Source organism: Rhineura floridana, chromosome 3, assembly GCF_030035675.1.
Source record: "Rhineura floridana isolate rRhiFlo1 chromosome 3, rRhiFlo1.hap2, whole genome shotgun sequence".
NCBI classification, from domain to species: Eukaryota; Metazoa; Chordata; class Lepidosauria; order Squamata; family Rhineuridae; genus Rhineura; species Rhineura floridana.
In genome coordinates this window covers 112,566,082-112,679,222 of record NC_084482.1, presented here as the reverse complement: position 1 = coordinate 112,679,222, position 113,141 = coordinate 112,566,082, and the positions used below count along the sequence as shown (strand labels likewise).

General features: G+C 42.8%; 2 protein-coding genes and 1 non-coding gene across 11 annotated transcripts; 1 reads left to right on the top strand and 2 right to left on the bottom strand.

Moving 5' to 3' along the window:
- The first annotated feature begins 8,343 nt into the window (after positions 1 to 8,343).
- Positions 8,344 to 88,762, top strand: TNIP1 (TNFAIP3 interacting protein 1). Of its 9 annotated transcripts, none has more exons than XM_061617409.1 (19): positions 8,344 to 8,451; positions 43,141 to 43,311; positions 44,599 to 44,721; positions 49,687 to 49,775; positions 52,242 to 52,313; positions 59,528 to 59,719; positions 61,059 to 61,118; positions 61,955 to 62,049; positions 66,784 to 66,874; positions 67,489 to 67,578; positions 69,373 to 69,438; positions 71,314 to 71,445; positions 72,996 to 73,124; positions 73,347 to 73,475; positions 82,351 to 82,476; positions 84,046 to 84,126; positions 85,628 to 85,825; positions 86,265 to 86,355; positions 88,024 to 88,762. In XM_061617409.1, exons 2-19 carry the CDS (start codon positions 43,179 to 43,181, stop codon positions 88,065 to 88,067), a joined length of 1,941 nt encoding a protein of 646 aa, XP_061473393.1. In that variant the 5' UTR covers positions 8,344 to 8,451; positions 43,141 to 43,178; the 3' UTR covers positions 88,068 to 88,762. The 9 variants fall into 9 exon arrangements, with proteins under 9 accessions (XP_061473393.1, XP_061473392.1, XP_061473398.1 ...); XM_061617408.1 differs by having other exon boundaries at positions 43,141 to 43,317; XM_061617414.1 differs by lacking the exon at positions 44,599 to 44,721.
- Positions 28,109 to 28,182, bottom strand: TRNAA-GGC (transfer RNA alanine (anticodon GGC)). Its single transcript has one exon. It is a non-coding gene; the product is annotated as a tRNA-Ala (tRNA).
- Positions 88,763 to 91,889: 3,127 nt separating the features above from the next.
- GPX3 (glutathione peroxidase 3) lies at positions 91,890 to 102,157 on the bottom strand. Its single transcript, XM_061617418.1, has 5 exons — positions 101,953 to 102,157; positions 96,136 to 96,289; positions 94,737 to 94,854; positions 94,187 to 94,286; positions 91,890 to 93,344 (listed from the first exon to the last, which is right to left on the bottom strand). Exons 1-5 carry the CDS (start codon positions 102,037 to 102,039, stop codon positions 93,132 to 93,134), a joined length of 672 nt encoding a protein of 223 aa, XP_061473402.1. The 5' UTR covers positions 102,040 to 102,157; the 3' UTR covers positions 91,890 to 93,131.
- Positions 102,158 to 113,141: the final 10,984 nt, after the last annotated feature.

The following is a 113,141-nucleotide window of genomic DNA, read 5'->3' as shown; positions in this document are numbered from 1 at the left end:
CACCTCCCATCATCCTGGTTATGTCCATCCTCCTCCTCTGTAAGCTCCACCACTTGCTTGGTCTTTGTCATCATCTCCATACTCTTCCTACGTGCATCTTCTCCCACAACAACAGATGTCTCTAGGAGCCAATCACCATGAAAGGAGAGTGTGTTAGCCACTGCGAAGACTCACCTCCTTTCACTCTGATTGGCTCCAATCAGCAGTAAAGGACAAGGAAACAAGTTAGAAGACTCTTCTCAGTGGCTAACACCCTCCCCTTTCATGTTGATTGGCTCAAAGGACACTAGAGACACAGGGACCTGGCTGGGACCTGGCTTCTCAAAAAATAAAGGGTCTATGACCCCTCCCCCCAACCCTGGACAACTACATCCCTGCTCTGGAGGCAATGTTCCACAGTCAGAAAGCCACAAATGAAAAGGGACGATTTGTGTTGCCACCCTCTGCATCTCCCTTGGAAGGGGCACATGAAGAAGGACCTCAGATGACAAACACAGGGTAGATTCATGTGGAGAGAGGTGGTCCCTAAGATATTGGGGTCCTGAGCTACATGAAGCTTTGTAGGTCAGAACCAGCATTTTGAATGGAGTCCAAAAATGAAATGGCAGCTAATGCAGTTGAGCTAGGATGGGTGTTATATAATCAAACCACCTACCTCCAGTAAACAATCTGGCTGCTGAATTCTGCACTAGCTGCAGTTTCCAAACTTTCTCCAAAGGCAGCCCCACATATAACACATTGCAATAATCTTACCTAGAGGTTACCAGAACATTAGCAGATAGGGCTGCAGCAGAGCCACCAGGTGGAAGGCATTATGTGCCACCAAGACCACGCGTGCCTCCAGTGACAGTAAAGGATCCAGAAGCACTTCCAAACTGCACAACTGCTCCTTTAGGGAGACTGAAACCCCATCCAGAACAGTTTGAACCCCACCTATCCAATCAAAGGATCCACTCACTTCCAGTGCCTCAGTCTTATCTGGATTGAGCTTCACTTTATTGGGTCTCATCCAGTTCATCACTGAGGACAGACTCCGATCTAGTACATCCACTGCTGCACCAGCAGATGTAAAGGAGAAATAGAGTTGCACGTCATCTGCATATTAATGACAACACACTCTAAATCCCCATGAGTGCACTCAGCAGTTTCATGTAGATGTTAAACAGCATGGGGGATAAAAACCAACCCCAGTAGCAGCCCACATTGGAGGGTCCATGGGGCGGAACAGCATCCCCCAAGGACCATTCTCTGGAGATGGCCATCCGACTGGAACCACTGTAAAGCGGTACCACCCACTCCCAACTCGGACAGCTGCTCCAGAAGAATACCATATTCAATTGTATTGAAAGCTGCCAAGAGATCAAGGAGAATCAACAGGGATCAAGGCTGAGGGGGCCAATAAAAAGCCGGAGATCCACCTTTTAAATTGAAGTATAGCCGGAGGCCGGACACGGCCCCCTTTTGCCGGACTCTCCGGCAGATTGCCGGAGACCTGGCAAGCCTAACTATAAATCATGCAAACTGAATTTGTTGGCATGCGACTGAATTCCATCCCAAAACACTGGCAGTCTGGAAGCACTCTCAGTCACAGATCTCCCACATCACATTTGTTTTTGAACCCTCTGTATACTGTTAATAAAATGAAATCAAGAGCTATTTATTTATTCCAAAGGATAACTTGAGATTTGACCACATCTGTGAACATTTCCTGGTTATAGAAAAGGGACAAAATATAGGCCCATTATGCATACTTTTTCTGGAAACAATAAACCAACTCTGTTTAGCCATTTAGGGAAAGTTTAGCCTTTTAAGGAATGTGGCATGAAATAATGGTGTCTTTCTAGGATTCCAAAACTGAATCACCCTTTTCCTCAATGTATTATTCACTGAATGGTGACGCACTTCAGCATACCCCTCTGGGCTAGAAGGGAGCCCTTTAAATTACTTTGGATCCTCTTCAAAAACCAGCGAAGAAAAGCTGTCTAGGCCCTCCATGGGGAATTCCCCATCTGCTAGCTAAAACTAAGCTTGGGTGTGTCTTCCTCCCCATATTCAATTAAAGCACCCTGGAAGGCTCTCTTGGACCCTCTCATTTACTTGAGTAGTCAAAATAAAGCATTTTAACTCTTTATTGTGGACATTATAGGAGTTTGGGAGAGAGAGGCTTAGGGAGCCTGTGGTATATAGTCAGAATTTGAATTCACATAATTGAAATCTCTCACCACCCCTTTCACTCACTGTTTTTTCCGTATCTCAAATCAGCTACAAGAACTTACTCTGTTGGTTCTTTGCCTCTGATATAATGTAAGAAAGAACCACACCATCTGAGAGGCTGTAAAGTCCCTCTTCATAGAACATGCGAGCAAAACAACGTCTATTTGATCAGCTTTTGATAAGTTGAAACATTTGACTGGTTCAGCTAAAGATTCCCTTTATTTGTGTTTCCTATAGCGCAAGCATGGGGAATAAAAAGAAATTCTGGACCAGTGAGGATTGGATTAAAACCAATAAATTAGTATTGTAGGGTCTGGAAAACAGTTAGTTCTGAGATGTGTGGGAGGAGCTCCTAATTCAAGTCTCAAGGTGGAAGTCTCCCTGAACAGGAGCTTGAAGAAGTGCTTTCTTTGATTCCTTCCAGCTTTAAGATCTGCAAGGGATATTAAAAGCCCTCTTCATGATGCCATTGATGGGAGGTGCTCCTTCACCACCCTGTTTAGGGAGCCTTCAGTCTTCTTGGTGGTGGCTTCCACCTATGGAACTCCTTCCCGACTGAGATTTGTTTGTCCTCCCACATTGCTAATGCTTATGTATCATCACAAAAGATTTAATTCATCAGGCTTCTGGTAGTGAGCTGCATATTTCAACAGAGAGAGAGTTTATTATCCTCTGCAGTGTGTTTTAAAGGTTATCGCTGTTTTATTATATTGCTATGAGATGTCCTGGACTCTGGCAGGAGGAAGGGCATGGTATAAGAACAATAAATACAGAAATATTCTGGTATGATGAGACCCTCAGCAGTATGGCTGTGGAACATGAGAGTTAACTAAATGCTGCTATGGTGTTAGTCAGCTTTATTGTTTTAACTGTTTCAAAATGTGATTTATTTTCTGTATTATTGTATTTTACCTTGGTATGACTCATTTAGTCACACCCATTGTATACCACACCAGTATCCACATGGATGAAGGGCAGTTTTAAAATATTAATAAATAAATACAACTAAATAAACACTTGGAGAATAAACCCCAGAAATCTGGTCTGTCTTTGAAGAACACAGCTGCAGAACCTTTGAGGGTCTTGCGAGAGAGGGGGCAATGTCATCTTTAAGCATGGGTGAATTTGTCAATTTCAGTTTCTCAGTTTTCCACTCTTAAGTTCAGTTCGCATTTCTATCTCATTTTGCTTTTTTTAAAGCCTTCATTAGCATTTCAGTGAGGATTTCTGTTAATATACATATTTTTGCAAAGCACTTTTTCCTGTTATAATGCATTTGTATATTATTTGTACTAATATATGCATTTTTATGCACAATTTACCCTAGTGTATACATTTTTGCACATATTACTTGCCTAGAGAAGTACATTGTAAAATTCAGGAAAGTGCAAATTTCTAAGGATGGCGGTTTCAGTTTGTGTGTTGTTTCAGAAGTGTGAGTTAGGTATGGTCACCTAGATATGCATCCTGAATCAAATTTCTCCCCCATCCCTAGCTACTGTTTAAATCGGAGACGTGTCAGTCTTCTGATTGCAGCAAAAATAATGAAGTCTTCTAGCACCTTAAAGACTAAAGTTTATTATGGCGTAAGCTTCATCAGAATACAGAAAACTACTGATGGTAATAATTACACTGGATTGTATTCAATTAAGTCCTACTCAGAGTAGACCCATTGAAATGAATGACCCTAAGTTTGTCATGTTCATTAACTTAAATGGATCTACTTTGAGTAGGACTAGCATTAAATACCATCCATTACTATCAGTTGCCATTCATGCAAAAAAATGATTGATGACATAAACATCCTTGCACTGGTAAGCCAACTAGCACATGTAATGTAATAAAAACCCATTGTGTTGATTCAGTGATAGCCCTGAATGCTAGACAAATTGTAAGTGGTTTTACATTGCTGTTTCCCTTTGAAGTTTCTCCTGCCCTGTAAATCAAGAACATGCACAGGAACAAATCACACTGCCAATGGAAAACAAGATGCTTCATCATTTCACAAGAATGATAAATCACAGAAGAGGAGTTCATCACTTCAATAGGTAGAATTCAGTGATACATCCTTTATTGGTTGATATAAAGCAACTTAAATTGCCAAAAATCACACATCATTGAATACAGCATTGTAAGGAACAGAAATTTCCCCAGCCATGAGTAAAAACTTATACAAAGGGAGGAAAGGGATTTCCCCCTGCACATTGCCAAAATGTTCCAATTGTCAAAATACAAAAACCATTAGATCTTGCTGTATGTTTTCCAGTTCTATATTTAATAATTAAAATTATTATAAGGGACTGGATAAAACATAAATGTGCTATGATTGCAGTAACCTCTATGAAGTCTCACCTTGTGTAGACTCACTGGTGGCATATGACCACATTCTCCATAGTTCATCAAATTTTAAACTGGCAAAGCTAATTAAATGCATTAACAAGTCAATTAATCCACAAAACAGTAAAGCATCTCATCACAGATAAAAAAGAACTGCAGTGAGACAGTCCCTCCTCTATGTGACAACCTTTCACATCTTGAAGAGTGCTATCATATCTCCCCTCAAGTCTTCTCTTCTCCAGGGTAAACATGCCGTTTTTTCAGTCTCTCCTCGTAGGGCTTTGTTTCCAGTCCCCTGATCATCCTTGTTGCCCTCCTCTCAACCTGTTCTCTTATTACCCTCGGCTGCTACGTGATACTGCACTATCATGCCTGCTGCTAAACTCCAGTCCAACTACGGCTCTGATCCCATATACATTTACCTTTGCAGTAAAAATATTTAATTAGGGGGAAAATGAATAACAAAAAACAAAACAAAATCTGCTTGTATAAAACATACGGAACCATAGCTTTGGCTATGGAGTGGTATACAAATGAATTATTTATTTATCTATTTATTTATTGCACTTGTATACCACCCCATAGCCGAAGCTCTCTGGGTGGTTTACAGTAATCAAAAACATTAAAACAAATATACAATTTAAAACAAATATTTTAAAAAACAATTTAAAACACAATTTTTAAATTTAAAACAATATAAAAACAATTTTAAAAAATAATAATACAAAACAAACAAAACATACTGTAAAACAAAAATGTATAAGATGATGAGCTATGGTATACTTAACGGAAGAAGCATCAGCTTTACAACTATATATAGCAGAGCCTGTAACAACCTGGTGTCCTCTATAAGTTTTGGATTACAACTCCCATCAGCCCCAGCCAGCATAGGTGATGAAGGCTATGATGCCAGTTTATGCTATATTATGTGAATCAGTGGTGGTGAACCTAGGCCCTTCCAAATATTGTTGGACTACAACTCCCATCAGCCATGTTGGCTGGTGCTGATTTGAGTTGTAGTCCAACAACAACTGGCCACAGGTTCCCCATCCCTGATATAAACAAATATTGTATAAAAGGACTGATAATACTACAGATTTCCCCTTTGGGCAATCTGTCTTTGTGCAAATATATATATATGGCATACAGAGACATATACACATAGATAGTGAAATCCTTTACAAATCTACTCAGATTAAGTCCCATCAAGTTCAGTGGGCTTTAGTTCCAATAGGATTGCAGCATCAGCAAAACCTAAACCTGCTGTTAAGAATGCTTCATTATTTATATGTACTATATGTGATATCCAGTATTAGTCATACTCCGAGTTAGACCCTTTGAAATCTGATTTATGCTACTTAAACCCATTTATTTCAGTGAGAATACTCTTAGTATGACTTGGATATCACCCTATGAAAGGCATGTTTTTGGACAGACTGGAAAGGTAATTGTTCAAATCCCTGGTCAGCTATGAAGCTCACCTTGGGTCACTCACTTTCCATCACCTTAATCAGCTTTACAGGGTGGTTATGAAAATAAACAGATTTTTCTGGGCAGAAAAAAAGATCAACCCAGCAACCAACGGAGGAAAAAAATCCAATTGCTTTCCACAATTACTTTCTAATTGCTTAATTAGTAGTATATATAGCAATCAGTTTAAAAGTTTTCCTTTGATTGTCCAACAAGAAAAAGATCAGGAACAAGACTTGAAGGAGGAACCAGGGCTGTGGAGTCGGAGTCGGAAGCAATTTTGGGTGGAGTTGGAGTAGGCAGAAATGTACCGACTCCGGCTTCAAAATAAAAACTTATACTATTATATGATAAATATATCATTTTATACTTATATTTTATACTTTTTATTGTTCAGGAAAAATATTTGTAATTTTGATTGACAATTTTAAAGAAAATATAAATTCACAGTGTCAAAGAAGCTTCTCATGAAGTCAGCTGTATTTGAGCCAGGGCTGTGGAGTCGGAGTTGTGAGCAATTTTGGGTGGACTCGGAGTTGGACAGATGAAAAATAGAGAAGTCGGAGACGGACTCGAAGGTTTGGTGTACCGACTCCACAGCCCTGGAACACTCAAAGAGAAGTTAACAAACACACCCTAAAGTATTTATTTTCTCTCTGCCCTTCCCTATACTTGCAGCATGGACAAGTTTGGCTTTTGGGTGGAATCTAAAACTGAGGTACCTAATCCAGCATCAAAGTCAAGTTTTGGAGCTCACTGTCAATACCAAAGTAGTTCAGTTCATAAAGAATCAGAACTCAGGGATGGACCACAGGTGAAAGAGGACTGTAGCTACAGGCAAAGTCAAGCTTTTGAGTTTGATATTCCTGGGGATTTCTCAAAAAAGGGCGAGACTCAATCTCATTGACTTCAGCAAAAAAGTTATGGATATTGTTCTCAGTACCTCCTCCTTAAATGCTTGACTATGATTGACCTGAAATGTGCTCTTACTCTGTTCTTCCTAAACCTTTTTTTTGTATTGGTGTTGTCATGATACAAGATTAAAACTGTTTGAGAAAACAAGTCCTACACTAGTTTTTGATTTCTTAGTTGCAGCATGAACTATTTTGTTAGTTTTTCACCTTTTGGTATCCCGTTGTTCACTGTATCCTTAACATCTTTTTTTCTTATGAAACAAAAAATATGCCAGTCATTTAATTCCTGGTGGTCATATTAAAATTTCTGTTAATTTGACTTTTACACAGTTCATTATGTAAATTAACACTCTCTCTGCATGGAGGATCAGTGAGGGGGAAGGCCACAGGCTTCTCCTTACTTTGGCCTGACCCTCACATCCTCTCCACCAGTGAAGGGGGATTAAGTGGAACTGTGTGCCTCCCCCACAAAAATGCCCCACCTAACAAGGAACGCTGGCTACAGGCTACTCCACCTCTCTCCGTCTTGAGCTCCAGTGACATGTAGATGCAATACTGCCATTAGACGGGGACTCAGAAAAACATTGCACAAAGGATAACAGCCGGCAATCACGCGAGACCCGTGTGAACTAGTTTAGAACAGTCCTGTTAACTAGGCCGAGATAAAAATCATTGTAGCAGAGCTCATCCAGGCACGCAAGTCTAGATACATTTGTAGTCCAGTTTTATCTTGTGTTCATTGGTACAGTTACACCACAAGAGGGATCCTGTGGAATTGGTACGCTTGCTGCTTTTTATTTCCTTTTTAGCCACTAGTCAGCACAATGACACCAACTGATGGTTCCCTTGCTCTGCGATTCTCTTAAAACCTCACTGAGGGTTTTTTTTATTGGACGAACTTGAAATGAAGCTTTGGTTTTTTTTTAAAAAAGGAAACAAGTTGAAAAACAAAAACAAACTATCAAACCATCCCCTCCCCAAATAAAACTACATGGGGAAACACAGGACAATACTGTATTCACTCAAAAGAAAGTCCAAATGGGGCTTACTCCCAAGTTACTATGCATGTGGTCTTGCAGCCAAAGGAGCAGGCTGGAAAGCGATACACTTTGACTCTGTAGTTAATGAGAAAAATGACACTCTTGAATCTTTCATACTACCCACATACAGGGTAGCAAAAAGTGACCCTTGCGGTCTCCTTGCCGATGTCCCTTCCGCCAGCCCTTATGGGTTCCCCCTCGCCCAACCCGCTACTTCCTTCCTTCCTTTCCTTCATACTGCATCCACAGCTCTCCTTATCTCTGAGGTTTAACACGGCTGTTTGCGTTTTTTTTAGAGGGAAGTTTGCTGATTAGCTGTTCTGCTTGTCAATCAGGCGCCCGGGAAATTCCAGAGTGGGCGGTTCTGACTCATACTTCCTCCTCCGCAGCCGGAGAGGAAATAGAGGAGATGTCAGCGGTGCAAAGCCTAGGAGATCCGGGAGCTGACTGGATCCCCACCACAAGATCTTTCACAGGTAGGGTCAGAGTATCTCTCATCCATCCCCGTTTTTTTCCTGTGGGTAACAATCGACTCCGCTGTCCCTGTCATCTCCCTGGAAGGAGGAGAGTGTGCTCGTTCACTCGAGTGTGTATCCTTAATGCCTGAGATCATAGTTATCAGACCAAACTTGGATGCTGTAAATAATAACTTGTGATACTGTTTGGAAATATGGGGCGCAGCTCGTATTTTACAGTACTTTGGAGTTCTGGAATAAAGGCAAATCCTTTTAATATAAGACCAGCCAAGTTAAGACTGGATCTTCGTCTACTCTTAAGAAGCTATTCTGTTGCTCCTAAAGGGATCAGAGGTTGGCATGATATAACGTGGACCATTTATCCCAGAGTCTGGTAAATTATTTTCCTCTATTTGCTTTGTATATATTGTAATTGTTCTGTGATCTTCAATACCCACTCAAGTCATAAAAGTGATTAGCACAAAAGCCTCATAAACGTGCTGTGTGCTGTTGGTTTCCTTTGAAGTTTTCAAGGAAAGTGTCAGATTAGACCATGTTGGATCTCACTTTGACTTTTTGCTGAGAGGTTCACTGTTTGTTTTTATTTTTTAATTGGCTGAAGACTTTTTAAAAAAAAGCTTTTGACAGTCACATAGCATACGTCTCAAGTCATGTTCACATGATATTCTCCACCCTTGTTAAAAGGAGGTCAGATCTGTTGTGTAATGAGGCTACAGTTCTGGACACATATAGCTAGGAGTAAGTAATATTAAATTCAGTGGGAGTTACCTCTGAGTAGATGTAAATAAAAATGTGATGAGAAGAACATGTTCTGGGAGCATGGGTGGAAAGATCACTAAAGACTGTGATTTCACATAAATGACTAAAATTATATTGCCAATTTGCTAAGTTTTGATCTTGACTTTGGAGCAGATGACCTACCTACACATATATTTATTAAGTTATTAATACATTTTTAGCCCACCCTTAATGAAGGGCTGGGCACATTAATAAAAGCATAAAAATATAATGGCATGCAACAATAATCTATCATAAAAAATGAGAGCAATAAAACATAATTAAGACTACACACTTGCATCAATTTTGTGGACTAAATATATTTTTCATAAGGTTGACTATATTACAACTAAAAATCACCAAAATCTTGAGCAAGCAGATATGTTTTCAGTGCCCATAGTGATAGTGCCAGCCATATTCCTATAGGGAGGGTGTTCCTGGGAGGGGGTTATTGCCACCGTCACATAATGAATATCACCAAACAGTGGAACAGTAAGAAAGGCCTCCTCTGAAGATCTTAATGCATGGGCAGGTTGATACATGGGGAGGCACTCATTCAAATATTTTGGTCCCAGGTTATGACACCTAGGACCAAATCCTGTTCATGTAGTCCCTACTGATTGCAATGGAGCTTACTCACAAATAAATAATTAGGATAGTGGTCTTAACTTTATGCATTTATTTATGTTCTACCCTACTCCCAAAGAGCTCAGGGTGGTATGCAAGGGGATATACAATCTTGTCCTCTCATAATTTCTGTGAGGTGGGTTAGACTGAGAGATAGAAGCACAAAGTGAGCCTTTTGGCTGAGCAGGAAATTGAATCCAGTTCTTCTTAGTACAAGCCTAGCACTCTGTCCACACTATTCTGGCTTTTCAGATCACTTTTTGTTCTTCGGCTACTTTTCCTTTTTAGAATAAGGAGGGGAGGTATTATCCCTGTTTTGCAGTTGAAGAGAATGAAGCCAAGAGTTAGTGATTACAATTCACACTTGATAGTAAACCTAAAGCTGCAGGTCGTCTATGCATAGTTGCTTGGGTGCATGCCTCAGTGTGACTTACATCTGAGTAAACATGCACGAAATTGGGTTGCAAGTCTGTATTCGCATATTTGGGCTTATTGCATAATAACTGCAAATATTTCATGGGCAATAACTTTAAATGAAACAGGAATGAAAAGTTATCTGATAAACATTAACTCAGCTTCTTCAGATATTCAAGTTCAAGAATTGCCACTGTAAATATATAGTCATGACAAGGGCAAAGTACATCATAACTATGCTGTTGTGGTCTGACAGTGAAGGTGACTTCTGAACTAGGGTGGATAAGCCTGGCAAAGGAGTGTTAGTATACACCTAGTTCCAAGAGACGCCTTTCCTACTCTTGAACAATTCCAAAGAAAGATATGCCTTTTTAGGCTTTGTCAGTACAGACTGACTAGGTGACTGATGGACTAACAAAGAACAAATGAGCAACCGAAATAGTTGTCACCAGCTGTTTGCCTTAATTTCAACAGCTGTTCCTTGCTGAGGTCTTTTGCTGGCAGAGTTTGTAAATATTATAAACAAGCTAGCTGCCCCTGTATAGCATCCACCCTCCTATTCTAATTCCCACTAAAATGCATCAAACGGAATAAAGGTCTTTCCACCTATACTTTTCCGTGTAGGAATTTGCGGAAGTGGTCTTCCCACAGGACAGAAAGCACATTCTACAAACCTGAACATCTTTTGGGTATTGTGAATGAGGTATTTAGCTGTTCTTTTAATAGGCCATTAAAAACTATCCTGTAGATCAATTGTTTACCAACATGAAGCTGATGCAGAATTGCACTGTGCCAAAAGTAGCAACTCAGGCATGCTCCTACTAGTATCTGACAACATTTTGCTTATTAATCTAATAGGCTTCTGTTTTCACTATAGAAGCAGTTTCTGTGAGTATGTTTTCTGTGGTCCTGGGACAAAGAACCAGCTGTTCCTTCTGTTAGCAATATAAGCAATGGAACTCTTCAGCCTCAAGGACACCCATTCCCCCCAAGCTACGGTTGCTCTTGGACCTTAGGCTGTACCAATGATCAAATGTCAGCACAGTAAGAATGTAATATTGGCACTGAAACTTTAGTGAATAAGCAATCCCACTGATGGCATTATTAGATTGCAGATGTCAATGTCTCATCCAGCTCTCCTAAATGTGAATGGTTTGGTAATCTTGCATCCTTCAAAATGTTATTTGAAGAGTTGTTATGGTAATGTAGCAGATGAAACTTTTACTCTTGGGTTATGTAGCTATGCTTTCCTGTAAGTCAGGCAAAATCCATAAAAATGCTAATCTGGGGTATCTCTCTGGGGAGAGCATTCCACAGGTGGGGGTGCACTACCATTGAAAAGGCCCATTCTCATGTGGCCTCTGTGCCTCTCTTGGATGGGGCACACAGAGAAGGGCTTCTGTTGAAAACTGCAGGGTCCAGGCTGGTTCATATGGGAAGAGGTGATCCTTGAGTTATTGCAGTCCTGAGCTGTATAGGGCTTTAAAGGTCAAAAGCAGCACTTCAGTGATACCACATTTTCCCAGCACTTAAGACATCAATAAAGTGTTGTTGGGAAATGCAATTATTTACCCAGCTAGAGGAATTTGGTAATTTGGCATCGTGCCTGGAATGTAGCTGTCTGCATTTGACGAGAACCTTTTTGATAGTGTCTGTGATATCATTGAGTATTGGTGAAACCAGCTCTCCCACCCCACTCCATGCATCGTGTTATGTCAGTCCCTAGCACCAGTGCTTGGCCTGCAAAAAGGAACTTTCCCTCGTGTGAAAACTGACCAGACTCAAGATAATGCTTGGAGAAGCCCCTCATCGGTTTTAACCCCCACCCCAATAGTCTATAGATTTAGCCAGTTTCAGATTCCCTTGGGAGTCTAGTCGTTGCAGATCAAGCATTCCTCCAGTAGTACTTTATTAGCATGCATCTTGCCTTGGGATTATTCTGCCAAGAAATTTGGTAGCTTCATGCTTTTAGCTAAGTGTTTGGATAAGTCCTTAGTAGCCCTGTGTGCAGGGCATGGAGATCAAGGTAGACAAGTAGGTTTGGGAGGGAGGCTTTATTGTGAGGCACACCCTTATTCAGCAAGGCCAAATAACTGGCCAATATTACTAGTCCACAAGAAATAAATCTATTATTCCATGTTTGGTATCCAGCAAGATATGCCCTCTCCAAAAAAGCTCACCTTTCTCACTTGTATGTTACATTTCTCCAAGCTGACCTTATGCCTCCTAAACAGTCTCTTACTTTGCACTAGTATAAATTTACCAAAGTTTCTTAAAATCCCTTTTTTTGTCCCACAAAATACTGAGTAAGCTATTCCCAACTATTTGCTGACTCCCTTTAACTTTTTTTTTTACTCAATAAAAGTTTGCTTGTCCTGGGAGCTTTCTTATTTGCACTGACCCTTTACAAAGCTCATTAATTTAGGCTGCTATCCTATACATGCTTCTGTGGGAATAAGTTCCATTATAGTCCCTGAGCTTTACTTCTTAGTAAACATGCGTAGAACTGCACTAGCAGGTTCATTCCAGCTACTGCTTGAAGTCCCTTTGAGACTTCCTTCCTATCAGCAGCATTGATTATATGAAGAGGTTTGTCTCTTGCTGAACTTCAAGCCCTTCTGTGTCTCGGCTGGGGTGGGAGAAGAGTGTGTGCTGGAAAATGTGTTGATTCATATCATGTGTCCACACCAGGATTGACAGGTAGATTTTTTAGGATCCCTTGAAAAAAACAGAATTGAGGCTCAGATGATTCTGACTGATGCATAAAAAAAGTCAGCAGTCTAAGATTGTAATTAGATAGAGCAGGGGGCAAATGGTTAATTGAAGTAATTTAGCCAGCAGCAAACTTGGAGGATTTATACTGTACTGACAATTACCACTAGAATTTATATAGTACAAGTCGCACTCAGTTGGTAAATGTAACTTGTACAAATGTGTGAAGAGAGGTGTTAATTTTAATGCCATTGTGGTTTGTCAGCCAAGTTGATCAGAACTTGTGAACTTGCTGGCTACATCTGCCCCGCTTGACACAAAAAGGATTTGGTACCAGGAGTTGCTTTTTCTTTTCCCCATCTGGTTTGCTGTTTGAAGGTGATAGTTTAGAGCAGGGGCAGGGAAACCTATGGTCCTCCAGATGATACTGAACTGCAACACCCATAATCCCTGGCTGTAGACCATACTTGCTAGGGCTGATGGGAGTTGCAGTTCAGCAACTTCTGGAGAGCCACAGGCTTCCAACCCCTGGTTTACAGCCTAAACCATCACCTTAGGCCCCAAACTTTAGGGGGGCATGCTTAATGCAGTTGTGCATTTCTCTCTCTGCCTTTCACTGTGACTTCCTTTCTGAACCTCATGATATATCAGGAATGTCTTATGAGCAAAATTCTAAAGCAGCCGAGGGAAGCTGCAGTCTGGGTTGGAAGTTTGTGTATGTGTGTGTGTTTCTTTTTCCCTACAATCTGCTTAGTAAAATTAAAATTGCACTTTCTAAGCTGTTTCTGCTCAGTGTGTGGGTATGTGTGTGTGCGGGGGCAGGGATATAGGTATCAGCTTAGTTTTTGACTATTTAGTTGCTAGATGGACCTCGGATGAATTGCGAGTAGAATTCTAAAAAGACTGATGGGTCTTAGCCACATTTGATGCTCTGAAGCACATGGAGTTTTGCTATGCTTGTGTGTGTAGGTATGTGGGCTTTTTAATGCAAAGGATTTTGACTGAACTTCCATGATTTTTACCCCTCTCCCAATACACTTCTAGCCTCATTCTCTTTCATATCCTTTCCACCCACTCTTCATTGTTTCCTCTTGTAAGTGTAATTACTGGTATTCCTTCCTATTCTATTCTATTCTATTAATTATATTATTTATTTATTAATTATTTGATTTATATCCCTTCCTTCCTCCCAGCAGGAGGCCAGGGCGGCAAACAAAAGCACTAAAAAGACTTTAAAACATCATAAAAACAGACTTTAAAATACATTAAAACAACATCTTTAAAAACATTTTTTAAAGCTTTCAAGACATCTTAAAAAAGAGGTTAAAACATTGTTTTATAAAAAAAGATTTAAAAACATATTAAAAGCAATTCCAACACAGATGCAGACTGGGATAAGGTCTCAAAAGGCTTGTTGAAAGAGGAAGGTCTTCAATAGGCACTGAAAAGATAACAGAGATGGCACCTGCCTAATATTTAAGAGGAGGGAATTCCATAGGGTAGGTGCTGCCACAACTATGTTGTGTGGAACGGACCTCCTGATAAGATGGTGTCTGCAGGAGGCCCTCACCTGCAGAGCGCAGTGATCGACTGATAAGATGGTCTTTCAGGTATCTTGGTCCCAAGCTGTATAGGGCTTTGTACACCAAGCCTAGAACCTTGAACTTGGCCTGGTAGTAAATGGGCAGTCAGTGCAATTCTTCCTTTCAGCAGCGGGGTGACATGCTGGCAATACCCTGCCCCAGTGAGCACTCTCGCCGCCACATTTTGCACCAGCTGCAGCTTCCGGACCAACCTCAAGGGCAGCTCCACATAGAGCGCATTAGAGTAATCCAGCCTGGAGGTTACCAGTGCATGGACAGCAGTGGTCAGGCTATCCTGGTCCAGAAATGGCCGCAGCTGTCTTACCAGTCAAAGCTGGTAAAAGGCACTCCTAGCCACTGAGGTCACCTGGGCCTCTAGCGACAAAGATGGATCCAGCAGCACCCCAGACTACTGAACTGCTCTTTCAGAGGGAGTACAACCCCATCCAAAGCAGGCAACTGACCAATTATCTGAACTTGGGAACCACCAACCCACAGTGCCTCCATCTTGCTAGGATTCAGACTCATCCAGCCCACTGCCAAGTCCAGGCAGTGGTCCAGGGCTTTCATGGCTTCTCCCGATTCAGATGTTACAGAGAAATAGAGCTGGGCATTTTCAGCGTACTGCTGACACCTCACCCCAAATCTCCTGATGAATGCTCCCAAGTGCTTCATATAGATGTTAAGCAGCATGGGGGACAAAATGGTACCCTGCGGCACCCCACAGCACAGGTGCCAGGGGGCCAAAAGAAAATCACCCAATGCTATTCTCTGAAAACGACCTTGGAGATAGGATTGGAACCACTATAAAACAGTGCCTCCAATACCCATCTCACCAAGTTGGCCCAGAAGGATACCATGGTCAATGGTATCAAAAGTTGCTGAGAGATCAAGTAAGAATAACAGGGTCGCACTCCCCCTGTCCTTCTCCTGATAAAGGTCATCCATCAAGGCAACGAAGGCTGATTCAGTCCCATAACCAGGCCTGAACTCAAACTGGAATGGGTAAAGATAATCTGTTTCATCCAAGAGTACTTGCAATTGCTGTTCCACAACCCTCTCAATCACCTTCCCTAAGAAGGGGGTATTTGTGACCGGTCGGTAATTGTTTTAGACCAATGGGTCCAAGGTGGGCTTTTTCAGGAGCTGTCGGATCACTGCCTCTTTCAGGGCAGCTGTAACCACTCCCTCCCGCAATGATGCGTTGACCACACCCTGGATCCACTCGGTCAAACCCCCTCAGCAAGCTTTAATAAGCCAAGAAGGGCAAGGATTGAGAGGACACGTTGCTGGCCACATCAACACAAGCACCTTGTCTACATCAGGCCGCATCAACTGAAACAGTTTCCAGGAAGTTGCAGCAGACGTTGCACTGAACACCTCATTGGGACTACAGTAGATGTGGATGGGGCATGAAGACTGCTATGGAGACAAGCAACTTTACCCTCAAAGTGCCTTGCAAACAATTCACAGTGGGCCTCCAAAGGGTCTAAAACTCCATTTCCCAGAGCTGATGTCAACAGACCCCTGACAATACAGAAAAGCTCCACTGGACGGCTACTTGAGGATGCGATAGAGGCAGAGAAGTGGGCCTTCTTCGCTACCCTCACCGCCACACAGTAGGCATGGTTATGATGTTTTACTCATGCCTGATCAGCCTCACATCATGTCTTTTGCCGCTTGTGCTCCAGCTGTCGTCCAGCCTGTTTCATTGCTCTTAATTCACTGGTGTACCGAGGTGCAAGCCAGGCTTCACAATGCCGGGGCACTCGGGGGCAACCATGTCAAGAGCCTGACGCGCCTCGCTGTTCCACAGCGTGACAAGGGCTTCAGGTCACCTGCTGTATCTACTAGGAACTCCCCCAGGGCATTCAGGAATCCTGTAGATTCCATTAGTCTCCAGGGGTGGACCTTCTTAATCTGTCCACCACCCCTGCAGGGAAGGATTGGAGCTATAAATCCAAACTTCACTAGGAAGTGGTCTGACCATGACAGTGGGGGTGACATCCACCCCCCCATCTCCAGACCACTCCTTCCTCCATCTGTAGCAAAAACTAAGTCGAGGGTATGCCCTGCCCTATGCGTTGGACCGGTGACAACTTGAGACAGCCCCATGGTCGTCATGGAGGCCATGAAGTCCCGAGCCGAAACACTAGAGGCAACCTCAGCATGGACATTGAAATCACACAGGACTATCGTTCTGGGCTCCTCCAATACCATAGCCGAGACGGCCTCTGCCAGCTCAGTCAGAGAAGCTGCCAGGCAGCAGGGTGGACGGTACACCAGCAGCAACCCTAGTTTCTTGTCTCCTTGGCCTGACACCAGGTACAGGCCCTCACAGCCAGCTCCAAGACCGAGTGGTTTCCTGGTGACAGAGATGGAAGTTCTGTAGACCAGAGCAACTCCTTCCCCCGGTCCCTGCAGCCTTTATTTATTAAATTTGTATCCCGCCCTTCCTCCAAAGAAGCCCTTTCTATATGTACCTGTCAGAATGGATATCCATGAAAATGACAAACTCTGTAGAATGTACAAAAAACCTTTTAGACTTGTTTAATAAAATAATTTTAGAGGCAAGCTGGTATATGTAAGAGTGAAAAATTCAGCACTCCCTCAGTTAGATGGATACAGCCTCCAGTCTACCTCTGTTTAACACCTATTTATTACCAACTGTGGCTATGTATTTACTTTCCCATACGTGACTGTATATCCTATTTTCTTATCCCGGTGGCTAGCAAAAGCCAGTCATCATGTGGACTTTGTGAAGACTTCATTATCTCAATGGACTCGGTTATCCCTATAGCTGCTTGTCATGGTGTCTGTATGGTATATTTTAGATCATGTCTCTGAATACTAGTTGGTGGGACTGTTTCCCTCATGTCCTGGTTGTGGGCTTCCCAGAGGCATCAGGCTGGCCACTGTGGGAGCAGAATGCTGGAGCAGGTAGGCCTTTGGTCTGACCCAACAGGACTCTTATATTCTTAAGGACTAATTCTGCATTAGCCCTTGTGGTCATTTTGAATTACAATGACAATGTGGGGTCACGGTAGGGTTTTCTTTTTTCTTCCATTTATCTTTTTATTGTATGATATTCAGGTTCTTTGAACCATGCTCTGTGAGCATCTCTGGAACCAGCTGTTTTGGAATTGCCCTTTTTGGGCCTCATGTTTGGTAGAAATCATCCTTGTACCTCTCTCATATCTTTGAGTGACTTATGCCAAAAGGACTACTGTGATATCTGTTCTGTGACTGCTGTGCTTTACAATCTCCCCACTGTAAGAAGTAGTCCATATAGTAACCTTGTCTCATAGAATAGATGACAAAGCAGGGCTGTGGAGTCAGTACACCAAACCATCAACTCCGACTCCGCCTCCTCTATTTTTCTACTGTCCAACTCCGACTCCACCCAAAATTGCTTCCAACTCCACAGCCCTAGAAAGGGCTGTAAATGTCTTTTTAAATTGGAAGCTCTCATAGGAGCATTTTTATCGCTGCCTGAATATGCGCTGATCTTGGCATCACAGCATTTGTCTTCCACTGGGTCCTGTGTCATACACTGACACAAAATGTTTTCCATCTTGAGTTATGGTGAAATGCTCAACTACAGCTGACTTCATGGGAAGCTTCTTTGACATTTTGAATTTATATTTTAAAAAATGTGTCAATCAAAATTTATTTTGAAGTCGGAGTCGGTACATTTCTACCAACTCCGACTCCACCCAAAATTGCTTACGACTCCATGACTCCGACTCCAACTCCACAGCCCTGTGACAAAGGGTACCACTTTACCCAGTATGAAAGTGCTGCATTATAAAACAGGGTGTTGGACTAGTTGGTCCTTTGGCCTAATCCAGCAGGCCTATGTTCTGGCTTTCCTTACAACTGGTTTGGGTCCTGAGTTGTTGAATGACTTCTTCAGACTATTGTCAAAATGAAAACTATTGAGTAGTGGGTTTTTAGATATAATGACCAGTAGGCTCTTGATGATTTTTGTGAATGCTTGGAAATCTGTAGGCAACAGCACACATCCCTGTTTTTCTAACTGTAAATTAATAATAACAGTAAGCGGTTATACCTCTACATAAGACAGTGGCCACAAATGGCACCTAAATAGCAACATTTAAACAATGCCTAAGCAAAATTCCTTCCTTTTAAAATCTGCAAGGTTGTTTTGTGAATTAGAAAAGTTAATCAAGGTAGCAAATCAGGAAAGGAGTGTGTGTTGATATATTTGTTACAGATACTTGCATCTCACTCTGTGTCTAGATTTTTTACTAGTGAGCTGCTTTGAAAGTCTTCAGATGAATACAGTGTAAAAACTTATTTTTAAAGCAGCTGCACACACCGAATAAAAGCAAATACAGTGCTAATATAAAAGAAAATAGTAAAAAAAGACCTGGGCAAATGAAAAGATCTTTACCTGGCGTTGAAAAGATAGCAAGATAGCAATCAGATAAGCCTTCTTGGGGAAGGCATTTCATATCTGGGACACCTCCACAAGAAATGTATTGTTGATTTTATAAAGAATATTTTATATCCCTTGCTGATGGCAGGTAAAAAGGAAACTTGTATAGATGCAAACAGTGTGATCCTTGCTCTCAGGTAAGTGGGTGTGGGATAACAGTCTAAAACACATAAACCTTTTTGCACCATAAAAATTACCCACTGAATAAACAGTACAAAAAACAAAGACATGTAATTTATTAAGAACCCTCTTTTATTGAATTAAGTCTCTCTCCTGGTCACTATCTGCCTCATTTCAGAACCGGGGTGGTGGTGGTGGAAATGACAACTCTGAGAACGGCCTCTGAAGATGTTCTTAATGTTCATGCATGTGGCAGATGAGTGTCCAGTCTTCAAAAATTAAGTAAAAAAGGAAATGGCCTGTTAAGTGGGAAAAGACATTGCTGTGGAAGAAGGGTATAGTTTTACTGCAGTGGGCTACTCTCCCTTCCCCCAAAGCTAAATAAGCTCTCCCATGCTTGTGTGGTATAGCAGGGAATGTTCAGCTGCTAGAGAAATCTTTTTAAAGGTTATGCAGAATGGCACAGTTACAAATGTGGGGAGACTTGAGTTGCATGTCACTACTGATGTCATGGGCACAAAAGAGTTATCCACTATGTGCTGGGTACTTGTGCAGATATAGGGTACATAGCATACTCAATTTGCAGTAGAAGCATTAGTGGAGGAGTACAGGAGACATCACTTTGTCTTAACCACTTTGCAGTTTCGCAACACAAGCTCGCAGTATCTCACAGGGGTGTGCACTGACCACAAGGTTCAATTTGGACCCTGATTCAGTGCTTTGGAAAAAAGACCTCTGTCTGAGCTGCTTCATAGGCTGCCTGATTTGGCTCTGTCTCAGTCTGCTTTGTCTCTCCCCCACCCCCTTCACTAATGGGAAATCAAAAAATGACTATAACCTTTACTCTTTTTGACAGAAATAGATGAAACCTGCAGATATACTACCTTCCCGAGTTAATACAGCCCTCCGAATTGCAGGGACGTAGATCCAGGAGCTTTTGTGCTAGACATCATTTAAAGTAAAATATTTTATTTTATTTATTTAAAAAGGGTGTGGATTGTGCCACATTTCAGAAGGGTAGGTGCAGTAGTTTTCCTGCATGGCCAGCCATTGCAATTATAGGCTGGGTAAAAAAAGAATCCCTTAATCTCCCCTCGTATTCTGGGTCATTGGTCTGAAACTGCAGAAACGAAAGAGGTGTGCCCTTGGAAAGGAAACCTTCCACATTGCAGAAAATAGGTCCAGAAGTTTTTGTGCTAGGCAACTTTAAAGTTGATCTTGGGGGTGGGGAAGCACTGAAAGGCTTTCACTTTCTGGGTCAAATAATTCTCTCTGGTCACAAGCTTGACCTGACAGTTATAAAGGAGCTTTCCCTATCCCCATCATCCCAATCTGGTGTTATGGTAAGATTAGAGACATTACTTTTGCTTTCAGCAGACATTTATCTATAGCAGGTTTTTTTGTGTTTATATCGCTACGGTGGCATGAAGCTCTTCAGGGGTCCCTGCTTCTACTTGTGCTGCTGTGTAACATCCTGCTACACCTCTGACAAGTCAAAACTCCTGCAGAGGCACCCTGGTATGCCTCAGGATTTGTCTAGATTGGTATCTTAATATCTACGAAGAATGTCATTCCAGTTTATAATGCTTGTACTGTACATGGTTTGTGCTGTAAAGCAATAGTATGGAATGACCTTGAAGAGAGCAAGAGGCAGGATTCATAGAATGGACTTAAGTAAGCATTCATCAAAATGGGGAGTAGACACCATTCAACACAGTGGGATTTAGTTCTAAGTAAACACACTTTGGATTGAACAATTCATTATTATTATTATTATTATTATTATTATTATTATTATTATTATTAATTGGATTTTTATTCCACCCTTCCTTCCAAAGGAGCCTGGGGCAGCAAACAGTAAAACAATAACAACAGTACAAAATTAATAACAATACAAACATTTTACAAGTAACCACATATCTTTGCAACTTGTAATTTCAAAGGAACAATATATTTAAGCCAGCAAATGCCTGGATGAACGTTTTAAAATTCTGCCTAAATGTTAATAAGGAACGGAATAGATGCATCTTATGAGGGAGGGTATTCTATAAGTGAGGGACCACTACATGTCACAGGTCAGCAGCAGCAGGCATGAGTTGTTTGATATTGGTAGAGATGATCTTTTAGGTACTTGGGTCCCAGGTCATGAAGGGCTAAGTACGCTAGTACTTATGCCTTGAATTGGGCCTGGCCGATCACTGGCATTCAGTGCAGTGCTTTTGAGATTGATGACACATGGTCCCATCGGGCTGCCTTGCTCATGGACCTGGCAGCAGCATTCTTTGCTAGCTGCAGCTGCTGGACTGTCTTCAAGGCAAGCTCCACAGGTCAGTGTAGAATGGACTGCTAACGCCAAGGTATCCTGATGCAAGAACAGCCATAGCTGGTGAACCAGCCTAAGCTGGACATAAGCACTCCTAGCTACAGAGGCCACTTCAAACTCCAGTGACAAATTGAAATCAAGGGGCACTCCAAGAATATTAACCTGTTCCTTCAGGGGGAGTGCAACCCCTGTCAGAACAGGCCATCCACCTAATTCTTGGACACAAGAACTACCTACCCACAACTCCTCCGTCTTATCAGGATTCAGTTTCAGTTGACTGGCCCTCATCTAGCCCCTCGCTGCTTCCAGGCACCGGTCTAACTCCTTCATACCTCACCTGATTTAGATGGAATGGAAAGATCGATCTATGTGTCATCAGCATACTATGCTCCAAATCGCTAAAAGCCATGGGGCTGAGCAACAGGTCTTTAGTGTTCCTTTCTGGTAATCTGTCTGGTGTCCTGAAGTTAGTCTGAAATGAGTCTAGGTAATCTGTGTCAGCTTCAGGGCTGGGGGCTGGGCAATAACGAAGCAGCCGGCAGTTAGCTGGGCAATAAATCAGTCAAGGCCAGGCAGATAACGGAGGCCGGCTGACAGAAGAAAGGCTTGACAAACTAACCAGTAGCAGTGTCCAAGAGCGTTGTCCAGGTAGGGAAAGCAGAGTTCAGAAAGCCAGGGGTCCAGTCTGAAGGTCTAGAGGCTAGCAACGGCATTACACACGAGGGGTCACAACCGACATTGTAGTCAGCAGTCTGCTGCAGCCATGAACTGACTTTTATAACAGACTCCCTAAGCCAGGTGCCCGTGATTAGTCTCCCAGCTGCTCAGAGCTGCTCGTTCTTAAATGACCCAACCTCTTCTTTTGTTGCTGTGCTACTCGCTGGCGTCTCCTTTCTGCACTGGGGAGGGGAGCTTCCTGTTCATGCCCAGAATCCGATTGAGGGGCTTCAACCAGGTCCTTGACATTCTCCAGCTGGGGAACAGCCAGAGTTGTGTCCTCAGGGGTTCCACTAGTTCCTTCTCCTGAGTCTGCCAACTCTTCCTCTTCCTCCGAGTCCTCTGAAGGGGCCATGACAATCTGCTTCTTCCAGGCATACTTGCAGATATCCATCACATTCATCATCTTATTCAGGGAGGGAATATTAGAAACTGGGAGGGAAATTTCTAAAACGTCTTTGTGCAGGGAGGGCCCCGTCAGGAGGGGCCACACCACCACCTCTTTCAAGATTAGGTATAATTACCTAGCAGAGTGAGGCATTAACCTCTCCCTGGACCCATCTCATTAGTGAGGCATTAACCATTCCTCTGATTACCTTTAATGATAAATTAAAGAATTAAATTATATATTGCCAGCATGAGAGCCAGTGTGGTGAAGTGGTTAGAATGTTGGACCAGGACCAGGACCTGGAAGACTAGGGTTCAGATCTCATTTGGCCATAAAGCTCACTAGAGAGGCTTGGGCCAGTCACTGTCTCTCAGGCTAATATACCTCACAGGGTTGTTGTGAGAGGAGGGGGATAAAATGGAGAGGGGGAGCAAATATGCCATCTTGAGCTTCTTAAAGAAAATGCAGGATATATTTATTTATAGAAATAAATTATTTATTTATATCCTGCCCTTCCTCCCAGAGAGAGCCAGTGTGGTGTAGTGGTTAGAGTGTTGGACTATGACCTGGAAGACCAGGGTTCGAATCCCCACACAGCCATGAAACTCCCTGGGTGACCTTGGGCCAGTCACTGCCTCTCAGTCTCAGAGGAAGGCAATGGTAAACCACCTCTGAATACCGCTTACCATGAAAACCCTGTTCATACGGTCGCCATAAGTCAGAATCGACTTGAAGGCAGTCCATTTCCATTTTTTTCCTCCCAGAAGGAGACCAGGGTGGCAAACAAAAACACTAAAAGAACTTTAAAACATATTAAAAACAAATGACTTTAAAACATATTAAAACAAAACATCTTTAAAAACATCTTTAAAAAGCATTTCCAGCACAGATGCAGACTGGTATAAGCTCTCTACTTAAAAGAGCAAGGCACCAAGAAGATAACAGAGATGGTGCCTGTCTAATATTTAAGGGAATTCCAAAGTGTTGGTGCCACAGCGCTAAAAGTCTATTTCCTATGTTGTGCAGAACGGACCTCCTGATAAGATGGTATCTACAGGAGGCTCTCGCCTGCAGAAAGCAGTGATCAACTGGGTATTTAAAGGTTAATGATTAAATAATGCTAGAGAGATTGCATGTGTTGAGAATGTAAATTGTATAACCACCCTCTGATCCATTGAGATCTCGGAAAAGATTGAATAGTAGTAATGAATAGAGCCTTCCAAAAGGTCTTTTCTAGTTATGTTAAGGAGTGCCATGTTCATGGGGGAAAAGACTTTTATACCTTGATATTAATGAATAGGCAAGGCTTAATGATCAGACACTGAATTGTATAAGTTACTAGCCTTGAGCTGATGAATTTTCCAAACTTCAAAAATACCAGGTATTGCTGTGCACTGCAACATGGTTTTCACATCTTGCCTTAGGATATGTTATACATGCAGCAGAATCAATGTACATACATATTACAGTGTAAGCCAGCCAGGTAGTCTCCAGTGAATGATCAGTCGCTGAATTGTGGACCATAGCTTCCAGCATGGACCATAAGTTCCTTCAGCCCCAGCCGTGAGAGCTGTAGTCTGAAACATCTGGAGGGCACCAGGCTGGGGAAGGTTGATACAGGTCCAGTTGTTGCTGAATTTCAACTCCTGTCTACCCTAGCAAGCAATGGCCAGAAATGATGGGAGTTTTAGTTGTAGTGCAGCAACATCTGAAGGGCCAAGCCCTCCCCACACTTGGTATCAGCAAAGAAGACGGGTTTCTGCCCCAAGCAGCCATCTGTGAATCCTTATATAATTAGGGAGAGCATTCAAGGAGAAGAAGGGAGAAATCTCTTCCTATGGTTGATAGTAAAAAGAGCTATTCATGGGAGTGCTGGTGTCCTACTTAATGCTAAGACCGTCAAAACATGAAACTGAAAAACTTCACTGAGCTGATCTTCTCCCAGAAGCTGCAAAATGATGTATTTGTGTGATTGCCTGCTTGCCATCCACCCCATTCCCCAAAACCCAGTTTTCAGCCTTTCTGTTTTAATGATTTCTTCTCTCTCTCTTGCTCTGCTGTTCTTTTGTCCTGTTTGGTGACTGATGCTTGTCGTGAGCTGAGGGCCCGTTTGAGTAGGTGGCACAGCCGTTTCAGTAGGCGAAGCTGAGAAGAAAAGGTGGGCTACGCTAAGCTACCTTGTGGTTTCTTCCCTTGCGTCTCACAAGTCTGTAGTCATGATCTCATGACTCCAGTGTGTGTGGGGTGTTTCTTCCTGACAACACCAGAGTGGCTCTTCAGCGTGTTTTCTTTTTTTTAAAAGCCCTCTTTAGCTGAGACCATTCCTCAAAGCAGAGAAAGATCCATAGCTCAGTGGCAGAGGATCCCAAGTTCAATCCCTGGCACCTCATGGTCAGACTAGGTTTGTGCCCCATCTTAAACTGGAGAGCTGCTGCTAGTCAGGGTGGAGAGCACTGAGCTAGATGGACCAGCGGTCAGACTTTGTCATAAGGCAGCTTCCTATGTAAAGTGGCCGGTTGAACATGTTCAAGAAATAAAAATTTGGGAGATAGGTGGGAATGCGGATGCAAATCCATCAAAGGAAGCATTTCTAAGGGCCCAGCGCCATGTGTGTGGCCCCCTTCAGGTATAGAGGGGATGCAGGCCGGATCCATTTTGTACACAAAAAGGACTGCATGGAGGAGCGAGGAGAGACCCCCTCCACCTTGCCTGTTAGCAGAGGTCTCCCTTACTTCAAGCGATTTTCTCCCAGCATAGCTCACTTCTACCATTAGAGCTTCCGTGGCAGAAAACTACTTAAAGCAATGAAATGCATCGGGGGAGAGGGTGTCTCTTCCCTGTTCCATGTGCTTCTTTTTTATCTAGAACAGGGATGGGGAAACCTGTGGCCCTCCAGATACTATTGGACTACAGCTCCCATCAGCCCCAGCTAGCATGACTAATGGTCAGGGCTGATGGGAGCTGTAGTCTAATAGCATCTGAAGGGTTAGAGGTTTCCCAACTCTGATCTAAAGAAATGAAATCCCCAGCTTAATATATGAAGGGGCAGACACATAGAAGCCTTCGTCATCTCATCAAGCTTAGCCGTAAGGTCGCTTTCCCTCCACGTTCTCACCAGTTTGGCTCCCACTTTTGGTGCTTCTGGGAGTGCACAGAAAGTAGGCTTAGAAATGCTTACCTTTTAGTGGGCACTTGAATAATGTGTCCATGGCGGAGGGGGGCAATCGTGTGGTTCTTTCACACACCTTTGGCACTCTGTTGCTGGGAGCATGTTTGAAGGGGTTCTAAAACTTTGTTTCAATGGGAGATGTTGGATTGCATGCTTAGCACTCTCACTGAAAATCAAAGTACATTCTAAAGCTAGTGGTTAATCAAGCAAAAATAGTCTGATCAGCAAAAAAGGTCCTCTAATGAATTGGGCAAGATTTTTTTAAAAAAAATTAGTGACTTTTTATATTTCCTCATCAAAATTGTAGATGGCAGGTGCCATCCTAGAAGAGACATTTCTCCATCTCTTGCACGCGCATGCATTAAAAAGTATTTTTTTTCCATTTAGAACTATGGTGGTGAAATGCAAATTTTATGGAGATTTGGTTGGCTGAGCTATTCAGACTCACACATAAATGAATTGATTAAGGCTGTACACCGGTGCACACATACATGGGAAGAAGCTTCATTAAACATAGTAGGTGTTGCTTCTGAGTAAACATGCCTAGGTTTGCATCGTAAACCAGTGTGGATTATGTCTAGAGGGTCTTTATACAAATTGTGTTGGCAGTATCATCTGAGGAGTGCTGGTTTGATCAAGCAAGCTTTATTGGGTGGGTGGATGGATTTTCAACCTTCTAGGCCACATTCACACCATACATTTATTCCACTATTATTCCATTTTAAACATTCATGGCTTCCCTCAAAGAATCCTGGGAAGGGTAGTTTGGGAAGGATGCTGAGAATTGTGCAGAGACTCCTATTCTCCTCACAGAGCTACAATTTCCAGAGTAGTTTAACAGTCAGACCCTCTTTCCAGAGAACTCTGAGAACTGCAGGTCTGTGAGGGGAACAGGGGTCTCCCAACAACTCTCAGCACCCTTAACAAACTACACTTCCCAGGAGTCTTTGGGGGAAGCTATGACTGTTCAAAGTGGAATAAATGTATGGTGTGAATGTGGACCTAGGGCAGTGGTTCCCAACCTTTATGAGCATGGGACCCCCTTTATAAGCTGAAAATATTTTGTGACCCCCTCCCCCCAGGGAGGAAGGGGGAAAGCAGCCCTTCTTTGCAGCCTTGCTTCTTTTTGCTTCACAAAACCCCCTCTCCTCTCATTCTAAGTAAGGGTGTTGTCAGTAGCGGCAGTGCAAGGAGATGGGAATCAGTGATAGTAATCCCCTCTTCTTCCTGGTAGCTCCACCCTCAGCCTCCTTTGGCATCTGCCATGTATTTTATAGGCAGATGCCTGCCCTTAGTGCACCTGAAAGACGCTCTGGCGCTTCAGCAAAAGGCCTCCCCTCTCATTTGGAGCAAGGGGGAGGTGTCATCTGCAGCAGCAGTGGAAAACAGACAGTGTAGAGGGAGTGAAGACTTTTTTAAAAAAATTAATAAATAATTCATTTCTTTAGTGTTCACGGCCCCCTCTGGATTACTTCACGGCCCCCCTGGGGGTCCTGGCCCCCAGGTTGGGAACCACTGCCCTAGGGTATACTTGTATATCCAGTTCATTATCAAAATGGATACTATTGTTTCAGTCTTGGGGGTTGTAAGCATTTCCATTAGAGCAAATAACATATAACCTGGTTCCCTCCAAATGATGCTGGACTCCCAACTTACATTAGTGCCAGCCAGTGTGGCCATTAGTTAGGGATGATGAGAGTCGGAGTCCTGCAATAATAGGTTCCCCACCCCGATGTATAAAAGCAACGTTATGCTTTTCACTTCTTAAAGGAAGATGTGATGGGAATGATGAAGGCTGTCTATAGAAATCTCCTCCATTCTGTAGCACCGCATGAACAAGTTCTGCTGGTCTGCAAAAGCCAGGAACTCTCTGTTGCATATACATGAGTATCACCTACTGGCGTTTTCTCTGTCAGCTAGCAACTGACTTACATAACGATAAAGTTCATGACTGTGGGAGGACGAATTTAGCAACAGTGGAATCTAGAACAAGGATGTTGGGTGGCAGAAAAGCTCTTGGAAGCCCAGCTCTTGCTGTAGCAATGAGTGTGAGCTGGCTGCAGGGAACCTATTGAAAACCTCTCACTCCTTGGTTGGTATGAGTAATGCAATGACTACAGTAGTTTCTTATGTGTTCTTTATGTTGAAGGTATTTTTGCTGCCCTCTTCTCACATTCCAAAGACTTTCTGGGATAGCTAGTTTATGATTGAACCTCACCTCTAAGGATGACGTGCACACACGCACGCACACACACAGAGAAATTGGAACATGGGAAACTGCAATAGCCCATCTAGCTCACTATTGTCTACACTGATTGGCAGTGGCTCTTCTGGGTTTGAGGCAGGAGTCTCTCCCAGCTCTACCTGGAGATGCTGGGGATTGAACCTGGGACCTTCTGCATGCCAGGCAGATGCTCTGCCACTGAGCTACAGCCCTCCACTCCCCCCCCCAAAAAAAACCCCATCCCACTTCATATGTGAACATGATGGAAATGTGAATGCTGGCCCCATCACAGAAAAGAAAATATCTGCATACAGGCCTAAAACAGGCAAACATTGTTTTCTCCTCTGATGTAATTTACTAGTCTCCAACAAAGTAATTTGGCTCCTATGAATATTGTGGTCATGATGTTAACTTTTCTAATCTCTAGAAAGGTAGGTTAATCAGCTAAGTCCTGGTGATTTGCACTGCATTCTTCAAATGTAGTAACCAGAATGGTGATGCCTGCTGTGGCCAAGTTTGAGGTTGTCTAGAATGATATTGGCAGTCCTTGTGTCTAGAATTCTGTGCTTCATGCAGGTTCATATTTCAGTTATAATTGGTTATTCTACAACATATATTTTGCTGCCCATTTTCTTGTCTTCATTTTCTTATTTTAAAATACATTAAGTATTTATAATCCTCTCATCGCCCAAAGATCCCAGGCTAGAAATGCATCCACTTCAAAAACTAAGCAATAAAATTAACAAAAACAAACCAAAACCAAAACTAAGCAGTAAAGAATATGAAACAATTTCCAATTACAAATTAAACCAGTAGCAGTGACAAGAATTCAGGTAGCCAGTACACCTCACCACTCCCAGAAAGCCTGGGCGGAGAGTTTCTTCTCCTGCTGACAAAACAACAGCAGTGGCATGGTGAGATGGGCCCCCACCCCACAAATCTCACTGGGGGTGGAGGCCACCAGCAGATTGTCTTCTGTAGATCTTAAAGCTCAGGCAAGTTGGTAAGGGAGAACATGTTCTTTCAGATATTTTGGGTCTGGGCCATTCTGGACTTTAAAAGTCAGCATCAACACCTTAAATCTGGTTCAGAAGGTTATAGGCAGCCAGAGTCATTGTTTGAGAATTGATGTTATATGGGAACACCCCAGAACTCTCCCTTGGACCCTGGCTGCTGCATTTTGCACCAGTTCTGGACGGTTATCAAGGGCAGCCCCACATAAAGTGCATTTCCTACATGGGCTATCATAAATTTAAACATTCAGCAGAAATGAATGTTTCCTGCTACCGGGGATGGTGCTTGTGCATTCTGTGATCAGCACGTTCAGCACCCCCCCCCCACACACACACATGTACATTTTCTCACTCGGCTTCCTGTCAGCTGCTAGCATTCTCCAGAAATACACACTTTACTCATGCGTCACCTGGTGAGCCAGTGACTCTGTCTCACCACGTTGATAAGCATTCTGCTTCATTGTCAGCTGGGCCTGAATCTTCAGACTTCTCCTTGGTCTGCTTTTGCAGTGGGTGCCAGGAAGAATAAGAGTACTGAAATAAACATGTCACTTGCCAAGGAGATAAATGCAGACAGGTCTAGAGAGCGTGGTGGTTCTTACGCCATTAGTTGTTGCCATTTCCTAAACCATGCAAAACCTCTTCAATTGCAGAAGGCTTTTGTGTGGGTCACCAGCAGCAAGGAGCCAGGTCAGCATAAAGTAAGCAGCATACAGAACTGAAAAGGTCTTTATTTTCTCTTAAGAGGCTGTGGCGAAGCCAGGGCTGTGTGGGTGCAGTGGAGGAATGACTCTGCAATTCCTGGCATTCCCTGACCTTGCTGCTGCACAGTCCCACCCCAGGTAAGCTGCAGTCGATGTCGAGAAGATGGTGGTGCCCCACCATGCAGGCCACTTCTGATCCGCAGATACACTGCCTCTGAACATGGGTGTGCCTTGCTTTGGAAGATTCTTAGTGGTGCATTCAGGCTTGCAGTTTGTCACACAATCTGCTCCTGGTAACTGCAGAGAAAGTCCAGGTTGTGAGCTTCCTGTGGACTCTGCCTCCAGCCAGCATGATCACTGGTCAGGGATGGTAGAGATTGTAGTCCAGCAACATCCAGAGGAGCACAGGCTCCCCACCCCTGGTGTTGTCTTGTAAGTTGGTGCCCATTGTGCCTGTATAGTGTTCCGTGCACCGCTTTGAGGTAGGTGCATTTGTGGGGGAGTTATGAACGCTACACTTCTGTTAAAAAACAGTATACCTTCCTGTAGCTGGACAAGGCTTAAAACAAAAACAAAAACCCAGTGCCACCAAATATAAACCAAGACATCTGAACAGCCAGTCACCTAAGACATCTTGCTGATTGCTGAACTCTCCACTCCGTAACTCTGTTGCAAGATATTCTTTCCTCTTTTCTTGGCACACTTCAGTCTAATTTCTTAGATGCATGGATACATAAAATTGGCTGGGTGGGAGGGCAGAATAAACAACCTAATCCTGTTATTCCAGGAAGACACACAAAGATTAGTACCAGAAAAGTGAGGCAGAAAAGTAAAATTAGGTACAAGACCACTCTGGACACATATTTATGTTATGCCTGTGTCACATTTCCCACTTTCGAGTTTATCTTATGCTTTTCTTTATAGTAGTAGTAATGTTTTTTTCCAACAGTGTTGTCCTGTTTGTGCAAGGACTTAACCTTATGCAATGGAACTTCCCCTCCTCTTCTCCCTGACCCCCCCATCTGTTCTGGGTTTTCCCCCAACCCTCCAGAGAAGATGGGGGGGGCACATGGGGAGATGAGAGGAAGGGGAAGTTCAGTTGTACAAGTAGAAGTCCTTGTACTAGCTTGAGCTGGGGAACTTTTTTGACCTGGTGAGCCAGATCTTAATCTTCCTGTACCCCCATGGGCCAACTGACAGGTTGGCAGGGTTACCCTCTTGTCAATCATCTGATGTTATAATGGCATCAGGTTACTGACAGCTGGGTTTTCCTGCTTACCTGTCAAAGTTGGCCTGCGGGAGTGAACAGAGACTCTACCCATATCCAGTCCTTCCTGCATCTGCATCTGTACCTGGCTGCCCCTGATGTCACATATGATGTCAGGTGTGGGGCAGGTGGGCATGGCTTGGAGAAAGGGCCACATGGGCCACATAGAGAGACCTGGGAGGCAAGTTTGGCCCGTGGGCTTGAGGTCGCCCAATCTGGTGCTAATGGGAAGACTTTGTTGGATACAATCCAAAATGTATTTCTGTTGTGACTGACTACTGAGCACTGTACAAAAAAGATGTGTTGCCTCATTAGGTTGTCCAGATGCAATAATGGAAGAATCCTGCCACTGCTTTTTTTTTAGCTTCATAACTTGTTTTATGACTTTTATTTGACTGCAAGTGGCCATGAAAGTTAAGCTGATGATAAATGTTTCCTAGTAGATTAGTAGGGAGCGTTTGTGCCTTTAATCCAGGTCTGTGCAACTTGGGACTCTCCATGCTGAATGCAGCCCAGGAATCACGTTCTGCAGCCTGCCAGATCCTTGTTTTTGCAGTCCCAGGCAGGTGGCAAAAACAAAAAGCTTCTTGGATTCTTTGTGGGCTGCCAGATATGTGCTGGTAAGACTGAGTGGGTAACACAGGTTGTACAGCTAGAATACTAGTGACTGTGACAAAAGAAATTTGGTCTGGCACCAGGTGACCCATTACATATCTGCATGTCCTCTTGCAAACCACATGGGCTTCAGTCAAATCTGCACAACTTGCAATCCACTAAGCCAAGTGCAGCTGACAGGCCTTGTTATGGAGGCCTACCAGGGCCTCGGTGAATCTGCTGTCTGCCTGGGACTGCAGAAACAGGAAAGTTGTAAATGATGTGGCAAGGCAGGCAGGCTGTCATAGCTATGGCCCTTACCATAGGTGGTAGAGTCTTCCAGGTTCAGTCCAGGGCATGTTCAGGTATGACTGGGAAAGGCCCCTGGCTGCTTCTAGTCAGTGTAGATAATGCTGAGCTAGATGGACCAATGGTCTGACTGAGTAGAAGGCAGCTTCCTGTGTCTAGCTTGGTGTGTCCCAAGTTGTGGGAGCCTGGCCTAAAGAGATCCTTTGCTGTCTGCCTGGTATTTCCCAGGGACCCTCCTGGCTCTATTCCAGACGTGTGTGTCCTCTTTTTCCTCTCAAGCTCTGGGCTACCGCAAAGGCTACATGTGCAAACTAAGGGAGAACATGAGAAGACATATTGGGAGGAGGAGTCTTCTCTTGCACTTCTCCCCTCCCCCAACAATCCCTTGGAAGTCTTTCTTGTAAAAGATGTGGTGGTTTCCTTCGAGGGAAACTCCCTACATTAAATCATGGCAAATGAGATGTTTGGAAACCAAAGGCATTTAGCAGCAGCCTGAAGTCATTCATCCCCTTGCGTGCTGCTTTAAATCCATGTTCTTCCAATGTGTCTGGCTTTTAAGGTCACATCCTCTTTGTGTGCTCATGGGTTTTTTTGCCCACAACAACAGCAAAAGGAATCTTATATCTATAGAGTGAAGGAGAGAGATCTTAATTATATTGTTGTAGCCATCACTCAGGGAAGATGACATCCATCCATCCCCTCCGGCTTTTACACAGCTAATGGATAAACATAATTTCTTAATGGACCCTTAATGGCTGTATTTAAATGAGCATACTGATCAGATCCTACCTGTTTATGTGGAGGGTGCTGTTGAGAAAACAAATTGGGAATTGGAGTGTAGACAGTGAAGACAGAAGCCTGGGCAAGTGTGTGTCCCAGGGGCATGTTGTCACTGTTGGGAAAACTGATGCAACCTTAAAGGCCAGTATTGTCCAGGTTTCCCATAGGTCAGGTATGGAGTACCTTTGGCCCTCCAGATGTTGCTGAACTACAACTTTGTATTGCTTTTAGGGATTTTTATGTTGCTGTATGCTGCCCTGATGTTTTGCGAGAGGGCAGCACATAAATGCTTGTATAAATGAACTTCCATCAGCCCCAACAAGCATGGCCAACAGCCATGGATGACTGGAGTTGTAAGTCAGCAACATGTGGAAGGCCAAAGATTCCCCACACCTGACCTAGGTGTTGGTATATTTGTAAGTCTGATGATAATATGAAAAGCGCCTCTTCGTAAGGGAAGCTGCTCCTGAGTTCCTACTTCTTAGTGAGGAGGATGAGATAATATCTGGGTATAAGTTTTGGGGGCTGGATATCATTGAACAGTGCAGGGAGAGTGCTTAAAGAATCTTTTGTCTCTGCATACTTGCTTGTAAGCAAACCTTGTTGAAACAATTGGAACTCATGAGTACCTGTGTTTAGAGATGGGCTGAAACTCACCTTTGTAGTTGGATACCGAAAGCATAAATTAATAGAAGACTCTGTTTTTATGTGGCACATTAGGAGAGCAGCTAGAATCATGAGATTTGGAAACTTAATTGGAATACCTGTTCTGAGATGGAAAATACTTATGACAATGCTCTCTCAGTTAGGGTTTTTTTTTTTTAATCTTCCTTTGTGGGGAGAAAAATCCCCCTTTCGCCTAACCACCAGAAATGTAATTGCTATTCTGGTCCTAGATCCTGCCAGGTTTCAACTCTTAGCTGGAAAATCCCCAGCATCCCTGACAGGCAGGTTGTGTAAACTGGGAAATGCCTCCAAAGAAGAAATCTTGCATGCTATTGTTATGCGGCAGAGTGATGTCCCCTTCCTGCAGTCAGAGCTGTCTTTTGTGCTCAGAAGAGTGACCCATTGTGACTAGAACTCTAAATGTTCACATAGCAGTGCGCTATCTGAGGCAGGTGGCTGTGCCCCCCTGCCTTGCTGCTCCCTTTCTCCTGCTCCTTGTTGCTCTCTATCATCTCCTCCAATCTGGGGTCATCCTTGGGACATCTTTCTCAGAGCGAGATGCTGCGATGGAGATGGTTACAGAGAGCGCCTGTGTTACTGCCATGTATGTGGTGGCAAATACTGTTTAAAGTCTAAGCTGTCAAACTTTAAACAGCGTTTGCTTCCATCAGAGCACAAAGTGTCAGTGGCTCAGGCACTCTCCACGGTCACCTTGGCCACAGTGCCTCACTCTGGAAAAGGCCCGTTCTTCTGAGTGAGAAGTGGTCGGCCAGGAGAGGCCGGCTGGAGCTCTACCAGCTGCTTCCCTGTGGCAGTGGCACTCTATGGCTGGCCAGGAGATAAGCAGTGGCAGCGGAAGCAGGAGGAGGCTGGTAGCAAGCTCATTACTGGACTGTGGTAGCAACAGCGGGCCAGCTGATTGGGTTGGATGATGGGGATGCAATCTGACACCCCTTGTGCTCCACTACCTATGAAATGTGTCTCGCTATGTATCATTATGGGGCCAGCCCTGCCTAAACGTAAGAATAACCTGGCTGGACCAGACCAAGGATAAGCATGCTCTTCCAAAATTGACCACCCAGGAGCTTCCAAGAAGGCAAAAGAGATGGGGGAAATGTCTGCTAAATTGGACTTAGTACTGGATTTCAACTGAATTTGACAGTCCACTATCTTTTTGGACTGGCACTGATTTTTTGTGGTGGGCCATGGCTGTAATTGGCACAGATTTTTCTCTATCCCCCCCCCCCCGATTTAACATAATTACCTTCGTAATTTCCTCTAAATTGGTGCATTCGTAACAGTGTGTAGGCATGATAAATAGGAAAAAAATAAACCACATGGAACACCGGTATAATTTACATAGGCATTTACATTAAAAATCACGAAATTTATTTTCACAAAAAACCCCCCCACAAACCAGCGGATTGAATCGGCAAGTGCAAACGCCAGCAGGAACACACACAAAAAGAGCTGATTGGGATTGAACGACAGACTATCCGAGTACAAGTGGATCCGAACTATGGGATTCCCACAGGCATCTAGTTGGCCACTGTGAGGATAGGATGCTGGACTAGATGGGTCACTGGCCTGATCCAACAAGGCTGTTCTTATGTTCTTCTATAGCCAAGTGGTGTTTGGAGGTACAGTCAGGCTTTTCACTTGCCCTCTGGCAAGCCTGATGAATTCCAGGTCTTCTTCCAATTTTTGAATTGCATAAATGGGTGGAAATGAGCCCAGCAGTTATGTGGTAGTCCTGTCCCCTCCCTCGTTATTTGATGAAAAAGTGGGGATTGTTTGATTAGCTGCAAGGGACTTGGAGCATTTTTGTCACATAGCTGGCGAGCCCCTGCCCCCCCAACTTTGTGCCTCAGAACAAGAAATGAAGGCAGGAGGTTCCCAGCTTGATTCAGCCAAGCAAGTCTAATTGGTCATGTTCTCTTTCTTACAGGAAAGGGTGGCAGAGTGCCTCAGCCACATGGCCCCTCACACTGACAGCTCTCCATTGTTACCTTAAAACAGGAGTAGGGAACTGGATCCCACTGGTGATCTGGATTCTTACCTTCTTAATCCTCACAGGCCATCTCTGATGCGTGGCCCACCTACCTGCCAATCATCTGAAGTTGCAATGTCATCAGTTGACCTGTTTTCCTTTGCCCGTGTGGTTTGAAACCATTCCACCGACCACTTCGGCTTGCAGAGCCCTGCTATGCCTTTGCTAGTGCCAACTATCATGCCAGTGCTTGCAATGACACAGGGCAGCATTTCCAGAACCAAACCCCACTTTTGACACGGAGTCCCATCTTTACCTTCCAAGGTCCTGACATAATATAATATATGACATCAGGTGTAGAGCAGGTGGGCATGGTTCAGCCACAGTGGCCTCGCAGGCGAAATAGGGAGGCCTGAGGGCTGGAGCTTCCCCACTTTTGGCTTAAAAGACTGATCCCCCACCTCTGCTTTTCTTGTGAGTCTTTGTAAGCCTGAAGGCTGTGCCTGTCTGTGTCTCTCCTTAATAGATGTAAGCTGCTTTGGTCAAAAATTGACTGAAAAGCAGAATAAAACATATAGTAAGCAATAAGTGAGCAGCCAAATCAGCAGGAGCACATGCCTAGCGACCACAATTTTTGAGTTGATGACCAAGGCCAGTGCAGAATTGGGAACTCCTGGGTTCTGTTGATCATGGTTAGCTGCCATGGCTGGTACCTGTTCATAATACAGCTGAGCTTGAGTTTGCCTTACCTCCCTTTAAAGCCATATAAGCCAGTAGCACATCCTGGGGCAGCAATTCCATAAGTTAATTATGTGTTGTGTGTAGAGGTGCTTTGTTTGTCGTCGTCCCCCCCCCACACACACACACTCTCTGAATCTACTGCCATTCAGTTTCATCAAGTCCTAATATACAAAATATTATCTCAATGCTTTTCACAATTCTGATTAAACTATCATGTCCCCCACTTAGGTGTGTCTTTACTAAGCAAAAAATGAAATCTCTTCCTTCATAAATAATATAATTCAACTCCTTGATCATTTCCATTCCCTGCTTCTGCTTCATTTCTGCTTCTATGAAATCCTTTAAAAAAATAATTGCAAATTGCAAATGCACTCAAGATGCAGCCACGCAGAAGATTTGTATAAAGGCATTATTCTAATAGCCATTTTATTTTTAGTGCTTTCCCACATAATCCCTGACATGAAATTTCCTCTTTTCACTACTGCTGCATATCAAATTGATGTTTTAATTGAGCTACGCACTATGACATCATCAATGTATATTTGGTTAGGATTCTTGGCCCCTCACTTTACACTCATTACCTTTTCCCCATTTTCCTTTTTCTTTTTTTTTTTTTTGCCTGTTCATCCAGCTTGGAGAGACCCTGTTGGATCTCTTTACAACTCTGCTTGGGTTTTCTCTGTCATAAATTTTGCAAAGTTGACTGCTTCATTGCTTATCCCTGACTTCAGATAACATGCACATTAGATAGCACCAGTTTCGAAACCCTGCTCCTCCCCACTGTGAGAACTGTCCATTTACGTTTACTCTCTACTGTTTTTCTTCGTAACCACTAACTGATCCATATGAAAACCTGTCTTTCTGCTATGTTTACTCAGAAGCCTTTGAGAGGCTTTCATCAAAAGCTTTTTTAAAGTCCAAATATCCTGTCTTGATCTGATACCTAAATATATTTGTCACTTTCAAAAGATTCCAAAACTTATTGGCTGGACTTCCATTTGAAGGAGTCATGCTAGTTGTTCCTCATCAACGCGTTTTCTGCTCCGTTTCATAATGGTTGCTCTTAATAATGTTTTCTTTTTTGTGTATGTGTTGAGAACAGTCCTGATGAAGCAGGACCAGTTGTCTAGTAGGATGTTCACCTGCCTCCCTTGCTTTTCCGTTCTTTCCTACAGGGCAGTTGGTGTCAGTTAAACTATGGGAGAGGGAGAGGAAGTTACCAAACTTCCTCTATTGTCTGGCCCAGCATCTGGTACTGAGGCATTTATTTATTTATTTTTGTGCTTCAGGAGATTCCTTTTTCTGCTGGCATGGCTAATAGCCACTGACAGACAATTTCATGGAAGATCAGCCTAATTCCTGATACATTTAAAAAATCCCATCACCCCTTCTTGAGGGAATGTAATCCTTAAATTGACTGTGATTAATTTTAGGGTTTTTTTTAATCTACTACCAGTCACATTGGATGAAACAGCTAAATGTTCAGCACTTCCAAACGAGAAAACAGTGGATGGGTGGGCAGGAATTGTGGATTGTCTGGCAAACTTATTCAGAATTGAATTCATCCAACATTGTGCAAGCAGAGTTTGATTTGTGCAACAGGACTTTTCCCTCCCCCTGCACTCCCCCCCCATACTCTACTCTCGAAGATCCCCAAACCCTGCAGAGCAGGTTTGGGGGATGTATAGGGAGGAAGGGAAATTTGTCCTGTTCTATGGGTAGACAGACAACAGTGGATCCCACTCAGGGTGTCACCTGTATTCATGAATTCATCTTTCAAGGTAGTGCTTTTACCTAGTATACATATGTCATAAGCATTTCATGTAGAACTTAAAAGGAAAAAAAATCTTAAGGAACATTTGGGGTCTTGCAATGTTTGAACTGCATCAAGGAAGCTTTCTAGAAGCAACCTATGTTGAGACTTAACTGACTGACACCTTTTAAAAATTTCAGCAAGATGACTAACTGTTCTAAAGATAATTTGTTACAAGTCACCACAGAGACAATACTTATGATTTTATGCCAGTATTTTTAAATTGGGACATTCCCAGTACAAACGACAGCAATCTGCGCTGAGGAGAGAATATTACCAAAACCTAAGCATTCTAATTTATCTTGAATCTAAGTTGAAATGCAACGATGCTCTTAAATAAGGAAAAGCAGTCTTGCAAATAAAATCTAAAAATCTGTAATAGGGCTCAGTAGTGTATTCTCTATTCAATCACAGTGTAAAGGTCATAATTCTGTAAGCTTCTGTTGGGTCTCATAACTAACTGTACTGCCTTCAAGTCGATCCCGACTTATGGCGACCCTATGAATAGAGTTTTCATGGTAAGCGGTATCCAGAGGGGGTTTATCATTGCCTTCCTCTGAGGCTGAGAGGCAGTGACTGGCCCAAGGTCACCCAGTGAGCTTCATGGCTGTGTGGGGAATCAAACCCTAGTCTCCCAGGTCGTAGGCCAACACTCTAACCACTACGCCACACTGGCTCATAGCAGTCTCTTTTTTCTTGCTCTCTCTCCCCATAAGTAAACTAGCTCCATCCTTAAATAATGTATTTCCAGGAAAAGCCCTGCAAGCCCCCCTGTAAGCATGTGTGCATGCATATGAATGACCAGGGATAATCACAGTATTCTAAATCTGTCTTCTGCAAGTTAGGAGGACAAATGCCGTCTTACTTGAACCAGTTTCTTTTGCTGTCAGCTTTGACAGCTTTAAAAGAGGATTGGAGAAATTCATCGTGGTTAAGGCAATCAGTGGCTACTAGTAATGATGGCAATATCTTACCTCAAGGATGGGAGGTAGAATGCACTGAATACCAGTTGCTTCGGGACAACAACAGGAGAGAACCATTGCCTTCATGTCTTGCCTGTGGACTTCCCAAAGGAGCCTCACTGACCACTATGGGGAAGTGTACATAGATAGAGGAACAACATAAAAAGGGCCCTGCAGGGTTAGACCCAAGGCCCATCTAGTCCAGGTGGACTAGATGAGTCTTGACTTGATGGGCCTTGGGTCTAACCTAGCAGGGCCCTACTTATGTTGTTCTTGCATCTCTGTACTCTCAAATGTTTTACAGATAAAAGCAGTTAAAGACTTGCAACACCCTAGTTATCCAATGGAGGATAGCCACCTGATTCCCCCTCCCGATGGCACATGGTTTAAAGGGCTACTCTTCCTGCTAGGTTCTGTATTCAGGGACGGCACTAACCCTGTCCTCTGATTTAAAAACCAGGAAGTTCCTTATTCATTGGGTCAAAGACGCTGAGGGAAAATATAATTGTCCTACAGAATCTCATCAACCGTTCAAAATATGCCTCGGCAGCTACACTGCTTAAAATTGTGCATTCTGAATTCCCTATTCATGAGTGAATCTTAATCATCTCTGTAGAAGAGATTTCATAGAATCACAAAGATGAAAGGGACTTCTTTATCTGTTATAATAGCATCCCTGATAGGTGGCTATCCAGCTTCTGCTAAAAAAAAACACACCAACGAAGGGGAGTGTACTTCTTTTTGACAATATTTAACTTGTCTCAATGCCCATGGAGCATTTCAGGGGGCACAGAATCCAGGGGACAAAATTTACTGATGGTAGCAGCAGCAGAAGCACTTGTCTGTCAGGATTCAGCCCTACCTAGACCTTGAACCTGGGGATCTTCTCGGAGGTGGAAGAGGAGCAAGAGGAGCAGGACCCACAGTAAACTGTAGAACTCCCTAGAACATTGGGGGGGGAGAGGGAGGGAAAGTTCAGTTGCACATGCAGAAATCCTTGCATTTAGTGCTACATTGGATACAACCCTCTGTGTCCTCCCTGGTTTTCATAGAACTCCAGCCCCTGGAAGAGCCAAAAAAAGAAAAAGCCTCCGAAACATGAATAGTGCTGTGACAATAGATGGATGGATGTCTTGATGTGACTCTTGGGGGCTTCTGAGCCTAGAACAAGGATCCCTCAGCCAAAGTATCTAGCCTTTTTTTAAAAAAAATACAACAATACCTATAATCATATTTTGAAATGTTCATGGCCTGTTTTTCTGATTTTTTTTTGAACCTCCCTTTGAGCATACAAGTTGTGACCCCTTGCTATGGTTCAAGTTTAATAAAACTGATAGGGCTTGTCATGACACCTCTTGTGAAGTCCAGAAAGTTGGGTAGAGCTGTGGAGAATTATTGCCCATGACTACTTTCAGATTGAAAGTTTGATCTTGAAGACTGTGAAAAGCACCATGAAGAAATGTACCTTCCCCCTTTCTATGGTGCATGTGTGTGTTTGGTTCCTATGCTTGTGTGCTGCCTTTGTTCTAGTGATATGCCACCGCTTCCTTAGCTGCATGATCTCATTCAGTCAGGGATCTGGTAGTGACTGGTGATGTCACAAAGCAAATTAGATTTGGCTATATGGCAATGCCAATGAGAGCAAACCAGTTATCTTGCCCCATTTACTTTTGAATGCACATTCAAGCATGCATCCTACAGAGAGCAATGTGGATTGTTTGCAATCAGATGGGTGACCTGTCAGGAGAAAGATAAGAGAGTACAACCCTATTGGTTCTCCTTGACCTCTCACTGGCATTTTATACTATCAACCATGATATCATGCTGGATTGGCTCTGTGGGTTGATATAGGTACCACAGTAATACGGTGCTTCTGCTCCTACCTGCAATGCTGTTCCTAGAATGTGGCATTCTGGGATTTATGCTTGACCCTCTGGCATTTGTGTTATGAAGTCCTGCAAGATTCCATGTAATCTTCCATGTCAATGTCTTTGTGAAACCACTGGGTGAGGTCGATTTGAGGATTTGAAGTGAAATATCATCTATATGCTGATGACACCCAGCTCAACTACTCTTTGGCATCTGAGTCAGGTGAGGTTATGCAGGCGCTGAACTAGTGCCTGGATTCAGTAGTGGGCTGGATGAGGACCGGTAAACAGAAGCTGAATCTTGACAAGACTGAGACACTGTGGGTAGGTGGTTCTTGGGGTTAGCGAAATAGGTTTCAACCGGTTTGAGATGGGACTGCATTCACTCTGAAAGAGAAGGTTCACAGTTTGGGTGTGCTCCTAGATTCACCTTAGCCACTGGAAGCCCAGACGACTTTGCTGGTACGGACTACCTTTCACCAGCTATGCCATTTCTCAACAGGGATAGTCTGGCCCCAGTGCTCCATGCTCTGGTAACCTCCTAGTTTAATAACTGTAATGCATTATACTTGGGGCTTCCCTTGAAGATGACTCAGGAGTTCAGTTAGCGCAGAATTCGACTGCCAGAATTTAACTAGTACAGTGAGACTTGTTTACATTAGTCCAATCTTGAATGAAGTGCATTGGTTGCCTGTTTGTTTCTGGACTCAATGCAAGGTTCTGGTACATACCTTTAAAGCCCTAAACAGCTTACAGTCCAAATTCCTAAAGGAGTGCTTCTTCCCCATATCAGCCTGTCTCTATGTTAAGATCTTCCACAGAGGCTTTACTTCAAGTGCTCCTCTTATTATAAGTGAGCTCTGTAACAAGAAAGGAGAAGGATCTGGAATGCCTTCCCCTACAAGGTACACCCGGTGCCTATTTTTTCAGTACCAGGTTAAAGCATTTGTGTTTACCCAGGCATTTAATGTATGCTCCCTCCGTTTGCTTTGTAGTTTTTATCTGCTGCTTTCTATTATGGCTGTCAAATGTTTTACTGTATTTGCTTCTAATTAATTTATGATTGTGTACTGTACCAGTGTGGTGTGTAGCGGTTAAGGTGTTGGACTATGACCTGGGAGACCGGGGTTTGAATCCCCACATAGCCATGAAGCGCACTGGGTGACCTTGGGCCAGTCACTGCCTCTCAGCCTCATGAAAACCCTATTCATAGGGTCGCCATAAGTCGGAATCGACTGGACGGCAGTACACACACACACACTGTACCTTGCCCTGGAATCTCTTTTGATTAAGAGCAGTATAAAAACTTGTTTAAAATGTACATCCGGGCTTTTTTCTTTCTTTTTTGACTATGCTGTGGCAGTCTTGTTGCTGCAAAAAATGGAGTGCTGCTCTGGTGACGGAGATGCATACCCTCCTCCACAAACACTTTTATGCTCTTTCACCTGAACATTTTCAAAAGTGGGGCTACTTCAAGGGGGCGTGCTCCCTGTTTTGTGCTCTTCAAGCTAAGCAGTGAAGCACGGCACTCCTGTGATGCCATTTTAAAGAACAATGCTTAAAGGCCAGACTTGCAGCAGAATATCACAAGGATTATATTGCAATGTGTTTCTGGTAGTTACAGAATGTTCCAGGGGTGGCTAGTACCCTGTGAAACAGGGAGGGAGCCCAACAGTAATTAGCCAACTAATCATAGTGTTCTCCCCATCATCCTCCCTGCTGAGTTCTATAATGGCAATTCTACGGAGACCAAGGAAGAGGAAGCTGACAGGCAGTGCCCCCTCTGGACTAGATGCATGTAAGAAGGCAGGCAGGTGAGGGCTGGCTGAGGCAGAATGAGGCCGATGGTGCCGTGCCCAGTGCACCCTCATGCACCAGCCTACACTGGAATGCTCTTAATATCTTAACCATGGTTAGCTGCTGTTAAAAGATCAAGGGTGATTGCAGAATCACAAATGTCTCCCTTCAGTCCCTTTCTTCCCTAGTATGAGAGTGTGTAGTGTAACCACAGATTTTCTCTGATGACCATAAGCATGGTTAATGGTTAAATACATGCAAAGCATTGATCAGTGGTTAAGGTTGAATGGATTCCCTTTTAACCAGGGTGTTCTAGCCAATTTAAAGTCTTGGTTACGATGGTTATCTTAGTAAGCCCTAAAAGTTGATTCAGATAAAGCCGTTAAGTCTGGTTAAGGGCTATTAGGAGAAGGGCTGGGGAACTGGCACCAAAGAAGGGAACATACAATTGCACTGTCTGCTCTTGATCTCTTCACCTAAGATTAGAAAATAATGGAGTCTTATTCCAGATCACTGTGAATTGACCAAGGCAATTCTAACTGGAAAATCCCTGAAGTCCCAGGCGCAGATGAGCACTATTATCTCTCTTCTGTTAAGTGCCTTTAGTTGTTCCAGCATTGTTTAAGGGATTTTCTCCTGGAATGCTAACCTCCTGATCTGTCATTTCAGGCACAGCTATCTGGAAACTGGATTATTAAGCTGCAGCCATGGAAGGCAAGGGGCCTTATCGTATCTATGACCCTGGCGGGGGGACGAAAGAGGAAGCGTCTGCTGCCTTTGAACGGCTGGTGGAGGAAAATACCAGGCTGAAGGAGAAAATGCAGGGAATTAAGTCTCTAGGTAACGGTGAGGATGAGATGGAGGCTGAACAGTGCAAATGGTTCATTGTTGTTTTACAAATGCCAGAGCATATGAGAAACATTTTTAAAAAGCAACTTTGTTCATCATTAACACTAAACCTCTGTGGCACCATCGAGGCAGTTGTAATAACGAGTGAGCTTCCTTTGGGAACGAGCTACTTCACTAGTGGCGGGTGTGACTGTGCATGGGAGGCTAATTCTAATCTAAGCATTTGCTGGAGCATTAAAGGCTGAGGTGATGCTCCCTGTCACTGCTGTTACTAAAAAGACCTTGCCTTGCACCGGCACATTGTCCAGATATGTCCCTGGTGCTGATGTACTGACACTGCTCATACAAGGGCTGTGTGTGAGGTACGAACCTTTTAAAATACTGTGGCAGCCAGTGGAAGCTGTCGAGATAAGAGCATTTTGGCAGTGCTGAACATAGGAAGTGTTACATTTTACTCTGGTCCCGGATGTAGTAATGTCACATGATTAACCTATTTGCAGTCTGAGAACATAACCCTTTTAAAAGGCTAAAAAACATTTCTGACTATCTTAATTCCTACTCTGCGGTATTTCATTCCAGAGATGAGCTTCTGTGCTGTTTATGATTTAGACACATAGAGTTTAGGGTTGGAGCGTTTACAGTTGGAGCATGTATTAGGAATTTCTTTACTTCTAATAAAGTCTTTTTAATTAATTTGTATCGTCTGACCTAAGGGTGAATCCTTGGTGCCTCCAAAAGCTTACACCAATACATGTGAAGCACTAATTGCTTTTTATTCTAAAGCTTTTCATGATTTGGAACTTAATTCTGTGTGTCTGGTTTTCTAAAAATTGAAATCTTGATAGTGATGCATATCTCAGCAAGCCTAAAAATACTGGCATTAAATTTGAGCTATGCATGTGTGTGACTGAGGTGCTCACCCGCTTGCATAGAAGACAAAACGTTGCTATTCAACTGAGATGGCTTTGTACGTGACACTTTTTCTTACCATCGAGATCATCCCCAGACTTGTGTCGGCTGCCTAATCCATGACAAAGTTTATTTGGCTGTTATACTTCATGCACAGTGGTGTACAGTTCCCCTCTGCCCCCTGCCCAGATATTTTCTCTGTGTAGGAGAAGTACCGTGTACGAAGGAAACAACTGAATGGACATGCAGTGGAGTACACCTAGGATTGCAAGCTGCTTATAGGTGTGATAACTACACTGGATGTGCTGCTGGAAAGAGAGAGCGTGTAAATACAAGGGAGTGTTAAATCCTGCCTTGCTGTTTTGCCAGGGGAGCTCTTGGAAGAGTCTCAGTTAGAAGCCTCCAGGTTGCGTCAGAAGGTGGAGGACCTAGTGAAGGACAACGAAATGTTAAGGTCCACCTCCCCTCTCGACAAACTTGCTGAAATAGCAGGTATGAGCATAAAAGGACCAACTGTTAAGCTCATCGCAGCACGCACTCTTGGGCAGACCAGGATTTTTTTCCTTTTCTTTCCAGGGGGAGGGGGAGGGTTGCATTTGAGGGAATGACAAACTGGAGAGAATCAGCCTCCAGTGAAGCTGTTGGCTGCCTGGCATGGACATACCAGTAAAGGTCAAAAGCCCTTTCTGAAAATATATCTGCCGTTCCTACTGTGTCATGTATGAAGAACCCCCGGCATGGGAAAGCTTGCATAAGCTTAGGTCAGCCATCCCCAATCTCATGCACTCCGGGTGTTTGGGATTACAACTCCCATCAGCCCCAGCCAGACTGTGCTCCTTCGGGAGGAAGAGTGGGATACAAATCAAATGAATAAATCTTCTACCACCCCAACCCCAGCCCGGGATAGAGAATCAGGGGTGGGGACTGCTGCTTGGTGGTAGAGCATATGATTTGCATGCAGATGATCCCAGATTCCTCTCCAGTGTAAAAGGGTCAAGTAGCAGAAAAAACCTCTGCCTGAGACCCTGCAGAGTTGCTACCGGTCACAGTCAGAGGAGACAGTGATGGACAGCCAGCCTGTTATATGCAGCTTGCTGTGCTTTACCGGCCTAAACCAATGTAATATTGCAACATCTCTCTCTTTAATTCGCTACCCATGACTGTTAAAAGAATTGAAGTTGAACAGGTATATAAATGCAATCAGAAGAATCCTGAATTTTTATTATTTTTTTGGCCACTGCCATTTTGCCTTATTTTCAAGGTTTCTTGGAAAATGTAAGACCTGTGTGAAGAGGATGATTTATGGTATTTCTTACCCACCCTTCACCATAAGATCCTAGGGCAGGTTGCAGCAATATAAAAATACTGTATTAAAATCAGTTCAAGCAACTTAACAGTTAGGAGCAGAGTGTGTCTTTGAAAATGGACTCTGGGGGCTTGGTTATAGGGTATGCGACAAAAATGCTGTCCCCTGGAAGTGCCTTCCAGATGTGACCATTGTCACGCAGTTGGTCTTCCCTCCTGAGATTTTTCTAAAGCAAGAGCGGGTAACTGTCAGCCGACAGGCTGGATCAGCCCTTCAGAGTAACTCTGTCTAGCCCCCAGTGGCCTTATCAAAGTGCGTTCGAAACCCATTTTTGCCTAGAGCTTCACTCGTAAGGAAAAGAAGCAGTGAATCAGGCTGCGTATTAAAACTTACCTTACAGCAAAGGCACCAAACTCAAAAGGGGTTGAATGGTCAGATTCCCCACATAACCCAGGAGGTACACCTGTGAGATTAATCCAGAAATTACTAGCTTTAATGGCAGAGCAGGAGGAGAGGCAGTGCTTGGTGTCTAAAAATACCCTCTCCTCTTCCCTAATGTGCTACCCTCTGCATCTTGACTGCCAAAATATTTTGCTAGCACACTTCAGACCTTCAATTGCCAGTCCCTTCTCTAGTCAATACATAATACTACACCTCCCAGCTTTCCTCTGCTAAGCCCTTTCTCTGTCTGCCACAGCTGGGCCTCCAAAACCCTCATCACGTACCAAAACAGCCGCCTCCCTCATCCTGCCAGCCTAAACATCCCTGTTTCCCACACTGTTTGACGCCAGCACTGCTTATTGAAAAGGAATGCAAGACAAGCTGACATTGAGTCATACAGCAGCAGTCGTCACTAGATCACCCATCCTCTTTGCCCTACTTGGAGCACCATTTCCTTGTTCTGATGGATCATTACTTTTGCGTGCAGTGTGGTAAAGGCATTGTGGACTATATTGGGGACATGATAAAGCTCCTGGGCGTGATATTTTAATGCCCTATCCTATAGAATCATAGAATAGTAGAGGTGGAAGGGGCCTATAAGGCCATCAAGTCCAACCCCCTGCTCAGTGCAGGAATCCAGCTTAAAGTATACCCCACAGTTGGCTGTCCAGCTGCCTCTTGAATGCCTCCAGAGTTGGAGAGCTCACCACCTCCCTAGGTAATTGGTTCCACTATTGTACCACTCTAACAATTAGGAAGTTTTTCCTGATGTTCAGTTGAAATCTGGCTTCCTGTAACGTGAGCCCATTATTCCGTGCCCTGCGCTCTGGGATGATTGAAAGAGATCCTGGCCCCCGCTGTGTAACAACCTTTCAAGTGCTTGAAGAGTGCTATCGTATGTCCCCAAAGTCTTCTCTTTTCAAAGCTAAACATGCCCAGTTTTTCAGTCTATCCTCTGATCATCAGTCCCCTGATCATCAGTCCCCTGTATGAACCTATTCCAGTTTGTCTGCATCTTTTCTAAAGTGCAGTGTCCAGAACTGGACGCAGTATTCAAGATGTGGACGCAGTACTTAAGATGAGGCCTAACCAGTGCCAAATAGAGGGGAACTAATACTTCACGCGATTTGGAAACTATGCTTCTGTTAATGCAGCCTAAAATAGTATTTGCCTTTTTTGCAGCCACATTGCACTGCTGCCTCATATTCAGCTTGTGATTAACAACAATTCCAAGATCCTTCTCGCATGTAGTATTGCTGAGCCAAGTAGCCCCCATTTTATAGCTGTGCATTTGGTTTCTTTTTCCTAGGTATAGAACTTTGCACTTATCCCTGTTAAATTTCATTCTGTTGTTTTCTGGCCAATGCTCTGGCCTATCAAGATCACCTTGAATGTTGTTTCTGTCTTCCAGCGTATTAGCTATCCTCCTAATTTTGTATCATCTACAAATCTGATAAGCATTCCCTGCACCTCCTCATTCAAGTCAGTAATAAAAATGTTGAAGAGCATTGGGCCCAGGACCAAGCCCTGCGGTACCTCGCTCATTACTTCCCCCCAGTTTGAGAAGGAACCATTGATAAGCACTCTTTGAGTACGATTCTGTAGCCAACTGCGGATCCACCTGATAGCTTTTCCATCCAGCCTGCATTTAGCTAGCTTGCTAATCAGAATATCATGAGGCACTTCATCTTGACTTCAGCAAAGCTTTTGACATATGTCCACAGCATTCCCACCGTCTACCAGGGAGATTACCCGATCAAAAAATGAGATAAGGTTCGTCTGGCATAGAAGGTATAGTATTACCATCATGCACGTTCTGGAATGGCAGAGGGTTACTGCTGATCTGCCTCCTTGGGGTATCGACCAGGAAGCACTTTTATTCCCCAGCCCACCTGCATTAGTGACCTCATACCATATGAACCCATGTGTGCTATGCCTGGGAACCCCTTGCTACTAGCTGACACCAACTTTTTAATAAAGCCTGACTGTCTATAAAGGGATTTGAGAGTTCTGGCTCTCGGACTGTTGCTCCAAGAGTAGAGGTGACTCTCAAGGGTAAAGCAGCTGGTTGTCCCTAATCTAAAGCAAAGGCATACAGGCTGTGGTTGCTATTCAACCATCCTCTTGGCCAATTCATCTTTTGTCTTTGGGTTGGGGCCTCCAAGTATAAAATGCAGGTGTGGTACAGGTGCATTAAAATGGCCACTTCCACACCCCACCCCTACAGTGTCTATGGAAGCAGCAAATAGGGAAGGATTGGCACCTCATGTCTTTGTGTACTGTGGAGAAAAAGCTGTTATGAAATCCTGTCTGTGCCATTTGCAACAGATATACTGTGTGTGTGTATCTTGCACAGCACTATCTACGCTGAAGTACCAAATGTCATCAATTGAGTTATCCCTGAAAGTTGCCTATCTGGGGGGAAGGGTAGCCTTTTAGCTTGGTTTCTTTCTTGCCTTCGGTGCTAATCAATACGTGCACATATGTGTGCATGCAGATGAGCCGCAGCAAAACTGTAGTCAGATGGGTAATCTGATCCCAGGTCTCTGTTGCCTCATCTCGTGTGGCTCTTGAACTGTGGTTTGTTGAGGGTGCTGACCTCCCAGATACACAGTTCCCAGCACCCTTTTAACAAATTACATTTCCAGCACCCTTAACAGTTCCCAGTAGGGTTGCCAGGTCCATGGCCTGAGACTGATCCTGTATCTTTAGGAGAAGAGAAAGTCAGCCAAGTGCAGGTGTTCTTGCCACACTGTAATGAGAAGAACCACAAGGTGGAATTCTCCCTTCCCCCTGCACAACTTTTAAAGATACAGATACAAGTTGTGGCTTGATGGATGCATGTGTGAAAGCCCTGAGAGCAGCCTCTCTTGGCCTTAGAAAATATGACCATCAGGATATAATATCACTCCGACATGGTGTGCAGCAGCCTTCATTAACCTAGTGCCTTCTGGATGTTTTGGACTACAACTCCCATCAGCCTCAGCCATGCTGTTGTAGTCCAAAACATCTGGAGGGCAACCAGGCAGGCAAAGGTTGGTGTACCTGTTTTAAAAGCGTCTTAATAAATTCACTTCTTAAAAATGTGACTGTACTCCCCGGAAAAGCTGGGGGGTGATTTTTGATCTCTCAGTATTACGATATGCTGAGCCCAGGAGGAAGGAGGGAAATTCCAGCAGACACTGATGATCAAAGGCCATTTATACACGTTTGCATCACACACCAAACATTGCCTGCTCTGTGCCCCCAGAGACCAGCTACTTGTTCTTGCATGGGGAAGACAGAGTTTGACATGGGGAAGACTTGGTGTGTGTTTTTTAACTTAGTGAGTTGGGACTTTGGGACTGGTTAATACAAGACAGGAAAAGGCAAGTGCTGTTCCTTTTAGACTCCCTGATGTCCCCCCCCCCTTAATTCTTTACATCCATGCTGAATTTGTTTTAGCCATGCCTGATGGGGGGCTGTTAATTACAATGAATGGTTACCACGAGGTGGTGATTGCTACCAATCCTTCTGCCTCTGAACCTGTTTCCTGTTAATACAGGATATGAGCTCTCCATCTTGCTCAACTACCTATACAGCTATTTTCCTTCTCTCTCTTTTCTTTTCCCATTTCCCACTTTTTTCATCTTTTCACTGCTATTATTTCTGCCAGCAGAGTCAGAGCTCTGCAATGAGAAATGTTCACTGGCTTCTCTTTCTTTTTACAGGAGGAATCCCAGATCGTAGCTCTTCCCCAGAGGTTCCAGGTGAAGATCAGAAGGAGATGAAAAAACCTGCACATGAGCCATCCTGCAGTGTAAGGCATCATACTTGAGGGTTTTAATTGTCAAAGTTAAATAAAAAGAAAAAATGAGTAAAGCTGCAATCCCCACTAAGTGGACCTAAGAGTAAGCCCTATTGAATGCAATGGCACTTATTTCTGAGTAAGCATACATTGAAATGGGCCTCTAGAATGCTAAACACACCCTAAATGTTCAAAAATGATATCATAATTTTTTTTCTTCAAAAGAACTACACAAGTGTGCCTCACTTTTGACTTTCAGGCATCCCTGGAATACTTTTTTGTGTCCACAGGACTATGCAGCTGTTTTGTGTGTGTGTGGTGATTAGTAGCCAGTCATTTTAATGATTGTTTTGTATTGCTTTTAAATGGGTGTATGTAGTATGTAGCTGTACATCACCCTGATGTTTTGCAAGAGGGCAGCATCTAAATACTTTTATAAAATAAGTTTGAGCATTGTACTCTCTCTCTCTTACTACTACTACTACTACTACTACTTTGAATGATGGGCATTATAGTTTCCATTTTACTAATGCCAAACTGGGGCTGAAAGAGTGCCTTGTCCTAAGCCACCTAGTGAAAGTCACTGAGGTTCAAGGCTACTGCTTTATCTCCAGATCCAAGCTACATTTAATTAAGTCTGGGGGAAGGGATGGGGAGTGGTCCATGCCATGTTTAGGTGTCTGATAAGTTGCCCCCAAACTGATTTGTCAGATGTCACTTCTTATAAAGGGATGTCTCTTAGCCCAGCATTTTGTACTCCTAGATCCTAAAATCACTGTTGAATTTTAAATATTATTTGAGAAAACTGTAGTTCCATTCCACTCTGTAACATAGACAACCACTCTATAACATAGAAAACCACTTCGTTATTAGGTAGATTCTGATTGTGCCAGGTCTCCAATTTGGTGCATAAGATGCTTCCTTGTTTCCCACCTGGACTTTTTAAATGAAAGAAATAAACAACATTTAAAAACAGCTATTCAGTCCAATGAAAGACACAGTCACACTGTCTAATTCTGAATTCAGTGCCCCATGCTGATAGGATTGGAGCCCAAACAGGGTCACTGAGAAACATGAGAGAGATGCTAACATGCTCTAGGGACCCTTGAGATTTGCAGAACTACCCCCCAAAGATCTTTTTAAAAAAACCCCAAAACCTCAAAACAGCCTAATGAAGACTAGATTGGCCTCCAGGAGATAGGAATGTTGAGTATTGGTTGAAAAAGAATAACAGGGACCCAGGGGCTTGGTGAATGAGAGAGGGTACTGGCCTGCTTGAACCCTTTATAGCTTATATTATCCTGGAGGAAGACATGATTGATTGGAACAGAAGCACTCCTGTTAGGAGGTGAGGACATACAGCAACATTTTGTTATAGGCTCCACTTTCTTCTTCAGTTTCTAAGGCTGTGTACTACACACCATACATTTAAAGAACACTCAAAGCACATTCTCCCCTCCAAAGAATCCTGGGCACGGTAGTTTGTTAAAGGTGCTAATACAATTCCCAGAATCCTTTGGGAAGGGGTGTGTGCTTTAAATGCATGGTGTGTGCGTAGCCTAGGTAACCTGCACACTGCATATATGTGTGTGTGCGTGTGTGTGTGTTTAAAAGCTCATGTTAAGTACAAATGACTCAAATTAATCATTTAAACCTTGCTCTTTTTTTCCTCCTGGCTGAGGCCCAGTGGAATTGATTGATTGAGTTTATTTATATGCCACCTTTCTACAGCATGCTGTGCCCTAAGTGGCTCACAACAAACATTCAAAATATCAAAATACAAAGCGCTGGGGATGCAGAGAGAAGCAAGTTTACAAAAGCCAACAATACATTCAAATAAGAAAAAAATCAACAATTTTTGTTGATGTAGAATAAATCATATTACAAACTGATAGCTAAATTGGATCACCATGGCAAGCAGCTCAGCCAACACACATGCATCCGCTCCAGCTACAAATGCAGTTTGCAGAGTCCATCACATTTCCAAGGCCCTGGTGCAGTCTGGAGTCATGGGAATCCTGCCAGTTCAGAAGCTCCCAAGAAAGGACTGCAAGTGGCCAGTTGATGCAGGCCAGCATTTGGTAATTCTGAAGACACAGACGATGTAGAAAATTAGAATCATAACTAAGTCATACATGGAGATCATTTCGAAGTAGGTGTATGTACTGTGACCTGTCCACTGTGAAGATCTTATGCAGCAATAACATTTCGGCCACTTTCAGCATGGCTGAGTAAGAGCCCACGTAGCCTCTATCCAGCAACCTGGAGTCCAGCCCAAAGGCAGAAGACAGTGCGGAGGAGGAGGGCGTTGAGGTGCCACCGCCGCTGGCATCAGTGCAGATCACCCGCACCCCCTGAGACATCTCGCTCACGCCTTCTCTGGCCAAGGAGACAGGGCGAGTCCCCCTCTCTTTTTAGCCCGCTTTTACTCGCATTCGAATTTAGATATGACTCTCTCTCTTTTAAACATGTCTACAGGGGTCCTCATCTGAGTTTGAAATTGTTGGTGCTGAAGATAAGAGGTCTTCCCAGGAGAACAGCGGGAAATCTGTAAGTGAATCTAAAATGTTGGTTTAGGCTGAAATCCAAAAAAAGAAAAAATGTTTTATGGACTGTTTTAGAAGTGCAGTTGTTTGTGACCTTTTTTTTTGTGGTCATGATGTATGTTTCACACAATTGCCTTCTTTAAATTTATAGCTCGGAATGACGACAGGAAGGTACAGAACTATCCGGGAGGAGAAAGCCAAAGTGGTTGGCAGGCTTTATCAATCAGTACAATTATTTTATATTGCACTTCACAGAGTAACTTAAGTTAGAAAAAGGAAACAAAGTCATGCTCCCACCCTGAGTATCTTGCAGTCTAATTTTTTTTATAGTAGGGATAATGTCAAAAGGAGAGGGAGAAAGAAAGATGTACTAAGGCTTAATTTCAGTTGAGGAACAAACTACACAGAATGTTTAGTCACAGTAGTATTCACACATTCACCCCATGTTGTTTGAACTGAAAGCAGCAGTGGGTTGCTGTATTGCAGAGCCAGAGACCTTGTTAGGAGGAAGATGTGCTTAGTCCTTTCGTTGTAGGCCATTGCTCCTCTCAAAATTGCTTCCCTCAGTTTCCTTAGGCCCATTACTTTTTTTACCTTTTTCTTCTCCATAAAGCAAAACACAGCTGGGAAAGGGATTTAGGCAATTCTTAATGCAGGAGAAAATCATAGAGTCATAGAATAGTAGAGTGGGAAGGGGTCTGTAAGGCCATCGAGTCCAACCCCCCTACTCAATGCACTTTGTGTGTGTGTGTGATCTGCCATTTCTGTGATTGACTGCAAGTGTGTGTAGTTTGCCCCTGAATAGGAGGTTTTCTAGGGCCATCAGCTGAGTGTGCCTGTCAGTGGCATGCTGCCACCCATAACCACACAAACCATGCACGTGCCACACGATTTCTTCTCTTGGCTCCTTTCCCAGAACCAGCTGATGGAAACTATCAGGCCATGACGCGAGAAAAATAATGCAAAAGTGCTGCTGTCAAGAGGCATTTCCCCCCCTTCCTTTTTCTTGCTCACATAAGCAAAGCTGCGTGCTAGCTGGCTATTTCCTTGTCCTTGGCTAGAAGCTCAGACTCGCAGGCCTGGGCAGTCAGCCAGCAGGATGGCAGAGAACACCACAGGCCTTAGGTAGAAGGCTGTGACACTTCTCAGGAAAGGGGTTCGGAAAAAACCCGAGTGATGAAATGAAACTAACCGTAGCAATCTAGCAAAGCCTTTGAACCTCCCCCCCTCCCTTAACAAAGGGGTAGTAACTTGCCTGAAGGGTCATGTGCTGCTTTTTCTTAGTACCTGCCTTAAATAGTGCCCCTGCCTCTATAAAGGTTTCACAGTCCTTTAATACAAGGGGCTTTAGAGGTCTAAAAGGATCTGTGGTGTGTCTCCAAAGATGGCTGTCTGTTCACTCATCGAGCCTGTCTACTTAAACTGATACCTATTTCAAACAAACAGTTGGCCCCAAAACAGTTGATATCCCAAAATCTGCCCTGTTCATTTCTGGCTGTGAGCAACACCCCCCCCCGGCTCCCCATTCTCACATTGATCCCGCTTAAAATTGGATCTGGCCAATGGCAGAACAAGAAATGTAATCCAAACGTTATAGCTGTTCAGATCAGGCTCCTGTATTAACCGTAAGGGAGAAAGGGACTCTTCCCACTAGGAGAATATTTTCACATAGCTTTTTCTTAGCAAACATGGATCACTCTTCCCTTGCCAGTATTTTTGTTCTCAGAGCCAAGTCACTTCTACTTGGTATTGCTCGTGAGTTTCCCTGGGCTATTACACAGCGGCAGGGGGAATCCTAGCTCAATTATTCTAAAGCTGTAGTAGAACAAGTCCCTTCATGCATTGTTGTTAAGCCAGGATGGGTGAGGCCCAAGAAATAGAAAGTTAAAGGAAACAACTGCTACTTTAAAATAAAATATGTCCACTTTTTTTGAGATTTGGGGAAGGTGTGGGTCAGGCCAGCGTTGGTGCTTGAGGAATTAGGCAGGGCAAATAGCCATGCATATTTCAGGCGAATGCAGTGGGGGTGGTTGTTGTCATGTCAACAGCTTGGCATGCTGTTAGTTGCCTGTAGATATTGCTTCCCAGGGTTGAAGCAGGTTAAAAAGCCACCCTCCTTTTCCCAGATAAATTGGCATTGTATCAGACAAGGTGACTCCTGGCAAAGCTCTAGGCTGGGTGCTCGTAGGCGTCTGTTGCTGATTCCCAAAATAGAGGCAGCCACGCTTTATTGTTGGCAGAAACAACAACTAATAACTCTGGTACATCACAAAGGTTTCTTAAATGTTGTGACAACCCATAAAAATTGTGATGCACAAAAAGTTTCACATTCTGCCTTTGGCTGCTCAATTCCGTACTGCTTGCAATGCTTTTTTCTTTTATGTAGAATGTTTAATCGGAGAGTTAATTGTGTTGTGAATGTCTATTAGATATTCTCAATATCTGGCTGTTCTGAGACACAAAACATCCCAGATTCTGTGATCAGGAAGCACAGTCAGAAACCGACGTGTACAATTGGAAGAACTGTGACTGCCAGAATTGCATCTAGCTGGTTGTATGTGATATCATATATTGAAGTGAATGGCAGCAGTTGATGGAGATATATGGAAGCTTTAGAAAAGTTGAGAGATGAGCCTGGAAAAAATATCTATACCAACCTTTCCCAACCTTTGGGACCCTAGATGTTGCTGAACTACAATCCCCATCATTCCTGCCCATTCACCATGCTGGCTGGGGCTCATGGGAGTTTTAGTGCAACAACATCTGGGGACCCAAAGGTTGGGAAAGACTGATCTAGAGCTTGAGCAAGGTCTGTCAAGGAGAGAGATTGATTCACAAGCAATTTCTACTCCCAAATGACACTCTGAGGCTTTGATATTAACCAGGATTACTACAAGTAGCATCTAAAATGGATAAAATGTTCTCCATGAGAACTGGGATAGCTGTTGCCATCAGAATAAGATAATGTAAGATCTTTTATTCTTGAAAAAGGCTCTTGTAGAAACCCATTTCGGTAGATATCATGGTACATTTTCACCATAGAGCATGTCTGAGGCTTTATCTCTCCTGCTACTGTTCTTAACATTGTAATTGGAGTCTATATATAAATTGTGTGCTGCTATTCTAGAGCCATAAGCTGCATTTTCAATAGGAAATCTGTAATAATATCTGCCAGATCTTAGACACCCTTGTATAAAGAAGTCTTTTTCAGCATTTGCAATACTTACAAAGCCCTGGCTGTGGTAATACAGTTGTGACTTCTGAAAAATAAATATCCTGATGGTTGCATTTGCAAACACTGCTTTGCACTAACCATTTTCTTCCTAGCAGCTTTGTTCCCTATTTGAAATGGTGGGGTGGCAGTGCAGTTTTTGTAAGAGTACAGATACAAAAGCTGTAAGGTTATAGGGCAGGGATGGAAAACCTGTTGGTTGTCAACTCCCATCAGCCTCAGCCAACATGGCCAATGGGCAGGGGGTGATGGGAGTTGTAGTCCAGCATCATTTGGAGGGCCATAGGTTCCCCATCCCCATCTAAGAGAACTAGTTGGAACCTGTCCAGAGTACAGTTATCTTCCTTGAAGTAACTTATATTGGACTAGAAACACATGAAGTGATAAAGGCCTGGCATCAAAGACAGTTCTACACATTATGGATACCTTGTCTTTTTCCCTTATGAGTCAGCAGCAAGAGAGATGGGCAACGTCTTTTGCAAGACTGGGTTTTTTTAAAAAAATTCTGGACCAAGTTCACTGAAGAGAAGATGATGAGTCAGCTAGTAAGCCCCGGGTGAAAGGTGGTACTTCCCTGCCTTTTACCTTCAAAGATTCCTTTCTGATGGGTTGCCTGCAAGGTGACTCTCTGAACTGGCATGCAGCCTGATTTGGACATGCTTGCTATGTCTAGGCAGGGTGACGGCTCTTACCTAACTGGGTACACTTAGCTCTGAATAATGGCTTGCATCTCCCAGGCAACAAAGCAGCTAATCAGCCATAACAATCGAGGCCAGGTTGGTGCTCCCCAACACTTGGCTTGACAATGAAGGCTTGGCAGTTGTGCACGTCAGTCATAGGGCAGGGCTGTGTGGCTGTTTATCAAGGGCAGGTGTGCCTTAAACCCAGGGGCTTGTATAAAGGCAATACACTTCAGCTGTAGAGCTTCTGACAGATCATGTGCACCAGTGGTTTGGAACTGAAACCAGTAATACAGCTTCAGAGGTAAATATTGGAACAGAGGAACAAAAGCTCTGTAAGAGAAGAAGGAAAAGGGGGAGTGAAGTTAAGGCTGAAACGTTGGTCCAAGTTGCAGAAGTGTTTTCCTTTAGCAGTGTGGAAAAGATAGGGAAAGCAAACAGAATGAATCCTGGGATGAAATCCTTACCCAGAGGCACATGCCAGAGAGCGAAGGGGTACGTTAAGCTTTTGTTGTTGTTGTTTTATTGTTAAGCCTGTGCTTGGGAAGGGCCATAACTCTATGATAGAACATCTGCTTTGCATGCAGAAGGCTCCAGGTTCAATCCCTTGCATCTCCAGGTAGGACTGGAAGAGAACCCTGCCTGAAATCCTGTGAATCCATGGCCAGTTTGTGTAGACAGTGTTGAGCTAGAGGGACCAATGATCTGACTTGGTATAAGGCAATTTCCCATATTCCCTCTGAGGTGTGCATAAAAGGGGAGTGAGTTGCTTTTTAGGAGTATCTTGATCTCAAGTCTCCACTGTTGGAAGTAGTATGCTCCTGAATTCCATTTTCTGGAAACCACAGGAGGGGAGAGTTCTGTTGCACTCAGGTCGCGCTTGCAGGCTTCCCATAGGCATCTGGTAGGCTACAATGAGAACAGAATGCTGAACTAAATGCATCACTAGCCTGTTCCAGAAGGCTCTTCTTATGTTAAGCCACTATACTGTCTGTCCAGGAAGCTATGTTCTGTAACTCTATGTATATTGGAAGAGGGCAGACTGCCATTACTCAGTGGCAAAGGAAAGACAATTTGTACATGATCAGAGTTCCTTCCTTCCTTCTTTCCTTCCTTTCTTCCTCCCTCCCTCCCTCCACCTACCTCTGTTTAGTACTGAACACTAGTACTAAAAACAAATCCTGGAACTGAGCCTGGGGAGTGCAGTCGCAAATCATGCCCAGTGGATATGCAAATGTCTCCTGCCCTAAGGTACATGGCAGAGGGAGGAACCCAAGTAACAGACGTTCCATCCTCAAAGTACCCCAGGATTTCTGCTACATCCTGACTGTTATTTATGGAAGCATTGTAGAACTTTTCAGCGCTCCAAAAGCAGCTATTGGAAGCTTAGAACAAGCTATCGGAAGCTTAGAACAACAATTTGTTGATTGCGGATCTGTAAAACAAAAACTCCTTTAAAAGTTGTGCTGTGCTACCTTTTAGGTGGTAGTAGAAGCTTCAACGCAAACTAGTTCTGGGGATCCTTTTTACTGGCAAGGTCAGGCAGTAAAACATTTTGCTGCCTGAGGTGAAGGAAAGGATGTCACTCCCGTTTCTTGCACAGAAGCCAACTGCACTAGCAGTTAAATTTTTCTTCTCTACCTGGTGATGAGATAGCATCTTCTTCTGCACCTGAGCACAGCAGACTAATTTAAGCAGTGCAAGGACCAGCCATGTGACAAAGAGAGGAACTACCAGGGAACACCCACCACTGCCTCCAGCATCTGCTGCCTGAGAGGACTGGACATGTTTATTGGTTATGGCTAAGATGTATTCATGTGGAATTGGCAGTGAGAACCAGGATAAAGAAGAACTGCAGAATACCATGGGCAAAAGCACAGAATTCCTAGATCATTCCAGGTACAGGTCCTCATGGAGAAAAGGACTAAACCCAGGTTTTGGAGTGGCAGCCCTGCTTTGACTTTACCTTATGCCTAGAATGCTCTTCTACATTTAGACTGCAAAAAGAGAATACTTTTGTAATGTGTACAGTCCTGGTCAGCCCATCTCAAAAGAAGAATCTCTTAGAGGAGAAAGAGATATGCAGGAAAGTGCAATCAGAATGTCAAAAGTATTAGAGAAATTATTTCAACAAGCCCTTTAAGTAGAGACCTTATCTCAGTCTGCATTAGTGTTGGGATTGTTTTAAAGATGCTTTAATATTTTTTAAATATGTTTTAAAATGCTTTGTTTTAAAGATATTTTTAAGATGTTTTGTTTTAAATATGTTTTCAGTGTTTTATCGTTTGCTTGCTGCCCTGCACTCTTTCTGAGAGGAAGGGTGGGATATAAATTTAATAAATAAATAAACAAACATACCTTGTAAGGAACAACTTTAGGGAAGGGCCATAGCTCAATGGTAGAGCATCTGCCTTGCATGCAGGAGGTTCCAGGTTCAATCCCCGGCATCTCCAGATAGGGCTGGGAGAGAACCCTGGAGGGCCACTGCCAGTCAGTGTAGACAGTAATGAGCTAGATGGACCAATAGTCTGATCATACTTTGGACACATAATGAGAAGACATGATTCACTAGAAAAGACGATAATGCTGGGAAAAACAGAAGGGAGTAGAAAAAGAGGAAGACCAAACAAGAGATGGATTGATTCCATAAAGGAAGCCACAGACCTGAACTTACAAGATATGAACAGGGTGGTTAATGACAGATGCGCTTGGAGGTCACTGATTCATAGGGTCGCCATAAGTCGTAATCGACTTGAAGGCACATAACAACAAAACAAATATAAGGCAGCTTTCTATGTTGTTCATTTTAGGAAAAGCACCACTAAAGCTGATGGCGGGGGCATGATACAGATGTATAATATGATGCATGATGTGGAGAAAGTGGGTTGATTTTTATTTTTTAAGAGGTAGCAACAGCCACAAGAGCAACTGAGATTGGGACTGTGAAGAGGGGAGGTATGGCTCTTCTCTCCTGTGCCCATTGCCACAAATGACAACTTGGGAGCAAACAGCAGCTTCAGGGAGAGATTTTCAAGAGGAAAACGCCTTGGCTGGGAGAAGCAAGCGACCCCCCGCTTCCCACTTTCCATGGTCCCTATCAGTGTGCCCCCTGTGTGGTTCCTGTTTCTTTAAATAAATAACAAACCCAGGAATAGACCATAAGGAGGCAAACCTATATTTTCTACTGTGCGCTTTGGGTGAATGAAGTAAAAGATGGCAAGCTGTTTCTATGAACCTGTTTAGAACTATCTCTTGTTCTTTCCTCTCCCTGTTTTTGAAGTTGCTGAACCCGAGTGTCTTTTGCAGGTCATAGAGCCACTCCAGAACGAGGACGGCAACCTTATGCTCCACCTTCAGCGCTTGGAGAACACACTTAGCCTCTTTGCTGAGGAGTCGGACAAAACCCAGCTCTTTGCTCACCTGGGGCGCATGGCTCTGGAGTTCAACCGCCTGGCCTCCAAGGTGCACAAGAACGAACAGAGGACATCCATTCTTCAGGTCCGAAGCCTGCTGGTAGATGTGCATAGTTCATTTTGCTTCTCGGTTTCCTTGAACACCCACCTCTGCTTTTTCTCTTCCTTCACCTCCCCTTCCAAATTCCATTAAGTGGCCAAAACAGATGTATGTGGAACATGGGTAAAATCCTTCCCCTGTGGAAACATTACTCATGCACCCCCTCACTGCTTGAATATGCTTCTGTCATGTGCATGGGCCAGTTTGTAATGATGCATCTGCCCTAGGGATGGGATCCATTGACCTGTGCCAGTTCAAAAACATTCCATCCACCTAGCAAGCTGGCATCGATTCGAGGTCATTCTTTACCCGCTAGCCCCTGCTTTTATTGTTCTGTGTGGTTTTTTCACTTGGACATTTTTAAAAATATTTTAAAAGGAAATATTGTTAAATTATCATTCTTAAAATTGATATTTTAAAGGCAGATTTTTTTTAAAAAAGTCCATTTTCAAAATTAGCCGTAGAAATTTGCTACATTAAAATCCAGTCCTTGATTCTTGAAAATAAGCAAATTAATGGAAAATTCGTAGCAAATCTGAATTGGGTGAAATTCTAGCACATCCTTAGTATGTCCAAAGTACATCTGTTAGGCCCTTCAATTTGATCACATTTTAATATCTCCTCCTTCTCCTTCTGTGTCACCCCTCCAACTCACCCTGCTTTTAAAGAAAGATGTGGTCAGAGTTGTTATTCCCATGTGATAGCTGTGGAACAAGCCTGAGAGATAGGAGTGACCATCCAATGCATTCATGGCTGAGCTAAGGCTTTAACTGGGGACTTCAGGATTGCAGTTCATGCTATTAACCACTACAGCACTGGTAGCAATAAGTAAACCCCATTGAAGATGTGTTTCCAGTCATGTGGTTACCACAGCCAGTGTTGGTGCTGTCCATGTGCTGTGAAGCCATTGCTGCCATGGCCTACTGTTGGTCATGTAAAAGCTCCTCACAACAATGAGTAATGCACCTGTGTTGGACTACCAGTACTAGAGTTGTTGTCAATGGGGACAACATTATCTCTCTGATGGGTTTTTGTTGAGTTTTTCTTCCGTTATCTCGTCTCTTTCCAACCAGGATTGGGAATTTTCAGGATATGACACACCCTCAAAGAGGCAAATGTCTAAAGCATGACACACTTCACCGTGCCCCCCTCCCCCACTTTCAGGTCATAAACTGACCACTAGGGGAAGGAGGCAGACTTTTCCCTGGGGAAGGCTGTTGTGTAATTGACCATTATAAAGGCTATTTTTGCTTTCTGTAGGTAAACTCAACCAGGGAAGTAATCAAAAGGCAGGAGTAACTGGGTCATGCTTTTTTATTCCCAGGTAGTGATGCCGAACTCTTATTTTCTTTTTCCTGAGAAATGTTTCTTTCTGTGGGCCAAGGTAAACAAGATTTTGTTCATGTCATTTGACCTTGGTTTAAAACAACAAACATCCAGCATGAAGGCGGGAGCCAGTCAGATCAAGAGTGTGCTGTGAGGGTGGGGAGGACTTTAACCCTTTTGTTCCTGCAGCAATCCCACTCAGATACTGCCTCTTTGCACCTGCTGTTTGCAATGGAACATTCATCCCACTGCAAATAACAGGTGCAGGGGGAGACGGGCTGATTCTTACGAGAACTGTGACAGAAGAAAAGATTTAAAGGCCCCCTCTCCTATGCTTCCTATCCATCTGCCACCCACATACACATCTACTATTTTTTTTAAAAGAAAGACAAAAGCATGCAAAGCCAAACAACATGAATAAGCTCCTGTTTAGTTTGGTCCCGTTCAGCTGGTGATTTCAACAAACGAGTTTAATCTCTGCCGTTTTACTCCAGGGCGGTGTCGTGGTTAGAGGGGCAAACTAGGACTAGGGATATATACGTTCAAATCCTCACTCAGCCAGAAGCTCACTGGGTGAGCCCGAGCCAGTCACCATCTCTCAGCCTGATCACAAAGTGGTTAAGAGAATAAAATGGTGGCAAAGTTCCTGTCTTGAGTTCCTTGGAAGGAAGGTGGGACATAAATATCAGAGAAGGGGGTGTGGGGGAAATCCAGTTTTGGCATCATGTCGAAATCTGAGAGAAAAGGTAAGATGATTTGGGATGAGGAAATTCAGATCTAACATGGCCACCTCGTTAAGAGCAGAAGGTGACTTATAGCCAGAAGCCCTTTGGCAAATATGTGAACAAGCAAATGGCCCTTTGCTGATGCTTTTTTCTTCGTCTTTTTCAATAGGCATTGTGTGAGGAGTTGCGGAATGAGAATGAGGAGCTGAGGGCAAAGTTGGAGAAGGAACTAGAGCAAAGGAACCAGGTTTCAGAAAAGCTGTGGTGAGGGCATGTCAAATGGGGAAAGGAGTGTATAAGCATGCTGGGCAGAGCAGCGGTTTAGGATTTTTCATTGTGTGTGTCTGTTAATGCCACTGAAATTAATGTTGGAAGCCTGAAATGTGACCATGTGAGGTGAAGGGCCGTAACTCAGTGACAGAGCATCTGCCTTGAGTGCAGAAGGTCCCAGGTTCAATACCTGGTTTCTCCAGGTACGGCTGGGAGAGGCCCCTGCCTGAAACCCTAGAGATTCACTGCTTGTCAATACTGAGCTTGATGGACCAATGGTCTGACTCGGTATAAGGCAGCTTTCTGTGCTCCTAACATCCCTCTGGCTCTGCCCATGGTGAGCAAGCTGAAGACCTGCCCAACTTTACAGCCACCCTGACATGGTGTTAAAAGAGCCAGGGGGGGGGGGCTCCCATGCTGGATTGCAAGGGGAGTGCAGTAGTGGCAGAGAATACTGAGGATCCAGTCCAGGTTAGTAAAGAACCAAAGGAATGGAGCCACTCCCTGAAAAGTGCCATTCCCATTTCATTCATGCAAAATCCCTAAACGGTTTACATAAAAATATACATACAACATTATACAAAGAAATATGTCAATAAAAACAGAGAATCCATCAATAAAACATTGTTAAATATCGATGAATTAATAAAAGCAGTGTGATTAAAGATAAACCCAGCAGCAGGATTTGGGGGGCTCTTAGACAAGGCAGATTCCCAGACAGCGATTAAGGGAATTTCCTTGTGTTGGATGGCACAGGGTGTGGCATTATCCCAATGTGGGCTCCCAAAGTCCCTGAGTTTTAAAAAAGGGGCTAATACCAGTGTTGGCCCACCTTGGGACAGGAAGTACCCCCTTTGCTCAAAGAGCCTCTATAGATGTTTGTCCCAGCTTGTGAGGGTTAAAAGTGTATAGAGGGGTGGGAGAGCACATGCAACCCTCGTCCTCAGTGTCCTTGAGTGTGCTGTTGAGTGGAAAGAAGGGGGCTTCTATGCTTGTTCAATGCACATCGAAGCCTCTATGCGACTGGATATCCTAATAATATAGGGGTTCCCATTTGCATGGAGGCTTCTCAGCATACCTGGTTGCATGTGCATAGCAGCCCACTCCAGACAGCAGAAGTCTAAAGCCAGGGTATCTGGGGACATTGGGGTGGGGTTTGCAAGCCTGCCTCCGCCCCTCTACACACTCTTAGCCCTCACTGTTTCAGGCAAACACCTGCAGTGTCAAGCTTTCTCTAACCTGAAACTAGGTCTCTCTCTGAGATGGTGCAACAAATGTCAGTCTGGAATGCCTCATTGGGAAGGCCCAAGAGATAATTTCCCGTTTCCTCCCATTTATGAACTTTGGTGGAGATGCCCACATGTTCTCCTGGCCTAGGTTGGATACAAATGATAGATTACTTACCTTTTGGTTTCCCAGCCTGCTAGACACCGTCACTAGTGATGCAGCAGCAAGGTTTTCTTCACGCTTGCTAAGGTAATGCAGAACTGCCTAGAGAACCACATTCAGGCAGCTGGTGTGTCTTTCCCACCTCTGATTCAAGCACTTTGGAGGTCATGAAGTCCTTTGATTTTTTTAAGACACAAACAGCAATCCCCTAGTGACAGTAGACATCATTGGGGGCCTGATGGCTTCATCTGGGAAAGGCCAGCCTTCTTTGGATAGCTTAGCATTCAGCTTATTGATTATTCCAATCAAACCCTAGGTAGTGCTTGCTCATACACAGAAGTGCTTTCTAAAAGTGGGAACTTATTTTTTCTCTTCAAGATGCTGCCGTCTAGAGGTACTGTCTTGACTTTGAATTTCATGCACTCTGAGCAGTCCCCGCTGTGGTCCACAATTGCAGAGTTAACCCTCGAGAAAGTGATCTTATACTGATAGCTTGTGCTGCACCAAATTGTGTTGGTGAGATTGTGCAAGCTTTAGAATGTAAAACATGTTGCCAACAGGAAAATCTCCCTCATATAATGTAGATATCATCCCTCCCCCCCCCCAAAAAAAACATGAAAAGAGGACATGAGTCTTGCATTCCAAACTTTTGGGGCAATTGTCCTTTTTTTCCCCCTGACCTCTATAATAAAGAAGAAATTTTTCCAGGTCTGCTCACGTCTGACTTATCACTATACATGCTGGAGAGTGGGAACTTTTATTTTTGATAAAACTCAGCGCGTTTCAGCCTGTTATCTACAGGCCTTCATCAGGGGATAATAGCTTGTAAGATTAAAAGACGAGCAAATCGCTTTCTGTACTGTACCAATATCACGTCTGGTACAGTACAGAGAGCGATTTGCTCGTCTTTTAATCTTACAAGCTATTATCCCCTGATGAAGGCCTGTAGATAACAGGCTGAAACGCGCTGAGTTTTATCAAAAGTAAAAGTTCCCACTCTCCAGCATCTTGGTCTTTGACCTTCTCTTTTTGATTGCCCATTTGGATGCTAGCCACCCTCTGCTTATTATCACTATACATAGCATCTCCCATAGCAACTTACTGTAATGCTGCTGCCACCTCAGTGCTGCTGTCATTGAAAGTCCCTTAATGACTATAAATAAAAACATAAGAAGGAGCTTGCTGGGTCTGACCCAAGAGCTATTTAGTCCAGCATCCTGTTTCCTGTACCGGCCAAACCAATTGCTTATGGGAAGCCCACATGCGGGGCATGAAGGCAATAACAGCTTGCTGTTATTCCCCGGCACCTGGTATTCAGAGTCATGGTGCCTCTGATCCTAGAGTTAGCATATAGCCCCCATGACTAGTAGTCATTGATTGCCTTTCCTCCACAAACTTGTCTAATCCCCTTTTAAACCCATTTACGTTGATGGCAATCACTACGTCTTTAGCTATGAGCTACGTGAACAAGTACTTCCTTCTGTCTGCCCTGAATCTTCTATTATTCAACTTCAGTGGATGACCCTGTATAGTAGCACTATGAAAGGGGGGGGGGAACTTATCTCTCTCTCTCCCCATTTTCTCCACACCCTACATAATTTTATATCCTTCTACTAGTGACTAGCTAAGGCAGCCTTTCCCAACCAGTGCGCCTCCAGATGTTGTTGGACCACAACTCCCATCTTTCCTGACCATTGGCAATGCTGGCTGAGGCTGATGGGAGTTGTGGTCCAACAATATCTGGAGGCAGACTAGTTGGGAAAGGCTGAGCTAAGGGAATAGGCCTGATCATCTCCTTCCAAGGTCCCATCAAAATCTTCTTCAGTAGGGGGATTCTTACATTTGCATGGTTTTTGTACTGAATTATTGTACATGTTTTGAGCAATTCTTATCGGCCAACTTGAGCATGCCATGAAAAGGTAGGCTAGAAATCTAACCAATTAATGAGTAATATGACGCTGGCTTTGGCACTGATCCTGTGGCAGGCAAGAATAGAAGTCCTTGTTCACTTTTGTAAGGAGCTTTGAAGTGAATTTCCTGGGTATTGTGAATTCTGACCGCTGCACTTCCACGTTATCCTGTAAATCTGGAAGTAGGAACAGCCCTGTCATGAGTCATGCTGCAGATTGAGAGGGGCAGCAGAAGAAGCGCCCCCCTTCCCAAGCCCTCACAGGGTGCCAGAATAAGCATGCCCTCTTGCCAGCCACTCCCATGCCACTTATTTATTTCTAAAAATATTTGTATACTGCTATTTAATTAAAAACATCAAAGCAGTTTACAACACGTTAAAAACAACCACCACCACCATAGAATAAAAACCATTAAAAATACAATAAAAACAAAGGCCAGCTGTTGCAAAAAAAGCATCTTCTTAATTGTCTGCATGAGCATGGTGGAACAGAAAGGTTTTCAGAAGGCGCCTGCTGAATCTCTGTTGGCAGAGCATTCCAGAGAACTGAGCTGATGACACTGAAGGGTCGATTTTGTGTCAATGTTAAATGAGCCTCACCAACTCGGAATGATCAAAGCAGCTCCTGCAGATGATCTCGGTGATCAAGCTGGGATAGAAGGGTCCAGGTGGTCCCTAAGATACCCTGGACCTAAGTTGTTCAGGGCTTTGTAAATTAATACAAGGGCCTTGAACCTGGCTTGGTATCAGATAGGCAGCCAATGCAGATGTTTTAAAAGTGGTGTCACATGTTGTCAGCCATGTGCTCCCATCAGCAGTCTGGTCGCCGCATTTTGCACCAGCTAGAGCTTCCAAACCAGGGCCAAGGGCAGCTCCACATAGAGCACATTGCAGTTATCCAGTCTCAAGGTTACCAGTGCATGGACTACAGAGGCCAGGCTATCCCTGTCCAGAACAATTGTAGCTGACGAACCAGACAAAGCTGGTGAAAGGCACTCCTAGCCACAGAGGATACTTGGGCCTCTAGTGATAAAGATGAATGCAGGAGTATCCCTAGGCTACAAACCTGGTCCTTCAGAGGGAGTGCGATCCCATCCAGAACAGGTAACCTGCCTATTTCCTTGACATGGGAACCACCTACTCAAAGAGCCTCCATCTTCCCAGGATTCAAACACAGTTTATTGGCCCTCATCCAGTCCACTACAGCATTCAGACACCGATTTGAGCTTCCATTGCCAGCAGCTGTGTGGCCAGGCACTGTGATGAAGACTTGCAGCAGCTTTCAGTTAGTAGCAATCCCTGGCACGGCAGAGTGCAGAGGGCTCTGTCCTGCTTGGTGACAAAATGGCCGTAAAGGGATCGGCCCTGCCTGGAGGATAGCTTTCTTCTCCTTAATACTCATTTTGTCATATTATTCTCTCCCAATGTAGGTGTGAGAATCTGGAGCTCAGAAAGGTGGTGATGATGGACAGCAAAGAAGGAATGAAAGCAGAAGGCATAGAATGTGCCGGACAGCAACAGGTGAGAGGCTTTTTCCTATAAAACAAGCTCCTGTGGTCCTCCAGATGTTGTTGGACTACAATTCCCATCATCCCTGACTATTGGCTATGTTGGCAGCGGCTGATGGGAGCTGGAGTCCAACAACATGTGGAGGACCACAACTTTGCTAGAATACCAGACTGTCACTTCACCTTGGCCCGTTATCCTTATTCTGCAGAACAAATGTTCAAGAGCAGAGCACAGTAGCAGCATGCCTGCTGACTTCCTCACCCCCCTTTTGACCACCCCTTGCTAGAACATAAAAATAAACTTCTCTGTTTATTGAAGAGCCATTGCTATTTTTTCACCTATCTAATTTGTATTACTATTATTGTTATTGTTGTTATTTTTATTATTATTAATCGTTGTTGTTGTTGTTGTTGTTATTATTATTTGATTTATATCCAGCCTTCCTCCCAGCAGGAGCCCAGGGCGGCTGGATCAAAGTTGTTGTGGGAGAGGATAGGTCTTACTGTTGAGTACTTTGCCTGCTAGCTTTGTGAGGGAGAAGCATGGATGCTACTCTTGGATAGCGAGCTTGTTGCCATGATTGTCTTAGCTGTTTCTCAGGACCTTTTTGTGTGCCGACCTTTCAGAAGGGAGCTGCAGAGGAGAAAGCAACAGGGAAAAGCATGTTGGGGACAAGCGAGAAGAAAGTGAAGATTCTTGAGCACCAACGCAATGAGGTAAGGCGGACCTCTACTCCAAGTGACCCAGGCTCAGAGCTTGGAAAAGTTACTCCTATCAGCCCCAGCCAGCATGGCCATTGGATTGGGCTGATGGGAGTTGTAGTTCAAAAAAAGTAACTTTTCCAAGCTCTGCCCAGGCTAGAGAAGAGGTTAGGACATTGATTGTTTAAATTCTGTGTCTCTTGCCCTTTAATTGTGGACATTTCTGAAGCAACTCACAAATATAAAGAGATGAAACCGCAATAAATCTTCTGCATGCTGAGAATTAACAAATCGCAAGTCAGTGGCTGTGTCGGATCATATTAAAAGTCAAACTGAATGCAGTGTCTTCATTCCCATTTCCTCAAAAGATGAGCAGAGGGGAAGCCTGGGAAATGAACAAGGGGAAGGCATTCCAAAGGCAAGGCTGTGGGGAAGGGTCATAGCACATCTGCTTTGCATGCAGAAGTTCCCAGGTTCAATCCCTGGCATCTCCAGGTGGGGCTGGGAGACATCCCTGCCTGAAATCCTGGAGAGCCACTGCCAGTCAGTGTAGATAATACTGAGCTGGACCGACTGTTGTTCTGACTCGGCATAAGGCAACGTCCTATGTTCCACCACAACCAAAGAGGCCATGGTCCTTGTCAGCCGCCTCACTTGAGAGGATGGGGAGAGCCTGAACAGAATCTCTGAAGGAGATCTTAAAGGTCAGGCCAGCTTATGTGGGAGTAGATAATGCTTCATGTATCTCCAGGTACCTGACATGCGTCACCACTTTTCCTTGGATTCTTCACATTTTAAAACAGATTGGGTGAACCTGTCCACAGTGATATTATCATGCGATCTAAGCTATTGCTTGCATGTGATTCTTGTACGGCAGGCTGTATTAGGAACAGAGTTAGCGGCCTTTGTCTATCTAGCCCAGTATTGTCTACTGAGAATGGCTTTCCAGGGTCTCAGGCAGAGGCCTTTAATTCACATCACATCACCTGATCCTTTTTAACTGATGATTCCAAAGTTCAGGTGGGGTGGAACAGCAGCAATAGGCCACATCCACACTATAAATTAAAAGCTCTCTTATACCACTTTAACAGTCATGGCTTCAGCCCAGAGAATTCTGGGAACTGTCATTTGTTAAGGGTGTTGAGAGTTGTTAGGAGACCCATATACCCCTTACAGAGTTACAATTCCCAGAGTTCCCTGGGAAGAGGGATTGATGGTTAAACCGATTTAGGGCTTGTAATTCTGTAAGGGGAGTAGGGATTCCCAGGATTCTTTGGGGGCAGCCATGACTGTAAGTGATACATAGTGCTTTACATGTATAGTGCAGTTCTGGCCATAGACTCCCAGCAGCAGCATGACTGCTGTATGCCTAGAGAAGATGCCAAGGTTGGGGCTGCATTGGCATACCAGTAGAGCTAAACCAGTGTTCCTGCTGTGCAGCTCTGAATTCACCACTGCCCCTCCCATCCTCCTCCTCCTGGTAAGTGGCAATGAAGCTACTGCCAAGAGGCGATTGTTGCAGGTAAGCTGCTGCTGCCAGAAATTGGACCTTGGACCTTCTTCAGACAAAGCATGAGCTCTGCCACTCAGCCATATTCCTTCTCCCTGTTCAAGCGAGGCCCAAGACGGACTAGCTGTGGCTGCTGTTGGGTTTAACGATATATACTGAGCGTGAATGAAGCTCTGCAGAATAGAGGGTTGCTGATGATCAGACTTGAAGGTGCTGGCAAGATGGTGTTCTGGCTGAAGCACTACATCAGTAGTGAAATGAGATTCTGTTGTTTGATCACTCTGTGCGTTTCCTTCTAGCTGCTGGAGGTAAACAAGCAGTGGGACCATCATTTCCGGTCCATGAAGCAGCAGTATGAGCAGAAGGTAATGCCAGGATACCAATGCCTTGCACAAAGAAAGTTTTATAGGAGGCAATTATTCCACATAATACGACACAGAGGGAACTTTACCTTGCTGTCATTGTCCTCATTGGAGGGAAAGGATGTTAATGTCATTAGAGAGAAAACTGGGTCTCTATGGCACTGGTTTTTTTGTATCTAGCTTTAATCCTTTTTATGTTAAGCTTTTGTCTGTTGTTTTACTAGTCTGCATCATATGTAAGCATATATTTATGTATCAGTCCAGCTGTCTTCATCCATCCTATATATGCATACATATAGAGTAGGTCCCCACTCATACGGTGCGTTACGTTCCAGACCCCCGCTGAAAAGCAAAAATCACCAAAAAGCAGAACTCCGTCAATAAAATGGCACCTGATGCTCAGCTGCTGAGCGTGTCATGCCGAAAAACGCCTTAAAAGCAGAACAAGCGCTGTATGAGTGGGGCCTTACTCTAATTGAAAACTGCCGTATTAGCGGAATGCCGAAAAGTGGGCCGCCGAAAAGCAGAGCCCTTCTGTACACGGAAAGTTGCAATGCAATATAAATTCAATAATACACAATTTTATCCAAATAATCGGCATATTAATTGAAATTTCAATGGAGTGTAGCAAAATAATTTATATTTATGTTATGCTCCAAACTCAATATACGGTTGCCACTCAGCCAAACAATTAGACTTTTGTTGTCTGCCATCTCTTAATCTCATGGGTTCAGTTAGTTTGCTTCACTGTGCTATTTCCCACATTTTATTTACACACCTTACACATTGGAATCCTGGAACCTTTCCCATTTTGAGCTGTAGCAAGCTTAGCAGTGGTTAGTAAACCGGAGATTATTACCCGTTGTGTGTTTGGACAAGTTTTCATAATTGATTCCCAGCTGAATTGTTTTTAATCCCAATAATAATTCAGAACCAGTCATCCTCTCAATATCACTTTTAATTTTACTTCAAAATGTTTGAATAGCAGGACAAGGCCACCTCATATATATGTGTCTTGCCTCTACTAGCCTACTAATTCAGCAAAGATAGGTGTTATTCTTGTTCAAATTCTTTGATGTCATAGATGACCAAAACAATAATTTGTAACAATTTTCTTCTAAACTAATGCATATAGCTTTGCTAGCTCCTCCAGTAAAAACAGATTTCTGCTCTTTCAGTATTGATCAATCATTCTTTGAAATATTCTTCTTTTGGTAATTCTTTATTTATCAAGTTGGTTTTTTTAATAATAGACCTCTCGTGTTTATTACTGATAAACATAATTTTTTTCAAATTCTGACTGTTGAGTTATTAAGATTCCCTTCTCATTTTTATAATTCTTCACTTGCATGAACTGGAACCACTGTGATTGTTCTGATTTAAAAAATGTTCTGTAAGCCCCCTCACCCACTTCCACACACATCTAGTACACTGTCCTTTCATCATAATATCTCTTAACTGTTGTCATTCTGCATTTTACCCCAAAGGAATATTTATTTGCAATAACAAGGTTTCCTTATGGATATCATTAGCATCTCCTAAGTGTGTCCAAGGCTTGCAGTGTGTTATTAAACTCTAGTATTTCAAACTCTTTATTTTTAAAAAGATATAATTTCCTTTATAAGTCCAAGGTCGATTAGAAAGTTTAATTTTCCTACTGTGTTGCTCTGCTAAATACCGGTTATCTGTTCTGTCTGAGATATACCATTTTATCAGCATTTTTATTCTCATTGCCTGGGTACTATTCTAATATATTCAGACGAGATACTGGATGTTTTTAGATCTTTGCAATATTGCTAGTTCTGTTCTGTGGTTTGTTTTGTGTTTCATGTTATCATGGTCATAAGCTGGAATTACTGCCTTTTCCCCTCCTGGCAGATAACAGATCTACGGCAGAAGCTTGCTGACTCCCAGAAGGCACTGGGGGAGCTGGAGGCAGAGCGGGAGCAGAAGCAGAGGGATTTTGACCGCAAGCTGCTCCTGGCTAAATCCAAGATTGAAGAGGAGGAGGTAAGTTTGATAAGAGGTCAAACATCCTCCCTGGAAATGCGTCTGCATCTTCTCTTGCTTGAGTCTGAAACAGCAATACTTGCAGGCGGGTTAAATTCTAAGCCATTTTGACCAGAGGGAGGGGAGAATGTTGCTGTTTTTTCTTTATTGTTATCCTGCTTTTCCAGCCCCACAGTAGCTTTTCAGCTTAATAATTCATGACCATAAAAACATACAATTCCTAAATCTTGGGAAATAGTAAGGTGCAAGTATTATGGTCACTGGCAATGACAGAGTAATATTAGAAAAACCACTCTTCCTTGTGCTTTCTGAAGACAAAATCAGACTGAACCCAGTGAGTCTTTATAGGGAGAGCACTGCACCAAGAAAACACCACAACAGGAAAGGCCCAGTGCCTAGTGAAGGCGTGGAGCTACTTGTAATCCAGAGTCTACAGAATACTGCAACTCCACATAGGTCTGGGCTGAAAGTCTAAACAATAGAGTGGCTTTAGTTCTTGTATGGCAGGTATTGGAAGCCTATGGCTCTCTGGATGTCTTGGACTGCAACTCCCATCAGCCTTGGCTAACGTGACCAATGGTCAGGGTTGATGGGAGTTGTAACATCCAGGAACATCTAGAGGGTACCAGCTGCTCTCAGTGCAAAACCCATTCATCATCATCACATTATTTGTATGCCACCCTTCCACAAACAATTATGCTCAAACAGCTTACAACAATGAGAACAATACATCAGAAAATCAACAATTTCAGGCTCTTTTGCTCAATCAATTTCTAAATGTTGTCACCCTTTTGTATTCTGTGGGAGTTTTTAATTAATAAAACTTCCTAAATTGGAAACTAATCTCTCTCTTAATCTTTGGCCATCTTGCTGTGGTAGAACCTATAAAACAGGGATGGAGAACCTGTGGCCCTCCAGATGCTGTTGGACTCCAACTCACATCAGCCCCATCCAGCATGGCCAATAGTTAGGGATGATGGGAGTTGTAGTCCAGCAGCAGTTGGAGGGTCACAAATTCCTCATCCTTACTATAAAAGATGGGACCGGAGAACTAATGGTTTTCTGAGCCTGTCTTTGTATGGGTAGGATGGTATCTTTGACCAGGGAGAAGAAGATATTTTGATAGAGGGATGGGCAGCCAGTTGCATTTGGCACATGTCGAGATTTCAGTGGGCTTCCCAATTATATGCTATTAATCTATGGCAGATGTAGGGAGCCCTTGGCCCTCCAGATGTTGCTGAACTACAACTCCCATCATCCCCTGGCCATTGGCCATGTTTTCTTAGGCTGCTGGGAGATGTAGTTCAGCAGCACCCGGAGGGTCAGATGTTCCCCACCTTTGGTCTATGGCAATATGTTCTCAGAAGGTAAGGGGAATCTAAAAGCAGGAGCCTGAATTTAAGAACCCCTCTCCCAATTTTCATTGTCTTCTTTTGGCTTCCAGTTCTTCTACATTTGGTTTTGAGATAGGGAGGGAAAGCCATGGAATCGGGTTCAATGATAGTAATGTGTAAGGCTGTCTTTGACTTATACGGATTTGTCTTTCTCAGACAGAAAAGGAGAGATTTAGTGGGGAGGTGAAGGATCTAAAACAGAGGGTGAAGTTCCTACAGGATCAATTGGGTCCAGTCACCAGACAAAGGGAGTACCAGGAGAAGGAGATCCTACGGCTAAATAAGGTGGGTAATCTATGAAGAATTAGTACCTGCTGCTTCTCTGCTTCTCTGGAGCAATGTCAGATTCCACACTCACACACAAACACACACAGAGGTTATGGGCTTCCTTGGACAGTAAAATAGCCCTAAATTTCTTACAATCACCGAAAATGTTTTGTTTACTGATGCTGAGCTGCTTTGGAGGGAAATGTTTTGACTGTCCTCTCTCTTCCTGTCTCCCTTCAGGCCTTAGAAGAGGCCCTGAACTTCCAAGCCTCTCCTCCTTCCCCTTCGGTCTTCAATGGCTCTGTTGAGCCTGGCACAATTATCCGACATCAGGAGGTGATGACTCAGAACGATCTCCTAAAGCAGCAGGTATGGAATGCTTCCATTAATCCAGAGCCAATTTTGAATTGGGGCCACCTATAAACTGAAAAGTTATTTTCCAGAAAACATAGCATTTCTTTCATGTGTTTTGATATTACTGCCAGCCACCATAAGAATGCTCTGCTGGACCAGCATCCAGCATCTTGTTCTCAGTGTAGCTAACCAGATGCCAAACCAGGTGCTGCTCACTACTGTCAGCTTTTCCTGTCATTGTAAAAGGTACTTTGCCACCGTTTTATTTATTTATTAGATTTATATCCTGCCCTTTCTCCCAGTAGGAGCCTAGGGCGGCAATATTTTGATTTTAAGTGCCAATATTCTGGTTCCATCTTGGTTCAAGTGAAGTCTGTCCCTTTTGTACAGACCCTACTTGTCCCAAAATATTCTCCACAGGCTAACAAATCGAACGCCATCCCCCAATACCACAGTCTCATTCCCACATTGAGACTCTCAGCAAGGCCTGTTTGACTGACACTGTGAGTGGAATGGGTAACATTTTAGCGAAAACTACCTTGAAGGTCCTGGCGTTCAGCTCTTATCTAGCAACCTGAATTTTGCATCCAGGCCCACACAACTGTATTTCTCCACATCATTGGTGCCAGCTTACTGCACAGTCACTGATGCTCAGCCCTGTCTAGATCAGGGTTTTCCAAACTGGTCTGTGGACCACCAGTGGTCCACAAGCTTCATTCAGGTGGTTCATGACATCTTTGCATTCAATATTCATGTTGATGTTTAATTGTAATGTTACTGCTGCTTTTATTTCTTTTGTTGTATTTTATTGTATTACAATTTAAATTCTATGGCATGCAAATTATAAAACAATAAAATACAAGAAAGGAAAGCAGCAATAACATTACAATTAAAAATCATATAGCATCTTAGCACAGTGCATTCTGTTGCTACCACAAACAGAAAAATTGTTAAGTGATCTGCCAAGGCCCTTGGCAATTTACTTTTTTTTTTTCCATTAATTTTTATTCAAATTTTCAAAGACAAAAAACAAAACGAAAACAATCAAACAACAAAATAAAATGTTGACTTCCGATTTGTCGCAGATCAATTATAAGTCTACAATATATAACAATCCTATCTCTAAAATTATATTATAGAATCACTTTCCTCCAGTAGTTATCTTAATTAATCATCAAATCTCATAAACATTATTTTATTCTTTCTACAAAAAGTCAAAGAGAGGTTTCAATTCCTTGAGAGATATATCTTTCAATTTTTCTCCAAATAAACATGTCGCTTAATCCATCTGATTCAAATCTGTTAGGCCCAATAATTTCAATAGCCATTCTTCCATTATCTATATTAATTCCATCTTCCATCTTCAATAATCCTGTTAAGTCCAGTAATTTCAGTAGCCATTCTTCCATTATCAGTATCCCATAATAATCTTGTTGTCATAACCATAGTCCAAATAAACATATTGATTAATCAGTCTCGTCAAATCTGTTAACTCCAATAATTTCCATAACCATTCTTCCATTTTCAATATTAATTCCATCTTCCATCTTCAATAGTCCTATTAAATCCAGTGGTTTCAGTATCCATTCATCCATTATGTTAAGTCCAGTGGTTTCAGTATCCATTCATCCATTATCAGTATCTTATGATGATCTTGCTGTCATAGCCATAGTCATATAACAAGAGTCTGATGGGAATTTCCCCCATCACAAATATATCCTTGCCATCAATTCTGAATATATTACTGAAATATTGTTGTAAAGCCACATCTCTGTTCTGGGTACATCTCTGCTCTGTCACATATTTGTAGTTAATTCCATAGATTTTTTCTATGACAAGCCCCATCACATCATTCCAGTCAAGAATTCTGAATATGTTACTGAAATATTGCTGCAAAGTCATATCTCTGTTCTTCTTTTTTACAAAATGCACTGGTTCATCTCTTAAGAGTTTCTCCACTGTCACATATCTGTAGCCAACTCCATAGATTTTTTCAATGTCAAACTCCATCACATCATTCCAGTCCAGAAAATTATCCAAGGCATTGGTAACTTTACCACCAAAATCTTCATTAATTTCTTCAGAGACAACTTTGAATTCCAAACAGTAAACTTTATTTCTAAGATCCATAAACTCCAAATCTTTTTCCAATTTCACACTTGTTCCAATCTCCAGGGCTTGTGGCTTCCCTTTAGTTTTTCTTTTTTCATCTCTAATCCCATCAAACACCTCTTTTACAGAATCCCCTATTTCTTTAAGCTCCTGTGTCATTTTGTTAAATTCAGTTTTCATCTCCTGTCTGCCCTGTCTCAGGGTTTGTTTTGTTATCTCAATCTCATCCATTATTTTCTGAAACATAATTTCTTCCATGTTCTCAATCACTTTCCTGGCTGCCATTCTTAAAACCACAGAAACAAAAATTATTTCAGCCACAATTGGGTTAATATTCCAGGCTGCTGATATCAGTGTAGACAGTACAGCCTGCCTTATCTCTATGTGTTCAGGAATACAAAACAAACTTAGTTCCCAACATCAAGACAATTAGTGGCGTCGTGAACAAGCAGATTCGTCAAAATGAAATAGACCAAAAAAAGTTTTTTCCCCCTCCTCGAAATAGAAATCCCTCTTCCGTTGGTATCTTTAGAATGCACCTCCAGGACAGCTTTTTGCGATAAAAGCAAAGATAAGCTTTTTCGATTTCTTTCCTCCTTAATTTCGTAAGTGAATGAGAAAAGCCATAACTCACCTAGGAATTCTTCACAGCTGATTCATTGACAAATCTCTTTTTTAACTGCACCAATTTAAACCAAGTGAAAAAAAAAATAGAAAGGATTCTTGTTTGCCTGTTATAATCCGTTTTTTCTTTGAAGAAAAGATAAACGTATCGCTATAATCGGCTAGAGCTTGATGAAAGTCCGTCCGACATTGCAGTTTGAACCTTTTCTCATAAATAAATGAAATCCAGTCCTCCCCACAAAAACAGGCTTTGTGGTTAATCTCACATTTCTCCCTGACCGGGAGAAAATCTTTACCAGTCAAAAAAGACGTTCTGACTGATTTTGAAGCTGAAAAAGCTTCCTCTGAGACAAGAGCTCGGCTCAGAGGCAGCACAGGCAGAGCAACCCTTCACGGAAGTGCAAACTAACGGCCCTTGGCAATTTACAAGTGGTCCATGGGGAAAAGAGTTTGAGAACCACTGATCTAGATGATGTGTGGTATCTGCAACTTTCACACTAGGCGGGCAAGTCATCAGGCAGTCTGCATTCCTGTCACAAACCCTGCTGTCGATGCCCCTAATGATCAAAAAGCCCACTACCAGGAGAGTCCTTCAAGGAATGGGTCCCTCTTAAGGGATCATATTTCTCTATCTCAGAATGACATCCCCCACCCTGAAACAGCAGAGGAGCTGGGAATGGAATGCCGCTGTCATGCCCTGGAGGTGTCATCTGTCAACCTCTCTGACTCTCTCAGCTACCTTGGCCTCAACGGAATGAACTTGTTCTGTTCTGACCAGGAAGGAGCTCACTGCACCAAGCACACATCCATGGCGTCTGTCAGATAGTTGTCCATGTAACTTTTTGTACGGTACCCTAGTTATCCCCCACAGTCCTGCTGGCTTTCCACCTGCATATCTGTTGTAGTGGTTGAGCTAATTTGCTTTAGAGCTTGGAATTTGTTGGGTCAAGCCTTTCCTGGCATCCTCACCCTGTTTCTGAATTTTCCTTGTACCTTGGCCCCTTGTCTCAGGGGCTGAGATCGTTCATCAGATGGGGCTCCCCTCTTGCATGTAGAGCAGTTCCCTTCTCTATATTTTCATGGCCCACTTTTGTCTAAGATGGTGTGTTATGGTAGCCATTTATTGTGTCAGTCCTTTTCTTCATGGTCCGCAGTGGACTGTGTGCCTTTTTGATTTTGGATCCATGGGCCTTTTTTAACCTTGTCCTGTCAAAAGATGTGAACCTGGCATGTGGCGAATCCTTTATTTTTTACATTCCTCCTTGCGGAACCTACCAGCATTCATAGGTTATGAGGACAAAAAGTAAAATGGCTATCCATTTTCTGCAGATATCGTGCAAAGAGACCAGGGTAGTTTGTAGCAACCATTTCTCTAAACTTGCCCCATTTTGTTAACTGTGGTCTGGAAAGGTGTAACGGTGCTACAAACCTGTGTGTAACATAAATACCTTTGTGCCCTTCAGGATTCTCACAATGAAGATCACACAAATAGGGGTTAGGATACTCAATGGTTTTATCTAAAGTCTGGCTTCTAAGTTTTAGTTGGAGGGAAGGGGAACCTCAAGCCCAACCCTCCAGGCCTCCTTATCTGGCTTTGTGGACTCTGCCCAGGCCATGTGCACACCCCAGGGCACACCTCTCACTGGCCCTACCCCATGTCTTCCTTTAGCGTTTTTGCCTGGCTGAAACATGTCCTTGAACTGTGATGTTGCCTCTAACTTGCCTGGGTGGAGATGTATACGCAGAAACCTCTGACTTTTGCATGGCTGTAATGTAGCCTGCTGTGCAAAAGATAAGAGATACATCCACTGCACTGCCCACTTTTGCTTCTGGTCCCACCCATCACTGGCATGGCCCCCACAGAACGTTCCCCACAAGGGAGTATGACCAATGGGCTGAGAAAAAGGTTCTGTTTTAGTGACTAGAATAGGAGGGAACACTATAAATATACTCAGCAATGTATTACATGAGTAGTGCCCTTAATGGCCATATTTTAGGTTCCAGGTTTCTTCTGTATCTATCATGGATTGTGAAATACTAAATTTTTAATTTGCAAACAGAGTACCTGCTTTTATTGTATTCATTCTCGCAACAACCCTGGTAATTAGATCCCCATCATTCCCATTTTATTGATATGGAACTGAGGCTGAGACAGCAGTTTGTCTAAGGCCATGTAGTGAGTTCATGGCTGTGGAGAACCTCAACCCCAGGTCTCCTAAACTTAAGGTGGGACACATTATCCAACTAAGGTGTCAAAGAAGTCAACGTCTGAGGCATGAGCATTATCAAATTTAAAGGACTGCTCTTTCCTTCCTGCACAGTGGACCCAGCATCTTATAAGTCATTTTTTGGTTTTTAATCATGCCAGTACTTTTTAGCCTAGGAAAACAGGTCTGAGGAGAAATGTTTTTTTTTTTTTTAATAATTTTTATTCAAACTTTTCCAAAAACAAACAAAACAAGGTCAAAAAAACATAACAATACAACAACAAAAAAAGAAAATAAAATAGTTGACTTCCGATTTGTCACAGATCAGCTATAAGTATATAATATACATCAAACCTGTCCCTTAATATATACATACAGAATCCCTTTTCTCCATAGGCTGTCTTAATTAATCGTCAAATCCCAGTATCATCATTTTATTTTGATCTTTCAACAAAAAGTCTAAGAGAGGCTTCCATTCCTTAAGAAATGTATCTGTCGATTTTTCTCTAAGTAAACATGTCAATTTATCCATTTCTACTAAGTCCATTAATTTCAATAGCCATTCTTCCATTGTTGGTGTTGATTCCATTTTCCACTTTTGTGCATATAATAATCTTGCTGCCGTAATCATATATAATATTATTCTTCCATATTTCTTTTCTATTTGTTTATCCATAAAACCCAATAAAAAAAATTCTGGTTTTGACTGAATATTTATCTTTAGAATTTTTTGCATCTTCCTACCTATCTGTGCCCAAAATGATTTTGCCTTTTTACACAACCACCACATATGATAAAATGATCCTTCTTGTTGTTTACATTTCCAACAAACATTAGAAACATTACTATACATTTTTGACAACTTTTCTGGAGTCATATACCAACGGTACATCATTTTATAAAAATTTTCTTTAAGATTATAGCATAGTGTAAATTTCAAGCCTTTTTTCCACATATTTTCCCATTGATCCATTTGTATGTTATAACCAAAATTTTTTGCCCACTTAACCATACACTCTTTTACTTGTTCTTCCTCCATATCCATTTTCAATAAGAGTTTATACATTTTCGCAATTATATTTTCATCATTTGTACACAATCCTATTTCAAAATCAGATTTACTTATTTCAAACCCATACATTTTCTTGTCCATTTTATATCTTTCTAATAATTGTAAATAGGCAAACCATTGAAAACTATATCCTTCCTTTGTCAGTTGTTCTCTCTCTTTCATTATATATTCTCCATGTACATTTTCTAATAGTTCTTGATAGGTTAACCATTTCTCTTTTCCAGCCATTTCTCTTCTATAGAACGCTTCTTGACTTGAGACACATAATGGTATTTTCGAATAAAACCTTGGTTTATATCTATTCCATATTTTCAACAGAGGACGTCTTATAAAATGATTGTTAAAGTCTACATTTACTTTTACTTTGTCATACCATAGATATCCATGCCATCCCCACTTCAAATTATGGCCCTCCAAATCCAATAGTCTTTTATTCCTCAATAAGATCCATTCCTTTATCCAGACTAGACAGCAGGCAGCAAAATAAAGTCTCAGATTTGGTAATCCCAGTCCTCCTCTTTCTTTGGCATCTTGTAGTAGTTTAAATTTAACTCTTGGTTTTTTTCCTTGCCATACAAATTTAGAGATATCTTTTTGCCATTGTTTAAAAGGTAAATCAGAGGATATTACAGGTATTGTTTGAAACAAAAACATCATTCTCGGTAATACATTCATTTTTATCACAGATATTCTACCCATTAATGACAGTTGTAGTTTATCCCATCTTAGTCTTTCTTAATCTCTGTCCATAATTTTTCATAATTATTATGAAACAACTTTGAATTTTTATTTGTCATAATGATACCTAAATATTTCAACTTTTTCTCTATTGTAAAATCTGTCTTATCCATTAACTCTTTCTGTTCCCTTAAAGTTAAATTTTTCACCAACATCTTTGTTTTTTGATTGTTGATCTTAAATCCTGCTAACGGTCCAAATTCTTTTAATTTGTCCATCAATACATTAATTCCTTCCAAAGGGTTTTCTAGTACAATTATCAAATCATCAGCAAATGCTCTCAATTTATATTCTTCTTTTTTTATCTTTAATCCCGAAATTCTTTTATCTTGCCTTATATCTCTAAGCAGCACTTCTAAGACCAGAATAAATAAAAGGGGAGATAAAGGACATCCCTGTCTTGTACCCTTTTGTATTTCACATGAATCCGTTAAATCTCCGTTAACAATTGTCTGAGCCTTCTGAGATGTATAGATCGATCTAATCCATTTTATAAAATTGTCTCCAAAATCCATTTGCTCCAAAATGGAGAAATGTTGACTGATGTGAATTTACTAGTTTTTGAGGGGACCAGGGTGGAAGGTGTGAAACTGAGAATAACTGGGGGAAGGGGAAGATAAGCCAAGAACATATGAAGAGACAAAGGGCTCATCTACACAGTGGTTTATTTGGTGCTACCTGGTGCTACCCGCATCTCCTTTTAATTATCATTGTTCACATGACGTTACTGGCAAACAGTAGCTATCACACAGTTTTCCTCCTGTAAGTCTGTACTAACGCAATCTGCTGATAATAGCAAAAGTTTAGAACAATATGGCTCCGCTCTGCTCCACATGTTTTTGCAGATGATTTGCTTCGATGCTTTTTAACGGGCAGGTGAATCATCACTTTCTGCTACTCCCCTTTCTTTGTCCACTAACTCTCCAATGAGATCCATTTTGTTTCTGATAGTTTGTCAGCAACTTCCGACTGCTCTGTCCTCCCTCCTTCACAGTTGACTGGAGCTCTCCCTTCTTTCCTCTCTTCCTCCCCAAATAAACTTCCTTCACTCTTTGTAACAGACTAGCAATGGGCTTCATTTCTACAGTAATCTAATCAGAATTGCTGTCGGATTTTATCATTCTTTCTCATATTCTCTACCTTTGCCGAGAGAATTTTGAAGTAACATCACTTTACGCCTGGTTTCCGATTTTTTAATTTTTTCGATTCCTTTGCTTTGAAACATTGATAAGGTAATCAATACTTTTATCAATGTATTTTCTATCATTACAGAGTTGAGAATAAACATGGATACAAGTGGAGACTCATAAATAAATATCAATCATAATATCGATAATTCTACGCAAAGCAAAAAAAACATTTTTTTGGAGATCGGAAAAATAAGTTCGTGAAGGGAAAAGGAATTGGATCATTAATGACCACTAGGGGCCACACTTAAAAACTAAATGTAAAAAAGGAGAGGATTACATCCCTATAACAGACCAGGAAGAAGAGGTGGTGGCCGGTAACCCCACTTCTCATCAACTCCCAATATCCATTCTCTCCTCCTAACAGACTAGTGTAAACAGCAGAGGAAGGGGGTGGTTATGCAACTGAAAGAACTGTAATGGCAAGCCAGGAAAAGGAAGAAGAGGAGATGGCAAATGGCCCCACTACTTTTCAACTGCCAAACTTCAGGAAGCAGTGGGGGCAGGAGGGAGTGGAAATATTGCGCAGATCAAAAATATTTGCACGTGCCCTGTAACTGAGGAACCGGAGGGAGTAAAAATGTAAAATTAGAGGGTAGGGCCACAAGGAAACTGCAACACTAATCCTTCCCAGAGGAATGCCTACTTGTGTGACTGGAAAACAATGGATTTGCAGCTACCATTGAACACAAAATGTGGACCATGCAAATCTATTACAACGGTAAAAGCAGTGTCTTTGCTGTGAAAAAATGCTCCCATGTGGATAAGCCCTTATTTTTTCAGGTAAATTCATGCCTCTCAAAACTGTGGTGCGGTTTTTAAAGGTAGGCACAAAACATGTTTGTGCCTGATCCCTTTTCTGACATCATTATTGAAACCCTTGCCACTTGGTATACTTTGGGGCATGTCTGCGTGACCTGAGGACTGCACTGCCTCTTGTTCTCTGCCAGGTGAAGATCTTTGAGGAGGACTTCCAGCGGGAGCGTAGTGACAGGGAGAGGATGAATGAAGAGAAGGAGGAGCTGAAGCACCAGCTGGAGAAGTTTCAGAAGCAGTTGATGCTTACCAACAACCAGGTAGGAACCCAGCAAAGGCATTCCGAGGTCAAAGAGGAGGGGATTGTGCAATGAGAATACAAATTAGTCCATTTGCCATGGTTCCTCTGAAATCTCAGGCTGTGCGCTAATCTGATCCAGATGCCCTGTGCTGCTGCCAATACAATGTACGTTCCAAAATCCAAAAAACTGAAATATTGTCTTCCTATTCACCATTACTTCTCACTTTCTCATGTCCCCTCCTACCATTTCTACGTTCATTTTAGGCATCTCCATTGCTTTTCTCTCCCATTGTCAGCCTGCTTCCCATACCCTTCTACTAGGCCTAACCATGATCTTCAAGAGATCCTTTAACATATACTTTGCTGCTGCACTAATCATAGAATCATAGAGTTGGAAGGAGCCTTGTAGGCCATCGAGTCCAACCCCCTGCTCACAGCAGGAAATCCACAGCTAGAGCATCTCCGGCAGATAGCTGTTCAGCCTCTGCTTGAAGACATCCAGCGAAGGGGATCCCACCACCTCCCTAGGCAGTCGGTTCCATTGCCGAACTGCCCTTACTGTCAAGAAGTTCCTTCTAATGTCCAATCTGAATCTACGCTCCTGCAACTTAAAACCATTAGACCTAGTCTTACCCTCTGGGGCAGCAGTGAACAAATCTGTACCCTCCTCTATGTGACAGCCCTTCAGGTACTTAAAGAGTGCAATCATGTCTCCCCTCAGCCTTCTCTTCACCAGACTGAACATGCTAATGTTTGCTGCCCCTTCCCAGAATGTAGCCAGGAGAACAAAGAGGCAAATCTCACTTACAAAGTAAAGTTAACAGAAATCTTCTGAAAATTATCCAGAAGCTGAGTGCAGCTCACAAGCCACAATTTGGTCACCTAGAACAGGGATGGGGGGCCTGTGGCCTTCCAGATGCTGCTTAATGACAGTTCCATCAGCCCTACCCATTGGCCATGCTGGCAGAGAGTGATGGGAGTAGGAGTCCAGCAGCATCATGGTGGGACCCAAGTTCCCCATCTGTGCTCTGGATGTGGCTCACCTCTGCCACCTATTTTATCGTTATGGTATTCAAGGTGTGCCAAAAAGAGATGCTATAATGCCATTTGTTTTGGAAGGTAAAAGAGAGGGGAAGAAGCATGTCAGTAAAGCAAAAGCTAAGTGTGTTTAGGTACTTGGTAGAAGAGCAATGGAAGTTGTGAAATTTTGTAGTCAAAACCAAAACATCCTGAAGCACTTCTTGCTGTCCAGTTTGACCATTGAAATCTTGCATGGCCTCTTAATTATCTCACTTCTTTGGTCCCCATCTCACCTCACTAGCCCTCTGTGAGAATATCCTGTTTTAGCCTCTCCCTATATCCTCAGGGAGTCGTAGAACAAAGGAACTCCATAACGTGCTGCCATTTGTGCTCTGCGGTGGCAGCCAGATTCTGCTAGAGCTAAATTGTTCTAGTGGTTGAGCAGAGCATTTGTCCATGGTCTTCTTGTGTTTGTCTGACCTCCTTACCGGCCTGCAGTTGACAGGGAAGTCTTTCGTTAGCTCCTCTCTTACCTGTTGCCTCCTCTCTTCCTACATCTCCATGTCAGCTGCAGCTCTTTAAAGAGGACTGTCGTAAAGAGAAAGAGGAGAAGGACAAGCTCAAGAAACTGCTCAAGCAGCACAAACAGGTACAGAATGCCATGCCAGGAAAAGCACTAGCTTCTTTCACAATGCTAAAAGACAGGACTGTTCAATGTAGCTTGGTAATGCCGAGTTTAGGTCACAGCCAGTTGAACTGCGCACTAGGTGGACGGTTCAGAGACCCAACTTCAACGTGCAGCTCAAACCCCCATGACTTGTATAACTTTTTGATAACTTTCTTAGGCCAGTTCTTACATTGGATAGGTAAATCAATAAATCGCTTTGGCTTGTGTTCACCCATGAGTCCATTCTGTCCCACGTTAATCTGAATATTTTCAAAAACGAATTGCATTTTAAATATCTATATAAATGCATTTGTGCATGCATTCCTAAACTTATTGTGATAAGGTTTTTGAGCTGAGAACTGCGCTGGAAGTGCAAAAGCTAGCAAACAAGTCAGCTCTGACCTACACATTAAGTCCAGGAGATGCAGATCAGGGCAGTTCATACTGTAATTCACAAAGATCAAATTCCTCAAGCATCCCTACTTCATGCTGCTAAATTCCTCCTTGGAAACCTGTATGCAGATATATGACTGCATGGCAAAAGGCAGAATGGTGGTGACCACACCATTTTAAGGTCCATGTAATTGGAAGGAACTGTGCTAACAGATCCTACAAACGCCAGGAACGTTACCTCAGTGTCCTTGATCTTTTAACAGGCCAAATGAGAAATATGTTGGAATATAATATGCAGAAGACAAACCACTCCCCATCCTCAATGAACACTTTTATCCATAAGTGAATTATTGTGCTTACTGTATTATTTATGGGTTTTTCACTGCATCCTTTCAGTGATGCCCCCCCAAATAATTTCCATACATTATGGATGTTTTTCAGTCAACTTGAGCCCAAATTGGGCAAAACTAATTTGGAAACCAATAGCTCCAAACTGGATATTAAACCAATACCCCAAAATAGGATATTATTTACATAATTATTTTTGCCTACTTTTACATAAGATGTTTTTTCAGTGAAAGCAACTCATTACTGACTGCCACCATAGCTTGTAATTTTACTAGGGTCATAAGTTATCCCAAAAAAGTCTACCTCATTTATCCACCACATATAATAAGGACCCGTTCTGGCCCATCGATTATAGCGACTGATACCCAACTCAGTCTACAGGTTCAGAAATGTCTGCAGATGACCATATAGTTACATATTTAGTGTGACCGAAACTACTACTAGATGTAGTGCAGAGCAGGTCTGATTCATTCTCTTACCTTTTAAATAAAGCAATGGGAAGAAACTCCTTTTTCTTCATCTCCTTTGCTTATGTTTTCTTCCAGGCAATAGTGAGATTAAAATAATGTGAAGGAAGCATAGTGCTCCTTCAGTCAGCCCTAACCTGGATGAAATGTCCAGGATGGCCAAACGTAATGACTTGGCCTCCAGGTGGCCAGATATTCCAGGGGTAAATCATTAGCCTTTTATAGAGCTGATACGTGTTTGCATCATTTTCAGACTCCTGCTTTCTCACTTACAGCATTCTGGTGACAGACTGCATCCAGAGCCACAGCCAGGACCAGTGGCCCCAGTCTGTCCTGTGTACCAGTTCCAGTGCTCCCCTCCAGTCCAACCACACATGTATCGCGGTTATGAGGATTGGCAGCAGATCCGTTACCCACCATCGGCAATGGCAAGCGAGCGTCTTCCAGTTCAGAACTACCACCGTTTCCCTCCTGTGAGTTAATTAAATTGGATGGCATCGGGGCTGTGGAAAGACAATTGGGAATTGGAGGCAATTAAGTACAGAGCTGTCCATTGCCCCATTCAGTTTATTTTTATTTGATTTATTTATTATTTGATTTATATCCCGCCCTTCCTCCCAGCAGGAGCCCAGTTAACCTGGGATTCTCAGTATTGTGGTGGATTCTGTGTAAAATTCCATGTGCAAAGGGATCCCCAGAATGACCAGCTCTGCTTATTCTTATTTCCCAAAATTTGAAATGTTGGATTTCATGATCAGAATCTATACTCCGAATTTTATGGTCATCCTCAGAATGAACAGCTCTGGTTATGCTGTTGCTTTCTCTCATTTGCACAGTGGTGCCATTCAGTAAGGAGAAGTGAAGTTTCACTGTGCACCCTTTTTATTTTTATTTATGTATTGCTCTTTTTAGCCAGAATATACCTGGTATCCACCCTGCGTTGTATCACAAAATCAGAACTCGCAAGCAGTGGACAGTGCGAAACAACTCTCCAAGGAAACTGGTAAGGAAGAGGTTCAAGTTCCTTTGATGGAATTACTAAGAGCCACTGTGAATGTTACTTTTCCCTCCTCTCTTCTATGGGCCTGCTTATCTGCTATGATAGCTAAATCCATATAAATGACAGATGGAGTGATTCACCATAGGGATCATTTCCATTGCATGGGGAACTTTCATGTCATTGCCACCACCTGATGTTGGTAACCTGGTGACATACCAATTTGCCACACAACTTGAAAGTTTCACTCTGTATGACAGTCACCATGTGGTAAAGCTATCGTGAGCATGCTGTTTCATGCTGCCTGCCTGCACATGCCTATTATAACCTACAAACTGGCCCTGAACAAATAGGGAAAAAGAATATAGGACTTGAAGATGCACATCTTTGTCACGCCTGTACAGTCACACAAGTTTCTGATGTACACAATTTACAGAGATCTAGCTGATCTGCAAGTCCATATAACACATATCTTAATGTGTAAAGGAGCCAGAGGTGTGTATTTTGGGGCCTCCCTGGCACCCCCCCAATCATAACAGTGTTAGTAAGATGCAAGCACTCTTTGAGAAATTAGAACAGCATCATTTGTCCATCTTGCAGGCTAGTAACTTGGAATCAAGCCAAGATTTCCTCTGTGAGGAGGAAACAGCTATCCACTTGAATACTTTTCCTTGGCTTAACTGTGGGACACTCTGGGCCACCTCTGTCTAGAGTCAGGAAAGTACTGGCTTGCATTTCAATTAAAATATTAAGTATGTACCATTTTCTGCTATTCTACAACTGAAATGAAAATTTGGCAACTTTTTTATAAAAAAAAATCTGTTGAGCTATTTCAGTTTGAAATGTTGGATTTCACTTCCAGAATCGGTGCTCAAATTTTTACTGAATGACCCAGTTCACACATCATGTAAAGCCATGGTGACTTGAATAAGCAGGAATGAGCTGCTGTGAGCCTTGGCCTTGTGCACTCTCCCACACCTCCTCCCATGTGGACACAAGTAGGAGTTTGGAAGCTTTTTGCTTCTACTTTTGGTTAAACATAGCTTCCCATTTCCTCTTTGTCCCGAACTGTGGTTAATCTTAACTATGTTTAGTGTAAAACCAGCTTCAGTAACTATGATTTGAAGGTGGCTTGCTTGAAACTAACCACAGCTAGTATTAACCACAGTTTGTCAGTCCAGACAATGTGACAAACCATAGTAGAATAAAAGGAAAAACTTCTGAACTCCTCCAAGACATACACAAGGAGAGGGGAAATGGAAGCCTCAGGCTTGCTGCTGCTCAGTCCTGCAGAGGCTTTCATTGGTGCCTGCAGGGTCCACCCCCCCCCGCCTGAAATCAGGCTTGAAAGAATAGGATGGGTAGTGTGTGTATGTGTGTGTGTGGTGGCCACAACAGTTTCTCTGGTTTCCAAATCTGCTGATGACCCCTGCGCTAAACCACAGTGTTGTGCAGATGTGGTTGAAATACTGAATATTAGCTGCCAAATTTTAAATATCCAATGGGTATATAGCTGCGGAATTTTGAGCAGTTCATATTGGTAGAATTGGGATGATCCATTCATTTCCCCTCAATTCCATATGAGCTGAACATGAACTAGGAATAATAGATCCTTGATAAGATTAGGACCAGAGTATCACTTTTGTAATATTTGTGTGTGTGTTTGTCTTTCAGACCCTACAGGCCATGGGTTACCTAAAAACCAAAGACCTGCCTAACTCTACGGTGATGTGCAAGAGCATCCAAAGTGGAGTTATGATATATGTATGTGAGTCTGCATGTACAGATAAAACCTCTTTGTGCTTCTGGACACTATTCACCTTTAATTGTGTATATGGAATACAAATACACTTGGATGCTTAAAGTAACAGCAGCTTTAGCGGAATTTTCTGAAGACATATGAAAGATGCTACCAAAGAGTGACAGTGCCCTGGTCCTTTTGGGGAAATCACCACTTGAAAAATCTACCTGGGCTTCTCTTTCTCACTCATTCAGCATTTGGATCAATAACTTTTTCTGACCTCAAGGATTCAGCTGCAAGGGAGCAACTTTCAGACTCCAGTAGCAAATGCCGGCAGTCCTGTGTCAAGAGACCCTTCATCTAGCTGATCCCCTGTGAAGTAACAGCTTTGCATTTATGACATGGCATCTGTATTCAGTGACAGCAGAGGCACTCTGTGTGCAAAATGGCTTGTGGCCAATGCCTGGACTGGTTAAAGACACTGAATTATTGCAAGGAGAAGGAGAGAAATTCAATCCTTGTGGTTTTTTCCTGCTCATGAATGTCTATAGCGTATAGGAAGTAAATATACTTTTCCTACCCTGACTATATTTTTTTGAATTTGCAGTTCTAGTCCAGTGGTTTAGCCCAAATAAACTGTCACTTGATGCTCCACTGAGTCATGCTGTACAACATGGTTTAAAGCTAGTATTTGTTTATTGCACCATTCACTCTGTTTATACATTTTTCTTAAAACACCCTCCTCTTAGAACATGGCAACTCCTGCTCATTTTCTCTCAGATGAAACTCTGCTCTAATCTCTTTTTGATCCCACAGTGTGGGGCCCATTGAAATTGCATCCGTTTGCCTAAATGCAGTGTGGGAGTAGGCTAGGAGCTTTTACTCCACAGCTTTCCGCTGTCTCTCTCTCACACACACATGGCTAGCCACTCTTGGAGACAGCTTGCTGAACTAGATTGACTTCCAGTCTGATCTAGCAAGGCAGCTCATAAATTTTTCCTGATGGGGCGGGTGTATTAATGAGAATAGTTGATCTTTGGGTCCTGGTTTAATTTAGGCTGCAGTCTTATACACACTTACTCCTCCTGGTGGGAGTAAGTTCTATGGAGGTCAGTGGGACTTACTCCTGAATAGACATGCAAAGGTTTGTGCAGTAAATGTGGTAGATTTGTAAGAATGAAGAGTTGTGGTGGTGGTGGGCAGGCTGAGAGCATGACCAGCAAAGGTTTTTGAAGAATATGTGTTGCATAAAATCAACATTTTAAAACTCTGCTATAAGTGGTGCTACTGATGTCATCACTATTTTACATATGTCAGGAGGATCAACAGCTGTTTTACCACTAGTTATGTGAATTGAGATCAGCTGTGTTGATCTTGAAAGAACATTGATGGTAATGAAACAGCTTGGGTGTGATCATGACTCAACTCAGCTTTCTATAGGCACGCTGAACACTTGGCTTAATATATTGCTCCCTCTCCAGTGGTCACCGCACACAGGCTGGTTACTTTAGCAAATTGCTTGTGGAAGCTGAGAGAGTTCATGTTAAAATAGGAGGTACCTTACAATGTAAATGAGTGAAAGAAGAAAAGTGATGGGTTTTAAAGAGATGACTGGATTATTAGGGTGTTCCAAGACTTTATATGGTGAATAAATAGGATGAATAAGAAAGAGACCTCCTAGAAAGTGGATGAGTATCATAGAATAGTAGAGTTGGAAGGGCCATCAAGTCCAACCCCCTACTCAATGCAGGAATCCAAATCAAAGCATTCCTGACAGATGGCTGTCCAGCTGCCTCTTGAATGCCTCCAGTGTTGGAGAGCCCACTACCTCTCTAGGTAATTGGTCCCATTGTTGTATGTCTTTAACAGTTAGGAAGTTTTTCCTGATGTCCAGTCGAAATCTGACTTCCTGCAACTTGAGCCCATCATTCTGAGTAGGAATCAGGTGGCAATTTACATAAAGAGAATTTATATAGACTGAAAAAGTAACAGAGATGGAGGATGGGTAAGGCTGTCTAGACTGAGTGGAACCTGCAAAGACCTTGGTCAAAAAAATTGCTGGATATTCATTATTCCTCAACATCATAGTCCCTAAGGATGCAAAGATTCCCTTTATTTTCACATTTCTATAAAACCTACCAAGTAATTTGTTTCAGAGACAGATTGGATCACTTTTTAAAAATAGTTTTGAAATACTGATCTGGATAACCTAATTGTTGTAATCATTTTTTCAAAGTGTGCTATGCAAGAGATGGCACAAATGGCTTGTTACATGCTGCTGTAAAAATGGACATGCTCAGAGAATTAACGGCTGGGCTCATTTGAAACTAGAGCTGCATGTTCACAAATAGGCACCACCAAACTCTTTGGGGAAAACACTTCCTCCCCTTGAGCGGTAACTAGAAAGGATGTTTCCTTTTTTGCCCTCAAAAAGAGAAGGGGGGGAATCCAAAAAGGTCACATTGCAAGAACACCTGCGCACCACCCAGAAAGTGGGTGTTAGGGGAACAGAGGACCTGAGAAGCCCTTTTCTTTTTCATAGGAATTGTACCATAGAAAGAGGTGAAGGAAAAACAGATCAGGATTCACGGTATACATCATTGTAAATGGTTACACCTTTTCCAAACATTTACAGAGACTCTTGGTTTATATGGCCACTATGTTAGACATGCTAGTATTTTTGCTTGCCAGTCATCCTATTTTGTAAATGTTTAGGACAATTTTGTTTGTGCAAAATGATATTAATTATAAATATTAATTTTATTCTATTCATAATAAAGTGCAAGTTTTTCCTGTGCTATGTAGTGCTTGGAGTGTCATATCCAAGTCATGTTCTCCTCATGAATGTGTGTTAGTGGTATCTTGTGCTTTTTATTAGATGCCTTTCAGATTGTCGTAAAAGAAAAAAGTAGCAAGTAACAGGGCATGGAGGCATGTTTCCCTTCATCCTAAAGAAATAGTTCCCTATAGTAGTGGTGGCTAACCTGTGGCCTTCCAGATGCTGTTGCACTCCAAACTCCCATCAGCCCCAGCCAGCATGGGCAATGGTCAGGGATGATGGGAGTTGTAGTTCAGTGGCATCTGGAGGGCCAAAGGTTAGCTACCACTGTTCTACAGTGCATGAAGGGAAAAGGTAGGTATGTGTGTGAGAGAGAGAGAAACCTTCTCTTTGAATCTATTTTTGTGAAGTGAAATCCAAGGGAAAACAGCCTGAAGTACTCAGAGTGTATTCAGGGTATCAGATTCTTATGCCATCACAAATTGTTTTGCAGTGGGAAAGCTTATGTCTCTTTTTAAACAGGGAGAGCTTTTAGTATAACACAGAGCAAAAAAGAATGAGCCATAACCATGAAACACTCCTATTCCATTATTGCCTAAATATTAAGTTCGGTAGGTGGCCTTAAGCAAGCCATCCTCTCTCTTAACCTCCTGACTCTGAATATGGGAAAAATATTGTTGGCATATACAGGTGTCGTAAGGATGATTGTGTGAATGTAAAACACACTGTAAATCAGGGTGGCTAACTTGTGGCCTTCCAGATGGTGTTGAACTACAGCACCCATCATCCCTGAGCACTAGCTGTGCTGCCTGAGTCTGATGGGAGTTGTAGTTCAGTACCATCCAGAGGGCCACAGGTGAGTTACCATACTATACGTACTGGGAGTATGTAGCGGTACAAACAAACCTACAATTTGAAAGACTAACCCAGCTGAAGGATCAAAATGCTTGAGTGAACACCTATCTTTTCTTGCTGCCAGATCTGCATCCTGGCTTAAAGGAGAGTCTTCCATAACACAAGTTGCATGGAATGCTTGCTGGTTTTTATTAGACCATTTTCATACATGTGGAGGCAAAAGAGGCTAGGATTGCGGGGCTGATAAGAAGGACTGCATCTCTGCGAAGGTGAGTCGTGGAGCAGCTTGAATGCACTAGAAGGGCTGTCCCACTGTCCCTTTGCAGCCTTGAGCTAGGTCCACTCTCTGGGAGCTTTCAGACCTAACTGTCATACTGATGCATCTTCTTGTCCCCAGACCCCTTTCTCATCTGGTCCACACTTGGAGGAGACAATGTCATTTTTTAGACACTCCAGTCCACAAACTCTCAACTTGGATGGACTTGTTTTCTTTGCCAGGGAAGGGAGGTGGATTGTGCCTTATCCAGAGCTGCCCAAAATGTTGACTCCTGTTACTGAAGGATCTGCCCATCCCTAACAGGAGCAGTGTGACCTAGGTTGTTAGCAAAGAATTGTAGATAAAGTTAGGTGAGACCTGATATGAACCACAGGTTCTAGATGTTGTTCAGCTACATCTTCCATTGTTCCTGACCACTGGCCATGCCTGGCTGGGACTGATGGAACTTGTAGTCCAACAACGGCTAGAGGGTACCATATTTGCTACCCCACTGTGAGCTCTAGTCCATGAAAGCTTATGCCACAATAAATCTGTTCAGTCTTTTAAGGTGTCACAAGGTTCTGGGTTGTATAGATAGAAGTGTGTGTGGTTTGGCTTACAAAGCCTGGTGCCTAAAGACTGCTGAATGCATTTTTGCATAAATATGTCAACAAAGAGAGGGGCAAGACCCCCTACATTTTTAATGCCACAATATTCCACATGGGCAAAACCAAAAGACTACTTTGTTGTAATACTCTCAGCTTTGGTCAAATGTAATACAGTGTGCTACTAATGAATGACTCCATTTGGAGTGATGGCAGGGGCAGATCCTACTGGTAACATGGTGGAAGCTAAACTGTTAGGGTTGGATGATGGCTGGATTAAGTGGAGGTCAACTTTCTCTTCCACAGTTTGTTCACAATCATGTCATTTGAGGAAGGATTATTCAGAAAAATCACTCTATACTATAACATGCCCTGACTGTGAATAAACTAGTTCACTTTTAAGAATTTACTATCTTAACCTTTTTTTTGATTTTTGATTCAAGGGAGATCTTTTTTTTTTTTGATTTGGCAAGAAAATGCATGGTTCTGAATAAAACAGCAGCCTCCTCCCTGCCTTCAGCTTGTGTCTCTACATCTACAAGGCCTCTAGCCATACAACAGGTTCAGCTTCCTCATATATTTCAAGATGTCATTCTTCACAATGGCGATATTCATCTTGGGCGACCACCTCATCAGAGCCTTCCCATCTGGACTAACCAAAAACTTCTCAAAGTTCCACTTGATATCATGGATCTTCAGAGGTTCCCAAAAAAGTCTCTTGGGGTCACCAAAGCTTTCTCCAACAGGTGGGCAGGAGTTCTACCAGGAGAAAAATAAAGGAAAAACATTTACTTTTTTGTTGCTAGAATTAGAATAAGTTGAGGAAGAGCACTTAAATACTGAGGCTTTTCATCTTTGCTCCAGTTGCTTAGACAAGATGTAAGCAACTGAAAGCAGGACCCAAGAGGAAGGTGGGAGCCAAAAATATACTTTGTGCCATTTGAGGGGCATTTGAGCCTACAAAGGTGGCAAGCTAGCTTTTATATATGCATATGCATGTAATGAAGCTGCAGCCTGTTTGGTTCTGAAATGAATACGTCTTCGGAGGGAAGATGCTTAACCCTCTCCCACCAGCTGCTGTTCTGCTCAAAATTGCTCCCCCCCCCATCCAGCTGCTTTTTCCCTCTGCAGCATTCCAGATTGGTGTTTATCTAATAGCCTCTTTCTAGGCAGCCTACCCCACTTGCAATCTTTGCTTTGCATAAATAAAACCATTGGCTTGGATCCTGGATTGCATTTCCATGGGAAGGATGAGTGGTGTCCCCACTGGCATAATGGAGGGGGGGAGAAGAGGCTGTTTTCCCCAAATGGAATCCAGCCTCATCTCCTATGCTATTATAGAGAATACCCCTACTGGATCCTCTGTTCAGAGAAGGCCCATCAAGTCCAGCATCCTGTTCTCACAGTTTTTGTGGAGACATAAGGGTGAAAGTATAAATCAACCAAAATTGTCCCCCTTTTAACAATGGGAGCATCTGTGAGCAGAGTTTTGTCTGGAAAAAAGTCTGCTCCAAGGCATTATCATTTGTGTCCTTGTCTTCCAGACCAGTGACTCATATCCTAGGAAGAGATGTTACAGGATTAAAGCGGCTGATACAAACCTTCAGGAAGGTGAAGACTCTCTGTTCTTTATCCCCATTCACGTCACCTTTCTGAAAGAGCTGGAAATTTGGAACAAACCCCTCTCCAGGTCTGACGTATCTGGAACAGAAGGAGAAGGGTTAACTGTCTCTTTCACAGAGCGGCTGCACAACAAGGAACAGTCTGCTCTGTTCAAAGTCTCCTAGCCCCAGCTCAGGTTCCATTATCCACAGCCCTTGCTGCCCGGGACCTACATACCCTGCTGCCATTGTCATTACTTCCGTGGAAAGGCAGGTAAGTTCTCTAGAGCTTAAACAGTGTTGGCCTACCCCACCTTCTTGCTGGAGGGAGGGGGTCAGAAGAAATTAGCGACACATGCATATGAGCCCACCACATTTCATCTTTTGTCCTTTGCTTGTGAAAGCCATGCCCAGAAGTGAATGTAGTGCTGTAGAAGAAGACAGCTAGCTAGCCTTTGTAAGCCTTGCAGAAGAGAGGCTTCCTAATTAGCTGAAAGACGAGTCGAAGCTACTTGGCATAACCAGTAATTCACTCAGTAGGTGTACTCACTTCAGTCCTGGAAGGATTTCTGAATTGTCGCCAGGTTCTTGTTTTCCAAATTGATTGCATGGAAAGCCTAGGATAACTAATCCGTGGCGTCCCAGTTCATTCTGTAGTGCATTCAGTTCTGCAACATGATCCCAGCAAAATTCAGTTTAGACTCTCATTGAATTGCCACAGACTGTACTACTTGTATTCCACTGCCATTTTAGCTACAACCTGTACAATTTTTCTCCTTTACCCTGTGTGTACACACACACACCTGACAACAGAGGCGACAATCACACTTCATGCATCCAGCGATGAGAGCTTGTGCCATGATAAAACTTCTTAGCCTTCTTTTGACACTTTAAACACTCTTTGGTTTTGGTGCAACAGACTAACACTGCTAACCTCCCTAGAAGGTACCAACAGGATTGACTGGGCAGGTCCACACCAGACGCTTAAAGCACATCCAATGCACATTTAAAGTACATCATTGTAAATGTGGGTTGGATACGTTTTAAATATATGTGTGGATTTGCCCAAAGTCTTACAGATGACTCAAAGCATACTTATGTGATGGAGCCATTCTGAAGCCAACAAGAGCCTCCATGAACAATGTGTTGTAGAGATGAGCCTCCAAGAACTCAGTAAAAGATTCCTTCACAAGCCCAGTTGCATTACAATTATTAATATTTTGACAAGCTGACAACTTAGGTACATGTGAAGCTGACTTATAATCAGACCATTGGTCCATCTAATTCAGTATTGTCTGACTGATAGCAACTCCACAGGGTTTTAAGCATGTTTTTTCCCCAGCCCTACCTGGAGATGCTGGGGATTGCCACTGAGTTACAGCCATTTCCATACTTGGGACATACACATCTCACACACTTAAATTGGTTTAATACAGGGATGGAAAGCCTGTGACCCTCCAGATGATGTTGACCTACAGCTCTCATCATCCCTGACCATTGGCCTTGCTAGCTGGGGTTGGTTATGGGAGTTGAGTCCAGCAACATAGGGAGGGCTACAGATTCCCCATCCTTAGTTTAATACTAACATAACTTCCTCCAAATAATCCTGGGAATCTGATGAAGAGAGTGAAAAGATCAAAAGCTCCCTTCACCCAATTATATTTTCCAGGATTCAGTGTAAGTGAAGATATGCCTGGATTGAGCCTCAGAACCTGTTTTTATGCCAGAACTCATCCCTGAACTACATGACACGATAAACAAGTATCACACAGCATCAACAGAGAATATTTCTATCCCTACCAAATAATCTCAGCTAGTTCTCCTACTTCTGGAGTTAAGAGACACAATTTCTTAGCTTCTGGGTTTGCTGGAAATCTAGCACCTCCCATTGTAGAAACCAACTGCTGTTGAGTGTGCTTCTGGCTTCTCTTCCAAGCCATGAATCTTACCAAGGTATTGCATTGTGAGTCCTCAATAGGTTGCCACATTCACAAAGAGGATCAACTTCCCTGCATACTTCTGGAAAGGGATGTACTCATCACCATGTATGGTGACAGCCCCAAAGTTATAGACCGTTCCTTGTACGGAGTCATAGCAGTCCACCTGGAGGGAAGCAAGAGACACAATACATGAGGAAGGAAAAGGAGAAAGAACACACTCTGGGCAAATGGGCATAAAAGCTGCTCTGGCAGCTCATAGATGTCCACATGTGCTCCTGGCTGTCCAAACCATGGAAATAGATCACATTAGAACAGGGGTGGGAGTCTCCCAAGGCTATATGTCTTACTGGCCTTGTTTCACATTCTCCCAGAGTGTTTTTGCTTGGTCAGAATGTTTTCTTGAGCTCTCTCCAATAATGACTCTTTATTGCCTGCATGGAGGATAGACAGTGGTGTGTGTTGGTGTGCCTAGAAACTAGCCTACTGTACAAAGGTAAAATTGATCTTCATTGCACTGGCCATCACTGGCCTGTGGCCCCTGGAAGGTTGCCCAGAAGGGAATGTGGCCGTTGGGCCCCTTCCCATCCCTGCTGTAGAATGAGCACAGTTGTGTGGTCAGCCTTCTGCTATTAAATAGGTGGTGGTGAGTGTTACGAATGGACCTTGAACTTCTTCATGAGCATAGCTCACTAGGAATGCAAGTTCCCCTGTTGAGAGTGTAGCAGGATCTTTTGCTGGAGTTACCCGCATGTCACCCCCAGAGCATGTATAATTTTACCCTTAACCCAACGACACATACACAGAAAGTAAAATAAAGAGTGGTTTTATTAAGAGAAGAAACAAGGAAAAATACTACAGTTTACAATTACAGTTAACAATGAGCTGCTTTCTAACTATTATTCATTCATTCATCCAGTAGCACTGGATAGACTAAAGCAAAGAGACTAACCCTATGAACACTTTCACATTAAGCTTATCCACACAGAAAGAAAAAGGCCCAGAAGTTGCATATACCTTTCCTGGAGAGTTGCTGCAAGACTAAGGCTGAGAGAGAGAGACTTTCGTATGTAGCCCAATGAGACAAAGCTCTGCCCCCGTGGAACCAGCGCTAGATTTGGAAGATCTCACCCAAATCCTTAGTTCTGAAATTGTCCCAAAGATGCTAGGGTGCGTTGGTAAGAAAGGCAGCTGTTGAGCCCTCCAGAAGGAGGAACTGCTGACCCCTCCGAACCCCTTTTTCTAACTTTTTCTAACTAAACTGACCCCAATGTAAATGTGACCAGGAAGATGTGGACCAACCCATTGCCTGATAAGTTCCCAGATAATAGGTGTGATCTCCCTGCTGTAGATTCCTGATGATTCCTAAAGGTTAAGATTATCATAATCCTTATGTAAAACCATTTCTTTGTTTGAAAGGAGTGCCTGATTCTTACTGGGCAACATTCCCCAAATCCCATAGGAGTCAGGAAGTCTATACCCTCAGGCTTTCACAATATGTTCTCAGGGGTCACAGAGGGGCTGTTTCCCAGGAATCTTTGCTGTTGCAGGCTTTCCAAACTCTGGTTCACTGAGGTGAATCAAAGATTAAAAATCCCCAATATTTGCTTCCTCATTACATGAGATCTTTAGTGATGTCTATACTTCCTGCTTAGCTCTACAGTATGAAAATGGAAGGGCAGCTGTATGTCTGGGATCGTGGACTCTGCCGGTGTACATGTAGCAATTGCACAGTCAGGAGGGAGTGTGGCTTGTGTGCAAATTGACAATCAGTGGCAATTTGTCTGAACGCTCCCGATGCAGTGATGAGAGAAAGACACTCCTGCTTCCTTCTGTGGAGCTAGTTAAAAGGTTCAGCAGCATTCTCCAGACTCAGGTGCTGACAAACCTATGAATGTATTTAGGTGAAATAAGTACAACAACAAGATGAAATGAACAGGATAGGGTTGGGTAGGGTGTATACCTGCTTCCAATACTGGCTGCTGGAAATATATTCCATTCTGGGTGTGGGGAAGGTAAGAGCTATAGCTTAGCAGCAGAGCACATATGTTGCATGCAGAAGGTGCAGGGTTCAGTTCCTGAGGAAAATCCTGGTCTGAAACTCTGGAGAGCTGTGCTGCCAGTTGGTGTAGATAATACTGAGCTAGACAGACCAATGCTTTGACTCAGTACAAGGCAACATCGTATGTTAGACCAGTTTATCATTCGTTTCTAAAGACCTGCCCCCACCACTTGGCTCTTGATGGTCACCTAGAAACACATGGTTACTAACATCTGACTGGTATACTTAATTGCTCTGTCTCTCTCCTGCAGTAAGCCAGCCAGAAGTTCAGTCTGTTTGCATCAGAAGCAAACACTGGGCCACAGATCAAGCACTGCCAAATCCATTTCAAAACCTATTTGCACTTCCTCTTTGTAGGGACAGCTCCCAAATGCAGAGATGGGTCCCCTTTACCGCAGCCAACCCCAGATTTATTCCCACTACAAGTTTTATTCCAAGGCAATTTACCTTTACTCCTGAATTACGGCAGTGGGATGGGGAGGGGAAGTGTTGATTTTGGGAGTATGGAATTTGGAATTAAAACATGTGTGTCCTTCTGCTCTAAATGAACCCAAGGCACTTCACACACAAAAATGCCAGTTGAAGAGGCCAAACGACAGGAGTATGAGATCAATTATGAGGTAGCGGCAGAGGGTAAAAGAGTCATAACATATCAAAAAGCAGGCTAAAAATAGCACTGGTCCATTAACCCACCAAAGATGGACAAAAATGTGAACAGTTGAAATGCAGTTAACAGTAACTAAAAGCTTGAAGAAGCATTGTCAGGGGACGTTTGCTTGGTTTTTAAAGGTAGCTTTGGAAGGGCACATGGATATATATACCAGCCTTTGCCAAGCTGGTTCCCCTTCAGATATTTTGGACTAAAACTCCCATCAGGCCAAGCCAGAACAGTAGATTGTTGTTACAGGAATAAGCATGGGAGCATCCTACCTAAGTTAGATGTTGGGTCTGTTCTGCAGTGTGATATTTTGGATCTTGAGGAAAGGAAACCTGCTAACTGTGTTTTGCTCCTGCAGGTTGGTGGAGAAAATGACTGTCTGTTGAGGTCTGGTTCAAATATGAGGCAAAACCAAGAGTTTTCCAAGCTCATGCTGTATTCCCCCCAAAATAAACAATGGTCAAGTCCCAGAATAATTTTAATAGTTTATTCAAATTAAATTGACATGTTTGAAAAGTGCTGTATAGCCAATCCTTGTTTAGGACTGTCCTTAAAGGTGCATATTAAATGAACACTACAGTCTTGAAGGAGTTCAATCTTATTTTCTTAGACCTATGGCTGGTGCGCCCAGGAGTGTTGCTGATCCTACTCTTAATTTGGAAGCCGGCCTGAACTCCCTAAACTTCTGCCATGGACATACACTATCCATTTTTGGCTTCACTGCTGCCGTCTGCCTACTTCTACCTCTTTTGCATCCCAGGTGATAATGGATTCTCATGTGTCATCATGGAAGAAGGAACTGGCGCTATAAGTTATCTCAGTAGGGCTCTCACGATCCTATTTATTATCTGTGAAAAGAGCCCAACTCACTGTTAAACAGAGGCTAAACTCACTGTTAAACAGACAACATTGACTGTCAAGCACTCCATGTAGTCACACAGGGACCACTTTCCCCCTCAGTCATTAGATTTGTCAAGCTCTTTTTTAAAATATGGGATGCCTTACTAAACTGGCTACTTATTCCCAAATACAGGAAGGCATTTTCTCTGGCTTGGATTAATGTTTTATATATATATATGTATTTTGTATGTTTGTATTTGTGGTCAGTTGATTATAAATAAACTATGATGATGATGCACACTCTGATGTAAGTCCTACTAAATTGAATGGGGCTTATTTCCTAGCATATATGCTTGGGACTGCAATCTTATTGCATCCATTACAGTTTTCGAATGTGGCTATTTTGATCACAGTTTTGACAGTTTTGGTCATCTCTTGCTGTTATGCTGTTGTTCTTCAGGAGAAAATGGAATGGTGATTTAATGTTTTTACACCTCTTCTTTTTGTACTTGGGCTAAATTAACTCTTCTCCTGCATCTTACTGTGACCCACAACAAGATTCTATTCCTGTTGGTCCTAAGAAAGTAGTCTTCGGCATCAGTATGGATATGGGCAGAAAAGACTTTAAATGGACCAGCAACAAAGTGGCTATCATGCTTTCCTTTTCAGGCATATGGTATGTGGCTTTCTTAGGCATATTAAGGTCTCACTGTCTGAGCTTTCTCGGACATCACAGTCACACTGTTTGCCTATGCAGATAGCCCTTGGAGTAAAAAAGTCACTCGGGACCTATCCCTCTCTTGCCTAACCTTGTCCTTTGGACTGATAATGTTAGTGTGTATGTGGGTTATATGTATCCCCAATGATCTGGTCTAGTACATCAGTTCACCCTTTCCTGTTTGGGATTAAAGTTCTGTGCTATATAGGACAGCACACCTGATCTGGACCTGTACTTCCATTCCAGACTCTTTTGTTTGCTAGACCCAGATATAAATTAGGAGGAAAAATGGGATTTGAGAGGAAACCTCTGTGTTTTCTTTTAAAAAAAATAATTCCTACAATTTTTAAGTTGCACTGTTTTTTACACAATGTTATCATGTATCTTCACGACTATCCTGTGAGGTTGACCTTCTGTGTTTCACATTTCACAAACAAGACAAATGGGGATGTATGGCCAATATATGCCTAGCAAGAATAGCAGAATGTAAGAAGAGCCCTGCTGTATCAGACAAAAAGCCATAGCTCAGTGGTAGAGCTTTGCAGGAAGAAGGTCTCTAGTTTCAACATCTTCAGATAGGGCTGGGAAAGGTTGTCGTCTGAAACCTTGGAGAGCCAAGGTTCTCCAGTCACTGCCAGTCAGTGCAGGTAGTACTCAGCTAGATGGACCAATGGTCTGACGTGGTATAAGGTCGCTTCTTATGTTCCCAAGGCCCATCTAGTCCAACATTCTGTTCTCATAGTGGCTAACCGGATGACTACAGACACAGGACATGAGACACAGGACTAGCACTCTTCTGTTCATGTTCCTCAGCAGCTGGTATTCATAGGCATACTAGTGTTGGTACCGGAGGTAATATATTGCCATCTTAACAAGTAACCATTGATATCCTCATTCTCCACGAATGTGTCTAATCTCATAAGCACTGCACAGCTGCACAAGGCCAAATTCACAAGTTCACATTGATATAATAATGCTGGGAAATGTGAAATATCCCTTTTTCTGCTCAGTAAATTCTGCTGAGGTCACAGACAGCTACAGCTTAATAAGGCAAAGAAACAATCTGCCAGAAAAAAATGTCTGGCAAGAAAAGGGCAGAGGGACAGACTGATAAGAAAATGCCCTCCATTCCTTTCACCAGCTGATAGGAAGCAGCTAGTACATATTGAGAGAGATACCCCCTTTGTCTGCTAACGTGACACATGATGACAACATAAGCTCAAATACACGTCCTGATTTAGATGTACAATTTCAAAGGCAGCAAGAGAGAGGAGCTCAACATAAACTGGGATCTGTCATTCTGTTTAGAATTGTCCACCTTTTAGGGGGAGGGGGTCTCTGATTGCTGCTTGCTCCAGATTCATAAGGGGTACTGGATTGTGCAGTTCAATATCTGAGACTATTTGTGACATATAAGTCACTAAGCAGCTGTTGCTCATCCTCGCCAAGCCCTGCTATCAAATACTGTGTGGTTTCAATGTAAAACCTGAATTCAGTAGCTATAAGATCCTCCTGTTTGAACACCCGCTGAATAGTACTGTAATTTCTTACCTTCCGTTGTTCCTGTCCCAGATTTGGCTGAATTAAGCCAGCTAACAGCAAGGGCAAAATCCATGTGTCCTTAAGTCTGCCCCTCATGACAGTGTCAGCCACCAGACAAGGGTGCAAGCACCCTCTCTTTGCCTCCCCAGAGAGTTACTGCTTGGTGTAGGAGTCTCTCTGTCTCTGCCACTCACCCAGGCTTACCACCTTCCAGCACAAAAGCTGGGATAAATAAAAGGATGAAGCGGAGTGCCTCTGGCCAATCACAGAACAGCAGGGACTTGAGGGCTGCTCCTGTAGATATTAACCATGTAGGCTCTGGGCTTGAGCATTCCTCACAGGCTGATTGCCATGTGCTGCCTTTGGGGAGAGTTCATGTAAACTCCATGCCAGAGAGAAAGTCAGGGAGCAGAATTTGGACTGGAGAGAAGATTCAAGAATATAACACGTTCCCATTTGTCACACAGACCGTACTAAAAAATTAACATGACTCTATCAAGACAACAAGAAAGCCATACTCCAAGCACAAGCTCTTAGGCTGAAATTCTATACCCACTTACCTAGGAGTAAGTTCCCTTGAACTCAGTGGGAGATATATATACACACACACATACAAGGGGTTGCCAGATCAGAAGCATCCCAAATCCTGAGATTTCAGGAGTGGGCCCTAGTGATGTCACAAGGGTGGGCTGTAGTGATGTCATTAAGCACGATACATTAAGCATCAACCACAGTTGCTTGGAGCATACAATTCAAACAAAAACATTTCTCTGAATGGAAATTAAGACAGAAATCTTAGCTAAAAGATGGAGCCTGGGTAGGGAACATTTCATCTAGTCTACTTGCTTCTGGCAAGTGCCCTCAGGCCAGGCTAGTCACCAGAAGGCCACTGTAGGAAGAAAGGAGCCTAGTGTTGTGGAGTGTTAAATGGGAGCACTCAGGAGTAAAGATGGATGCCCCTGAAGGCTGCAATTCTAAACACCCTTACTAAGAGCTGCCATGGGCTCCTACTTGCCACCTTGGGCTCCTACTGGGAGGAAGGGTGGCATATAAATCAAATAATAAATCAAATCAAATCAATCAATCAATCAATAAGGGACTAAGCCCCATAGAACTCAATAGGACTTACTTCTGAGTATATATGGTTTGGATTGTGCTGTTGGTAAAGCTTGACTAGAGATCCTCTGCAAAGATATCCATATCCAAGCAGGGTTGGCAACTCCTTGCCTAGAATGCCCTGCCCCTACCTTTTTCCATGGCTGCTGCAAACATCTTTACAGATTTGACCCTTCATTTCAGAAACAGGTTTGAGAAATGAGTACGAGTAAGAAGATTCTCCACCCTTTTCTGTCTACCCTGTGGGCTCACTTTGACAGCCAACCCAATTCCAGTGACTAATAATTGACAGAGAGAAAACACAAATGCTTTGGTCTACCTTCACAGGCAGTAGATTGGGAACAACAGCAATTGCAGCCACACTTCCCAGTATATGAATTCTCTTTTACCACTATGGGCAAGAAACAAACTGTCATGCAACCAACAAGGTGCATCATCAGTGGTTTTAAGAGGGTTGAGCTGAGTGCATGGAACCACTATTGTTGCTTCTATGGATCTAAGGGAGTGAGGTCAGAGGTAAATGAAATGCAAATAAAAAAATAAAAATAAAAGTGATGATTTCCTAAATTCAATACCATACCAACCACAATAAGATTCCTATGAGTAAGGCAGAAAACTCAGCATCCCACAACCAGTCAGGATTCCTAACCAAAAACCAAAACTAAAAAAATCCTGGCAGCCAGTCAGTGAAGGTCACAGAAATCCCCATGTGGCACAGCCTGACCCGGGGCTGCGGGCAGTGTAGAATGCTGTAGCACAATTGCTGACATGAGTTAGACCCTATCAGCATGTAATACCTCTGCTCTAAAATCTACACTGGTAATTTGGTAATATGTCCTTTTTCCAAGCTAGACAGGAAGTGGATTGGACTGTGAAAGACCAACCCAAATGGTGTTTGCATGTTTACAAATTTGTAGGGCAGTACAACAACTCAGAGTGGAGTTCAGGTCTCCTGCTCCCCTGGTGCATTCACTATAGCTGCCCAATTTCCCTGCTTTTTAAAGTTTGATAGAAATATCTGTGGGCTATAGGTACATTCTTAAACCACAAGGGTTTTTTTGCCTATTAGTGAATTTCTCTGCTTTTTAATCCAGGAGGTAAGTAATGGGATCCTGTGCAAGTTTGCTGAGAATGGATTGATATTTGCATACTTATTGAGTTCAATGGGATTTAAACCAAAGCTGCCACTGGCCACTTCAGATCTTTATTTCACCATGGCTTCCCCCAAAGAATCCTGGGAAGTGTAGTTTGTGAAGGGTGGTGAGACACCCTATTCCCTTCACACAGCTACAATCTTCAGAAGAGGGGTTGACTGTTAAACCACTCTGGCCTCTGGAGCTCTTTTAGGGGAATAGGAGTCTCCTGTCAGCTCTCAGCAGTCTTCACAAACTACACTTCCCAGGATTCTTTGGGGGAAGCCATGACTGTATCAAGTGAAATAAAGGTCTGGCGTGGGTGTGGCCACCTGATTAGCCAAGCCAAGCAGCTGTGAGTCTGGCTTTTAGAACACTGACAGTTGGTTCTTACGGAGCATGCCCGTGCTTATCATTGACTCCAATGATATATTTCTTAAATTAATTGAAAATCAGCCAGGCATTTTTTAAACTTTTAAACTGCAGAATATAAAGGTCAGACTATGGGGCAAGGTCAGTAATAGGATTACAGGTACTCTGTAAACACAGCTGATTTTTAATTAATTTCAACAAATTATGAGACTACTGACAGTAAAAAGTCCAACAGGGGTCTGGATTTTTTTTTTTTTTTTAGACTTTGAACTCTAGATTCTCTCTGAGTGTTTTGTGTATCGCCATGAAAACTTAGAGAGGGTTGTTAAGCAAAGGTTTCTGAGTTCAGGACTATAAATTTTGTAAGGTTTTATTTTGAAATGAGCTTATGGGAAGCAGCAGAATGGCATGGGGTATTTTCAATTTAACATCGCAGAATGCGAAAACTCCATGCAAAAACTCTTGTGGCTGTATAATCAAGCTGAAACGTTCAATCAACAATATTGATTTGAAGAATATCTAATAAGGCAGCATTCTAGTTCATTCTTAATGATAAATTGTAAAAGTAAGAGGTTTTCTTCAGTTTTGTTCTGTGGATTCTTATCTTCATTGGCTTTCAGTGATCTTGCACATTATGTAACCTGGATGTTTTTCTTGGGAGAAATGCATGATTTTAGTAGTTCAGCTCTAGCATAAGCTTAACTTTTCCTAAGATCTTTTCCTTGAGAAACCTCAATTAAGAATTGAAAGGCTTTAGATGAAGATAACTCAAAAACAAAGCAGGAAATTGTTGACGTCCCCAAAACAGGGAGGCCAATTAGCCTTAAATCACTATTATATTTCCCAAAAATGGCAGGACTACAGTGGGATTAAACTATGACTGAACTCTTTGAAACGTACACTTTGTCCCTGAAGCACTCTCTGGTTCCACAGTGTCTGTATCAATGATCTGGAAAGCATCTGTGGAGAAAGCAATGGAGGGTGGCTAATCCATGAGGGCGAATGAGGCACTACCCCACCCACCTTAGTCTACCTTCAGCCAGTCCTCTAGTTGCTCGCCTTCTGATTTACAAGCAGTCCAGGTCATGGTACTGCCTACCACAGCTTTCTACTACTGTTTAGTGTTGCCTGCCAGTGCCGGTGCCAGGCTATTTTGCTCCCTAGGCAAGGCTAACTACTTGCACCCCCTCCAAAAAATGGCTAACTTCAATTTTCAAAAACAGGTGTCTTGTAGAAAAAATGAAAAGCACAAAACTTGAAACTGCTAAATTTATTTTAGTTGCATTTTCCCCCCTCAAAGGTCAGTACTGCGCCCCTCTGAGGTCTGCGCCCTAGGCAGCTGCCTAGTTGGCCTAATGATAGCACCAGCCCTGCCTGTATCGAACTCAGCAGAGAGGCAGATGGGGACAAAAGTAGAATTAGTTGATTCTGACTATCATAGGTTCTGCTCCCACTCCTGTTGGCCTCCCTGCCTTACGCCCTACCAGTCCCAATGGGCAGCACCACTCACCACTGCTAGAAAGGTGTTAAACCAGAATTTGGGGTGAAGAGTTCTGGATCTATATATAGTCATTTGATCCTTTTTACGGAAAGCTGAGGCAATGTTGGAGGAAGAGACTGCTCATATCCAATTAGACATATATGCTATATACAACAGGAGACCAACATCAATTATCAGGGCTTATCTATCCTAACCTGATGAAAAAAATCAGGCTCAAGATAAGGATGGAAAGGTCTGTCAGGTTCTCTCTGTTTCTCATTTTCCCCATCTTAAATTCAGTTCTCCACATTTCTGCAACAATCTGAGGTTTTTTTTAAAAGTCCTCATGAACATTCTTCAGCATTGTATTGCAAATTTCTCCTAATAGATGTATTTTGTATACAGTTTTGACTAATGTACACATTTTTGCAAGTAATTTCTCCGAACATATTTTATGCACTTTCCCTTAATATATGCATTTTTTTTCTTTCAAATATTGGTTGGAGAACTGCATTAGCAAATTCGGATAAATGTGAATTTTGAAGGATGACTGTGTTTCACTTCTCATATTGCTTCAGAAAGGGCAAATTTGATAGATTCGGCTTTAAAGGTGACTGAATTGAACTTCTCCCCCATCCCTAGCTCAGAGTTTAGGGTTGATTTTTCAGTAATATTTAGTCACTGTCCTTTTTCTCCAGGGACTCACTAGTTTGTGAAGAATTTTCATCTGCTAATGAATTTTGTGAAGTATTAACATCTGTTAATTAATTAATTAATTGTTGGCCAGTCATCACTTCTTTGAAATATAGAACTGTGTCTGTGTATGTACATAGCCTTTGCACATACACTGTTTCCCAGTTTTCTCCAAAACCAAAGAATTGTTTGATCTTATGGAGAGCTGTCAAATGCCAGTTAAATTGGCATGCAAATTCATTCACTATGCACACACATGTATCATGTATAATTTATTACAGCTGAGTTAATGCATTCATGCATACATGTGTGGTTCTCATTCACTATCTCCACACAGTTACTGGCATACTTGTAACTGAGTTCAGGGGAGGTGCATTGCTAGCAATGCCACATATGTGAACAGACCCTCATTAACGAACAGTTCAGAAGTTAAAGAGCATTAAGGATTTACTTTGGTGTCACAAGAGCACATTGTTTTTGTTAGCAGAGAGCTTCAGAAGTAGTAACCAACTACAACAGCAACAGAAACTACCAAAAAAATGATGAGGTGGGATTCCAGATAGATGCACTGGAAAGTAAAGGTAAAGGTGTCCCCGCACTTATAGTGCGAGTCGTTTCCGACTCTTAGGGTGACGTCTTGCGACGTTTACTAGGCAGACAGTATATATGGGGTGGGATTGCCAGTTCCTTCGCTGACCTTTCTTTACCCCCCAGCATATGCCAGGTACTCATTTTACCGACCACGGATGGATGGAAGGCTGAGTGGACCTTGACCCCTTTTACCGGAGATTCGACTTCCTCCTTCCGTTGGAATCGAACTCCAGCCATGAGCAGAGCTTCGGCTGCGTTACCGCTGCTTACCACTCTGCGCCACGGAGGGTCTATAGATGCACTGTAGCGAAGGCTTTTCTTTGTGACAGTACTCACCAGTACAGAGTATTGGTACCTCTTTTTTTGCTCCCTATAGCAGCCATTTTGTGCTGGGTGGCCAGCACCCATGGCAGTTGTATCAATCAATATATGAGTACTGGCACATCATTGTTTACCAAGAAGAAAGCATAATGTAGCTGAGTACTTGGAGGCTTCAGAGTCGGGACATAAAGGGACGTCTTGATTTCAGTCTTTTTAAAAGTTGTTAAATATTTGAAAAGGAAAAGGAAGGCTTATAGAACTGTTTTTGCAGTGAGTTTTTGCACTGGGAGGGGCAGAGGTAGGCCTTGATCACTAGCCTGCTATGTGAGAGGGATATTAATCTGGAGCCTGGGCAAGGATTTGTGGGGAATTAAGAAAGGACAGCTGCCCCTCCTTTCCTATTTGGACTAATTTTCCTTTGGTTGGATAGCGAGGGAGATTAAATAGATGTCCTGTTTTTATGCAACACACTACTGGCCAGGTTGTTCTCAGAGTGTCAGGAGATTAGTATTTAAAAAATGGAGAAATTCACTGTAGTTCTTTCGCTTGTTAGCAAGTCACATCCTCTGATCCACTTTCTGTGCAAAGACATCACGCAGAAATTTCATTTTAAGCATCCAGTGTGCCTGGCTAAATTCCTTTGACGCCAACAAGAATCCTTCTCTGGGGTTCTGGAATAACTCTTTAGTTATCTAAATGCAGAATCAACTGCAAACCACAGTGGGCAAATGAGATATTAAGATAAACCAATTTAAAGAATGATGTTAACATTTCAATTAAAACCCACCAAAACAAAAACAGCCCCCACCCCACCCCTTTTACCAGTAATGTAGTTTCCAAGAATGAGGATAAATAAAAGGGATCCCACAGCACAGGGATAGTGCACGTCTGTTGCATGCAGAAGCCCCAGATTCAGTCCCCATCATCACAAGGGAAGGCCCCTGTCTGAAACTGTGGAGAGCCACTGCAACCCAGGATGTAGACAATGCTGCGCTAGAATGACCATTTATTTATTTATTTATTTATTGTACTTATATACCGCCCCATAGCCGAAGCTCTCTGGGCGGTTTACAGTAACTAATGATCAGTAATGATCTGACTCATAAAAGACTAGCTCCCTATGCTGCTGCTCTGTTGCCATGCCAAATGCCACATTTACATGCTTTAACCCTTTCCTACTCGTACCCTTTTTGCATGTGTACACATGACAATATCTTGTTATGAGAGTTTGGGTGGACTGCATATTCCATTGCACTGCAAATGATTTCACTTCAAATCATTCTGGCAGCGCGGACAATCAAAACAAACAGCCAACAGCTCTTGCCATGTTCATCCAGCCAAGTATCAAACATGCTTCATTTTCCAGGATTTCAGGCTTTTTGGGGGGGAGGGCAGGGGTTGTCAAAAACAATTACCTTGTCTTAGAGCCAAATTAAATATTATCAGAGAGAAAAACAGACTCCATGAAGATAATTAGTGTAGAGAGGTAATCTTAATTGAAAGGGAGAAAACGGAATGGAATGCTTGCCAACTAAACTGGTCTGCCACACAGGGCAAAGTTTTGTCATCTGGAAGAAAAAGAAGGGGCCACCAACACTTTAGAGAATCTCAAAATAGAACAGTATAAACATATAACCTGGTATTCATAACAAACTAAAGACCAATGGCATGGGGTGATTAGATGATGTGGAAATGGATGGTTTCCAAGATAAAGTGGGACTTTCCAGAGGGGATGAAATATAGGGGCCTGCCAAAGGAACCAAGTGAGATAGCAAAATAGTCAGATGACTTACTGGTCTAATGTTGACCGTTCCAGCAATCACTGTGCCAGCACAGGCCACTGTTATCTTCCATCTGACCTGGGCCTTGGAACAAATGGAGAGCTAAAGCTAAATAAAAAGTAAAACCTGGGTTTATTTCATGTAAATAAAGACTGGTTTTGACATCACATGAAAAACAACTCTCTTGACTTTGCCCTCAAAGTATTATCATTTGTAATATGATAATATGGCCCTTCAGTTATTGTTGGACTACAACTCCCGTCAGCCTGAGGTAGAATGGAGGGCCATAGGTTAGCCATCCTGCTTGAAAGCATAAACAACAGAGAAGAAAGATCCCTGCTCCCAGGAATGTACAATCAGACAGCTTCAGCTCCTGCACAAGTCCTGTCTTTGCACTCAGAGAGCAAAATGGCTATCCTCAAGGCTATTCTCCTGCTTCCACTAACCATGTATGGACTGGCTATTGCGTCACAGACTTTGCATGGGGGCTCTCCAATACTAAAATGCACACAAATTGCTCAAACTCAAAGGTATTCAATGGTGAATGAATAATAATAACTGGATTTGCATGTATGCACAGTTTTAAACTATGAGCAAATGCCCTTCAGCTTGATTTGGAATTTTCTGTATATTTTGAAATTTCTTTGCAAGTGTTCCGGGGGTGGGAACCCTACAGGTTGTATCCAATGCTGTGTAAGTGGACTTCCATTTATGCAACAGCACTTCCTCTCCCTCTCCTCTTGCTGCGAGCCTCTGTCTCCACAGATCTTTCAACTCTGTGGAGCAGATTTTTGAGGGTGCATATGGGGCTGCACAGGGAGGAGAGGAAGGAGATGTCCAGCTGAATGAGTGGAAGACTGTTCCGCTCACACAAGGGCAAGGATGGATTCAACCCTATATTTTCCATATTGACCCCTCTCCAGCCCTGGCAGAGAGCCAATTAGAGATTCAGTTGCTTCCCTGCCCCCTGAACAAACTGGAAACAATTGAAATAACTGTTGCAAATAAAGAAGGTACTCAGCAAATAGCTGAAAGTTCTGGTCACATATTTCACAGCAATCAACAAGAATTCCATTCAGAATACAGTGTATACACGAAAGAACTCTTAAAAAGTATAGGCTTTGGGCACCTGGTTCTTGGAAACTCACCAGAAATGCCCAGAATTTCAAACATCTAGTTTTTCATGCTGTGCCAGGTAACTTTTTGAGGAAATACTTACTTCATAATGCTGTGAATGTTACAAATTGGACTATTCATGCAGTACTGAAAAAACTAATGGTCTGAAAATGAAATAAAGTTCTGAAGATTACAAACTTAAGTGATTACTAGCAGTGATCCTACTACATATACAAAGGTACCATTGCAAAGGGCCATAGCTCAGCGGGAGACCATCTGGTTTGCATGCAGAAGGTCCCAGGTTCAGTCCTCGGCATCTCCAGGTAGGACTGGGAATGAGCCTGAAACCCTGGAGAGCCATAGCCAATCAGTGTAGACAATGCTGAGCTAGATAAACCAATAGTCTGACTTGGTATAAGGCAGCTTTCTGTTCCAAAATATTTCCAAAAACTATGAATCAAATCCAAACTAAGCCACAAAGTTACTGGGACAAGTTGCCATCTCTCTGAACAGCCTTACCAAAACTGTGGGAACATCTGCAAGTCAGTAAGCCCCCGACTCCCTCCCATAATCAGGATCTGAAATGTGAACCTAGAGAGAGTGCTACATTCTCTTTATATGAGGGAATGTGTCAATTTCAGCTTCTCTCAGTTTCTTATTTTTCCAGTCTTAAGTTCAGTTCGCATTTTCACATCATTTTGTGATTTTTTAAATAAAAAAGTCCTCACAAAAAAAGTCATTAGCATTTAAGTACACATCTCATAATATACACACTTTTATGCAATTTTGCTGAATGCTTGCATTTTAAGCATATTTTTGTACATATTTATTTACTTGGAGAACTGCATCGCAGCATTCGAAGAAGTGCAAAGTTTGAAGGACAGCCCCGTTTCAGTTCACTTATTGTTTCAGGAAGAGCAAATTAGGTAGATTCATTCACATAAAAATGTGAATAAACTGAATTTCTGCTCCATTCCTACTTTATATATGGTCAGTTCCACATGCAGTATTTCTATTGGGTTTCATCCAACTAAATTCAACTCAAAGAACTTGGTTGGATACAACCCTTTGTAAAGTGCTTTATGCAATTTCTGTGTAAATACATTATTTAGATATTTACTGGAAGAAGGGACACATTCAACAGTATTGCATTCCCATGAAATATGGGCAAACAATATTGGGTGAATATCCTTCAGGATCTAAAAAATGTGATAGGCTATGGCAGGGATGGCTAACATGTGATCTTTTGTATGTTGTTGGACTCCATCATCCCTGACTATTGGCCATGCTGACTGGAGCTGATGGAAGTTGGAATCCAACAATATCTGAAGGGCCACAGTTTCCCCACATCTGGGCTATAATGTTTTGGGATTATGTAAAGGGCAAGTAAGAAGCAAACATTAATGGTCAAGTAACGCTAACACATCAATTGCTAGCAAAAGAACGGAGAATAGCAAAATTGCCTACTGTCTCATTGTGGAAGAAGAGAATGCAGAATACAATGCTCTTTAATAGGGTCACTAACTATAAACATCTGTAGCAGGGGGTGCAGAATCTGTGGCCCTCTACATGTTGCTGGATTACAACTCCCAACATACTGACCATGGACCATGTTGGCTGGGGCTGATGGGAACGTCTACATTGACATGTTCTGCATTCCTGATCTTTGGGATAGAACAATCGATTCACTAGAGACTTTTCAGAAATACTGGACCCTATTCATCCAGTACTGGAATCAATCTAGACTTGAAGCATTAGCAACAATGGATATTGTTTACAAGTTAGCTGCAGGCTATATTTGATTTATTACAGTACAATCTGTACCTGATCTTTGCTGCTGGAAGGGATCACGGATTAGAAGAAGGAGAATGATCAGCTGGGCTCTGTTGGCTTCTGCAAGCAGCAGGATGGGATACTATTATTGAATTAGATCTCTCACCAGTGGTAATCTGGCAAGGAGAATCCCAAAATAGGGCATTTTGGGGAAGGATGGGTATGAGGTACCAGATACATGTAAACAGAAGTGAGGAATAATATATGCAGAAGTACCTTTCCTACCTGATGCATGTGATCTGCAACTTGATGCATGTGATCTGCAAAATGTTCTGAATCCTGCAATTAGGTTTATAGGAGACATACAGCCATTCTAAAAGCTATGGACACACCTTTTTCAAAGTAACATAAAAGGCCTTTCTATAGCATTTGTATTTCAGTCATGGATTTTGTGCCAAAGCATGCAAAGGCATTGTACTATTACTTCTCCATTTGGATTATAGTAGTGAGTAAGCCTGGTTGATCCAGACCATCATTTAGGCTGAATCAGAAAACTCCCTTTGCAGTCATGTCAACACACTGTAACCGGCTCTGATAGAAATGGGATATACTGTACTGTTATGTGATGTGTGTGATGAACCAGGCTCTAAGTGGCTTTGTGAGATGATCCGTCGTGATAACAAAAGCAAGCTGGCATCTCAGAATGTGTAATCTCCCAAAGGAGAGTTTAATCTTCTGCATGGCACCAGGTAAAAGATTCTAGTCATGGTCTTGGCAGCTGCTATATGTGCTGGCAGCAGTAAGCTCCGTTTTACAAATGGG

Excerpts from the sequence above, each read along its gene's own strand:
- TNIP1 (XM_061617408.1), top strand. The coding sequence starts at position 43,179 with ATGGAAGGCAAGGGGCCTTATCGTATCTATGACCCTGGCGGGGGGACG. Across the intron at positions 66,875-67,488 it reads AATGTGCCGGACAGCAACAG|AAGGGAGCTGCAGAGGAGAA; the intron begins GTGAGAGGCTTT and ends CCGACCTTTCAG. Across the intron at positions 69,439-71,313 it reads AGCAGCAGTATGAGCAGAAG|ATAACAGATCTACGGCAGAA; the intron begins GTAATGCCAGGA and ends CCCTCCTGGCAG.